General features: G+C 46.4%; 1 protein-coding gene and 1 pseudogene across 1 annotated transcript; one reads left to right on the top strand and one right to left on the bottom strand.

Moving 5' to 3' along the window:
* Window positions 1-35,951: 35,951 nt before the first annotated feature.
* LOC147724979 (E3 ubiquitin-protein ligase TRIM39-like) lies at window positions 35,952-141,519 on the bottom strand. The gene is made up of 6 exons (XM_086966458.1): window positions 141,064-141,519; window positions 106,254-106,349; window positions 57,365-57,595; window positions 55,110-55,132; window positions 50,956-51,005; window positions 35,952-36,626 (listed from the first exon to the last, which is right to left on the bottom strand). Exons 1-6 carry the CDS (start codon window positions 141,475-141,477, stop codon window positions 36,061-36,063), a joined length of 1,380 nt encoding a protein of 459 aa, XP_086822584.1. The 5' UTR covers window positions 141,478-141,519; the 3' UTR covers window positions 35,952-36,060.
* LOC147724980 (5.8S ribosomal RNA) lies at window positions 139,927-140,080 on the top strand (annotated as a pseudogene).
* Window positions 141,520-144,179: the final 2,660 nt, after the last annotated feature.

Below are 144,179 nucleotides of genomic sequence, written 5' to 3'. Positions count from 1 at the left end.
ACTCACCTAGAAGTAGTTTTGCATGATCTCATCACGCCTCTGTCGGCCAGCTGCAGCAGCAGCTACACCAGCTTCCATGTGTATGGGTCCAGGTCCCTCCACGTCAGAGGATTCAGAGTCACTCAACTCCATAGGTGTCCCTTTCCTGGTTGCAATGTTGTGGAGCATGGCACAAGCTACAACAATTTTGCAGCATGTCTCAGGGCTGTATTGGAGGGCTCCTCCACTCTTGTGTATGCATCTGAATCTGCTCTTCAAAATCCAAATGTTCTCTCGATGGTGCCTCTTGTTGAAATGTGTGCCCGGTTGTAGCGCCGCTCCCCAGAAGTGGCAGGATTTAGGTAGGGTGTCAGGATGAAATCCCGGACTGCATAGGCACTGTCCCCTGTGGGTGGAAATGTGTAAAGGTCAGTCACTGTGATGCACATGCTGGCCATGTGAAATGTGGGCTGACAGTGTGTGCTGTTACCTAGTAGGTATCCATCTCCAAATTCCCAACTTGAGAGTCTACGGTATAGCCCACTGTGTCGGAATATAATGGCGTCCTGTGTGCTTCCAGGGTACTTTGCCACTATATCGGTGATTATGTTTTTGGCATCACACACCATCTGTATGTTCAGTGAGTGGTAGCATTTCCTGTTCCGGAATACATACTCTATGTTTGATGGGGGAGAAATGGCAACATGTATTCCATCTGTACATCCTATGATGTGGGGGAATTGGGCTATGTTGTAAAATTCCTGCTTGGTCTGTGCTAGTTCCTGTGGGGTGCTGGGAAAGTGTATGTGATGTTGCATCCTATGTGTCATGGCGTCGAGGAACGCATGGAAAAAGCGCGACAGGGCACTTTGTGACACCCCTCCTGCAGAGGCTATGACCCCCTGGAAACTACCTGAGGCCAGCAGGTGTAGTGAACAGAGGACCTGGATGTGTGTGGGTATGGCTTGTGTCCTGCGGGTGGGGTGTTCTAGGTGGGGCCTGAGTTCCTCAATCAAATCAAATATGCTGTCTTCCTCCAGTCTGTAATGGGTGTAGATATCCTCCTCAGTGCGTTGAAAGATGGTGGTGCGCAACCGGAATATCCTCTCCTGCCGTCTCCTCCTCTGCGCCAGAGCTCTCACTCTTCGCCTCCTCACTATCATGTACAGCCCGGACATTGTGGTAGGGAGTGTGTTGCATTCTGGGTTTCAATTTATAGTTTGCACCTGGTTACCACCTGCTCCCACTTGATGGTAATTGCGATTCCTTATTTTGCGATTTTGAGTATTTCGCTATTTGCGATTGGTTGATACATTCCATTGCGATTTCAAAATAGCGATTTCCACTTTAGCGATTTTCGCAAACAGATTTCATCGCTAATTTGGAAATCGCTATTGTAATCGCTATTTTGCTTTTTCGCAACGCTTGGGAATCGCTAATTTGCGATTCCTTATTTTGCATGCGTTTTTGGCTTCATACATTGCGATTAGCGATTTTTCAGTCGCAAACGCTACTTTTTACTGATTCGCAGCATTTGCGACTGATTTTTGGCTTCATACATATGGCCCATGGTTATTTAGACAGGCATGCTAGTAACATCTCAGTCCAACACCGTCAGAGTAGCGCCAAGAAACCAATCTGGTGTACGTGCATTCTACAAATAAAGTTTAACATAACATAACAAATAAGAACTTTTCTAAAGATATTTTATCCCAAAACCCCAACCTTGTGAATATCTGTGGACCACTGTTTCACTTTAGAGCTTTTGATTTATATATTTTTTCTCTTTCCGAATACCTTCACTATAACCACCATGCACTTTCTTCATGGGTGACAGTATTCATCTCTCATTGATGAGAATCTAAGTATTTAATGTACGTATGTATTACAGATTATATATAAAATGCTTTTTGTTCAGAATCTTGCCCCACTCATATTTTATGTTATTGTCTATGAAGCAATGAAGCGCTCAATGCCTTCAGCACTAACAGATCTCAGGAGTCCATTGTCCTGGCATGAAATGTCCCACAGAGAGCAGCGTCCCCCTTCTATCGGCCGCACGCTCAGCACAGAGGGGCAGTATTGTTTACATATGTTCAGCCCATACCCTTATCCCTCTCTCAACGGCTCCAAGACCTCTAACACTTAGGGCCATATATACTAAAGCATTTTTCCATAGACACAGAATGGGTAAAACCCTTTATTACATCAGGCCCTTATTCTTGCACTTGATGGAGCAAGGTGAAGAATAAGATTTTGTTCAAACTTGTGAAGTTAATCTCCCATAACAGTAAATAAATTAATAAGCTTGTGGTGAAATTACTAATCAACTTAGTTTAAGAATACATTCATCAATACACGCGGGATAAACTAATGTGCTTTATGTTGCAAACGCAAAGAAAAAATAATAAACTAACCTTGTCTATTGTCTTTGTCAGTATTAAATGCGGCTGTTTAACTAATGGCAAATGCTTATTTTGTGTGCTTATGTTATGTCTTTTCTGTGACGAAAGCTCATGGAGTGGGTGCAGTTCCTAAAGGAAAAGTAATTATAATGCTGCCTGATTGTGCTTTTTGCTAGGTAACATAATTAGAGGAGAAGTGTGGCTCAATGGTCAGAGCGGCAGACCCTGATGCAGAATTCTGGCCCGGGACCAGGGTTCAATTCCGGCCTCGGCGGGTCTTGGGCTCAATTTCCTCGGACCTGTTAATTCTCGCCTTGGTGCCTATTCTAATCATGGGTCCCACTCTGCAACTCTGGGCAATAGCTTGCTTAATCTCCACAACGGCCCCAACAATGCTAGGATGCCTGGCTTCACCTTGGGGGTGCCCAGGAGTGGGCACTTCACAGGGAAAGGCCAGGAAGGGTTCCTCAGCGGTATTCGTACAAGCGCTGAGATGCCTCCGGGTAGTTGTGCGCTATACAAGTACCTCTACATTTACAATTAACAGGATTAATTAGTAAAGGGGGTGGGTAACAGAATGGGTCTCAATTCTTTATTTAATTGATGTCTTGTGTTTGTTTAATAATAGTTTCCAAAGTGAGGCCTAAAGGTGGTTCAGAAAATATGGCTGACAGAGCTGCAGACGCAAAAGCTTGTCCAGATTGAAGTCTTTGCACATGCGTAGCTGTGAAGATTTTTTACTGCACTGTCATCGTTAATTGAAAAAGCAGTTCTTTGGTTGAGTAGAACGTGCTCATGGAGAAAAGGCTCAAGGACAGGAACTTAAAGTGTCTGCCAAGGCTAGGAAGTAAATGTTCAAAACTCGAGGAAAAGTTACTTTCTTGAGGAAGCTGAAAGATGTGGAAGTGAAAGACAATAGGGCTAATGTGAAGCCTGGACTTGGTCAAGAATCGGAAATGACCTAATGCATTTTATCATGGACTGACACAGGACAGCCAATGAAAAGCTCGGACTTGCTTAAAAGAATGTAAAATGTAGAAAGTTTAGCTAGAAAGAAAGGTATAAAACCTGACACTATGAGCAGGGAACAGCTCTCTCTTACTTTCCTATTCCTGAATGACGTGACATGCTGTTGGACTTTTGGCGCACGTAAGGACAGCAGACTTTAAATGATTTTTCCTTTCTAGGTGAAGTGAGAAATAGACAGGGAAATAGATTTAGGGAATGGAAACTGTTATTCTGCTAATATTTCATGTTTCTGAGCTTGCTTTGAAAATGTCAGTTTAATAATTAATTTCCTTGTTAAAAGGCTGCTTTCCTTAATTGCTTATGAAATAAAGATTCTAAAACCTAAATGCTATTTTCTTTATGAAAAATAAAGTTAATAAAATTAGATTTGAAGAGACAAGCTGGTCTTGTTTATTCATGGTCTAGTTTCCATCAGTTGATCCAATTGCCTTAGTGGCCTGATTAATAAATGATAAATGTTAAAAACCATGGTGAAAATAGATAAACTGCAGTTGTATATAATAATGAAAATAATATATGAGTAGTTTAGTTAATCAGACCACCTGATTCAGTTGCTCAAAAATTGTCTCATTGGTATTATGGGCCTTTATATGTGTTTCATGATTAATGGTGAGTATTGAGGTGATAGGTAGCGTTTTTGAGACAGTTTTTCAAACAGAGCGCTGGATCACACTCATGACAGATTGGCACCCCCTGGCAGATAGCTTTGCTGTAATGTTTGTGTTGGACTTGGCCCTTCTGGCAGGTTCATCCCTAAACTTTTTGCTTTTAATGGTGACCTGGTGATGGTGATTATTGGGTCCTGCGCACTTTCACTGTGTCCCAGTGGAAAGTACGTGTGCACTTTAAGTGCATGTGGTGAGATAGGCCTGCCCTCCCATAGGAATGCATGGGGAATGTATGTGTCCCTGGTAGTTCCTGATGCGTGGGGTGTACAGGCTCGAGTCTGGTATGTGCGGACTCGTGTGATTGAATGCTGCGAAATGATGTATGCGGCATGAATGTGTCTAATGTGGAAGTGCCACTTCTAGACGTGTGCCTGCGTGTGCAGTAAGTATGCTGGCGTGTGATTGACTGAAGCTGGCTGGGGAGCCTGGCTCCAGGAGTCTGTGTGGGTCTGTCCCGGTGGTGAATGGAATGATTAGCATGCAGATGTGAGGAAGGGGCTGCACGTGTGTCCTGAATAGGGCTGGGCTTTGTCCACACAATGCTGGCTCCTCCCCCTGTGGTGCGACTGATGACCCTAGCCTGCCTGGTGAATGGAAAGGGTGGCTGAGGTAAACACAGTGCTCCAAAACCAGCTGCGACTGGTTCTCCCCCCACCCTGCACCTGAAGACAAAGGGAAAAGGTGTATAAAAGAGGGGCTGTGACCCCATGAAAATGTTCTTGTTCTGGTTGCTGACTTGAATCTACCAGGGGCGTGCTGCTGCTTGGGCCCAGGGGAAGGCTTGCCTCCCTGGGCCCTGCCCAGGCCCTGGATACTTGATGGACCTTTCTTATGGATCTGGCTGCTTGGGTCCTGATAGGAGGCGGCTGCTGCTGGTGGGGCCCAGGAGGGACCGCCATGGGGGCTGTCTCCTGCCCTGTGCGCTGGCCCCTGCATGCCCCTCCTGATGCCCAGGACCTTCTGCTGTGCCTTTGTCCTTGCCCCAGGGCTGTGGCTGCCCCTAGCGCCCCGTGAGCGCTTTATTTTGCATGCCTGGGCAGAGCGCTGTCGTTTTCCCTCGGAGGGAAGCGCTCCTGCCCTTTTTGTGCCCCAGAGTGCTTCGTTGCACTTTATTCTTAATTGCGGGTGCCACCCCGTTCATTTGGTTATTTGGTGAGTGCCCACCTCGCTGTTGTGGTTTTAATTAATCTCGAGGGTGCCCACCCCTCTTAAATGCCCCCGAGATTCACTGCCGCGGCCCGAGCCGTGTGAAAATGGCCGCCGGAAGGAGATGTCCACCCCGCCGCCTGGTTGTGGGCGGGCCGGGAGGACGTGGTTTCCGCTTCCCCTGCCTGGGGGAAGCTTTTGGTCTGCCTTCCGCTCTCCCGTTTGCTGAGGGAGACCGGAGTTGCTGCCCGCCCGGGCCCCCGAGAAGTGAAGGCAGTGATGCGTGGGGAGGCCGGGAGCTGACCCCGCCTCCCCGGGTGGCCGACAAAGAAGTGCTGCCGGCTCCGCAGCACAAGAGAAAGTAGCCGGCAGAGAAGATGGTCGGATGCTGCATGGGGCTCCCGTGAGCTGTTGGGAGCCCCAGTGGTCCAGCGGAGAGAAGGAGTCCTTGAGAGGAGGAGAGGACCCCCCCCCCCGCTGGAACTGCCGCCGAGCGCTACCGCCGCCCGGACACTGAGAGCCTGCCGCAGAGAGAAGACGTCCCTCTGAGGGCAGACCGGTGAGTGGGGGCTGTGGGTGCTAAAGAGAGGGGGGGCGTCGGGCACATTGCCGGTGCCCGTCCCCTCCCTTCCGCGGAGTTAGTTGTTTCGGAGCCCGAGAAGGTTCCAGGCGCCCCACTTGTTTCCCCGGCCCCAAGAGGCTCTTGGTTGCCGCAGTTTGCTGACTTTCGAGTCCCCAGAGAGAGGGACTCCAACAGCGGGGCATATTTGGAGCCAGAGAGGCTCTTAGCGGCATCCCTATTTCGAGCCTGTGAGGCTCCGGGCATTCCTTGAAGTGCGAGCCCAGTGAGGCTCGTGGGGGCATATTTGTTGAGCCCTGCGAGGCTCCCAGCCCACCGTTGATGTAGAGCCCCAGAGAGGCTCTAGAGTGCCATTATATTTGTTTTACGAGCCCTGAGAGGCTCTTGGGGGACACGAGTATAGTTGGTTAGAGCCCCGTGGCTCCCACATTGTGTTTTGCAATCATCATTCTTCCTGAGCCCACGAGGCTCCAGCGTTGGCATCATTGTTGCACACAGCTGCCCAGCACTTCGTGGGCAGCTGCCACGTTTAGGACCCTGACACTGGGACACAGGGCGTCCTAGCCCCCACAAGGCCAATTGGCCTATGGACTGCAACAGGTGGTGGCTTAGGTGATTTTTGCGCAATTGTTCCTTGCTGCACCTCTGAATGTGTTTTAAATGCGTCATGTGCCTTGTTCCTTACACCTCTGAATGTTGTAGGCATCATGTGTTTCTCCTGCACCTCTGAATGTATGTTATGCATCATGTGTTTTCCTTCCTTACACCGCTGAATGTATGTTTATGCATCATGTGTTATGTGCTTATACCCCTACAGGTTTTGTGATACTTAGGTGGTTGTTTTTCTCCTAGTGCAGGTGGTGCTAGTGAGGTCCTAGTTCCCTGCGTGACCTGTTCCTAAGGTGGTTAGGATTGCGTAGGTGGTACTTAACCGTTACCAGTAGTTACTGGTTGTGTACTTTATGTTCTAATTTGTGCTACAGTGATTTTAAATTCTAAGTTCTTAAAGTGCTGATTCCTGACAGTGGTCCAGGTGGCCCTGTCTTGTACATATCCCCTGTAAATTTCTGCCCGTGCCTGTTGGCACATTGTAAAGTGTGTGTGTTTTTTCTAATGTGTTTTGGTGTAATACAAAGGCTATTTTTAAATATAACCTTGTAAGGAGTTTCTTTTGTGGTGGACCTTTGTCTGTTGTTGCTGGGGTGCGTGTGCAAATACTTAACTCACATCGCCTCCAAGTTTAGCCTTGCTGCTCGCGCCACGTTACCTAGAGGGTGAGCAGGGGTTATCTTGGCGTGTAACTCCCTTGCCCTGACTTAGGAGTGGTGGTCTCTGACTGACTTTGGCGCAAGCCCTGGCCAGCCAGGGATCCCATTTCTAACATTGGTAGCAGCGGTGGGATAAGGATTTGTGTTTGCGTTGTACCACAGTGGCAACTGGCCGCACTACAAAACTCTGCATTTTAGATAAATCACATTTTTGGGATGATTGCTTTAAGTTTGCTGAAAATGTCATTTCTGTGGAAATGTGTTTCTTGTGCACTGTAAGTTAGGTGTCCCTAGCTCGGGAGGGTAGATCATCCCCCTAAGTGCAGTGTGTTGTCTCGATTCACCAGAAGGGTGGGATCCAGTGGTGGCAGCAAAAATGTGTCCCCCGTCCCTGTCCTGGAGTAATGGTACCTGTGTCACATGTGGTCAGGTTAAGAAATCAGGGGTGGTAGAGCCTGCCTTACCAGTCTGGGGGTGGGTCGTGTGTGGATGAATGGTGTGAGTTCTCTGGATGGGGAGCTTGTTGAATACTTGTGTACTCTTGTTGTTTTGCTCAGATATCTAAATCCCGTGTGTTGAACTTTTCCCAAAACGTCTGCAGAAGTGGATCCTGCTTTTTGATTGCTGTGGTCTGTTTAGAGACAGAATTTTGGAGTTGGTAAGGTTCGGGGAGGAGAGAGGCATAGGGGATGGAGTGATTCCAAAAGGAGTGGCTGAGGTGTCTTCCAGCGCAGTGTGGTGGAAGAGGTTCAGTGTAGCCCAGCTAGGTCTCGGTGTAGGGGCTCACGTCCTGTCTCAAGAGGAGAAGGAGTGGGTGGGACTGCATGTCTCCAGGTGCCCGAAACCCAGTGTCAGGGCCTGGAATGTTTCTGAAGGGAACGTCAGGTCGGGAGCCTAGGCTGTACCAATAGGTCATTTGAGGAAGATCTCCCAGAGTATTTGAAGAATGTAGAACATCAGTGAACAGTGTTTCAGTAGTTCTGGTGTGTGGCAGTACCGCTCCAGTTCGGAGGGTGCAGAAGTCCAGATGGAGGGGTGCGAGGGGGGATAGGTTCCCCAGTGGAAGAACCAGTGGGTCAGGGTCCAGCCAGAAGGGTTGTGTCGCCCGGGAGTGACCATGGTGATGCCACTTCTGTCCTGAGTGTCAGGCAGACTTGTACACGACACTAGTTGTGTCACCCTCAAGGAAGTCCTGGTGCGCCAGGCATCTGACCAAAGGGGTACGTCCCTCGTTGGGCAGCCAGTAGCCGGCGTTTCCGGATCTGGACGCAAGGGGAACTGTACGTAGTATCCTGAAGTTACAAGAAGGAACTTCTGCCTGAAGAGAAGGAACGGGGTAAGCTGTATGGGTGATTGACCTGCAGTGGTTGCCTTGCTGCTGAAGGAGGAGAGAAAGTCTTAGATTTTTGTTTTCAACTTGTAGAAGTCCTGGTGCGCCAGGCATCTAACCAAAGGGTAGCGTCCCTAGGTTAGGGAGCCAGGTTCAGGTGGTTGCTGTCCTGGACGGCAGGGCGACTGTAGCCAGTGTCCTGGCTGGTTTGTCTTCTAGGGGTACCCCTGTGAACCCAGGTGGGGCTTAAGTGAAGAGACCCTGTGTTTCCCAGAAGGGGTGGTACAGGCATAGCATGGATCTTTAGGGTTCCTGGCTGAGTGTTGTTGTACTACCCTGAGAGCTGGTGGGGCCTACCTTAAGTGGAGGGACCCTGTTCTACAGTGGGAGGGTGTAGAACTCTGGAAGGGGGTCAGAGGGTATCTGACCCCAGTACATTCGGTGAATATGGATCCCAGGTGGGAGAGTTGTGTTCTGGAGGGTGCTTCAGAAGTAGAGGTAGGGTGGGGCAATCTTGCCTGTGACCTCTGGTCAGCCTGAGGGTGCGGACCCTAGGTTGAAGGATCAGTGGTAGTTTGGAACTACACTGAGAAAGGGAGTGGAGAATGGCTAGTGTAGGCCAGGGGTTACAACCCCCCACTCTGTGAATGGGCATTGACCAGTGGTATCTGGGTGTCCTAGGGCCTGGTCCTAGCCGTGGACAGCTAAGGACTACCAGTGGGGTAGCCTAGTTGGGCCTGTTGTGTGCTTGTCTTATGGATCAACGTGGCATAGAACCGGAGGGTGTCCCTGCAGTGCGGGCTCGCGTCCGTGTTCTATCGCCCTAAGCAGAGAAGTCCATCACGGTGGTATTTGGTCTCCCTTGCGTTTTGGCTGGAAGGGGGTTGTGTTGGACTTGGCCCTTCTGGCAGGTTCACCCGTAAACTTTTTGCTTTTAATGGTGACCTGGTGATGGTGATTTTTGGGTCCTGCGCACTTTCACTGTGTCCCAGTGGAAAGTGCGTGCGCACTTTAAGTGCATGTGGTGAAATAGGCCTGCCCTCCCATAGGAATGCATGGGGAATGTATGTGTCCCTGGTAGTTCCTGATGCGTGGGGTGTACAGGCTCGAGTCTGGTATGTGCGGACTCATGTGATTGAATGCTGCGAAATGATGTATGCGGCATGAATGTGTCTAAAGTGGAAGTGCCAATTCTAGACGTGTGCCTGCGTGTGCAGTAAGTATGCTGGCACGTGATTGGCTGAAGCTGGCTGGGGAGCCTGCCTCCAGGAGTCTGTGTGGGTCCGTCCCGGTGGTGAATGGAACGATTAGCATGCAGATGTGAGGGAGGGGCTGCGCGTGTGTCCTGAATAGGGCTGGGCTTTTCCCACACAATGCTGGCTCCTCCCCCTGTGGTGCGACTGATGACCCTAGCCTGCCTGGTGAATGGAAAGGGTGGCTGAGGTAAACACAGTGCTCCAAAACCAGCTGCGACTGGTTCTCCCCCCACCCTGCACCTGAAGACAAAGGGAAAAGGTGTATAAAAGAGGGGCTGTGACCCCATGAAAATGTTCTTGTTCTGGTTGCTGACTTGAATCTACCAGGGGGGGGGGGGGCTGCTGCTTGGGCCCAGGGGAAGGCTTGCCTCCCTGGGCCCTGCCCAGTCCCTGGTTACTTGATGGACCTTTCTTATGGATCTGGCTGCTTGGGTCCTGATAGGAGGGGGCTGCTGCTGGTGGGGCCCAGGAGGGACCGCCATGGGGGCTGTCTCCTGCCCTGTGCGCTGGCCCCTGCATGCCCCTCCTGATGCCCAGGACCTTCTGCTGTGCCTTTGTACTTGCCCCAGGGCTGTGGCTGCCCCTAGCGCCCCGTGAGCACTTTATTTTGCATGCCTGGGCAGAGCGCTGTAGTTTTCCTTCTGAGGGAAGCGCCCCTGCCCTTTTTGTGCCCCAGAGTGCTTCGTTGCACTTTATTCTTAATTGCGGGTGCCACCCCGTTCATTTGGTTATTTGGCGAGAGCACACCTCGCTGTTGTGGTTTTAATTAATCTCGAGGGTGCCCACCCCTCTTAAATGCCCCCGAGATTTACCGCCGCGGCCCGAGCCGTGTGAAAATGGCCGCCGGAAGGAGATGTCCACCCCGCCGCCTGGTTGTGGGCGGGGCCGGGAGGACGTGGTTTCCGCTTCCCCCTGCCTGGGGGAAGCTTTTGGTCTGCCTTACGGTCTCCCGTTTGCTGAGGGAGACCGGAGTTGCTGCCCGCCCGGGCTGCCGAGAAGTTAAGGCGGTGATGCGTGGGGAGGCCGGGAGCCGACCCCGCCTCCCCGGGTGGCCGACAAAGAAGTGCTGCCGGCTCCGCAGCACAAGAGAAAGAAGCCGGCAGAGAAGATGGTCGGATGCTGCCCGGGGCTCCCGTGAGCTGTTGGGAGCCCCGGTGGTCCAGCGGAGAGCAGGAGTCGTCGAGAGGAGGAGAGGACCCCCCCCGCTGGAACCGCCGCCGAGCACAACCGCCACCCGGACACCGAGAGCCCGCCGCAGAGAGAAGACGTCCCTCTGAGGGCAGACCGATGAGTGGGGGCCGTGGGTGCTAAATAGGGGGGGGTGTCGGGGCACATTGCCGGTGCCCGCCCCCTCCCTTCCGCTGAGTTAGTTGTTTCGGAGCCCGAGAAGGCTCCAGGCGCCCCACTTGTTTCCCGGGCCCTGAAAGGCTCTTGGTTGCCGCAGTTTGCTGACTTTCGAGTCCCCAGAGAGAGGGACTCCAACGGCGGGGCATGTTTGGAGCCAGAGAGGCTCTTAGCAGCATCCCTATTTCGAGCCTATGAGGCTCCGGGCATTCCTTGAAGTGCGAGCCCTGTGAGGCTCGTGGGGGCATATTTGTTGAGCCCTGCAAGGCTCCCAGCCCACCGTTGATGTATAGCCCCAGAGTGGCTCTAGAGTGCCATTATATTTGTTTTACGAGCCCTGAGAGGCTCTTGGGGGACACGAGTGTAGTTGGTTAGAGCCCCGTGGCTCCCACACTGTGTTTTGCCATCATCATTCTTCCTGAGCCCATGAGGCTCCAGCGTTGGCATCATTGTTGCACACAGCTGCCCAGCACTTTGTGGGCAGCTGCCACGTTTAGGACCCTGACACTGGGACACAGGGCGTCCTAGCCCCCACAAGGCCAGTTGGCCTATGGACTGCCACAGGTGGTGGCTTAGGTGATTTTTGCGCAATTGTTCCTTGTTGCTCCTCTGAATGTGTTTTAAATGCGTCATGTGCCTTGTTCCTTACACCTCTGAAAGTTGTAGGCATCATGTGTTTCTCCTGCACCTCTGAATGTATGTAATGTTTCATGTGTTTTCCTTCCTTACGCCTCTGAATGTATGTTTATGCATCATGTGTTATGTGCTTGTACCCCAACAGGTATTGTGATACTTAGGTGGTTGTTTTTCTCCTAGTGCAGGTGGTGCTAGTGAGGTCCCAGTTCCCTGCGTGACCTGTTCCTAAGGTGGTTAGGATTGCGTAGGTGGTACTTAACCGTTACCAGTTGTTACTGGTTGTGTTCTTTATGTTCTAATTTGTGCTACAGTGATTTTAAATTCTAAGTTCTAAAAGTGCTGATTCCTGACAGTGGTCCAGGTGGCCCTGTCTTGTACATATCCCCTGTAAATTTCTGCCCGTGCCTGTTGGCACATTGTAAAGTGTGTGTTTTTATCTAATGTGTTTTGGTGTAATACAAAAGCTATTTTTACATATAACCTTGTGTGGAGTTTCCTTTGTGGTGGGCCTTGGGTGTTGTTGCTGGGGTGCGTGCGCAAATACTTAACTCACATTGCCTCCAAGTTTAGCCTTGCTGCTCGCGCCACGTTACCTAGAGGGTGAGCAGGGGTTATCTTTGCGGGTAACTCCCTTGCCCTGACTTAGGAGTGGTGGTCTCTGACTAACTTTGGCGCAAGCCCTGGCCAGCCAGGGATCCTATTTCTAACATGACGCTTTTTCGAAACAATGTCTCATATAAGATGTCTGGACTTGGAGACTCGTCTCTACACCCTCAGTGTCTAATGGTTCGATGGCTAAAGAGCACCTTCACCTGGAGAGGAGCTGCGTGCATTCTACCAGGCGGGCCTTTAATGTCTAGTGATACATGTGAGACTGCACTGGACCTTTGGACTGAGATTTCTCTGACACTAGCCCAGCCCTGGGATCAAAGTCTGCAATTACAGCAATGTGAGGTGATTGGTCCCAACTCTTGTGATCAGAATTCACATAGCATGCGAGAGGCTCTCCCAGTGTCTGCTCAGTGCAGAGAGAGGCACATCACACCTTATCCCTCTCCTCCCAGAGCCATGGCTGCTTCACAACCTGAGAGAAACCTCCAAGAAGAAGCCTCATGCTCCATCTGTCTGGAGTTTTTTAATGATCCGGTGTCCACAGAGTGTGGACACAACTTCTGCCGTCCTGTATCACAAAGTGCTGGAGAGAGTCTGCGCGCAATGCCTCCTGTCCTCAGTGCAGAGAGAAACACCCGCTGCGGAAGCTTGTGGCTAACAGGCAACTGGCAAATGTAGTAGAAAATGTCAAACAACTTCAACTGACCCAAAAGAAGGCACAAGAGGGGGGTCTCTGCACAAAGCACCAATAACCCCTGAAGCTCTACTGTGAGGATGACCAGACGGCCCTCTGCCTGGTGTGCAGCATGTCCCGTGAGCCCAAGTCTCACACAGTTATTCCCATAGATGAGGCTGCCCAAGATCACAAGGTATGTATTTCACGGCAATGTGCCTCGCCTGTGTCTGATTGCACTTGTATGTGTGTGTTAATGTGCCCCTGCCTGGTGTGCAGCATGTCCTGTGGGCAAAAGTCTCACACAGTGATTCATGTAGAAGAGGTTGCCCAAGATCACAAGGTATGAAGTATGAATACACTTTGCCTGCCTGTGTCGGCATTCACCTCTGTGCTTTAATGTGTTAATGTACCCCAGCCTGGTGCTCAGTATATCCCACGATCACAAGTCTCACATGAATATATGGCATTGCAACTCATGCTTTTACCACACCTGGCTTTTCCATGCAGCCTTAACCACGCAGATGCCTTCAGCACACATGGCTTTACCACACATGGTAACTATGTGTAAGGTAATTAAAACCCATATATATATATATATATATTTATAGTTAGGATTTTTTTCAATGCAAAATCTCAAAATTCTATTTGGAATAACTTTGGCGCCGGTTGACGAATCTGCCTGCACATTTCCTCAAATTTGCCTCGCGGAGTTCCGGTCCTTCCTTGAAAGTTTCGGGGGGATTCGTCAAGCGGGTGCCGAGATAAAAGGGGGGTCCCAAAACGTGTTTTCCCCATGTTAATTTCCATAGGGCGGTCAAACTCACTTTTAGCCTGAACGGCTGAATGGATTTCCACCAAACTTGGCAAAATTGTAGGGACTGGTAGCCCGATGTGCCTTTGCTATGTCTCAAGATATGTGCTCCAGTGGATTTTGAGTAATTTAGGTTAAAACAAATATATATATCTATGGCAGCGCCCCGGTACGCGCACCGGGGAGCGTACCGGGCGCGCCACGCGAGGTGCGCACGGAAAGCTGATTGGCTCTCAGGTGTCCGTAAACATTCGAAACAGTCCAGAGCGGCCGCCATCTTGTGTCTCGGTAGGATTGAGACATAAGAGGTGGCCAAAACAAAGGGGGAAATGACCATAAGGGGGCAGGGTAGACCCCCCCTGACCCTCTAGGTTTGATGTGGGGGCTATAAAAGGGCCCCGCCCGGGGCAAAAAACAAAAGATTATTTTTTTCCATTTTGCGCGGGGGGAGCGCCCGGTACGCGCACCGGGACCGTACCATGGGGAAAAAAGAATGACAGACTTTTTAAAAAAATTAAGCCTTTTTTTATAAATTGGAGGTAGTTCTAAAAAGAACTGTTTTCTTTTATTCTTTTTGTTGTTTTATATTTTTTTATTGTTTTTTTGAACATTTTTTACTTTTTTTTTGTATTTTTTATAGGGAAAAAAAAACCAGGGATTTTGAAACGGCTCAACTGGAGCAAAAAAAAAACTGGAAAAAATTAAGGCTTCTTTGTGTATTTGTGGTTATCACCAGCAAGCATGATGAGTGTAATGCTCTGCTCACCATAAGTGATTAATTTCCCACAATGTACACAAACAATTTTGTATCCCCCAAACTTTGGTTAGATATTTGAAATCAACTGACTTGCTTCTGGACCCGATGGAGTGGGTTCATTGGTTGTTGAGGTTGTGCCAGATGATTGGGGTAGGTTTTTGCAGAGTTCTCTCATCTCTGCTGCTGAAAAGTTAATAGGGTGCAAACGCTGCATATGCCGAATCATTGTATGATTCCCAAAGGAATATTTTTTTATAGGGTTCCCCCTGGATAGCACAGCACCACAGATCAAACAGGTCACCTTTGCAGCATTTACTTTTTTTAAACCAGTTGGGATTTTAAAAAACTCCCATATGAAGTGCTCCTTAGGTTTGTATGGTGGAGTGTTTTCTTGCAGGAACTGCCTTGTCCCTTCCTCCTCTTCATACTCCTCCTCCTCTTCTTCTTGACCACCAATGAGATGATCTGGTGGTCCTTGTGGTGGTGGTGGTGGTGGGGCAGATGATCCAGCTGCTGCTGCTACTGTGCCATTTCTGAGTAGAAATAGGTAGTAATAGCTCTGGAAACAGGTCTTCCTCACTCAAAGTACAAAGTGAGAATGAGGAAAAAAGGTGGGGGCTTTCATCATTTGGAAAAAAAACTGTTCTGAACCAATGAAAAGTGTTATTTTCAGGTCACAAGACCAGGGGTTTCATTATTATGAAACCAAAACTGTTATGAACCAATGAAAAGTGTTATTTTCAGGTCACATGACCCGACACGCTTACGCTACGCGCCCCGGGGCGCGCCCCGGGGCGCTTACGTAGCGCGTTCGTATGCGCGTGGGTGCTTCCGGGTGCGCTTACGCCGTGCGTCTCACGCGGACGCGGCTACGCGATACGTCACGATGATGTTTTCGTTCGCGGCAATAGCGCTAACGGGACGCTCACGGTACGCGCCCCGGGGCGCTTCAAAAGACTACGCTTTCCAGGGCGCTCACCGGGGCGCGCAACGGGAGCGCCCCAGGGCAAAAAAAAAAAAATATATATACATAAAAAAAATTGTTTAACATAAATATATAATATAGGATTCATTTTCATAGCTATAGACATTTGCTATTAAAAAAACTTAGAAAGTCACTGAAAAAAACGTAGGTTTGGGGCCTTATATATAGTTAGGAATTAGCATTTAAAAAACCTATGAAATTCACTGGAAAAACCATAGGTTTCACACCAGTTATAGTTAGGAATTAGCATTTAAAAAATCTATTAAATTCACTGAAAAAAACATAGGTTTCACACCAGTTATAGTTATCTGGAAATTTTACTGACATAAAACCATTGAAATTCCCACGTTATAGTTAGTTGGACTCACTATAACTTGCGCACCTGAAATGCACTGCTGATGACGTCACATATTACATCACTCATTACATGGTCAGTGACATCACTCATGACATCACTGATGACACCATCCTTGTGACAGACTGACAGACCTCCTTTGGGTGTAATGTAACCCTTGAAACACATATTCAAAAATAGAAACTAACATTTTCCAAAAAATTGAGATACCCATACCAGTTACAACAACCAATTCAGTAATTCCACCATCTATATACACATCCTCTCATTCAGCAACAGTTCTATATAGTCACTCATACATATACTCACTCATCATATGTAGTGATACACATATACATCCTGTTACACACCGACAGTCATCCAAAAGTTACTCACACACATACTCACACATGCAAATAAACTATTGAACATCCATTTATTTGCATATACAGCTATACACACACTAGTACATTACTTCTAAGGAAACCTACATATACTTACTCTCTTAAACAATCACTTATAGAAACACATACTTATTTAAACAGGAACTCTTTCAATCTCTCACTCTCACATATACTCACTTATATACATCAATACTCACATATACTAGATTAAAACATATGTAGTTAATGATAAAGACACTAGTGATACTAACACACACATATACACACTCATCCACCCATACAGTCCTGCACATACGCTGTCTTAAAAACACATACAAACAGTGAGTCAGTCACCAACCCATGCAGCCACTTATACACAAAGTGAAACACTCATACATATATTTAAAATATTTAAAAATTACTCGCCAATATATGTATTCACTAAGATACACTTTATAAGCCAGTTAACCAATCAATATTTTATTAAAAATAAACATCCATTTACACACTTATTTAAACCTTTATTCGTCCATCGACCTTTACAAATACATATATAAAACATATTGATATTTCAGAAAGACACACATTCACTGGATGGTGTCATCAGTGATGTCATGAGTGATGTCACTGACCATGTCATGAGTGATGTAATATGTGACGTCATCAGCAGTGCATTGCAGGCGCGCAAGTTATAGTGAGTCCAACTAACTATAACGTGGGAATTTCAATGGTTTTATGTCAGTAAAATTTCCAGGTAACTATAACTGGTGTGAAACCTATGGTTTTTTCAGTGAATACAGATATAGATAGATAGATAGATAGATAGATAGATAGATAGATAGATAGATAGATAGATAGATAGATAGATAGATAGATAGATAGATAGATGGATGGATGGATGGATGGATGGATGGATGGATACACACACACATATGTAGAACACGCAGTGTGTGGTTATGGTTAGGACTAAGTTACCATAAGAAATTGATTTTTTGTTTTTGTTATAACTTTGGTGCTGTTTGACAAATCGGATCAAAACATAAAACAATTAACAGTTTATCCACCTCAGGACCTTGCTAGAAAGTTTCAGGGTGATCATCAAGCAGGGACCAAGAAAAAAGGGGAGTTTCAAAAAGCAATTTCTCGATGCGATTTCCATAAGGAATTTTGAACACAGCTACAGCCCAAGTGCCTGAAAAGAATTACACTACATTTTACAGAAAGCTAGTTCTTCACCCAGAAATTGTGCTTTTTGTGATTTGGAGCAATGCTCTTCAGCAGTGTCTGAGGAAACTAAGATACAAAATTGATAGATATCTGGAGTGTTGGACTTACACAAAATAATTAAAGCCTTCTGAATGGTTGAGGGGTCTAATTTATTATTAACTGTTCATGGCCAGGAGGGGCCCAGAATGCACTTCATGGACTAATTTGCATATCTTTTCTGCTTTGTGGTGCCCCAATCTTTGCTGGGACACCGCCAACATGTTACAGAAGTGTTGTGGGAGGTGTTGAGGGTGGAGGAGAGGGCTGCAGGGAGATCAGCAGACCCCCAGAAAGCAATTTTTAAAATCAACGTTGTCTCTCCTGAGGTGCGTACAACATGACCTTATGAAAAGTTGCTCATTTTCGGAGCTTAAGCTTTGTTCTTTGGCTAATAATTCAGGGTTTCTTTGAGGCTGGAGTTGTGGCTGCATAAGGCGGCCTGTGGAAGGTAAAAGAAAATCTCTAATAATTGTGTTATAATGTTGGCAAAGCCAGTAGGCTTGCTTTAGAATACTGATATGGTAATTACTTGTTAAAGTCAATTGTCTTGTATTTTGGTCACCCCCTTGAAAAAAACAATAGGTTTGTCTTTATATAAAGATGTGGTGACTCCTTGACAAAGCCAGTAGGCTTGGAGGTGCATTTTGATGTGGTCACCTTTTAACAAAAGCAATAATCCTGCTGTTTATAAATTGATGTGGTGACCAATTGATACTCAAAGTACGGCCCAAGGGCCACATGGGGCCCTCTTGACCTTTAAATGCAGCTCCCTTGATGAACAGCAGCACCAGCTGCTGTTTAGTTGCTGAGCACTAATATTCAGAAAACCTGTTAAATAAAGGAGCAAGCATATATAAATCTGAAAATAAATGCTTTCCCGTTTGTTTAACATGTGTTTGAACCTCCTTAAACAATCTCTGACCCACCCATACCCCCTACTGCCACCCGACTGGCATCAGTGTGGCCCTCGGTCACACCACAAACCGTACTTTGTGGCCTCATGGCAAATTTTTGTGAGTACTCATGTGGTGACCCCTTGAGGAAGCTAGTAGAGCTGCAATATTTAAAATGACACCCCTTTGTATTGTGATGACTGCTCTAATTTGCCAGCTGTGCACAGGGAGTGGTTGGCCATCTCCGGTGGTGTTAGGTGCAGGGCTTGCTTGCCACAGTCGCGTGACACTATAGTTAGATATAGTAGTAAGAACATTTGCATTAAAAACTGTAGAAATTCACTGAAAAACAAAGGTTTAAGTGATGTTATAGTCAGTTAGGGTAACAAGATCTTACTTTATGTTTTAACAAACCTCGGAAATTCACTGAAAAATCAATTATGTCATTTGAGATGTCATCAGTGTGAGACGTTGGCCTGGCATATGCTGTCCACTATTCTAGTGGGCACCTTGCACCAGTTCAAAGGACCCCTTATTGATGGTAGGTTAAAGACAACCTTTATGGAAAGCTATCCTAGTGGTAGCTGTGGAGAGCAGCCTTCAGGCTAAGTCTAGAAGGAATGTAAAGCTGCTTGTTTTACCAGTCTATAATCTCGTGAATGGCCAAATGAATGGAGAACCACACCAGGTATATATATATGAAAATATGTATTTATTCTCAACACATCCCTCTAGTCTCTTTGAGGCTAGAGGCAAAAGTACATTCAGTAAACTTAAAAGCACACAGTAAATTAGCACAATATACGTTGAGCCCTAGGGGCGTACCAAACCATATATTAAGAAAGTGGTATAAGACCCACGACTTGCATAGACACAAGGCCTAGAGCCTTTAGAACTGCTGGGGCTACCAGGAACCAGCCAAGGTAGTGACACAGGGGACCCACAGGGGACGCGTGCAGTGTGTGAACACAGCCGAAAATCACCATTAACTTCTATGGGGAAAGTTGCGGTGGGAATTTTAAAGAAAAAGGACCCTCAGAAGAGGACTTGGAGCAAACCCCTTTAGAACTAGTAGGTTCTAGAGTCAACATCCATAGGAGCACCGGAGTAGTCAAGTTACCTCACCCAGGGAAGCCAGGTGCTAAGGTGTCTTTTGGTGTCGGGTTTTATTGTTTTCAATGGCGATCTGCTGCAAAGTGCGATGGAGCCGCGAGAGGACTGTCAGACGAGGCAGCATTTTGGTGATTAGTGCAATGTGCACAGGGTCCCTCTCGTCCACAGGCTCATGAGGCCATTGGCTTCCAAGACTACAAACTACTAAATAAGGAAATTCCTTCTTTTTATGAATATTGTGACAATTGCGTCCCTCCTTCTTTTCGGTCTACACATAAAACAAATTTTTGACATTGTCACACCACGCATGTGAGTAGGGTAGGGATCTGTGTACCCGTCCTGAAGAAGAAGCAGCGCACTTCGAAACATGTTGACACACACAGGTGGTTTTGTACATTAATACAACACACCTCCACCCCACACATTTTTAATAATACCAGCACCAAGGCTTATTAAAATTTTTTAACACCTATGGAGCCAGGTATTTTTTAAGTATTCACTCACCACTCACTCCTGACCTTACCTCTCAGGCACACCACACATAGTGATTATATCAGTGATCCCACGTACTCGTTTGTAGTAGCACGCCAAACACGCCGCATTCCGTAGAGGGGTGCGAAGACCCCTATGATAAAGCATGACACCAAGGGCCCTTTTGGTGTGTGAGGGGTATTTAAGAAACACGATGTGCTCCTTACCACTGTAAGAACACACTTGCCCTGTGATCAATCTCCCTTTAATTGCAATCTCCTTCGGGTGGATCTTTCTGTTTACTGGCAAAGTGCTGCTGCCGTTGCAGAGGAAAGTGTCCGAGTGGATCCAAGCCTGGATCAAAGATGAGAAGAACCTGAAAGCAGAGGGGACAGCAGGGCCCCAGCCAGACTAAAGTCAAAAACAGTGAAAAAATGGGGGTAACCATAGTAAGCAATTCCTACTCTCCTAGTCACTCTATCATTATAGCAACATATCTTGAGGAAAGAGACAGTTTTCTACATACAAGGCACATGTGCCCTCCCTTCCAGAGGAAACGTGAACACCGAATCAGCAAAACTCCTGGAAGTAGGCAGGGCATGCAGAAATGAGGCCAATACTTCCCCTCCAGCAGGGGGAGCTGTGACATCACAGAGGTCTATAATTAAGTAGATACACTGTGAATCATGCCTTTCAGCAGGGGAGGGGAGCTGTTACATCACACAGGACATTAAAGAACAAAGATAAAATGTTACAGTCTGACCTCCAGTGGGGAGGAGGGGCTGCGACATCAGAAAGACCCTTTAGTTAAAGGAAAGAGGAGATGTGACATCCTAAATGACGGAAAGTTAACGTGTGGACTTCTGGCGTGGGGGCAAATGGGAGGAGTTTTGAGATCACAAATATATTTAAGGAAAAGTGTGTTACCACCTCCCTTCCAGCAGGCAGAGCTGTGACATCACAAAGGACATTAGGGAAAAAGATGAAGTGTCACAGGCTGCCATCGAGCTGGCGAGGTGGAGATGTGACATCACAAAGGTCTATAATTAAACAGATATACTGCGGCAGCCTGGCCTCCAGCAGGGGGAAGGGAGCTGTGACATCACAAAGGGTGTAAGATGAAGGGTGTAGCATACCTCTTACTCAAGATTTTTGATCAATCAATTATGAATTTACTCTTTTACCAGATTTGGGAAGAAGAAAGCCTGAGTGAACTCAAAGTATTTCAAACCTGTGACCCCGAAGTCAAATACAGATCTCTGCAGTTGGTGCATTTGTCCCTGAGCAGCAGACTCTGCTTTAATAGAAGCTGCGGCCGTCCTTAAACTTGGGGGACTTCTTGGCATAGAAGCTATTCCCTGGCTATATGGGACTATATCAGAAAGGAGAAGGATACGCTTCTTGGGTGACCTTGCACACATCTGCATCCCTTAATGGAATTGCTGTTCCCTCTGAAGCCAGCTGTTCTCTTAATTTCTGCATTCAACAGTTGTGTGTCCGCGGGGCAGGCTGATCAGCACATCTGGAGGTTCACTCGATGTACCAGCACTTGGCCTTCTGCGTGATCTCTGAGCCCTCTCTGGAACGAAGACGCCTCTCTGCCAAATAATGCTCGTAGGAATCTTATATACCTTTTGCTTGCATGTCCTTTATGGACCTTTCTAAATTTAACGATAGGCGCCACTTTGGCTCTTCGTCTACTTGCTTTCTAACCTTGTTTATGGTTTAAAAAAAAACAATAACTTGTAAAATGAGAAATGAAGCCAAATGAACTATAAACATAAAGTAATATATTTGAGCAGCTGGATTATCACATTTGCAATGAGATCATTATTGAAACAGCTGTAACAGAGACTCATCCATAATTGAAAGAATCTGCATCTAAAACTATGCATATATAAAAGATAGTGGGGAATACCTACATAAGAAAAATATGAAGATTATATCAATGCAGCTTGTTGTGGTCACAGGCGTTCTATACACCATGACTTTAGTGCAATATATTTAAGATAGTTTGATACTGCACTTCCTCGGCCGTGTACGGAGCTGGGATTGGCTGCCGAAAACACAATTCTTATTGGCCGTCTAGCCTTTGGCCCAGTATTCCCTACTTAATGTGTCTGGGAATGTGGCTGCGCAGCGGACATGTTCAGGGGGTGTGCTGTAGGCGTGACGAAGGCAAGCCCACCTGCACCTGTCTGCGACAAGACCGCGTCAGGCGCTAGGACCCCAGGTCAGTTCTCACCCCAGGAGTCCTCCAGGGAGCTGCTGGGAAACATCATTTACCACGAAGGCATTACCACTACTAACGTTTACCACGTGACACTTACCACGCAGGGTGCCTTCCACGCAGGGTGCCTTCCACGACGTCTTTACCACGGGCTGGGGGGGAGACGTGGTATTCCTTCAAGTCGTTCTGCGTGGGCTTGGGGGGCAGAGGGGGGGGGCTCGGAGGGGGGCTGGGGGGGGTCTCCCCCCCAAAAAATAACAAGCAGGTTACTTAAAAAAAAAAAAGAACATAAATTTAAAAGAAAAAGGAAAGAGCCTCCCCCAAAGACGTGCCGTGTACGTCAAAAAAGCAGTCCTTTTTTTATTTTGGTATACGTGTTTTGACGCTTGTTTCAATGGAGGATGGAAGTAAGGGCTCGTAGAGAAAGACGTGCAGGTAAGACGTTTCTAGGCGTAGTAAAATCCTACGTTGTAAATACCAGCGTGGTAAAGCCACTTGCGATGTAAAATTCGCGTGGTAAAGCCATGCGTGGTAATTGAAATCGTGGTATAATCATATATTCGGAGCTGCTGTATCAGCTCACTAAGGGGAAGCCTTTTTAATGCAATATGTTCAACCCCTGTTACGACCAAGATCATTTACATTGTTCTCATTGTTTGCGGGTCTGCCAGGCTGAACAAAACCTTTTATTATATAGGACTGTGGGTTTTTCGAACTTCAAGCTCAGGCTCTCTGGGATTCTAGAGTGAAATGCACACTGATGAATACACTCTCGTATTAAGCATAAGATAGATTGTTTTTAATCACTTAGAAATACATTCACCTGATATGGCATTTTTAACTGAGATATGGTCGGACGAAAGTTCAAACAAAGACCTGGTTGATGCTCTTCCAGTGGGATTTTCTATTCTTAGGTTGGACGTGTTGTCAAAAGGGGGGAGGGGCCTGTTGGTGATTTATCGGGTCCATATGAAAGTCACATGTGAACCGGCCTCGGTCCTTAATTGTGAAGCAATGCGATTCAGGTGTAAGACACTAACCAGTCCTTTTTAATGGATTACTGATCTACAGGCCTCCTGGTCCGAAAGCTAGTTATTAGACAGTCTGGGAGCCATTCTAGAATCATGTATGTAGTATGTTAACTTTAATTTTTTAGTTGATTTTAATTTCCATCCGGATGATGTTAATAACAAAGAGTCTGAGCAACTTCTGGATATCTTAAGTGGTTTTGGCCTATCTCCGAGGGTGTCCTCTGCTACACATATACCAGGCCATACCCTTCCAATATTCCAGAGCTAAAGGTGGATGATATCTTACCCATTAGTTGATCTGACCATAAAGCCCTCAATTTTATTATAAAAACCTCTCTTGCCCACTAATGGACCAAAAAAAGCAAAGTCAACTAAAAAAAAGTTCAAGCATGGAATAAAATTTGTAAAACGGATCTAGTAGATGTTTCAGACAGCTCCTACCCCTAATGTATGTAAGACACAAATCCGACAGCAGAGTGGTATTTCGAAGCGGTTAAGGGCAGTGGTTACTAAACTTGTGCCAGTTGAAACTATTAGAAACTACAGAAAAAAATTCCTCTGCTCCATGGTTCTCATTCCATCTTAAGGAACTAAAACTAAATGTTAAAAACAGGAGAGAACACAAAGGAAACATTATCGGTAGGAGGAAAAAGTTAAGTACAATAAAGTCATTCAAGAATATAAAAAACTGATCATCTTGGAGAAAAATAAATATTTCTCAGATAAAATCCTTCAACCTATGAATTCTTAAAGAGAACTTTTTTAAACTGTTCAGATTCTCTCCGGCTCATCTCCTAACGGTACCTTGGTCCCCTGTCAGCAGTTTTGTGATCAACTTGTAGACTTCTTAAAAAATAAGGTGCAGGAAATCTATGACAAACTAAATAATAAAGACAGGTCCTCAGTTCCAGCCGTGGGATTAATTAGTTCTGTGCTCGGTAAAAATACTTTTGGTAAGTTCCTCCCGTTTACAGAGGAAAGAGTAGCTGAACTAACAGGTTTCACAAAATCAGGGGCTTCCTCTGATCCCTGCTTTCTGAAAACAGTTCCTGAGGTTATTGGGGTGATTACTCCCCCCTGTTCTCTTGAATTATATTTGAGAATCTAGTCAGTTTCCGTTAGAGAGGGAAAAGGCTTCCATATTGCCTCTATCGAAGAGACCCTCTCTAGATCCAACAGAGGTGGAGAACTATTGCCCTATTTCCCGGTTATCTTTTTAAGCTAAGATTCACCAAAAACATATGAATATTGCCTCGTCTAGGTCCAGAGGAAAAGGAAATCCTGGATTCAGCACAATTTTGCTTTATAGGAACAGGACCTGAAGCCCCAATGCGAAACGCACCTTGCTGAGTCATACATAATCCAAGGGGCCCTTCTTGGGGACTTCGTTTCGACGGCGCCCCGTTAGTCCTTAGGGCGGTTGTAAGCCTGAGCAACCGGGGGCTTGCCGATAACGCCCCGCCTGACTGGGCAAGGTGTGAGTTGACTCTCCCTTGTCCGGAGGGTGGGGCAGGTGGACGATAGGTCCGCCGGTGGGAGGATTTCCTCCCAAGTTCCACACCGGGCTATGGCCACTGGTGTCCGCTTCTTTGGCTCAACTTCAGGTGCCCTGCAACAAGGGGTTGCGGGGTATAGGGGGTCGCCTGTCAGTTAACCCATTCTGTTATTTGTACCACAAATAAACCTGCAACTTCTTCATCCCAACTTGCTTGTCTGTGTATCATTTGGGTGAGGGAGGTTGTGGGACTAGGTGTACCGATGCAACTACTATGATCCTGTTGGATCTATCGGCAGCCTTCGACACTGTTAACCATGCGATTCTCCCGGATCGCCTGGTTGAGATTGGAATAGGAGGCTCAGCACTAGATTTGTTCTGCTCTTTTCCTTCCCACAGAGAACAGTTGGTTGCTCTGGGGCAATTGGTTTCTAAGACCTTGACTTTGCCAAATGGGGTCCCTCAGAGCTTGTCAAATTCAAATTTTCAAATTTATTTATTATGTTTTGGCTCTCAAAGAGGGCCACATAAGCATATACAATACAAAGCAACACAAACACAGAAATTACAAGAGTTTAAAAAGAACAAGATTCGATCCGCAATAGCTATACCACAAACAATCAATCTAACAAGGCCGGCCAGACACAGTTTCTCCAGTAATATTAATAAATAGCTAAAAATCCTTTAAAAAAGTTAAAAATATATGAACAGAACATTTCGTTTGGAGGGCAATAAAGTGCATGAAGAAAATCTTTTAAAGTGACAATGCTAAGGCGAAGACAGATTACTTTTAGCCATCGATTGCGCAAATTACGTAACATAGGACAAATCAATAATACATGCATACAGTCCTGGTTGTTCAGTTTACATAAATTGCACAAAGCAGAAGTGCCATACCATTTGGATAGCAGTAGATTAAGTGGGATTAAATCATAGCGTAATAAAAACCAAAACCTACGTATCCCATGTGGTAGATTCCATAGGGCATAGGGTTGTGGCTGTTTCAACCTATAGGAGGAGATGAGAGGCTCCGCGTTCCTTTTATCACCAACTGATTTTTTGTCGGAGAGGAAACAAAACTCCCACGAGGCCTCCTTAAGGACATGTTTTAACTGCGTGGGGGAGTAGGAGAAAAGAGCACTTTCATCAAGTTTAAGTATCTTCACAGCCCTTCTAAAATTGCTTACGAGTTTAGAGAACTCCTTAAAATTGCCCAATAGTTCGTTTTTGAGGAGAACTCGCAGGGTGCCATCTCCCGCTCTAGCCAAACTGGCCACCCATCTTATTAGGGCGCATAGACCCTGAACCCAGGAGCTCCTGAGTCCAAAGTCCAGCCTACAGGCGGCCAGTGGGCAAGCATTGTTAAGAGTCGAGAGGGATCTTAAGAGTTTCCCCTCAATCTTATGGCAAAAGTCCCAGTTTTTCACCTCTATTAATTCAATACCATACAAGATAGTTGCGGGGATTTTTGCTCTAAAAACTTCTAGAAGACTAGAAAAATGTCTTTTCCCCGTTGCCTGGTATAGGGACTTTAACCCATTGCCATGGGCAAGAGCTTTGCGGGAGCAGTGCTCTATATGGAGTTTCTCACTCATATTGGCCGAAAATATTTTTCCCAAAAAGGTATAGGAAGTTACGACCTCCAATCTATGCCCTCCAATAGCCCAACCGTAATTTGTCGAGCGGCACTTCTTCTTACCGGCTATACACATCACTTTACTTTTAGTAATATTAATCTTCATGTAGTGCTCCCCAGCAAAGGCCTGGAGAGCCTGTAGCCGGTTTGCAAGACCAGTAGGAGTCAAGTCAAGCATCAGAACATCGTCAGCATACATCAGGCAGGATATTGGAGTCCCTCCTATCATCGGTGCAATCCCCTCACTGGCTGACACGGCAGCAGGGAGGTCAGCCGTATATAAGGAGAACAAAAGGGGTGCCAGTAAGCAGCCTTGTTTAAGGCCATTCCGAGATGGTATTTTGGCCGAAAGCCCCCTTTCGCCCCCCATTAAGACCCTGCCCCAGGTCTCAGTGTGCAGAGCCCGCACCAGTTCCAACAGGGGAGTAGGGACACCCAGCGTCGCCAGTTTTCTCCACAGCGTTCCACGATCTACTTTATCGAATGCTGTGGAGAAATCAATGAAGGCGGCGTATACCACTCCTCCTCTCACCTGGACATATTTATCTGTGATCACCTGAAGGGCAGTCATGTTGTCTAGCGTGCCATGCTCCCTTCGGAAACCAGTCTGTTCAAACGGCAGAATATTGCCATCCTCGACCCAATCAGAAAGAGAACTAAGGAGACATTTCGCAAAGACCTTTCCGATGGAGTCGAGGAGTGCAATCAGGCGGTAATTACTAGGGCTATCCCTTGTACCCTTTTTAAAGATAGGGACCAAAATACTTCCTCTCCAGGAAGCAGGAACAAATTTGGAGAGGTGGCACGCCTTAAACAAGGGGTACAAAATTTTACTCCAACTTAAGGGATCTTGTTTAAGGACCGTCATCGGAAGCTCATCCGGTCCCATGGCCCCAGAGGGTCGCGTATTTTTTATAGCCGTCTCGATTTCTTTCTCTGAGGAATGGAAAACCAGGTCTTCAGGGGCAGCATACATGAAATTATCAGTGCCTGTGGTCCCGTTCCCTGCATAGAGCTCTCGGATATGAGAGGACCATACCTCTTCTGGGATAGGAATGGGAATAGGGGAATGGCGTGTACCACATCCTTTCCCAATTATTGCCCAAAAGTCTTTAATGTTACCATATGCAGCAGATTCCCTCAGTTTAATCCATACTTCATCCTCCCTATCCTTTTTAATTTTTTGCTTGAGTCTGCTTCTCTTTCTTTTTAACCTGGCGATTTCTTTCCCACGTTCCGGGACCCTTTCAACATACTGTTCGCGAATTAGTTTATTTAATTCCCTATTCAGAGTACGCAATGCATTAGGGACTACCTCTCCTTTCCTAGGGGGAACAGTTTTTTTTGCGTACAATAAAATCTTTCGCATAAATTCTTCAAAATAAACTAATTTGCTGCCATTCCACTCGTTTAATACCATAAGGGTATCGGCCAATAGGTCCTGCACCCCATTAATGGCGGCACAGTTCCAGAAGCACCTTCCAGAAGAGGCATGGAAGGTAGCCTCATTGCCATTAAGCGACCAAGACGCCGTATTCAAAGAATTTAAAGACACTGTTAAAAACAATATACTATGATCGCTGAGTGGCGTAGGTATAATCTTTAGGTCCAGAATATGGGGAAACAGGCCGTAGTCGGCAATAGCATAGTCCAAAATTGACGACCCAAAGGGGGATTTGTGAGTATAATTAGCGGGGACGTCAGATGGAGATCTTCCATTTAAGATAATACCATCCCCAATCGCTAGCTCTTTTAACAGAATCTTCCCTCTTTTATTTGTCATCAGGTTCTCCGGAAAAAGTGTCTGGGGGATAAAATGTACCTCTTCCTTAACTTTATTCCTGAAGAGTTTTAGACTAGCATTTGAAATTTTGCAATTCAGATCACCTACAAGCAAAATTACAGGGAAAGGTGGGGAGTTTTTTATCTGTTCCATATATTGGAGAACCTGCTGCAGATTATCATTAAAACACTCCTCAGGGGGTATATACACATTAAAAATTACCATGGGATATTTTTTACCATCATGGAACAGATTTTCTAGAGTTATTGTGTGGAAAAGTCTACTGGGATCAATGTAATGGGAGAATCTCCATTGTAATTTATTTGACAATAAACAGGCAATCCCCCCCCTGGCATGCCCTTTCTTTGAGGGCGCAGCTGGAACTTCCAGGACATAAAAATCTTTTGAAGGAGTTAACATATCAATGCACCATGTTTCCTGAATGCACAATATATCAGCACCCAGGGTAGATAAAAAAGCAAGTTTCTCTGGGCTGCTGTGGAATCCGGCCGCATTCCAGGAAATTATATTTAATGCGGTGTTAAAGATGGTGAAACAATTTGGGGTTCTCCTTCGTTTTTGTTGATAATGCACTATGGAGCCAATTCCACCGGTTATTATCATCTATGAGTGAGGAATTCTCAATTAGTGGAAGTGGCTTCACATGCGAAACTGAGCGTTTTCCCCTGGAAACCCAAATTTTCAGGTCTCTCAGGGGAGAGGTTACCCCGTTTTGCTCACCACCCCCAAACCCCTGATTACATAAAAGATTTGGCTTGCCTGGGTTGGAGATAGGGAGAATGTCAATACCTAAGCGCTGAAAGTTTTCGGCTTGTTCTAGTATCAAGTTAGTTATAATAGGCGAATAAAATTTCACCCGTATACTCAATACCCTACTTCCACCCAACAGAGACACCAATTCTATGTCTCTAGATTGAATATGATAGAGACTTTCAACCTCACTAAAACGTTTGAGAAGCCAAGCTCTATTTAACAAAAGGTCAGTATCAAATAAGGGTACAAAATCTAATACACGCACGTCCACCGGGGCCTTAGTAATATTTACAGAACGGGCCGGAGGACAATAATTTTCCGATTCAAGTGTTACAGCAAAGGGGGGGGCCAAAGGATTAAGAGCCCCAGATGGATAAGAGATTGGCACTCCTAGTGTGCTCCGTGAAGGAGAGCATGGGAGAGAGCCCCCTATTTGCGGTGTAGCTTCCTGCGTAAACAGACTACATTGTTCATTTTCCCCCTCTACAGAGGTTAAAGCAGTTAAGATCACGTCAATGTCCACCTTTAAGGAAGTAGAAGAGGGTTCCACATTCATTTCATCATTCTCCCTTGCCGCTGTGATATTTTGGAAAATAATCCTCCGCTGCTTCTTCTTTCTGTATTTTCGAATTGGTTTCCTCTTGTTGGCTTTGTTAATTTTTTGTTTACCATTTTTTCCCCTTTCTTCTTTTACCTCTAGTTTATCGTCCAGGGGTTCTTTTCCGCACTCAGGCACGAAGATAGGAAATAACTCCTGGACCGTTTTAGGGCCAGACAAAGCTTTATCCTCCTCCTCTATCTCCAGGACTATATTTTTGATACAGTTGGGAGCTGCAGTAAGGGGCATATCCTTGTGAGGATCCAGAATAGGAAATTCATTCTTCCTATCCAGTTCCCCTCTAGTATCTCTGGTTTTCCCCTCAGACAAGTAATGCTCAGACTTGGGGGGAGAGGCCTTCCTCATATCCGGCGATTTCTGCAGCAATGTCTTTAAAATTTGAGTGACTGATTCAAGAATACAGTCCGAGCTGCCTACAAATTTCCCTAGAAGCAGTAAGATTGAGGCTAGGAGTTGTTCCAGCGCGATCATAGACTCAGAGATCGGCTTTTCTCGTGCTTCCACAGTGCAACAATTATCCAGGAGATTAAGATCAGGGCTCCTGGAAGTATTTAACAAGTCAGATATTTCATGGCCATTTAACGAAGGGGTGCTACTATACAGCAGTAACTTGTCACTGAGCCCTACGTTGTTTAACATTTGTGTGGCCCCCTTGACAAGACTAACCTGAGCTTTTGTATTTGCTCCAGTAGCATATGCAGATGACACACTGATTGTGGTGTCTGTCTCGGAGGATGGAGATGAAACGGCTAATCGCTTCAATGGCTGTACAGTAGCCACTGAACAATGGATGAGCAATAACAGTCTTAAAACGAATCTTCAAAAAACAATCTTCAAAAAAGCTGCTGCTGGAATTACAGTTGTATTTCATCTTCCAATTGTCGTTCAGTTTTCATGCATCCGAACACAAAGTGTTTTGTTACCAAGACACGAGCTCAGAGACATATGTCCTAGCTGTTAATATTTAAGCTCCATCCAATACGATATTAAAACGCCTTCTATGTGCACAACCTCGAAGCTGCAGAATGAAGTTGTCGGCACTATATAGTTCCTGGGGTGGAAGGGATGTCACGCTTTCATGATCAATTAATGTGAGATGAGGGTGGTATCGCACTGCCACAGACAAGATTCTTACCCCCCGCCCCCTAGGTTCACAATACAAGCCCCTCGGATTCACAGTGCCAAACCTTATTTTTATGATTACATATTTATTACAAATTATTACATAATTTCTTGATTTCAATATATATTCTGCTGCTCATGTTCACTGCGGTTCTTTGTTCTGTGTGTGAGGGAAGAGGCTGATGGACCATCTTGGACTGTGAGTCTCTGCACTTCGAGTGTCTGAAGGAACGCTGACTGAGAGAACTGATGCTGCTTGCACTGTTGTGTGAACCAGATTATGGCTTTATGTTTATTTACTGTTTGTGGAGGGCAATGTCTTATTGATGGTTGTTTGTGATACTGCACCTAGAAGCCCATCAGCTGAATAAAGGCGCTAGGTTCTACACTCCATTGCCTCATGGATCAGTCCTATAATGATTCAATCACTACATTCAACAGTTCATATGACTCTTCCTCGTCCGTTCTCATTCCTGGTGCACTGACTCCCGTGTCCAGCGCTCTCGTGCCTTCAGTCTTGCGGCGCTACTTTATTTCACATCTCTTTTTCCCTGGAACAGACGCGCAGCTTGTAAGTGCCCTTTCAAAGCGTTTGCTTGCTCTGGGTTCTGAATATCACCAAATAAGAGTGTATATTAGGTTTACTATTACTGGTCTTTGTTGTTACATGTCAGTTGCGCGTGTCATTCTTCCACAACATCGCATGGTTCTGGAGAAGGCACATGCTGTGTTTTTTAATATGTAAAATAACTTTTTAGTGTGGGTGTGTGAGCACACATGCAAAACACTGCTATATTCTGAACAACGTTATCTTAAATTCAAAGCACGTTTACAGTGACTCTGAGATACGAAGAGTCGAAGGGCTTCATCTGAGGGCTGCGCAAAATGTGATCGGAGGATTTCTAATGGTAAGTGCTGCAGATATTTGTTGCTGTGCTCCTGTGAACACTTGTTATAGTGTTCAAGGCTCCTATGTTTAACAGAGCTTGGAAAATGTACAGTACAAGTCTCGGCACGTACTTGAGATGGATTACACCGGTGTGCAGGATCCTGGCTGCCTGAAGGGTTATGCCTCCGTGCCTGCATCCTTGTACAGCCGTAGTTGACCCGGAGAGAGAGCACGAGGTATAAGTGAACTCTAGACCCGTCCCGATATTATTATTGGAGGGGGTAATGCAAGATCACTCGGCAAACTATAACTCTCTCACATCGAGCACGGTGGGTTTTATAGGGTCAATGTTAACTGTAACCTGCAATGCCTATATTTTCAATCAAAAGTGCATGTGTTACGAGTGGCTGTGCATCCATTCAGCACTGCCTGTGTTTGCAATCAGCAGTACCTGTGTTTACAATCAGCAGTGCCTGTGTTTACAATCAGCAGTGCCTGTGTTTACAATCAGCACTGCCTGTGTTTGCAATCAGCACTGCCTGTGTTTACAATCAGCAGTGCCTGTGTTTACAATCAGCACTGCCTGTGTTTACAATCAGCAGTGCCTGTGTTTACAATCAGCAGTGCCTGTGTTTACAATCAGCACTGCCTGTGTTTGCAATCAGCAGTGCCTGTGTTTACAATCAGCAGTGCCTGTTTTTTACATCAGACGTGCATGTGTAGGAGTAAGGGGTGTCTGTGCTTGTGACAGCAGTGCCTGTGCTTGGAATCAGAAGCGTTTCTGTTTTGAATCAAAAGTCTCTACACTTGAAGGCAGGTCTCAACAGTGCCTGTGTTTTGAATCAGATATGCCTGTGTTTTATTTTGGAAGTGTCTGCGCCTGGAGTCAGGATTATCAGTGCCTGGCATCAGAACTGCCTGTGCTTGGAGTCAGTATTAGCGGAATTAGAGTCAGGAGTGCCTGTGCTTGGAATCTGGAGTGCCTGTATCAGGGGGCCGGAAGTGGCATTTATCTGTTCATTGCAGATACCCTGACTCCGAGTGCAGGCACTGCTGACTCCAGGCACCGCGCGATCAATAAATGAGTCAGAAGTGTCTGTGTTTAGAGTCAGAAGTAGAAGTACTGGAGTCAGGAGTGCCTGTGATCGGAGTCAGGATTATCTGTAATTGATGAGTGACAGTGCATTGGCAGTATGTAGTCAGCAGTGCCTGTGCCATAGTCACGACCCCTGGCTTGGAGTCATCATCATCTGTGTTGATTGTGATTGGAGTCAGGGTTGTCGTTAATTAAGGCAGCAGTGCCTGTAATGAACTGAGCGATGCCTATGTTTGGAATCAGGATTATCTGTAATTCAGTCAGCAGTGCCTGTGGTGGAGTGAGTATTAAGTGTAACTGATTCATCGGTGCCTCTATTCTGGGATTTTTTTTATAATTGAGTGAGCAGTGAATGTGACTGAATCACCAGTTCCAATGTTTGAGTCATCAGTGCTTTGCTTGAGGTCAGCGTGCCTGGAAGCAAGAGTTGCTGGTACAGGAGGCCGTTGTTCAAGTGTTTTTAATCAGCAGTGCCTGTCACTTAGACTTTGCAGAGTCTGTGGCTGGAATCAGAGGTGCTTGGAGTGAGGGATGGCTGCTTGAAGTCAGCAGTGCCTCCGCTTGGATTGAGGACGGCCTCTGATTGGGGTTTGCGTTATCTGTGATGGAGTGACCAGTGCCTGTTGGTGGAGTATGAAGGGACATGCTTAGTGCTCAGTACAGCATGTGCTTGGAGTCAGCGTTAGATGCAATGGAGTCCACAGTGCATGTACATTCAATCAGTATATGTGTTTTTCATAAGCAGTGCCTGTGACTGAAACCAGCAGTGCCTGTCATGAGTCAGCGGTTTCTGTACTTTGACTAAAACATGCTTGGATATTGCAGTGTCTGTGTTTAGAGTCAGGAGTGCCTGCAGTAGGAGTCTGTAGTACCTGTGCCTGGAGCAAAGGTTGGCTGTAACTGAGTGAGCAGTGCCTGTTCATGGATTAATCAGGGACTGTGTTTTCATCAATAGTGAGCGTGCCCCTGGGCTTGGAGTCAACATTATCTATAATGAGTCTGGAATGGTTATGTTTGGAGTCACCAGTGCATGTGTTTTGAAACAGCAGTGCCTGTGTTTGATGTCAGGAATGCCTGTAGCGCTCATTCTGGGAGACTGGAGTGCCTGTGACTGGAGTTACTAGTACCTGAGTTTGGAAAGAGATTATCTGTGATTGAGTGAGCAGTGACTGTTTGTGGATTAAGTATTGACAGTATTTCACATCAGTAGTGCCCGTGTTTAGCAGCGCCTGTATTTGCAGTCAGCATTATTTGTAATCAGTCTTGAGAGTGCATTGCCTATGATTTGAAAGAAATGTGGCTGGGTTTGGAGTCAAGTGCCATTGAATCCATTCAGTAGTGCCTGTATTTTGAGTTAGCAGTGCCTGTATTTGGAGTCAGGGTTATCTGTAACTGAGGCAGCAGTGCCTGTGCCTGGGAGTCAGTACTAGATGCACTGGAGACAGTGGTGTTCTGTGTTTGGTGTAGAGATTATCTATAACTGAGTGAGCAGTGCCTGTGCTTAGAGTCAGGAGGGACTATGACGTAGGGGTTAATTGACATTGAGTGGCCAGTGCCTGTGTCTGGAGTCAAGAGTACTTGTTATTTGATTCGGTAGTGCCTGTGGTTGAGGCCAGTAGTGCCTGTATCAGCAGAGCCTGTGGTTGAGGCAGTAGTGCCTGTATCAGCACTGCCTGTGGTTGAGGCAGTAGTGCCTGTATCAGCAGTACCTGTGGTTGAGGCCAGTAGTGCCTGTATCAGCACTGCCTGTGGTTGATGCCAGTAGCGCCTGTATCAGCAGTGCCTGTGCCTGAAGCCAGTAGTGCCTGTATCAGCAGAGCCTGTGGTTGAGGCAATAGTGCCTATATCAGCAGAGCCTGTGGTTGAGGCCAGTAGTGCCTGTATCAGCACTGCCTGAGGTTGAGGCAGTAGTGCCTGTATCAGCATCGCCTGTGGTTGAGGCCAGTAGTGCCTGTATCAGCAGTGCCTGTAGTTGAGGCCAGTAGTGCCTGTATCAGCAGAGCCTGTGGTTGAGGCCAGTAGTGCCTGTATCAGCAGAGCCTGTGGTTGAGTCAGTAGTGCCTGTATCAGCAGTGCCCGTGGTTGAGGCCAGTAGTGCCTGTATCAGCAGTGCCTATTTTGAATGAACAGTGCCTGAGACTGGAGACAATAGTTTCTGTTTTGAATCATGTTTCTTGCATCAGCAGTGCCTGATTGGACTCAGTGTCAACAGTATTGTAGTCAGCAGTGCCTGTGATTGAAGTCAGCAGTGCCTGTGCTTGGAGTTTGGGTTACCTGTAATTAAGTGAACAGTGTCTGTTTGTGGAGTAATCTTTAACAGTGTTTATATCAGTGGAGCATGTGCTTGGAGTCAGTAGTGCCTAGTCAATGAATAGGCAGTGCCTGTAACAACAGTCAGCAGTGCCAGTATCTGGCATGAGTGCCTGTGTTTGGAGCCGGTGTTATGTGTGAGCAGTGCCTGTTTGTGAAGTAAGCAGTGACAGTGTTTTACATCAATGGCCACATGTTTGGAGTCAGCAGTGCCTTTTCTTGAAGTCCATGTTAGCTGTAATGGAGTTAGCAGTGCCAGTGACTCGAATCAGCAATGTCCACTTTGAATCAGCAGTAATTGTGTTTTGAACCCGCAGTGCCTGTGCTTGGAGTTAGCGGGACCTGTGCTTGGGTTCAGAAGTGCGTAGAGGTAGCAGTGCATATAGTTAGAGTCGTGAGTGCCCGTGAGAGGAGTCTGTTATACTTGTGTGCAGAGTTAGGGTTTGAGGGTGCAGTGCCAGTTTTTGCAGTATGTAGTTACAGAAATGCCCATGGCTGGTTAGCAGTGCCTTGATTTGAAGTTAGGGTTATCTGTAACTGAGCCAGCAGTGCCTGTGCCTCGAGATGTGTGTGGAGTTATCATTATTGTTAATGAGACTGAGGAGTGCCTGTGGCTGGAGTCGAGAGTGCCTGTATTAGGAGTCTGTGTTATTTGAAATGGAGCCGCCTGTGTCGGTAACCAGCAGTGCCCGTGGTCGCAGGGCCTGTATTTGGAGTCTGGTGTGCTTGTGGAGTCAGTGCTGAATTTTAGTTAAATGACAAATCAGAAGCAGAAGGGGTTAATCTGAGCTGGGAGATGGAATGTCACTTCTCCCCCCATGTGAGCTGGTGCCCCTCCCCCACACAGGAGTCACTGCCCCTCCCCCAGGGTGACCAGGCACCCCTCCCCCACACAAGGCACAGATCCTACCCCACATGAGACTCATAAACACAACCCCGCCAGTAAGAACCACTAGAAGGGTCACACCTCCCCCACAGGAGCCACAGCCCCTCCCCCACATGAGACTCATAGACACAGCCCCTCTCCACAGGACCCCAGCAAGGGGCGCCCCTTCCCCAGGAACCTCTATGGGTGGGGGAGGGGAGCATGAATGCAAAGTTCTGGTGGGGAGGTGTGGGGGGGGCTGCAGCTCCTACACCAGCCTTAACTCTGCTCCTCCCTTGTAGAGACAGAAGAAGGGGAAGAGCCTGTCAGTAAAGGGGGCCCGGGGGAAAGTGTAGAGAAGCTCCATGGAGTCCGCATTGTACAGGGACACCCGCCCCCCCTCGTAGTCCAGATACACCCCCAGCTTAAGGGGCTCCTTACGAGGGGACAGAGGGGTCCCAGGTGAGGTGAGAGCCCAGTACTGATCCTTCAACTCCCTACTCTCAGCCCAGTATATCTTGGGTGAAACTGGCCTCCGTCCCTTCCTCTTCACAGCCCAGACTCCATCCTCATGTGACCATGTGATCCACCCCTTCCTCGCCACAGACTCTGCTGCGACCCCCACAGTCCATCCCCCCTCCCGCAGCAGCTGCACCTCCCAGTAATGTCTGCCGGAGGTGAACCCCTCTCTCCCCAGCACACAGGGTTCATAGGAGGTGAATCTCTTGGGGGTGTCCGGCAGGGGCTGTGCTGGGCCTCTCCATCTCACACGTCTCCCCTCCTCAGACAGGATGAGCTTCAGATGCGCTGTGTCTGGATCCAGAGTCACCGTCACTGCAGAGAAGAGAATCAGAATTAGAGATTCAAGCTGCAGCACAGAGGACCAATCACAAAGAACCACACTGTACTTTACACTGCACTAGACAGAACCTACGGGGAAGGAGCGCACTGAACAATTCTGCACTAGCAGCACCTACCTGGAAGGATACACTGGAAAGCACTAGACACCACCTAATCTGAAAGAAACATACGTTTGTGTAATGTACCCTGCACTAAAAAGTACTTATCAGTAAGATGCGCTCTGTACAGTACAGTGTGCTAGACATTACCTATTAGGAAGGTGTGCCCTGTACTGAACACTGCACTAGACAGAGGAGCAGAGATGTGCTTTATACACAGTTCTGTTGTAAAAGGAGCAGCGCACCCACGAGGCGCTAGATATGGAACATGTGGTGGATGGGGCCCAAGCCAAAACAGGAACCCGTCAGTACACTGCCATACAGAATACAATGCAGCGAGTGCCGTGTGCTTGAGAACCCACAGTACTAAACAGAAAACTGAGCTAGTTAGCCGGCTGTACTAAACACTGCGCAACAGCACCCACTGTCCTAGGTGGGACTGCCCTACACAGCTCACTGTAGTACAGAGGACTCTGGATCCAGTACACTATCTTAAATTGGAGAGTGCACTAGACAGCATAATATATTGCAGAGAGCCCACAGCACTACAGCACCCACTGTCCTAGATGGGAGACTGCACTAGACAGCAAAATATACTACAGAGCACACTGCAGAGTGTACAGGGCTCTAAAGCACTCACTGTCCTAGATAGGAGACTGCACCAGACACACAATATACTACAGAGCACACTGCAGAGAGTACACAGCTCTAAAGCACCCGCTATCCTAGATTGGAGACTACACAGACGCAGCACTCTGAGGTCAGTGTCCTGACAGCCAGCACCACCGGGGGAAGCACGAGAGGCTCCAGCGCTACCCGGCCACGCCCCCCTTTCACCGGAGACTTTAAATCGACCTCGCGCCTCCCGCTCCACGGGAGACGCAGCGCCCTGAGGTCAGCGTCCTGACAGCCAGCACCACCGGGGGAAGCGCGAGAGGCTCCAGCGCTACCCGGCCATGCCCCCCTTTCACCGGGGACTTTAAATCGATCTTGCGCCTCCCGCTCCGCAGGAGACGCAGCGCCCAGAAGGTCAGCGTCCTGACTGCCAGCACCACCGGGGAAGCGTGAGAGGCTCCAGCGCTACCCCGCCACGCCCCCCTTTCACCGGGGACTTTAAATCGACCTCGCGCCTCCCGCTCCACGGGAGACGCAGCGCCCTGAGGTCAGCGTCCTGACAGCCAGCACCACCGGGGGAAGCGCGAGAGGCTCCAGTGCTACCCGGCCACTCCCCCCTTTCACCGGGGACTTTAAATCGACCTCGCGCCACCCGCTCCGCGGGAGACGCAGCGCCCTGAGGTCAGCTTCCTGACAGCCAGCACCACCGGGGGAAACGTGAGAGGCTCCAGCGCTACCCGGCCACGCCCCCCTTTCACCGGGGATTTTAAATCGACCTTGCGTCTCCCGCTCCACGGGAGACGCAGCGCCCTGAGGTCAGCGTCCTCACAGCCAGCACCACCAGGGGAAGGGCGAGAGGCTCCAGCGCTACCCGGCCACGCCCCCCTTTCACCGGGGATTTTAAATCGACCTTGCGTCTCCCGCTCCACGGGAGACGCAGCGCCCTGAGGTCAGCGTCCTCACAGCCAGCACCACCGGGGGAAGGGCGAGAGGCTCCAGCTCTACCTGGCCACGCCCCCCTTTCACCGGGGACTTTAAATCGACCTCGCGCCTCCCGCTCCGCGAGAGACGCAGCGCCCTGAGGTGAACGTCCTGACAGCCAGCACCACCGGGGGAAGCGCGAGAGGCTCCAGCGCTACCCAGCCACGCCCCCCTTTCACCGGATATTGCCAGCATCTGTTTCTGGCCCTCAGGACGCGCGCGGGCAGCGCCGGGCGAAGCCCGGGCAAAGGGCGGGCTGTCTGCGGCCGTCCGAGGCCAGAGGAGGCCGGGCAGGGCCATCCCCTTTACATCCTGCAGGCAAACCCTCAAGGTACTGTTTTTATATGTTCTCTGGCTGAGGGGCAGGGTTAGAGCATAACCTACACATCGGAGCGCTGCGGCTCCCTACTCTCTCTACTTGTGGGGGGAACTATTTGTTCTATCTTCATTTCATATTATTATATTGTATCTGTGTTGCTCCACCTTCTGCCTAGAATGGGGAAAAGGAAAACCTTGGAAGGAGGGGGAATTCTGGCTACTAAGAAGGGAAAGAAAGCCAAAAAAGTACCCAACGCTGCAATGAACTGCGTGCTTACAAGAATTGAGGAATTAGCAGAAGACTGTGAAGCAGCCCTGAGCAATGATGGCTTCGCAGCTGTCAATGGTCCACAGTGGGAAACATCTGAAACCCTTTAACTGGCTCAAGGGAAAGCCATCCCTCCATGTTTGCGAAGCGAAAATCTCGCAAGCGTGAAGCGGCCCTGTGCAAGTCTAGCAGTATCACGACGGAAGAAGGCCCTGACTCAACCCCTGCCACTGATGTGACTCTAGCCGAGGAATCCCCAGGTGGGTTGGAAGAGGAATATGCTTTGGTACCTCAGGTACCGTGTACAAATATGTTTCAACCTCTGAATGTGGAACTGGATGAGGCTGCTACATTAGCACTAGGGTACCCCGTTGTGTCTATAAATAATCCAGTGGAGATTCAGGCTAGCTGCAACTCGTGCAGGTTCTCCATGCCTGTTTTACTGGCAAGAATCACCAAGCTAGAAAAATTAGTAGAATCCTTGGGTATTAAGGTGGAGGGCTTACTGAGAAGAGGGACCGCTACTCCCCCTACCAATATTGAATCCGTCCAGCGAGGGACAATAAATACAGCTCTCCCTAGGCGGTCAAGCAGCACAGCAAGAAATACCAGCCCGTGTCCATCTAGGGGCACTTTCCCTAACCCCCCTCCCACATTAGATGACTCCTCACGGGGCCTTGGAGCAATAAAGCCTACAAACCCTTTGGGCAAATTATATTCCGCCTCTGTGGGGTCCAGGGCACCTGCAAAGAGACCTCAGGAACAGGTCCCAACACTGCCTAGGAATTTCCCCCCGGCAACCCCCAACAGAGTCTCAGGTGGGTCACCTGCAGTTCTTGACCTCCAAGGTGGCTCATTCCACCGCCATAACGGTAGGGCCACCATATACATGACCAAGGTTCCCAAACTAAACACAGCGGGAGGTTACGAGAGCAGCGAGTCTGTACATAATAAGGCAATACATTGGTTGAGGCACACAAGGGGCTGTAGATCCATCATTAGGGAAGATATGGCCAAGGTGAGGAGAATCTCAATGACGAACTCGAATACAGACTGTATCGAGATCCAGTTCTTCGATCCATCGATGGCAGAAAATCTAGAAGCCCACGAGTTCAGAACATGCCCCCCCGACAGCTCATCCATCCAGATTCGTCGATTTCCATCTTGGTCAATGGTCCAGGAGGGGGTTGGTTCGGGATTATCCCTTGTTGACTGACTAGAGGGGGGGGAAGCAAGTAGATGGCCCTTCCGCTCCCCCTGTTGCCCTTTGGGAGGTGAAGATGCGTATAGTCTCGCACCAGATCAAGATGGGGCAATAGGCACCGAAACTAGGGTGCCGGTAACCATCCCCCCTGACGCACCCAGGCTTGGAGAGCTGAGACCGGCAGCCCATGGTATTGCCACCACAAAGACAATCAGGCTACTCTCTTGGAACATTGCTGGGCTCCAAAGGAACCTAGCCCTTCCTGAATGGAATGCCCTTATCAACAAATACGACATCTGCTTGTTCCAGGAGACGTGGAGCCTGGTTCCTTTGCATATGCCAGGGTACACCACATATCATATCCCTGCTACCAGTTCAGGCAGAGGCCGACCCTCGGGAGGGCTTTTGATATGGGTCGACATTGGGCTTAACTGGTCGATGCTTAATTGCAACACCCCCTCCCACAATATCCTTCATCTTTCTATTGGAAGGGCGAAGGATACTGTCCACCTCGAGATATTTAATATATATGTCAGAGGGTCTTCAGGTGTCGAAGGCATATCGACCCTATCGGTCCTCGCCCAGGAGCTGACATCTATATCAAAAAAGGCAGGGATCATTGTCGCAGGTGACTTCAACTGCACCTTTGAGCCCTTGAGCAACAAAGACATTCTGGGCACCAGGGATGAGGACTCCAAATGAGCTATACCACCATTAAGCTTATCCCCTATAAAGAAAAGGTCCCAAAGAGCCATTCAAATCAATGCCTTGGCTTTAGAACACAACTTGAGAGCAGCCAATGGTAGGACCCGCTCAGACCCTCATGGGTCATGCACCTTTAATAGGATCAGTTCTCCCTCAGGTATTGATTACATCTTGTTAGATGTGTCCCTTTGGGCTGACCTTATCGGCATGGAGGTCATCCCTAGCTTGGACAGTGATCACAATCTCCTGTCCATGCAACTCTCAAGAGACATAGATACCTCATCTATCGATATGGGCATCATACGACTGCAGTCTACTAGGGAAGTCTTACCTTCCAACTGCAATCGGCGCTTAAAGTGGCATATGGTCGCTAAACAGGACCAGGCCCTTGAAAGTATCAAGGATCTAGTGGATCTGAAGATCCAAGAACTCGATATTCTGCTGAGTCTTATCTCAAAGGCCACGCAGGACTCCAAATTTACCGAAATTTATCAGGAAATCACTGATAGGATAGGGGAGTTTTTTCGTACAAGGGACAGTGGGGACCGCAAACCGCATTCTTTGCAACCAACGAACCTGTGGCACACTGCCCTTTGCCGGGAAAAGAGACAGGCGCTGTCTTTGGCCCTTCGAGCCAAGGATCAGCTAAAAATATCCCTGGCAAGGAAGTCCTATTACAGGACCATAGACAAAGAACAGCGGGAGTGGGAAGAAGCACATTGGTAGGAGCTCAAATCTGCCGTCCAGCTGAAAGACCCCACACCATTTTGGGAGCTCATTAATGTGAGCACAAGAAAGGGTGAGGCCCCAATTCCAAATCATATCACAGGCAGCCAATGGTTCGAGCACTTTCAGTGTCTTTACTCTGGAAGGGAGGGGATCCCGACAATAGAGCAAGGGAGAAGGTTGACCCCCGATGGGCTCTCCGATGAGGGGGCTACCTTTGAACTTCAGGAGATCCAATCAGCCATTGCAAGCATTGTGCCTGGCAAGGCGGCAGGTCGAGATGGCCTGCCAGGCGACCTATTACGCCATGATGGCGAGCTCTGGTCTCGCTTTGTTCTCCGGATCCTGAATTGCATCGTGGGCAGCCACCCCGTTCCAGATTCATGGAGGGGTGCAGAGGTGGTAGCTATCTACAAGAAGGGGGATAGGGAGGACCCTGCCAACTACAGGCCGATTAGTTTAATCGATGTAATGCAGAAAGTGGTTGGCAGGGTCCTCCTCACGCGATTGAGATCTTGGATAGACAATGATGAGATCTTGTCCCATTTTCAGGCAGGATTCAGACAGGGAGTGGGCACAATGGATCAGGTCTTTAGATTTTTCCTGATATACTGGAAATCGGTAAGGATTGAGAAAGGCAGTCTTTACCTGGCGTTTATCGATCTTAAAACGGCCTTCGACCTGGTCCCTCGTGCCGAGCTCGGGTGGGTCCTGTCGGAGCTGGGTATCCCCCCCTGATCCTAGATCTGATCGTGCGTGAGTGAGATGGGGCCGACAGGGCCACTTGACAGAGAGAGTCATGGTAGAGAGAGGGGTACGCCAGGGGTGCGTCCTGGCCCCAGCCCTGTTTTCTCTGTTTGTTAACAGGGTTGTGGAGTACCTGAGAGAGGATCCTGCTGACGCGCCAACTCTGGCAGGGGAAAAATCACCTACGCTGCTTTTTGCAGACGACACCCTCCTGATCTCTAAAAGCCCGATGGGCCTGCAAAAATTGCTGGATCGGTTCAGCCAATTTTGCAAGGCCAGAGGCTTATTTATTAATACATCCAAGACTAAGCTAATGGCTCTGGCACCATCAAAGCGCTTTAGAAACATCATCAAGCTGGATGACTCCCCTTTAGAATTAGTGGAAGCTTTTGACTATTTGGGTGTACGGGTCAACAGCTCGATGAAATGGAACTCCCATCTGTCAAAGATGCTATTAAATCACAAACGTGTGTCTGGGGCCATAGCAAGGCACCAGCACCTTTCTTATAGCCGACCTGTTGCTGCTGCCATCAAGGTATACGAGGGGAAAGCCCTGCCATCTTCTATGTTTGAGGTGGAACTGTGGGGGTTCGAGAAAATCGAGGAGCTAGTGAAATCAGAAAACAAATTCTATAGGGACCTGGTCTCCCTCCCTCCATCTACTCCTCTGGTCCCCCTTCGCCACGATCTTGGGAGGCACTCGATTAGAGACATAGCTAGGCTGCGCCCTCTTCTATTCTGGGTACGTCTCAGAAGGACCCCTGAACTGTGCAATTACGCTTCCAGCCTGAGCGAACTGTTGCCCATAGGTGCAGGCCAAAAGATACCCTGGGTTTTTAATCTGAGACATTTGGTGGGGTCCATTGGTTTAGCCGATGCCTGGGAGACTTAGTCTCCGCCTCCCAAGCAAGTAGTTAAGAAGGCCTATTGGGAGTGGGTGTCAAACGAAACAATACGAAACCTGAAGCATGGCTCCCTGACGGAGAAGTTTCTAGACTCTAAGCCATCTCCTAAAATAGAACCCTTCTTAGACCTCATTGAATCCCCAAGAGATAGGGCATTGTATTTGAAATTCAGGTTTGGCACACTACCTCAGAATGCTTTTACGGTGGGGTGGAAAACCGCGGGTGAGAAGGAAGAAGGCTGCCCTGGTTGTACCTCCCCTACAGAATCTACCTCCCACTTCCTCTTTGCCTGCCCAGCATACGGCCAGGCGAGACGGAAATGGTTGAAACCTGTGTGCTCCAATTTAGAGACCAAGGACCACAGGGAGGCACTGCACATTTTTACATTAGACCCCACTGTTCCCAGTGTATTGTGTGGGACAGCTAAATACTTGGGATGTGCCTGGCTAGTCAGATCTAAGCTTCAGCAGGTGCACTAGTTGTAGACCTGGAGCATCCGAAATGCCCTATGCTCTTTGAGGTCTCTCATTGATGTGATAATGTTTTTAAAGTTTGAATGTTTTTTTTTATAACTGTTTTAAAACTAAAACGACTGTATTTCTAAATCCTCTATTTTTCTACTGTATGACAATGTGATATCGCTCTTTTTTTACGATCTATGTACACTTTTATGATATATATTATCGAATAAAGTCATACAACAACGATTACACAGTATAGTGCAGCTCACTGTACTACAGAGCGCACTGCTGAGAGGACACAGCTCTAAAGCACCCACTGTCCTAGATGGGAGACTGCACTAGACACACAGTATACCACAGAGCACACTGCAGAGAGTACACAGGTCTAAAGCACCCGCTGTCCTAGATGGGAGATTGCACTAGACAGCTCGCTGCACTACAGAACACTCACAGATAGTACACTGTGCTAGAGTACCCCCCACTGTCCTGGACAAGAGTACTGTGCTTGAGAGCCCACTGTACTACACTCTGTGATAGATACTCACAGTACTAAACTGCACACTGCTCTAGGCCACTCTTTGCACAAGATGATACTCAGTAATACACAGTACAGGGTAGTATACAGCTCAGTGCACCCTGCACTAGACAGCACACTCCATTAGATGGTGCACAGCTCTAGACAACACTTCACAAAAGACCACTGTACTTGATGTTAAGCTGCACAATATTACTCAATCTATCGGCGGCCTTCGATACGGTCTCCCACACCATCCTGATTGACCGTCTACTCAGCTCAGGGATAGGAGGAGTAGTGCTGGACTGGTTTAAAAACGTCCTCAGCTTAAGACGACAAATCACGGTGTTGGGCGAATTTAGCTCCGATGAAAAATCCATCAGCACAGGGGTACCTCAGGGCTCTACCTTGAGCCCTGTATTTTTCAATCTTTATATGGTACCCTTGATCGAGCTCATTTCCTCGTATCAGATCAGCACCATATCCTACGCTGACGATACGCAGCTTATCCTGGTACTTGACAGGGAGCTGCCAGGAGCCGAAGAAAACCTTAAAACATGCCTGACTGCCACATTTGAATGGAAGAAGGCCAAACATCTCAAGTGCAATTCTGGGAAAACAGAAATCTTACCATTTGGTCCGCAAAATCTGTTCTCCCCTAAACAGTGGTGGCCTGAAGATGCTGAAGCTCCCCCAAATACCATCTCTTCTGCCCGCAACCTGGGTGTTAAGTTTGATGATGCATTATCATTCAAGCAACAAGCCATTGGGGTGGCCAGTACATGCTTCTATATCATTAGAATGCTTAGAAAATTCTTCGACCTCCTCCCACTGTCTACTAGGAAAATGGTATCGGTGGCATTCATTAAATCAAGAGTGGACTACTGCAACAGCCTGTATGCGGGAGCCAATAAGTCCGTGCTCCAAAGGCTGCAGATGGTCCAGCATGCCACCGCCCGCCTGGTCCTGGGCTGGCCCAGGAAATCATCTGCTTCAGCCGCACTACATGCCCTCTACTGGCTTCCCATTCACAAGCGTATCCTATTTAAAATCTTGATCATTACTTTCAGAGCCTATCACGCACAAGGACCTAGGTATCTCTCAAAAAATTTCAAACGCCACCTCCCCATCCGGAATCTGAGATCCTCTCACCTGAATCTGCTAGTTGTCCCAAAATTCAGACTAGCCACCTGTTAGACGGGACCTGGAGGGTCGGCCGAGGACAAGGGGAGAGGCCTCCGGGGAGAGCCGTCTCCTAGCGATCGTACAGACAAGTAACTTCCCCCCCACAGATGGACATCACACAAAGATAAGGTTTAACGCTCTTTATAAGCAGTTCTGAAGTAAAGTAGTACGGTACAAGGAGACCAGGACACGAGGGTCCTCTCAATTCTAGTCTCTGGAAGGGAAAGGGGGTAGCGGGACAGTCTTGTTACCAATCTGGTAGTTGAGATGGAATGATGGGTAGCTCACAATCCTCGAGCTCGGCATTCTAGAAGGTCGGGCCGCGGCAGCGCCAGCAGGTCCCGAGGAGGTCGTAGGTAGCAACGGGCCGCGGCAGCGCCAGCAGGTCCCGACGAAGATGGTGGTTGCAAGGGGCCGCGGCAGCGCCAGCAGGTCCCGACGAGAACGTAGGTTGCAAAGGGCCGCGGCAGCGCCAGCAGGTCCCAACGAGGATGAAGGTTGCAGAAGGCCGCGGCAGCGCCAGCAGGCAGGACGACAGTTCACAAGGCAGGGCTGCGGCAGCGCCAGCAGTCCGTCAAGGATGAGTTCTTCACGGTGTCTCTCGACTCCAGGATGCAACTGCCTTCCTGTTCTGGAGCTGCCTCAGTTATAGGTCTGGCGCCCTTTGATGTCCGGACCCTCGCACTTGGAGGTCGGGAGGTCCGGGATGAGGGAGTCCAGACACCCAGCAGGGGGGTGGAGCCAGCGCCCGGGAAGGCTGGGGGCGATCGGCACCTGGCGGGGGAGAGCCATTGACACTCCTCTCTCCCATTGACCTGCCAAGTGGTCCGTTCACCTCCTGGGTGGATGGTGGTGCCGGGATGTCGGGGCCTGGCCAGGCCCAGGGTTAGGGTCGAGCTGAGGCCACGCGGCCTCGTGGTGCAGTGTCCAAGATGGCGGCTGGGCCCGGGCAATGGTGCTGACGGTGGCCCGGGCCAGTGATACAGAGATGTTCGGGGGCAGGCGTCCCGTAGGGGACAGGTTGCGGGTTGCTTCTGTGGGTAGCACCTGGAGAGCCGGTGTCCTGGCTCCGTCATGCGGGGAGGGAGCGAGCCCTTCCTGGGGCCTGTCCAACACCGCCAAACGTGGAAAATCCATTGTGGTGCTAGGCTCCAGAGCATGGAACAACCTGCCTCCTGCGCTCCGACAAATTTAATCAGAATCTCTTTTTAGGAAAGCCTTGAAGACCTGGGTCTTCACGCTTACCGATGCTGCCTGTAGAGCTTTAGTGTAAAGGATTTGTTCTTGGGAATTGCTCCAGCTAACCACCTTTTCCACTCTGGGGTGGTATCAAGCGTCAAGATGCTCCTTGGAGTGATAGAATGCGCTATAGAAGAGCTATTTTACATTACATTACATTACAATATATCATAAAGAAAAAGAAAGCACATTGCACAAAACAACACACCTCACATCAGGGAGATTAGTGTGTATGTGTGAGTTTATAATATATATATATAAAGCTTGCACCTGTGCATCTGTGTTCTGAGTGAGAGAATCTTGCTCTTCTGTATGTGTATATCTGGCCTGTGTGTGAAACCTATTCGGAGTGTGTAGTATCCTCATGTTATGTCTATGCATTTGTATCCAGCTGCTCAGCCCTGTGTGTGTGTATTCTTATTGGAATCCTAGTCTGTGTGGAATGTTGGATGCATCAGAGTGTCAGTTAAGGATGGGCTGAGCGGCCAGTGGGCTGCTCCTGATGGGGCTGTTATCCTGTTATCTTAACCTTGACTTATGCTAATAAACATCAACTACAAGTACCTGAATTGGTCTATGGTGTCTACTTATCTACACCTGTACCTGTGGGACTTACCCACTACATTTTGGCGACGATGGATCAACTTACCTACAACTTTAAAGCATGAAGTGCATCTACAGACTAACAAGTAAGCCAATTAACTGTCAAGCAACGATCTACCTTCTTGAAAGACAAAGCAGCAACTTAAAACGTAACTACATGAAAATAAATGAAGATTAAGCAGAATAAGAAGCAAACACCTCAAGGTAAAAGACTCTTTTCTTGTAACCAGACCAACTGCTACCTGCCTGCCCCATCAGTGTCCATCACAACGACAGCCCAAATGCAGGTGAGCTGTGTCTGTGTGTTTCTGCAAGGATATTTAATTTACATGCTGCATGTGTAACAAAACAAAAAAATTTGCAAGCCTCAAACAAAGCCAAGTCTAAAAATAATTTTTTCAACCTTCAAGCAAAGCAAGTTTTAAAAAAAAACGTGAACTTTCAATTTTTAAAGATAAGTATGACTTTCTGCTTCTCTGCCCTTCAGAGCGAGGCTAAATGGTGCTTTTAGTAAGACATTTTTAAGCACTATAAACCTCCGAGCTAACTGTTAAGATCTTCCATGGCCATGCAATGAAATTAAAAGCGGCAAGTATTTCTAGTGTCTGAAGCTAATTTCTGTGGTTTGGCTGTGCCTATGCGATTTTGTTGAATTTTACAGACCTTTAAAACGTCGTGTAATGTAATCTACCTGCTGAAGTCATAAGGCCAACTGCTTCTTGAAGCCCGTTTTCCGTTGGTGAGGAGCTCATTTCCCTTCATCTGCCTGTATGTTATGGTGACGCAATCGAACCTTGCAGGAGGGTTCAGTGATCAGGATGCGTCGCGCGGAGGCAAGGATTGTGGCAGGTGACGTTTTTCCCTTCTTACAGGAGTATTCTGCTGCAGCATGACGCTGGCAAGCAGCAGCGCTCCGTGAGCCACCCGGAGCAATGTAAGGAGCGTGCCACCATCTTCACCATGGCAACCCAGTCAGTTCTTTAGTAACGCGATGCAAGTTGGTTTAAGCCGTTTGTGTGACCCGTGTTGCGATTGAGTTCAGGTGAGGACGTCAGCAGGGAAGAACGGACCGACAGCAGCGAAGAGCGACTGTTGCTTTCGTTGTTGTTGTGGCAGCAGTTTTAAAAAAAATAAAGAAAACCCTCATAATGGCCGTCTGCAAGGTAGGGTTATGCTGTTACAGTACCTGCAGCTCCTGTTTCTCCACTCATCTTTACCTTGGTTGTGTGGGTCCTCTACTCTTATGTGTTCTTCAATAACATTCGAGGGCTTGTTTTTTGTTCATGGTGAGAGATACACTTTTGCCCTTAAAGGAATACCATTTAATTTCAATGAAACTTGCCGGTCTGCATCTTTACGGTGACAGGCACACCCTGTGATGTCTTTTTATTCCAAAACAACTTGCCTGTCTGCAGCTTTACTCGGTGACAGGCACACCCTTGACTTTAAGGAAGTGGTGTAATAATTAATTGAAACCTGCCTGTCTGCCTCCTTCCGGTGACAGGCACACCGTTGTTTATGCTTTTGTTTTAAAATTTTAAGAAATGTTTACTGTATAACGTTTTATTTAACCTACATAAGTATTTCGTACACTGCTGATCTTAGGTTTTATTTACAGTGTAATGTTTTCGTATTCTGCTTATGTTTTTCTAAAGAAATGTTAACTTTAAAGTTGTGATTAACTTAGGGGTGGGTGCATAGTCCCATTTTCCTTTTTGGAACATGATGTTGTTTTCTGTGTTTGGTGAGGGTTTTAAGTCCCATAACCCAATTTTTTTCCACGGTATTTATCCCTGCGTTGGGATGGGGTGGGTTCTAGTCCCATTTTCCCTTTGCAATGCATTATGGTTTGGGTTTGAGTCCCATTCACTGCATTTTGGTGTGGGTTTGAGTCCCATGACCTTTTTATGCAGTTTGTTTATCCCGGTTTTGTTGTGGGATGGGTCTGGGTTTTCAAGTCCCATGTTCCCTTATTTACGCATTATTTTCATGTTTGGGTTTCAGTCCCATTACATCTTATCATTATTTTTAGGTTATCCCTGCCTTGTCTTGGGATGGGTGTGGGTTGTGAGTCCCACTTTCCCTAACTATTGCTTTTCATTTTGGTGTGGGTTATAGCCCCATTACCTCATGAAGTGGTTATCCCTACCTTGGGATGTTATCTTTTTAGTGAGATAGTTTAGTTTTTTGTGACTTACGGGTTTTAGTCGCTAACAGTTTTCCACGTTGGTCTTAGTCCAACAGTGTTTCCCCTCTAGAGGTGTGGCGTTTTTCTTCCATTGCTTGTAGTATTTTCCTTGATTTTGTTTCTCTCATAATAAGCTGTTTGGGGTCTTGTCGTCCCCTTAAGTTTTCAATATGTCATGAGTTTTTGTTAGCCATTTGAGTATTCCTTTCTTTTTTTCTATTTTTAATTATTGAAGGAGGAGGATGGTGTCTATTTATTTATTCCTTTTCGCTTCCTTCCTTCTTTAATAATTTAGATTTCTGTTTTCCCTCTCGTGATGCCTTTTCATATTCATCCCTGGGTTACAGTTTTCTTAGAAGTTGTATATTTTTCTTGTGCATAGTTTCTCTTTGTTTTCTCTTCTGTTCTTTTGTTTTAAATTATTAAAGGGAGAGGATAATGTAGTATCCTCATGTTATGTCTATGCATTTGTATCCAGCTGCTCAGCCCTGTGTGTGTGCATTCTTATTGGAATCCTAGTCTGTGTGGAATGTTGGATGCATCAGAGTGTCAGTTAAGGATGGGCTGAGCGGCCAGTGGGCTGCTCCTGATGGGGCTGTTATCCTGTTATCTTAACCTTGACTTATGCTAATAAACATCAACTACAAGTACCTGAATTGGTCTATGGTGTCTACTTATCTACACCTGTACCTGTGGGACTTACCCACTACAGAGTGTAGGAAGCTTGTATGTCTGTGTATGCCACCTATTCACCTACCCCTGCATGTCCTAGACAAGTTCTGAAGAAGGGAAGCTTGCACTTCTGTGTGTGTTAACTATTATGAGTAACGGAAGGTTGTACGTCTGTATCTCATGGACATGTGCACAGTGAGAGAAGCTTGCACCACTTTTGCAAATGGAGGGCCTGTTCTGAGAGAAGAAAGCTTGCACTTCCATGTATGTATACCTGGTCTTAGTGTGGAAAATGTGCACTTTCTGAATGTGTTAGACCACTTCTGAACGACAGGCACTTGCACTTCTGCATCCCCTAAACCTGTTCAGAGTCAGGGAAGCTTGCACCTAGGCCAAAAAACACTACAAAACACACCGTATCAGTATACATTAAACAGCACACTCGGCAAACACAGTACTAGACTGTCCTAGATAGCACACTGCACCAGACTGCATACCGTGCACATAGTGTAAAACACCCACTGTACTAGAAAGAGCATCAGACCTCACACTGCACTAAACACTGCACTGCACTAGAAATTACACTGCAAACTTCAGTACACGGAGAAGAGCAGAACTGCTTTTGATTAAAAGTTCACACTATGCAGCCTCTCCCTGTGAGAGGCCTGTACTGCAGCTTATACATGCTCACGGGTCAGACACACTTTAGCTTCACTATGTCCATGATCGAGCTCCCCCCTGAAGGGACCCCTTTGGATTGTTTGTCATTTTCATGGCTGCTGTTCTGGGCCACGGCCAGAGGTTCAGGATTTAGAAGGGGTCTTATCACAGATCTGGGGGGTGAATGGGACCTGTCAGCTCAAGTCCACTTACCTTTATATTTCTTGATATTTTCTGGACCCTGAAACTTCACCTCCTCACACCTGAAGGGACACAAATCATTTTATTGTCACAGACACTCAGAGGCAAAGGGAACTGAAAAGGAACAGCACAAACCCCCTAGTATTAGAAATAAAATACTGACATCACAGGTATCGCCCCATAACACCCTAGCCTACCTCCCACAGCTAGACTCAGTAACATTAGACTCTCTAATGCGCCAAATAAAATCCGGCTCACCCTGTGATCCTGTCCCACCGAACACACTGATCTCGGTTGGGCAGGTAATCCTCCCCACACTACTGAAACTGCTGAACTCCTCGATAATAACCAGCACAGTCCCACTAACTTGGAAACATGCCAGGGTACGTGCACTCCTGAAAAAACCTAATCTCGACCCTTGCAACTTCAATAACTATCGACCCTTCTCACTACTCCCCTGGGCAAGCAAAATCCTCGAAAAACACATTAATTTAATACCTCCCTAACCAGGTTTTTCGAGAGCAACCATCTGCTGGATATTACCCAGACTGGCTTCCGTCCCAAGCATGGTACGGAGACGGCCCTGGTGGCGGTCACAGAGGAAGCAGGGCGGATCCTAGATCAGGGAGGAGCAGTGGCAGTGATCCTCCTTGATCTGAGCGCCGCGTTTGATACGGTGAACCATCAAATCCTCCTTCACCGCCTACTAAGTCTGGGAATATCAGGAGAAGCCCTAGCCTGGCTTAAGTCCTTTTTAAAAGACCGTACCTTCAGTGTCTTTAAGGGAGCCCCAGTCTCCTCAAGCAAGCCTCTGGGGTGTGGGGTGCCACAGGGCTCCTCACTTAGCCCCCCCGCTTTTTAACGCATACATGAGACCACTGGCAGAGATTGTTCGTCCGCATGGCATTACGATCGTCACCTAAGCGGATGACACCCAGCTAGTGGTCTCCCTTACGCACAAGGACAGCCAGCAATCACAGACCAACTTGATTCCCTGTCTGGGGCAGGTAAAGAGCTGGATGACAAGCTCATGCCTAAAGCTTAACGGGGATAAGACCAAGCTGATGCTCCTCGGCCCTCTGGCCCCCTCCACCTAGAGCTTCTGTGGCCCCCCAGCCTAGGCCCCCCCTGCACCCAAAGACAACATAAAGAGCCTTGGAGTATGGCTAGATAAATCGCTGACATTTAACACCCAAGTCACCAAATTGTCAGCAACATGCTTTAGTCTGATCAGACAGATGAAAAGAATCCTGCCACTCCTCCCTTTTGAGGCAAAACAGGTAGTCATCCAGGGCCTAATCCAGTCTCGTATAGACTACAGTAACGCCCTGTATTTGGGGGCCCCAGAATACTGCCTAAACAAACTTCAGCGGATCCAGAACTGCGCTGCACGCACCCTTCTTGGAATTCCCCCCATAGGGCCTGGTCTGAAAACTCTGCACTGGCTCCCTGTTAGGGAGAGGATTAAATTCAAGGCCATGTGCATCACCCACCAAGTCTTCTGGAAATCCGGGCCGGCGATCAATCACTCCTTGATCACCCCCTACCATCCCAAAAAAGAACTCCGTTCATCGAAAGCCTTCCTAACCATTGTCCCACAGATACCAAGAGCCAGATCAGGATACCGCTGCTTTTCCTATAACGCACCCAAGTTATGGAACTCTCTCCCCCTCCATCTAAGGTCCAACCCTAACCTACTTACCTTTCGCAAACAACTGAAAACCTTCCTTTTTAACTAAAAAACTCTAATAACTCACTCCCACCAGTGATCCACCCCAGCAGAAGTTTCCTTTACTCACCAGCGCCTGGACACCTCAGGGCAGCTGTTCGTGCTCTATAAAACTCCTTTCAATTCAATTCAATTCAATCACAGGAGCGCCTGCAGGACAGCACTTGATGTGTCTTACTACACTCACACACACACACAACACCCGCACCTCTAGGGGGCCTCCGAGAGTGTCACACGCTCTGCCTTCCACTATGACCGCTCCTCTGCTCAGAACCTCGCAGGGATTCGCACCTGATAACACAAGCTTCGGGATCTCGGAGGAAACAGTGAAAAACCCAGCCACTAACACACGACCACTCTCTCTCCATCTCGGTTTCTGTCTATTTATCTGTTTACCTGTGTCACTCTCTCTCCCTCTGTCACACCCCTTTGTGTTTCTCTCTCTCGCTGTCTCTATGAGTGTCTCTTCCTAACTCCCTCTCTTTCAGAAAGCTCCAGGGATCTCAAAGGTAACTGTAAACATTCCTTGTTACTGCAAACACAAACACTCACACTCACTCTATATGACACACTCTTTACTTTGATTCACTCTCTCTTTCCTCGACTTTGTCTCTCTCTGCCTCGAACAGCACAAAGATCATTGTGAACAATTGCTGTTACTACACTCACTCCCTCTATCTCTGTCTCTACATCTGTATCACTCTTTCTGCCCCTCTTTGCTTCAATGTTTAACTGGATAACACTTGTCACCACACACTGACGCGCGCACGCACACACATAAACACACTCTTTCTTTCTCACTCCCACTTTGTCTCTTCTTCCTCCTCTCTTTCTTCTTCCACCTTCTCTCTATTGCTCAATATTTTAGCCTCTATCTCTCTTTCCCCGTCTTTGTTGACTCAAGTGAGGGTTCTGGACACTTTCAAAGGTTCGAGGATTGATGTGACGCTGACCCGAGGATGAAGAGAAGTCCGTGAGGGCCAAAAAAAGGTTCTTTCCACCAAACGCAGATTTGAGGAACAGGGTTTGGGTCTATGTGGACATGAGGCGCGCTCAGAAGACAGGAGTGATATTACTAAAGAATGAGTACAAATAAAAGTATTCAGGTTAATTAATATCCAGATTAATGGCATTAAACCTTACAAGTGGAACAGAAGAGAAAGCATAAAGTGTACTTTTTTTTATAGAATGACCAGTGGATCTGTTTATACCTGTATTTTGGACAATACATGACATTGTGACTTAGACACAGGTACAAGCACCTTTATGTGCTTAGTGTTCTAGGGCATGCAGGATATCTTAATTCAACTGCGACTTTCAGCAGCCAAGGGCAGTATCAAAAACTGCTGCCCTTCAGCCACTTCTCGTTTTTATAAAGGTTTTCTTTTGAATCCCTCACCGGGGCTGAAACCGGTGGATTGATGTGCAGTGCTTTACACATGTCAGGTGAACATATCACCATAAGAGTAGAGGTTTGCGTTAAAATACAATAACTGCTCTAAAACATTTCCCCTGGGAAAGCCCTAGTGTTAATCACAAGTGGGTGAGACGGGTTTCTGCTCAGCCTTCTGAACATAAGGAATGTGTGCGGAATGCACCATTATGGGTAAACCTCTGAATGTGAAATATTAAGCGGGAATAACAAATGTATTATAATATTGTAACCCAGAAACCACATCACTTTGCCTCAGTTTGATTAACTGTAGTTCGCGTCTCTCTACTATACCTGTCATTATGTCAGAATTAATCGCTTTCAATTAGCTGGTAATTGCCTAGAAAAAGTTTGCAAATTGTGTCCACTCATTTCTATTGGTAATTTAACTCTGGGTCCTGGGGCCACTTGCAGTCAGACAGGCACCAGCAAGACGTTATGTATGTTCCTTAAACTAGGGCATAAAACTAGCGATGCAGCCAATTACGGCCCTACACAGGCTCCTTACTAAATGATGAGGCAGGCAATGTGGGGTTTAGACATTTTCAATGATGTTTCAAAGCACTAGAGGGACATTTGAGGATTGGCAGTGGCGTCGAAAAGTACTGACGGAGGTATTGAGTTCTCTGTGATTGTGGAAAACATGAGGTAGTTTTTGTGGACAAAGGGGCTTTTCCAGACACAAGAGAGTTTCCCTGGAGTGAGGGGGTATTTTCAGAAGACTAGGAGTTTGTAGAGTCTCAAAGTATTTTTTTAAAAACTCATTTAATGTTTCTTAGAATGAAAAGGAGTTTTTAAAGACTGTAGATGTTTTGGGAACACGCCAGGGGCCCTCAACTCTGTAAGGTAGGAGAGTAGTTATGAGGTGATCAACATATAATAATTGTCTGAGGTGGTATTGCTCTGGCAGCAGAGTAGATTTCTGTGAGCTCAGTACTGACATTTCCACACCAGAGACAGACCTGCTCCGTACACACTGAGAGGAGGACAATAAACCAGCCTTACCTGTCCAGGGTGCTTCTGACATCCTGCAAAACAAAAAAAGGGCATCAGTTTCCACAACCAATTTTAGATTCTTGCAGATGTTAAGGTATTAGTTGTGCAATTCAGGTTAATGCAAGGATCTCATCTAAGGAGACAAAAGGGGGCCGACCTTACAGCTCAACACAGTCTGTGATAGTCTGAATAGGGTCACATGACACAGCACAGCTTGTGATATCCCAAATGGGCCCTCAAGACAGCAGAATGTTTAAATTCTGTGTGAGGGCAGATGTAGTACAGACTGATATATTCTGAATGTGTCATGTATTATAGTCTCTCTGAGTGTTTGATTGGTTCAGATGCTCCGTCCATTACCACCCCCTTTTGTACCGCTTATAGTCTCTCTTCCCTGAGATCAGGCAGCACACTTGCTAAACCTCTTGCATCACTAGAAATAATTGGTGATATACCAGAGAAACAACTAGTATCCATACTCAAAGTATACCTCACCAAAATACTTCTAACGCGCTTATAAGCAATTAAATGTACACCTGTAATTAAACAAGTATTTCGGATAAAGTACAGGGTAAGACCTTTAAGTCTCTTGTTTCTGTTAGAAAACATCTATCCATTCAAGCAAAACTTGTACTGGGTATAACCCGTACTCACAACAAGAGGCTCTTAATACTCTGTTGAGAATTGGTGACACTTGAACTGGAACAGTCTCAGTCATTAAACTATGTTCAATGTAAAAAATTGGACTTTGCTCTGAATTGTTTTAGTTTGAATAGCAAATTATGAAATGAATGAACTGACATAATTCAGGTTAGGAAATCTTTAGGGGAGGGCTTGGAATAATCTCGCAAAGTACTCTGGTGGGCATGTCTTTGACTTTTCTAACAGTCTTGATCCCAACAATTCAATTGAAACTAGTTGCAGAAAGTTTAATGAAGAGATTACAGTGGCCTTGGATAAAATAATCCCATTATTAAGATGAAACCCTGTAACCATCTATCTACCCCATGGTATAATGAGTCACTACAAGCAACAACACTAGAGTGCAGACAATTAGAAAGGAAATGGCGTCGGTCTTACACGGAAGAAGAGAAACAACATTAAAAAAGTATAAAAAGGAGATCCGCACAGCAGAAGCTGGCTTTTACATGGATTCTATTTTAGCTGCCGCTAATAGAACAACGAAGGCCTTTGAGATCTTCCGGGGCTTATCTAATCTGCAGTGCTTAAACCATAATATTATTCCCATGCAGCAGCCGTGTGATGATCTTGCAGTCTTCTTTGAAAAGAGAGTCCGCAAGATCTTAGAGGACATTGCTAATTCTTCTGAGGTGGAAGCTGCACCTTCCAGTGATAGTACCACCATGACTCTTGCTTCTTTGTCGAGTGTAGATGCTTTAGAAATGTTGAGGCTCGGGAGCTGTTGGAACACCCATTGGATGATTGAATTCTTTAAGCCAATTACATAGGAAATATTGTTCACAATCGCTTTTTCCACAGCGTCTGAAATTCCCATTAGACCCTCTTCTGTCTAAACAGCGGAAAAAATGGAGGGATGAGTTGGTGCCGCCACTAACATTACTCTGTAATCAGTCACTAAAAAACTAGTACCACTCAGCTGGAAGAAGGCTGTGGTTCTGCCTCTGCCAAACAAAGAAGCCATCACCAAACCCAGCGGTATTGAGTAATTATAGGCCAATTTCTCTCCTTCCTTTCCCAGTGAAAATTCTGGAGCGTCATGTTAGTAAGATCTTATCTTCCTTTTTTGAGTCTTGCTTCTTGCTTGAGGAGGAACAGTTTGGCTTTAGACCAGACCTCAGTGCAGAGACTGCATTGTATGAGATCCGTACGAGAGCAGATAGTGCTCAGTTTGGCTTAAGACTGGGCCATGGTACAGAGACTGCACTGTATGAGATCCGTACAAGAGCAGATAGAGGTCAGTTTGGCTTTAGATTCCGGAATCCCGCTCCGCTGTAGACAGGCGTTGCAGCACAGCTGGATCGCACTTGGTGATCAAGCTGAACCCCGATGATGAAGCATGCCACCTACCAGGTAGGTGGGTGAGGGGTTTCTTAACAACAACAATTTGTTGTTAATACCAACTGACCAGGAGCTAGGGTAATATCCCTGACCTGTACCTGCTTGAGGTCATGTCCTCGTTTTTCTAAGAGATCGTACGTGTGCTCAACATACATACATCGCCACACACACAATATGAATGTAGCTCTTCTGTATTGTCTTGTATTTACCAAGTGGTGTCTCACCTTCAGGAGGTCCAACGCTGATTCCTCACATTTCTTCTCTAGATCTGTTATCAGGGCATTAAGAGAAGTGATTTGATTGGACAGTTTGGAGATATTTGCATTTTCTACATCGGTAATCCTCTCCTCCATCTCCTCCAGTCTCTGGTTCAGCGTCTGCTCTTTATCTCTCAGGAGCTGGTGCAGCTCTTCAATCTCAGACGCAATTTTCTGCTTCTCGGCTCTCACCTTGTTCTGTCGGGATCAAAGAAATGATGGTTAGACGCTGTGAAGATTCCAATGAGCATCACCATATGTAGTGTACAGGGTGGGGGGGGGGGCGGGGGTGGAGGGGCACAAGAAATTCTGACAGAAACCAACAACACTAGTGCTGGTGGCATATTTAGGGGCGCAGGTGGTGGGAAGCTAAAGCTAAGCAAGAAAAAGGTGTTTCTTGCAGCTGAGCACTCTTGCTGCCTTCCCTTCTACTGTCTTAGTTCTTCGCTCCCATCAACACAGCCCCTCAATGGGCTGTGCTCTGTCCACCCACCTCCAAACTGAGCTCTGCACTGTCCACCAACATAGACCCCACAACCCTCCACTGAGCTGTACACTGCCCACCCTCAAAATCTTTAGAGACCTCAAAGGAGCTGTGCACTGCACACTGCCCTTCACTAAGCTGTGCACTGCGTCCATAGCTCCCCCTCGCTGTGCACTGCGTCCATAGCTCCCCCTCGCTGTGCACTGCGTCCATAGCTCCCCCTCGCTGTGCACTGCGTCCATTGCTCCCCCTCGCTGTGCACTGCGTCCATAGCTCCCCCTCGCTGTGCACTCACATTAAACACCAGAGCTGTGCACTGCGTCCATAGCTCCCCCTCGCTGTGCACTCACATTAAACCCCAGAGCTGTGCACTGCGTCCATAGCTCCCCCTCGCTGTGCACTGCGTCCATAGCTCCCCCTCGCTGTGCACTGCGTCCATAGCTCCCCCTCGCTGTGCACTGCGTCCATAGCTCCCCCTCGCTGTGCACTGTGTCCATTGCTCCCCCTCGCTGTGCACTGCGTCCATAGCTCCCCCTCGCTGTGCACTCACATTAAACCCCAGAGCTGTGAGCTGCACACAGCCAGCCCCCTTACTGAGCTGTACCCGAACTGAGCTGTGCACTATCCATTCACAGAGAACTAACCACCCACATAGCCCCGGACTAAGCTGCACATTGTCACCCTCACAGCCCCCACTGAGCTGGGCACTGTCAAACCACCTCACCCACTGAGATGGGCACTGCCCACCTACATTCCCAAAGAGCAGTACACGACCCACCCATACAGACCCTCTCTAGGCTGCGCATTGCCCACACAGCACCCGCTGCATAGAGTTGCTCATTGCCCAGACACAACTCCCCACTTAGCTCTGTACTATTCACCCACAACACCTCCCCCACTGAGCTGTGCGGGGCTCAAGCACTCAGTTCCTCAGTCAATCTGCCCACGGAGGGGTGCGCTGCGCACCCACACAGACCAGTTCTGAGCTACGTACAGTCCGTCCCCAAAGCACCCCACTGAGCTGTCCACTGCCCACCCAAACCTCCCTCACACCGAGTACACTGGAACTGACTGATCATATCTGTGATAGTGCAAAGGAACCACAGAAAATGAATGACAGTTTTACCTTTGACGGATGGAGCATTTAGTCTTTGTTGAAAAGCATATTTTAGGGAGGAAGGAAGGTATTGTAAATAGTTCTGCTGGTCCTCCTGTGAGAGAGCGCAATTTGAATAAAACATATATCCGAGTCATATTCACAAGCATATCGTATAAACGTAGAAATGAAATGTATACTGTAATGTGAAGTTAACACTTATAGTATAAAGTTAACCGATGTAACATGAATTATACGAAATGTATTTGTATTTACTCTTGAAAATGCATTAGATTTAGAAGGCCCGTATACGTAGTGGGCTAATGTAGAAACGTAGAAGCGTTATGAACTGTAGAACGTGCAAAGTAGAATTCATATACGTGTGTAACTTTAAATGCAGAAACGGCGAGAAATGTGACATGGAGAAATGTGTAAAGAGCATATATAAACGATGTAAAGGGAGAAATAACTTTACGTTCTAAGTATGAAATTTATATTCTATGTAAATGTATTCACATATAAGCAAAGGATTTGTTAAATGCGAACATATATAAATGTGTGTTAAAGGTTATATTGTGTAGAAGAAGCTTGTAGGAATGTTAGAAGAGTTTAGGTCATTTGTGATTATAACCTGACAGACCAAGGGTTCGCAGGAGTATAATCCGCTGTTGGTAATTTAGTGGGCTCACAGGAGTCGTGAATAGCCTTCACTTGAACGTGCGAGCCAAAGAGTCTAGTTCTTGTTAGATTTAAGGTGACAAATGTCGGACAAAGTTTATTGCCTAAACATGAGAGGAGACGATTGGAATTTGAGTCTTGTTTTGAAATGACCATTCACAGGACCAAGAAGGGTTACAATCATAGTTGTAAAAGAAAAGTTCTGATAAGGTGATAGATTTTGTTTCGAAAGTGTCAAAGGTAAAGTTGAATGAAGTCACCAGCAAGAAGACGAAGATGGCGTCTAAGGAGAAAGGTCAACTTAACGGACGACGAAGAGACGAAGCAATGGGAAAAAGCTAGAAGATGACCTCACGGGGAAAGTCCGTGGTGGGCGTCGAAGGGGCGTTCCACCCACACTGTGATTGTGTATTTTAGGGACAGCACCCCGGGGAGAAGATAGCGTTTAGCAGGAACAGCAAGGCGAAGAGCTCAGAGCGAAGGCAAGTTAGAAAGAGCAGATGACTTGAGCAGATGCGCTGAGAGAGATCAGAGCGCAAGGGAGCAGTAGGCCGAGGACCCTTAGAGATCGGATGGGTAGGCAGAGAGGGTACTGCTTCTTAAACTTAAGTTACCTTTAGAGGCTAAGAGAGTTTGAACTTCTTAGGGAGTCAAACTGCTGACACCTTTTTAGGGTACTAGGAACTTGCGAAGCAGGGATGTCACCTAGTATAGAGTAGGGACAGATTTAACTTGATTATTTTTTCTCCTTCTGTAGATGACGCAGAAGAACCACTTCATATCGATGCTTTCTAATTTGCTGATTTTGGAACTGACTTTAATTATATTCGTTTGTGGACTGAAGTTCTTTAGGGAATATATGTTCCTATTAGTTCCTGTATATTTGATGAATTTGATCCTGAGAGGATTGTATTTGCAACTTTTCTTAATTTTATATTAAACCTTTTAAACTTTATTAGTTGTAAGTGGTTCTTTAGAGTTGCGTCAGTTCATGGGGTTAATCTAACCTATGCGGGGTTTGTCTTTTACTCAATGACAGAAAAAAATCGATCCAAACAGATGAATGAGATAGGTATCTAGGTAATCAGAAAAGGTATCAAAATCTCATTCCCCGCAGTATTTTTAGGCAGGATGACGGCCTTTTATTACTTTATATCCTTAACACCCAAGATAGAGAGCCCACCTCTGCCCCCCTTCCCATGCAAGATATTCAAGAAAGGAGATGATTCAAATAAGAAATCTGATTAAGGATCGCTTGAATCTGATGATAATGACGCGTGTAAGGAAGATAATAGAGGTGATTAGACTAAAGATTGATTTGTAATCTCAGGATGAGGCCGGACTTGAAGACCCGATCTTCTACCTTTCTCAACAACTAAAAGACTCTGATCGGAGCTGCACAGGCTCATAAAAAGTATTGCAGCGAAACTCATCCACATAATGGAGACAACCTTAAATCCGAAAACAAGACTAATTGATATTCAGACCCATCACAGAAACGCAGAGAGCCTCCGTAATTTACATTGTGCGAACAGAACCCACTGCTTTGCTCAGTGCGTCTTCTTTGTTACTTAAATCCCTAAGTCCAAGAACACACTTGCTGACGCGCTGTCACTAAGATATCCAATCACCTTTGCTCAGGAAATCATCCAACCCCATCCAATAACTGGTGCTCTACAAACATTGCTGAAAGTGCGTCTCGCTCATTCTCAGTTAGATCCTAAGGTTCTTAAAGACGTAACCAAATCAATGACTCTCGAAGGAGATGGGTATTTTCACCAACAGCCTCTCAGCCTTCCTCCCAAGGAACTTCAGAAGAGGTTTTGTGAGTGTGTTATGACACTGTACAGCCTGCCACAGAGGACCCACAGCCACTCTCTTGTTAGTACTGAGATCCTCCTGGTGGCCATCCGTAAATAAGGATGTCGAGCAGTATTTTCTGGCTTGCCGAAAGGAAAATGAATGCATTCCAAACCATTTATATCTAAGCCTGTCCCTCCTGGACCACAGCATAAGGTGCCACCTGCTTTTATCCTTATGTCACTTCCTGCAGGTGGAGATCGATTTATTATGGTCATTGTTGAGTCCTCATTTTTCTCCTCATAAAACTATACTAACCGCCCCCACCGCGGCTAAACATGTTCTAACAGATTTGGATTGATTACATGGGCTTTAGGACAAAGAGTATGCTTTGTCAAAATCTGTCTGAAAAATGGAAAATGGTGAAACTGCTCAGAACTAGTCTCAGAACTAAGCTGTAGGAATACACAATTTCCTGACTAGAAGCCGTGGGCCAGCATGCAAGACGCAATTACTGGGAGATTCTTTAGAACACCCTAGTTAGAGTATGGGGAAGATTCAACCATTCTGCCAGGATGGGTGACTTGACCCTGCTTCGAAGGAGTGGCTTGGCTGACAGCTCAGGAGAGGCATTGGAGGTGTCCTTGCATTGGAAAGAGACAGCTCAGAAGAAGCAGGGATGCAAAGGATGCCAGACAACTTTAACCCGTTTAATGTGGCAGACATTCCGCTGCGGTGCGGGCGTTCTACACAGTGGGAAGGCTGCCTCGGCCGTTGGTCGTGATCAGCACCGGAAGGTAGTGCTGGCATCGGCCAACAGCCGAATCGAGCACGGAATTGGTTAAACCCACACTGTAATACAAGACAAGGCAATTACTGCTGTACTACAGAGAGTGTCCGAAAATGTCTCTCCAGTGAAGGTGGCTGTGCAGACACCTGAGGCCTAGAGTGTCTTGGAACTCAACACGCTGTCAGCTCTGCTACGCTGTCTAACACCAAGAAGCATATGAAGAACTAAAGAAGTTTTGGATCCCATCGGTGGTTGGGCATGAAGAAGTGACATGTGCTGGAAGAAGATTGGCACCATCAAGGCAACTGCACCTGCCCGGAGCGCTAATCACTGGGACACAGACTGAGGGGAGCTGCTTGCTTGAGTACCAGGTTTGAGATTGGACCAAAAAAGAATGCAAGTTTATGGTCTGGATCTCCTTGACCACGAGCAGCACAATCCCCATCACAACCTCCTCTTGAGTGGTGTTGGTATTGCCACAGCTTACAGAAGATTGTGACCATCACCACCCTTATCATGAATTGTAACCTCCCCATCTACTGAACTTCCTGAATAGAGACGTTGGACATCGCTGCCTGCACAAAAGAACTTCACATACTTTTCCACGAAGGACAGAGATGTACTTCAACATTTCAGGACAGGAAAGGTGCATGACTAGTTGGAGACTGAACTAGAATATTCAAAGGGAGCGCCACTAATTGAGTGGCCCTAATAGTACCACTGAGAATCCCCACGGCAGAGCCAGGGGTCAATGTAATTTTATGGCTTGTCAAACTCTTCTTGGGAGTGCCATGGGGAGGCAGAGGCTAGAGGGTCTCAACTATAGGTCTCTGCAAAGTGGGTCAAGTACAACCCCTTCACACTTGACACTCAGGGTAGCAAGGGTGAGCAGTCACAGGCCTCTCAGGAGGGTAGTGTGGGGGTTCTCAAGCTCAGCACTAAACAATCAAATAAAGAACACATCAATCTTAATCAATCAATCTTAAAATACAGCTCAGAGGTTCACTTTCTAAGTAGGAAAGTACTTCAATCACACAGTTGTACTAAATTTTACTCATTTCAATGAGGACACAACATAGTGTTCCTGTGTGTGATCCCTCGAAGGCTCTGCCATCGCCCCTCTCCCTCTATACAGCTCCCCAGTGATCCCCTGGATTGGGTTTCCCTTCCTTTCTGGTGAGTCATGAGTAGTGTGAACAAAGCTCAGGTGCAGTGTATATGTGCCCACAGTTTAAATGCTCTCAGTCGTTCCTTTTCTTACCCTTCCTCAAGACAGGAGATACTGTTTCAGTCCTTCTGGTATATCTTGTAGAGGTGGTGGCCCTACTGAGCACCCAGCAGAAGATGCAGAGAACCCACAAGTCCTGCCACTTGAGGGCCTCGAGACAGAAGGGTGAATTGTCTCCTTCTCTCTCCGCGTCTACGGGCTGACCCTGCAGTCGCATTCCGACATTGATCGGAAGGAGTACATGAGCCCGTTTTTTATGGTAATTACATTTGTGACTAATTACCAATCGAGGATTGGTATTTTGGATCCCGGCTGTCTATGGCGGCCGTTTGGATTTGGGAACATGACATGACTTCTCTCCCCAGTGGATGGTACTCCCAGAGGATAATCCTTAACTAATCTGGATTCGTTAAAGGACTGTCTGTCCCTTCACCTCTCACATTGGGCGCCAAGCTGAGCCCCTTTTGAGTGCACATTTTTCTCCCATACTTTGTCTTTAGCAACATTTTTACTGGTGTGCCCTTTTCACACTGACAGGAAATTATAATTGTTCTTGTCTCAGGTGTTCCGCATTGTTAGGACCTGATGAGAACCCTATTTTGCTCTTGGGGTCGAAACGCCGTTAACACGTATTTCAAACGAACCACTTGTTCAGTCCATAGTATTGTGTTAGAAGGCTGTCAATATCTTGTTTATAAAGTACCTGTGATCGTTTTCTACAAACTGAATCCTATTGTATGTCACAAAACTGGCACTTTTTTAGATTCTAGTTCACTTGGGACCCTGAGCACATTGTTTGATAGACTTTACTACACAAAGTGCAAAATTAAGTAAAAAACCCTAAAACGCATTATGTGTATAATTTTGATACTCCCATGAGTATATGCCATTGAGCTATATAATTATCAAATGTTTTACAGATAGCCCACAGGAACGGTCGTGTAGTTCCAAGGAATCCCTTGAACCTGCGCGTTTTAAACTAAACTGAGGGCTTGGTGTCCAAACCAACTCCAGACACCCCCACAGGATAAGTCAGCCGCTAGAAAAGCTAGCTCTACAGTGCCACTACCATTCCACTGTAACCTACAATGGTGACGGTAGTTTCTGGCAACCACTGAACATGACAACCCGGACAAATCAGGGATCGTGGAAAACAGTACAGTAAATTTTGCTCAATCACTAGTGCTTCCTTATTCTCAAAAAATACACAGACTGACGATTGGGACATTTTCAATAAGTATTTATTGGTCAAGCATCAGTCTCGTGTAAAACATATTTGCTGCGACAATCAGAAGACAGAAGCACACGAAAGTGATTGCAAGCACCAATATGGTAAACAGTAGATACAGTTCTACAATAGCGCTAAAAGGATGAACATGGTCAGCTCATATGAGACAGTAGCATTTGCGTACTCCTATAATGTGCACCCTACCTACTTTGCCTAAATGTACCTAGCCTTGATATATAGGTGTAGCATGTATATGTGAATATATGTGTGCTAGGGTGTAGCCAAGAATCCCCTAGGGAAGTACCTCAACTGATGGTAGAGAACAATGAACCCCATCTCTGCTCCAAGGATGACACGCCGTGAGGTATGTCAGACCGCTGTGTGTCGAAGATTCAGCATGCAGGACCCCATGTCAGCTTGGAAGGAATTCTCCTCTGATTCGTAGGGGGGAATAAGGGTTTTAAATACTGCAGTGATCACTGCAGAGTTTTTTTTAGGAGTGATGTTTTTTGAAAATAATTGTGAATGTTTTTCAAAACAAATGCGATCATGTAGAGCGGGCCAGAATGATGAAAAAGGGGAAATAACCATCACAACGCAACTTTCACAACTCACTACCATTACAACGAAACTTTTACAATGCAAGATCCATTACAACGCATGCTATTACAACGCATGCCATTACAACGCAGATGCTATTACAACGCATGCCATTACAACATAAGTATGGGTAAGTATTTAATTTAAATAATAGTAATTTAATTTAAATTGAATTTTCTTAAATTAATGTAATTTTTGTAATTATTCTTAATTTTAATTACATGTAATTTTAAATCAATTTATTATAATTAAACCCCCTGAAGTTAGAATAGTATTTTTAACCCCTACTCTATCCAACACTTACCCTACTTTTACACCCCCCTTGAGTTAGAATAGTAATTTTAACCCCTAGACTATCCAACACTTACCCTACTATTACACACACCTAGAGTTAGAATAGTAAATTAAAATATATAAAAAGATTTTTGTTATTAAATTAAAATGAATATTAATTACCTATACTTACGTTGTAATGGCATGCGTTGTAATAGCATCTGCGTTGTAATGGCATGCGTTGTAATAGCATGTGTTGTAATGGATCTTGCTCTGTAAAAGTTGCGTTGTGATGGTATGCGTTGTGAATGTATGCGTTGTAACGTCATACATTCATGAAAAAGTGGGACCTTGGTACAGAATAACTATGCCGTGCCTGTGGGCTTGTATATGTGCGTAAAGTACAGTTATTATGATAATATCAAGAAGCAGTATGTAAAATAGAAGAGCCTGGTCTCGAAGAGACAGGGAACAATCTACTGGGTAAAAGTTCAACAGTCAGAACCGTTACTGTCATGTGGCTAGAACAATGTATTTAAAAAAGGGGATACATGGCAGGACTAGCCTACAGAACATGACAGAACCGTTGTTCCCTGTTGCATAATCGACACCCTGGTTCCTTCTGAGTAGGATGACCCTTGTCTCTCTGTACACACCTACCGAGTACCCAGCAGGAGATGCAGAGAGCCTACAAGCCTTCAGATGAGCGTCAAAGCCAGACGTAGGCCATGTCTGGCAGAGCACTCACCCAGCCCGTTGGATGAGTTGCAGTACTGTGTTATACAGGAGCAGGAGTGGGTCTGCTGAGTAGTAAAGTTGGGACTCCTAACTTTAGGGCTCCTAAACTGAGAAAAATCCTAACTTTAAGACTTTCGGTATTCACAGAAGGCATTTAGTTCAGTAACACTATTCAGCAGCGCATTCATTGCAAACCAAACGCCTCATGGGATTTCAAAAGGCCCCACTGTCTCCACTCCCCTCACTTCAGAGTCTCGTTATTTCCGCTTCAGCCACAGAAATGCAGGCGACACACAGCCACTGTCTGAGGACACAGTCATCACCCTCCACTTTGTTCTAGGCCTGACCAGGGGTATCCAAAATGGATCCCACTGCCCTTCAATAATTTGACTCACTCACATAGCACAAAAGTGCTACTCTCACAAACATGTGTGACATGCATTTGGGATGTCAGCACAAAAGACTGAGCAGGTTATGTCATTTTGTAGACCATGCTAATCACCCGTGGGGAATCCCGGAGGGGGTGCAGGAGTAAAGGTGAGAAGTCCCCAGAACGTAATTCGAATAGCCGGGTCTTCAGTTTCTTGCAAAACTGAAGAAGTGAAGAGGAGGCTCTGATGTGCTGAGGAAATTTGTTCCAAGATTTTTTTTGGGATGTAGGTGAGCGCACGCCCCCCTCCTGATGTGCCTTTGTGAATGTAGGGGGTGTGTACGAGTGAGAACGAGGCTGTGCACAGATGTCTAGCTGGCTGGCGTAAGTGTATTTGGCTGTTCAGATATGCTGATCCGGTGTTGTGCAAGGCTTGGTTCGCGATCATGAGGAGTTTGAAATGACTGCGTTTTTGGGTGGTGAGCAAGTGAGATGTGGATGCAGCGTAGGAGGTTGAGGACAAGTTTTGTGGAAGCGTTCCGGGTGGTCTAGAGTTTGTGTGTGAGCTGCTTAGAGATTCTCAAGCAGAGTGCGTTGCCATAGTAGAGTCTGCTCTTGATAAGGGCCTGCCTGACGGCTCAACTGGTGCTCTGTGGCAGCCATTTGAAGATCCTACAGAGCATGCGTAGGAAGTGGAACAGGCAGTGCTCCCTGCATTGAATTGTTTTGTCATGTTGATTTTGTTATCCAGGGTGAGCCCATGGTTTCTGGCGTGATTTGGGTCAATCAATCAATCAATCAGTCATTTGTAAAGCGCACTACTTACCCGTGAAGGTCTCAAGGCGCTGAGGAGGGGGGGGGGGGGTGGCTGCTGCTGCTCAAAGAGCCAAGTCTTGAGGAGGTGAGCAGGTCTTGGGTTTGACGAAGGATGGTGTTGATGTTGGTCCTAGCTCTGTTAGTCACCTGGTGGCGTCCCATGGTGAGTACTTCTGTCTAGTGAAAATTAAGCTTCATGCAGTTGGTCCTCATCCAGTCTGCTACCATGGTCATGCAGTTGGTGAAGTGGGTTCTGTTAGTGATCGTGCTGTCTGCCAGGAGCATGAGCTCCATGTCATAATATATGATGTCTAGGGATCGGAGGGTGTCAATTAGTGGTGTTATGTAGACATTAAAAAGGTTAGGGCAAAGGGACTATCCTTGGGGGTCTCAGGGGATCTGGTTACTGGATTCCGATGTGAAGGGTGGCAGTCTGATGTATTGGATTCTTCCTGTGAGGAAGGAGCAGATCCATTTGAGTGTCGGTCCTTGGATGCTGATCTTTTGCAGTCTTTTGAGCAGTGAGATACAAAGTCGAATGTCATCGAGAAGTCGAGCAGGATGAGGACCGCTGTCTCTCCTTGGTCTAGGATAGTTCGGATGTCGCTGAAGGCTGCAATAAGGGTGATATTGGTGCTGTGGTTATTTCTGCATCCTGATTGAGTGTTGTCCAGCAGGTGCTGTAATTTGAGATGAGTTGCTTGTTGATGGCCTTCTCCATCACCTTGGCTGGGTAGAGGTGCGGGGAAATCGGACAGACGTTGCTGGGTAGGTTTGGGTCATCCGCGAGTTTCTTGAAAAAAACTTTCACAGCAGCATGCTTCCAGTCTTCAGGGAATGTGGATGATGTGATGGGAGTGTTGATATGGCTGTATGTGGTGCTGATAGGTACTGCTCCCAGGTTCTAGATGCAGTATGGGCAGGATCTGTGAGGATGGACTTTATGACTGTGCCTGTGTTTTCTCTGGTGAGAAAATTGAATTTGGCTTGTCGTGGGCAGGCTGGTGATGATTGGTTGGCGTGCGAAGTAGATGTTGATGCTTGCAATTTTGTTGTGGAAGACATTTTATAGGTCATTCTTGGGAGGGGGTGACGCAGTTGACACACTGAGCTGTGCCCTGCTCACCCACACTGAGCTGTACAATGTCACCTACACACATGCCCCATTGACCTGTGCAATGCCCTCCCACACAGTGTAAGAAAACAAAACTAAAGCCAATGTGGTATATTTAATGTATAAACAAAAAATGACCATACAAAATGAATCACAAAATCACAATATAGCTACCAAAATAACCATATGTTACAACAAAACCACAGCATTATGAAAATTAACAAAGAATCAGAAACATAAAGCAATTAAACAAGGTGCACGGTGTCCCTTAGTGAGGAGGCACATAAATGTGAGGAACATGATTTTACAGGGAACACTATCAATGTATGTGTTCTCCTGCACATATTACAGTACCAGCATTACAAATTGAACAGAATAGGCACTATTATGTGTGCCAGGGGTGTTGAAAACGTTTCAACCCGTGCTGAAATACGGAGTTCTCTTCAGGACAAAAAGATAGGGCACACCTGTAGAGGGACATTTTCTTGATATGTGAGATGTCAAAATGTTCAGTAGGTGTATTAGTAAAATTAATTTAACTACCCTGGGCGATAAAACAGGGGTTACTTACTCAGCAGGAAAAATGCTGAGTAATGGAGAGAATAAAACAAATCCTCCGTTTCCTGAACCCAGCGGCCAGTGGTGCGACCAGAGATGGAGAACCGAATGATTTTGGTAAGAGTCAGCCACAGAATTCTGAAAGACAGTAGCATACCGTCACTAACAGAAGTGATCACTTCATCATTTATTTTGGTAATTAGATTTTGATTTTGAGCACTTATTTTATATGGTTATTTTTTGTTTATATTTAAAATAATCTACATGGGCTTTACTGTTGTTTCATTACAATAGTTGTCTGTCAAGAAGCTTTTTGGCCAAACGAGTATGTGTGTGTAAGTGAAACACGGTTGAACCATTGTCATATGTTGCATAGTACAATCCCTGATTCTGCAGGTGTAAAGGAAGCTCTTGTTGTATGTACTGCACCCACTAGGCTTGGAACAACCATAGGGCTAAAAGGGCTTCAACCCGCTCGAGCTGCTGTGGGCTCGGCTGGGCAGTGTCTGGAGTCTTATCTCCAGCACGCCTGAGTTTTTCACAGGTCTTTAAAGACCATTTGCATGTTTGCATACCTATGTAAACTGGTTAACAATGCTTAGTTTTTTTTCTGGTTCCAATACCCATGGGCCCCCACTCAGCCTATTTCTTACATTTGTATTTAACTTCTACTGGCATTGCGTTAGAATGCAGTTCATGAAAAGGAATATAAAGTAGGATTGCAAAAAGAAAAAGGCCAGCCTTTTGTTGTTTAAAGAGCCTCGAAAGGCCTCCTCTTGACAATGAGAGGGTTATAAACAAAATAGTATGGATTCATTTGTAATGTGACTGTTCTGTCTTTGTTCCCTTTAATTATCAGTCATGAATATTCAGGCAGCCCGAGAACACAATAAACAATTCTTTCTATTTCTATTTGCTGTTCCAAGTATGCACAGATAAGTGCTGAAAATACACCTTTAGGTGAATGCTTATTTTGTCACAGTCTGGGACATCAATATAATGAGCTGGCAACCCTAATCACAAGACTGGAAGTTTATTGCAGGATGAGCACAATATTTATTTCCTCCACCCTCGATCCTTGAACAGGGCCTGACTGGGAAAGCAAACCGGCCTTGGCAATTGAATCAGAGCGGCTGCTTTGGGGGGAACCCTGCAGCCACTCTTGGTACAGGGGGCCGATATTGCAGCACTGCTGCAAAACCACCACTCTGTACCAAAACCAGCCGCCACGGGTCCAAAACCAGCCCCCAACCTTCCAGCCCACTGAGAAAGCACCAAGTGCCTGGTACAGCCAGTCCGACCCTGTGGTTCTGTAATTCTCAAACATGACTCCATTTTAGTCTTGCCCTCACGTAGGCCTGTGAAGTAGGCCCAACGAACAAGTGGTCTGCCCTTCTGAGTTCGTGCATATATTAACTTGGGTTTTTCTGACTCTGAATGAACTGCAGAGAGAGTAACCCTTTTCACCTGAAACTGACCTTTTGCAAAACCAGTTTCACTAGCTGATCGTTGTCTGAGTTTTTCAATCACTGTTTGGGACCTCGTTAACCTTTAGTTTCCTTGCACATATCTTATCCTAAACAATATCTAAATTGTTTCTTTCCTTACGACTTTCTTTTCTAAACATGGGGCTTTGCCATGCGTCGTGACTGCCATCTGGTGTTGCCTTTTACGTAGGCCTCAGAAGTTAGTCTGCGAGCAAAGCAGTCTGACCTTTTGTGAGTCATGTATACATTAACAAAGGTTTTCTTCGTGCGCTGGAGTTAATTTCAGAAGCTGGCCTTTCACCTGGAATTGACCCTGCCAAGCCAATTTCCCTGCAAGATCGTTATCTACTTTTCCCAATCACCATTCAAAACATTTGTCAAATTTGAAGTTTCTTTACGTTTCTGTTATCTTGCACATTATCTGAAACTACTTTTCTTTACTGTTTCTTCATTTCATGGGTTACGCTTTCAATTAAGGGTTTGTTCGGGCCTTCCAGATTATTATTTAGATATGCCTAAATATTAACTTGTGGTTTGGGACACTGTAAAATGAGCTTTACTGTATGATGCTGTGTGATGTCATGTATTTTCTATTGGTTGAATTTTGGTGCAGGGGCGTGCATTTTAAATGTACCTTTTTGTGTATAAATAGGGATGTCTTGCCTTAGTAAAATTGAGCAGTTTCTTGAGTTGTACACCGTGTTGTATTGCAGGGATTTCTGCTACTAGCTGCAGCTAATAAATTTGATCTCTGACGCCACCTAGAAGTATTCCGTGTCTGTGTATACCAAGGCAAGGGAACCCAGAGGACTTTGGGCGTGTCCCTGACGCCGCTGGGTACTTGAAAACCTGGTTCTTCAGTTGGCGCGGCCAACGTGGGACGACTTCAGTGGTACCGGTCCAAGCCCAAAGATTGCGAGGAGCCACGTGAGGAAATTTTGGAGTAGGGCCCTCACTTTATCGACCCCTGTATGTTGATGTGGACCAAAGGTCTTTTCTGCGAGGCTTCCCGCTTTCCAGTGGCTACGAAGGACTGCTGCCCTGACTGTCACCTTGTCTTGGACCCTCCGATTGATGTTTGTAAAGCGAGACGATAGACGGTCTTCTGGTGGCGTGACAGATATTTGGTTAAGTATAAGTGGGTCGCTCCCACGACTTTGTCTGGTTCCTTGGTTTTGATTTGGTTGCTGCAGTACCCAAAGCCGAAGGGCTTGTATATTTATGAGTGTATCATTTTTTGATTCCCTTTGAAGTTTGAAACCAGACTAGTGAGCAAGATGCCTGGTCTTGGTAAATTTGGTAATTGGTTTGTTTGTGGTAGTAACAGGGATTCCCGATTGGAGGATTCATGTCCGATACCTCCGGTTGGAACTCCGACTTATGACCTTTTTTCAAAACACGGAGTGGGCCCTATTACTTATAATGAAGTATGGGTCCACTACACTAAAAAGGATGGTGTTTTACGATGGCCCCCACATGGTAGTTTTGAAACAGAGATTTTAGACAATCTAGAAGTTAGGCTATTTAGGAAGAAAGCCCAGCCGGCAATGTTTGACTCTTTCCGCCTTTGGCGTAAGGAAGCCAAACAGACAGAAATTAAGCAAGCAAAGAGAGATAGGAAAGATAAAAATATGTCAGTACTACAAGCTGTTAGACAGTTTAAGGAAGATGGAGAAGAGGGTGCGAGTGAAGTCTTAGATAGACAGCGTTGCATTGCCATAGATAAATGTTATCCGGCCTTGCCGTCTTCTCCTCCGAAAGTGATGGAAGACCCTGAAAAAGATTCTTTGATCTATCATTTACTGAGATTGCCACCTCCCTATGTGCAGGGTGCTACTGTGCCTCTATTATCCCCGGTTGTTCCACCCTTTGTTGTTCAACCTCCTGCTGTTGTTCAGCCACCCGTGCTCCACAGATGGTTTTGCCTCCTCCTGTGCAACCCATTCTAGGGTCGCCAGCCTTGCTACCAGCTTTGCCTCAAACTCCTTTGCCTTCTGCTTCTGCATCTTCGACTTCTACTGTTCTTGTCCCTACACCTTCTTTGCCTCAGAATACTTATTCTCCTGTTCTTATGTCTACGTCTTCCCCTTCTGCTCGAAAACGAATGACTGAGACTGTTGTTAATTTATTGACTCTCATACTGGATTTTTCTAAATACTACTAGTAATCACTGGTCACAAACTAATTTATACCGTTCACAGACTTTTATTATTTGTTAAATAAAAACAATGTACAATACATAATAAATTTCTATTATTCATAAAAAAGATTAACTGAAAGTGTACTGGATAAAAAGCAAAGTTAAAAATAATTCAACAGTGTGTGCAAATAAGACAGAGGAGAAACGTATTCATTAAAACAGTTATACAGATCCTTACTCATTTCATCACACAATATTCTTAAGGCAGAAGATACTACAAACGAATATCAACAACAGAGAAACAAAAACCCCTAAAAATCAGACAACACCTATATTCTGATACTGATTTTAAGATTCAACTAAGCCTTTTGAATATTATTGGAACAGATCTCATTGATGGATACATGATTTTAACCCCAATGAATTCAAATTTGTCCTGAGGAAGGTGTGCCAGCACCCAAGGGCAGCTACACCGAAACGCGTCGACGCTTCTTTCTCCATAAGAATTCAAGCCTTGTAAATCTCATGAATTAGGTTGACCACCAATGAGATTCTCTCTTCTTGTTGACATTAATTTATTGTCGCCATTGTTTGGGTCACTAAATATGACCCCTGTTTCGGAACGTAAGCAGAGTCGTAGTCAGCTTCCTAGTTCTGAAGAACGGACAGTGTTGGATTTGTTGGCTCGTAGGTGGATTTTAAATGCTCCGAGGTACGATTTGCCAGCAGTTATGGATGTTTTCTTTCAGTGGGAACCGCCTAAGCAAAGGTATGTTTTTGATGTAATGTGTACTTTTCTGCATCAGGAATGGGAAGATAATGAGTTGGGTCCAATTCCGCAGGATGTGCTCGATGTTCAGTCAGATTTTGCTAAAGGGATGATAGTTGAATCTGATGTTACAGATGCCGTAGAGACGATACTTGCTTTCAGATCTAGGCTTTCGCCTCAGACATTGTATGAACCTGATTCCTCTGTTAGGAGGAAAGTGAAACAGTACCCTATGAGAGAAGTTCCTCTGGTATGGAAAGAAGCAGTTCAGGCTAATGTAAATCAGGGTATTCAGGCCGCTGCGGCTCATTTTCAGCGAGTATGGGTACATGTCCCTTAGAAGAGAGCAGAGGTCTTGGCTCTTAAACAGACCTTACCTGGCCCTCGTAAGAATCCTGCTGGTTATTACAAGGAGTTGTCCCAGACAGATGAAGTGTGTATTATGAATTTAGCTGACATCGATATGTTGATGGGTAATGTAGTCCCTCAACCCTTGTGGGCGAAGATTCGTCATGAGAATCATGCTGCTGAATTAGGAGATACATGGGCTAATATTGTTGCTGCGGATGGTGTACAGGTGGGAGGTGCGAAACCTGAGCAGTTAATTACAGATTTGCCAGGCAGAATAATTAATCTAATGAAGACTCTAATGCCTGCGCTACGGGTAAATTGGGATAAGTTAGCAGCATGTAAGCAGAAGAAAGACGAAAGTGTGTCTGATTTCTTCACTAGGTATGAAGAGAACGTTTATAGATCACAGTGGTCAGGATATGAGTACTGAGGGTGGTCAGAGATTGTTCGTAGATAAGTTTGTCTTTAATTTGCTTCCTGAGCTTTCGGATAAACTGAAGGATTGAGAGAGCGCATGGGCAGTTTCTACTACGGCCCAGATACTGGCTACAGCACAGTATTACGAGAATAGGGATAAGGAGGAGACAGATAAAGTGGAGAAGAAGACTAAAGATTTAAGTTATTTTGCAACAGGCATATCCGCCTCGACAGAATCAGTATCAATTTCAACAGCCTGCTCAGTCTCAGCAACCTCCACAATTTCAGAGATTGTTACAGAAGCCTGAGCCCTATGCTCCGCGATTCATTTCTGGCCCTAATCAGTGTGCTTATTTCAGAGAGGAAGGTCATTACAAGAATAGTTGTCCGGCTTTGTTACAGCGTAGGAATGGTGTATCTGGTCAGAGAGGCCGTGGTAGTTTTCAGCAAGCTCCTAGGGGTAAGGGACGTGGTGTGTTACCCCAGAATGAGGGTTCTTCTTCCCTACAGAATTCTGCGAATTATTTTGAAAGACAGAATGTTCCGAGTGGTCAGTCTGCCCAGTATAATGTTGAGGATTTCTATGTTGAAGGTGAGAGTTCTGGTTATAATGATAACTAGGACAGCCAAGGACAAAGTGAGGGAGTAGTGTGAGTTCCAGTTGACCAGAGTGGACCTTATGTTGAAGTGATTACATCTGGTGTGGTGGAACCTTTTCTTTTGGATACTGGTGCGATGAAGAGTTCTATTATGCACTCTAAACTTTCTGGCGCACCTTTGTCTGGCTTGACCAATGTTTCAGTAGGATTTTCAGGCGCCCCAGTTCGTAATCCGGTTTCTAGTCCTTTGTCCCTTTCGATTGGCCCTTGTGAATTGGAAGCTCCACTTATTTAAACGACTGGTTGTGGTGAGAATCTGTTGGGTTTGGACCTGCTGAAAAGATTGTATGCCACATTACATTGTTCTCCTTCAGGAGTACAACTTACCCTCGGTAAGAAAGTGATTTCCCCAATGTATTTGTCTAAGGATTGTTTGCCACTGGAATTGCGTTTGCTTCCTGATACACTTTGGGCTACAGGTCCAAATGATGTTGGTCTTTTGCAGATTCCACCTTATGTTGTCACCCTTAAGTCAAATGCTAGGCCACCTCATATTCCCCAATACAAGATCTCGAGTGATGGTGAGAGAGCTCTTTTAGCGATTGTTTATGATCTGGTTAAAAAGGGTGTAGTTGAGGAAACGAGAGGTAATGTTTGTAACAGTCCTGTTTTGCCTGTCCTTAAACGTACTGATGCTTCTCAGCCACATGTGTACCGGTTTGTGATCGACCTTCGAGAGGTAAACAAGATGGTCGTGCCACAGTTTCCGGTGGTACCTGATATCACTGCTTTGTTGACTTTGATTCCTGCTTCGGCAGCTTGGTTTTCTGTCATCGATTTGAAGAATGCTTTCTTCAGTATTCCTATTGCGGAGGAGAGCAGGGATATTTTTGGCTTCTCATTACGAGGCCGAACCTTCCGGTTTAAGAGAGCTCCCCAAGGTTATTGTGAAAGCCCCTCCATCTATAGTCAGGCGTTGAAAACTCAGCTTGACGGTTTTGTGTTACCTGTTGGTGCTACTCTTATTCAGTATGTTGATGATTTGTTGATTACTGCTGATGATGAAAAGATTTGTAAAGAGGCTACTCTTTCTTTGTTACGGTATTTGTCTGACCTTCATCATAAAGTGTCACCTTCAAAGTTGCAATATTGTCGCCAAGAAGTGACCTACTTAGGTCCTCTCTTGTCGAAGGAGGGAAGGAGATTGACCCCAGAACGAATTCAAGCGATTGCACAAATGAATGTGCCATCCATGCAGAGAGAAGTGCGTACCTTTTAGGTATCACATCGTATTGTAGTCAGTGGATCCCCAATTTTTCACTGTTGGCAAAACCTTTGTTAGCATTGACTCTGAAAGATACTCCGCATCCTCTTTCTTGGTCTGACGAATGTCAGAAAAGTTTTTTTGAACTACGCGATGCATTGTGTTCGGCTCCTGTATTGGGTACTCCAGACTATAGTAAGCCTTTCACGTTGTACGTACACGAGAGAGAAGGTTGTGCGTTGTCAGTGTTGACACTACCATTTGGGGACAAGCAGCGTCCATGCGCGTATTTTTCAGCAACGTTAGACCCAGTTGCTAAGGCTTTGCCGAGTTGTCTGAGAGCTACAGCTGCAGCGGCTGTTTCTATCTGACAGTCTGCTGGTTTGGTTTTGGACAATACGTTGATTGTGATGGTCCCACATGCAGTGGATACCTTATTAAATAGGACTAAGACACAGCACCTTACTAGTGCACGTCTGTCAAGTTACGAGTTGACATTGTTGGCTAGTCATGTTCACATCAAAAGATGTAATGTGTTGAATCCAGCTACATTATTGCCGATCTCTACAGAGACGGACGTGCAAGAACAGCATGACTGTTTTCTTCGTACAGAGGAAGAAACGAAGGCTAGAGTTGACCTCAGGGATACTCCCCTTAAGAATGTTGATGGTACCCTATGGGTAGATGGTTCGTGTTTTAAGCTTCCGAATGGTGAAACGACTGCAGCGTATGCTATTACAACAATACATACAGTTGTTGAGACAGCATGCATACCACAGAATTCTGCGCAAGCAGCAGAATTGATTGCACTGACTAGAGCGTGTGTGTTGTCAGAAGGAAAGCGAGTGAATGTTTACACTGATAGCCAGTATGCATTTGGAGTTGCCCATAGTTTTGGGCGTTTATGGAGAGAGCGTGGGTTCCTTACTTCGCACGGAACCAAAATACAGCATGGACAGTTGGTGAATGAACTTTTGGAATCTCTCACTCTCCCAAAGCAGATTGCAATTGTGAAGTGTAGTGCGCATAAGAAAGTTGTGGATGATGTTGGTCGAGGGAATGCGTTTGCAGATGAAGTTGCGAAGGAAACGGCGAAAGACATGATGAGCCGCATGTATGTTGCAGGCCCAGCTAATTGGGTTATGGCTGGTGAAATGTGTGAAGACACAATAGAAAGTGTGAAAATGATTCAGGCTGAAGCGCCTGAGAAAGAAGTTAGTGTTTGGCGAGAAACCTCAGGTATGTTGGATTCGACAGGTTGTTGGGTTGAGTTGTCAGAACACTAGCAATGGCTGTTGCCAGATGCGTATGTGCTCCCAGTGGTTAAGATGGCTCATGGAATGGCTCACATAAGTTTGAAGGGAATATGCAAGTTGTTGGCTCCAGTTTGGCAGAATGCTGGAATTCCGAAATGTGCAGAGAACGTGGTGAAACATTGTATGATTTGTCTGAAGTATAATCCTGGTAAGGGAACTCCAACTCCAGCTGGTCATTTTGCTCCTCCGACGTATCCGTTTGAGATGATACAGCTAGATTATATACATATGGAGAGATGCAATAATTTGAAGTATGTCCTTGTGGTTGTTTGTGCCTTTTCCAGGTGGATAGAGGCCTACCCCTTAAAGGATAATACTGCCTTGTCTACAGCCAAGGTTTTGCTGAGAGAGTACTTCCCTAGGTATGGTTTGCCGAGAATTGTATGGTCGGACAATGGGAGTGAATGTGTGGGTCAAATCATGAAGAAAGTGTGTGCTGGATTGGGAATAAATCAGACGTTCCATGCAGCGAATCACCCCCAGTCTGCTGGACTTGTTGAATGTTACAATGGTACCTTGAAGCTGAAATTAGGCAATGTACAAGCGAGCACTGGTCTTATATGGCCAGATGCCTTGCCGTTGGCTCTTTTGTCAACAAGGATGACTGTGCATTCTCGAGTGGGAGTTAGTCCGTATGAAATTGTGTTTTGTCGTCCTGCAAATGTTTGGGGTGTGCTTCGTCCTAAAGAATACAGCAGTATTGAGTACCCTATGTTGGTGGATTACTTACATGACTTGACTGCTAAATTACGTGTTCTCCACCAACAGGTCTATGACAGTTTGCCGACAGCTACTACAGATCCAGGGCACACGATCCAACCTGGTGATTTTATCTTGATGAAGAATTTTCAGCGATCCAAGAATTTGGAACCGAGATGGACTGGTCCCTACTTAGTTCTTCTGGTCACTAGAACTGCTGTTAGAGTAGCTGGCAAGAAAAACTGGGTGCATGCCACCCATTGCAAAAAAGTTCCTTTGCCTTTACCGTATGATCAGTGGGCGAGGGATGGTATAGCTGATACAGATTGTGAGCGAGTCCCCACATTTGTGCCTTTTAGTGATGCTCATTTGACTTGGACATGGTCAGAACCCGAGGATGATGATGTTCTGCAAGCTGCTGTGCCTCCTCATCTAAAGATTGACACACCAATCCGGAACTTTTATTCGAGGACCAAACTGTACCTAATGAAGAACGTTACGATCTAAGACCGTGAAAGACTGTACATATGGACAAATAAAACGTGAAACTGGAATATTTTTTTAGATAGTGAATTTACACTTTGGCAGATCAAGAAACTTTTTTTTGCTTTTTCCTTTTTCGAGTCACAATCCGGACTCAGCTGCAGGGTCACGGTGGGAAGTTCTTAAGGGGTGAGCCGCGTATTGACACAAGGTCTGTGGTTCAGGGTCGTTAGTGCGATCTTGGTGCACACTTAAGTGAAGAAGGAAAATTTCCGTGAGCAGCACGTTAGAGGATGGAGTTTCTTGAGTCTGAAAAATGTGTTAGGAAAGTGGATTCTAAAAATCGAATATGTATATTGGTTCGCAGCAAATGTTTTTTAATAATGTGTTTTCTTATGCTTGTGAATATTATGTTAGCTTGTGTGGGTTGGATTTTCTATGTCACACAATTGCCACTTACATCTACCTCCCAACCTACTCTTTCTTTTTCTACTGTTTCTCCACATGAGTTTCATACTTTACCTGAACATGAACAGACACGAAGATCAGAATTTGTGAACAATTCGTTTATACAGATGTTGCATCAGCATTAGCTAGTCATAAATACCATGAATTGTTGGGTGTGTGGTCTTATGCCACATACTACAGATAAGGGAATGCCATATTTGGTTTTGCCTTTTTCGCCTAACGGGTCAGTTTGGGCACTCCAATCAATGTTTATCTATGCGAATGAAGCCTCTCCTGTACGTTCCGTCAAAGACAATGCAAATAATAATGCCTTGATACGGGGAATAGTTGATATGATTAGAGATATCGATGCGTATAACGCTATCCCTAGAGATGAGGTACGAGCATATGTCGGTTGGAATAAGACGACATATAGTGTTAGCTTGACGGAGAAAGAAAGGCAGCGAAGGTCTCCTCCTATTTGGATTGTACCCCACTGAGGTCATCTTTGTTTGCAAGGTAATGGTCAGAATCCGAGAGCTCAGCTTGGTAAGAGTGTGTGTGTTCACACATACGTTTATACGTCCCAGAAATCTCCTCCGTTCGTGCCAGCTAAAGGCACGTATTTTGTTTGTCACGATAGAGCATACACATGGTTGCCATCTGATTTTTCTGGCACATGTTATGTGGCATTTTTGCTTCCCCCTACATACACTGCTGTTTCCGATTACCATAAGACAAGATATGGTAGAGGTGTAATCGATGCGAAAGATACTGTCGTACAAGAAGCTGGAGACTTCTTTAAGGGTTTCCTACCCTTTTGGGGTCCTATGGCTAATAGTAGGAATATTCGTCAGCTTACGAGAGTGATTGAGGCCACTATAAATGAGACTGCAGGTGCCCTTAGCAATATTACAGCTGAGCTTCAAGCGGATCGCCTTATGACATTACAGAACCGCTTTGTTCTAGATAATATACTTGCAGATAGAGGTGGGGTATGCAAATTGATTAGATCTAGTTGCTGCGTTTTCATACCAGATAATGCCCCAACAGTGTACCAAGCCATCTCTAGACTACATAAGATCTCTGAGTCTATTCATGTGGACGAAGGAGACTGGTCGTTGATAGGATGGTTATGGGAATTGTTGTCCAAATGGGGATGGAAGATTCTGATGTTCCTTGGTATGGCGTTAGCTATCCTTTTCTCATGTTGTTTATGCATCCAGTGTGGTCCCGCCGTTTGTAGTCTTTGGGCTACGATCTGTGTGAGAAGACCAGTCCCGAGAGAAGTGAAGGATAATAAGATGATGTTACAGCAACACCTTGATGACCTGATGAGAATAGATATAGACCTAGATTCAGATTGACATGAGTTTAGGTTATTGCCTACGTAATCATGGGCATCCACAGAAATGTTTCCAGGGGGGGCAACATTTTAACTTCATCACCATCCTCCGACATGATTGAGCACAAGTATTAAATACATTTAAAAAAATCTAATAAGACAAAGAGCTTAAATAAACAAAGAAATCCATAGGGGGAAGAGAAAAACCTTGTGAGGCGCCACATCAGACAACCTGGCAAGTAATAAAACAGAGGGAAAAACTAAAAATGACCGGAAAAAACAAAAACATTCTAAATCAGGTTGATGCGGTTCTAGAGCATGGGTACTCACAAACTTTCTCTCAGGGGCCAAATTTACAGTGTGGTTTGTGGCCGAGGGCCGCACTGGTGGGGGCGGGGTCAGTGAGGGAGGTGGGGTGGGGCTAGAGCAACAAAAAAACTATGACAATGAGGTTGAACACAGGTCCCTGCAGCGGACGCCTTCGCCCTCTTGCCCCCCCTGCGGACGCCCATGTACGTAATGGCAAAAGGAGGGTCTGTGGTTCTGTAATTCTCAAACCTGACTCCATTTTAGTCTTGCCCTCACGTAGGCCCGTGAAGTAGGCCCAATGAACAAGTGGTCTGCCCTTCTGAGTTCGTGCATATATTAACTTGGGTTTTTCTGACTCTGAATGAACTGCAGAGAGAGTAACCCTTTTCACCTGACACTGACCTTTTGCAAAACCAGTTTCACTAGCTGATCGTTGTCTGAGTTTTTCAATCACTGTTCAGGACCTCGTTAACCTTTAGTTTCCTTGCACATATCTTATCCTAAACAATATCTAAATTGTTTCTTTCCTTACGACTTTCTTTTCTAAACATGGGTTTTTGCCATGCATCGTGACTGCCATCTGGTGTTGCCTTTTACGTAGGCCTCAGAAGTTAGTCTGCGAGCAAAGCAGTCTGACCTTTTTTGGGTCATATATACATTAACTAAGGTTTTGTTCCTGCACTGGAGTTAATTTCAGAAGCTGGCCTTTCACCTAGAATTGATCCTGCCAAGCCAATTTCCCTGCAAGATCGTTATCTACTTTTCCCAATCACCATTCCAGACATTTGTTAACTTTTAACTTTCTTTACGTTTCTGTTATCTTGCACATTATCTGAAACTACTTTTCTTTACTGTTTCTTCATTTCATGGGTTATGCTTTCAATTAAGGGTTTGGTCGGGCCTTCCAGATTATTATTTAGATATGCCTAAATATTAACTTGTGGGTTGGGACACTGTAAAATGAGCTTTACTGTATGATGCTGTGTGATGTCATGTATTTTCTATTGGTTGGATTTTGGTGCAGGGGCGTGCATTTTAAATGTACCTTTTTGTGTATAAATAGGGATGTCTCACCTTAGTAAAATTGAGCGGTTTCTTGAGTTGTACACCGTGTTATATTGCTGGGATTTCTGCTACTAGCTGCAGCTAATAAATTTGATCTCTGATGCCACCTAGAAGTATTCCGTGTCTCTGTATACCAAGGCAAGGGAACCCAGAGGACTTTGGGCGTGTCCCTGATGCCGCTGGGTACTTGAAAACCCAGTTCTTCAACCCTGACCCTGAATAATGCCATAATAGCAATAGTTTAACTTATGTCAGCCTTCAATAACATGATGAGTTACTTCAAGTGTCTGGGAATGCACCCTGCATTCAGACAACTCACTCCTCATTCTCGCCCTTCACTTTCACACTCACCCTGTACTCACAGCGATCACCATGCACTCACACCATTCACCCTGCACTCACAACGATCACAGTGCATTCACACTGATCACCTTGCACTCACACTATTCACCCTGCACTCACAGTGACCACACCGCACTTATGTCACTGGCCATGAACTTATACCATTCTCCATCCACTTATCCTGCTGTCACATGAGCACACCGCTTACTATGCATTCACAGCAATCACTCTGCACCCACAATTCACATGCACTGTTCACCCTGTACCTCAACCTGCAGTCAAATGAGCACACTACTCACCCTGCACTCATGTGACACTTTATTCACCTGTACGCCTCACTGCTCACTCTGCAATCTCACCCAAAAAAGCATTTATCCCACTCTGTACTACATCCGCACCTAAATTCATATGGTCACCTCACTCACCCTGCAGTCACTTCTCTCACCCTACTCTCACACTGTTGCATCGATCACCGTGCACTCACATGGGCACTCCTGTCACCCACACAGTGCAGAAGGTTAAGGTACCTGCTACAAATAACATGACCATGCAGATCACAGAACAGAGTGTGAGTAAACTACGAGTAGCCATATTAAAGAATGAAATGTTTGTCAGAAAGGGCCTATGGTGAGATGAGGTGCTTTGTTGGTAAGTGGTAGTGAGGGAATTTACGGAGAAGGTGGAAATGGGGGAGGGGCATCGAAAAAGACTGTTTTACAGTGCACAACAGGTACTAGAGCCAGCCCTGGTTTGGAGTCTTAGCCCTCCCCCAAAGTTGGGGTATAGTTGCACCCGTGGCACCCACAAAGAGCAGCACTAAGCCGTACACTGTTCATACACACAGACCCCACTGACAGTGCCTTGCCCACCCACACAGCCCTCTATTGAGCTGTGCACTGCCCAACCACAGTCATCAATTTGATGTACATTGCTCTCATGAACAGCCCCCACTATGTGCCCTGCTCACTCACAGCCCTCACTGAGATGTGCACTGCTCAAACCCACAAAGACCTCAATAAACCGTGCATTGAACACGCCCACACAAACCTCAGAGCTGTGCGCTTCCCACCAATACACCTCGCTGAGCTATGCACCGCTCATACCCACACAGAAACCACTGAGATGTTTACTGCCCACCCACATCATTCTTACATGCATTACAGACAAGATTCAGACAGAAAACTCCTGTGTTTTAAAGCCAAAATGGCTTTATATTTTTCTGTCTCCTGCCTAAAATTGTCTGCTTCAATGAAGAAAATAAATTCCTCAGATTGTTTTAAACTATCTCCCTCTTCCCTTCTTTCAGATGCTGACATATATTCATATACACGTTATAACCATCTGTTAAATAATTACTTTTCATAGCCAAGGTCCGTATTTGAGCTTCATTCACTTTTTCTCCTCAGACTTGCGGGTAAGAGGCTCTGGGTGACAGAGGTGTTTACACCTTGTTTTCTTGGGTCTTGGGCTCAATGTCAGCAGACTCGATAATTCTCGCCTTGGTGTCTACTCTAATCATGGGTCCCACTCTGCAACTCTGGGCAATAGCTTGCTTAATCTCCACAACGGCCCCAACAGCGCTGGGATGCCTGGCTTCACCTTGGGGGTGCCCTGTAGGGGGCATCTCACAGGGAAAGCCAGGATGGGTTCCACAGCGGTATACAGCGTCAGGATGCCCCGAGATGGGGCGGCAGTGCGCTTTACAAGTAAACACACATTTACATTTAAATATTTACCTCACCTCACCTCACTCTCTGCTGGACGCACTCACGCTGACAGAAAGGGCGGGGCAAGTCGCGGGTCCGCCAAACCCTGACCAATCACTGCACGGCTTTAAACAAAAGCTCTGAAGTGATTGGCCTTGTTGTTGAACCTCCCTGGTCTGGTCTCAGAACAAGCTTAGATTGGGTGACAGTCTCCCATTAGCTGCTGCTGTGGGGCAGCGCAGGCTCGGATTGGCTTAAAACATGAGCAGCAACGCCTCTGGACCGTGTGTATGTGTTATATGGCCAGTGCACACCCAACTGAAAGGAAGTGGAGCACTGTATAGGGTCAAAGAAAAGGATACAGTCAACAAGGGATTAGATGCATATCTGTGTTAGGAAAGTGGAAATTGACTTTCACTACGCTGTATTATTCTTTATGGAGGAGTGTCTTCACCTCTACTCTAATTTAGAGTGAGGTTGGGGATATTGCTGTTGGATATGAGGACGTTGTTCCAAATCCTGGTGCACAGATGGGAAAGGTTTGTTGCCATGTTTTTAAAGTCTTGCCCATCAAACAGCACAATTGAATGGTTGTAAAATACCTATTGAGGGTTTTCCGAGCACTTAGGTGGGCTTACAGCCCACCCATCGCTTATCATTTGTTAGCCTTACTGTCACACTCACACTTGCTTCCTCCGTTCTCATTTGATGGCTTGCTTGTCCATCTTGGATTTTCCCTCCCCTGGAGCATAGCCTCTTTACCATTGTTTAGCTTTGCCAACTGAATCCCTCTACTACACACTTTTACGGAACTACTTTTTCACTTTTGCTTAAGTATTCCATAGGAGTGCATGTGTTTTCCATCTCTCTCTCTCCTGTTATTCTCACCCTCAAATATCCACCACCTGAGCTATACCTTGCTATCTCCATTGTGTGCTGCAAGCTCTCTATTGTGTACACCTCTGCTCGCCCAACACCCCTTCCCCTTGCTCTGTGTTGTTTTGCTCTTGTGCACTTTGCCATTACCCCCCACCACCCATGTGTCCTTTTTTAAACTGTTTTACTTTTGGAATGATGAGATAACGACTTGATGCTGGCTTCTAATCCTAAAAAATGCGCTTTTACACTATTTTTATTTAGTGTTTTTTTATTTACCAATCCCTCTAGGGACCATAAATGAACAAGACAAAAAGCACAGTAGGTGTGCGTATGACTTTTTTTTATTCTTTTAGCCATGCTCCACAGCATCCTGACGATGCTGTACAGCATTGCCCAAAAGCAAAAGTAAAACTAATAGGTTCCAGAGGCGATGTTTGCAATTCTTCTTGTCCAGTCCAATTGTCTTCTTGCTGTGGATGTGCCAGGGACAACAGGGATGGTGGGGGGTTCTCAGCCTAATTGTTGTAGGCACTGGTTATGATGGTGGTTTGGATGATGCAGTTAGTTTTGAGAACACTGAAGGCCAGGAACGGGTGCCAATACGGTTCATTTTGGTTAGTAATATTTCTTCAGGCTCTCGATGAGGCTTCTGCAGCTTGTAGGATGCTCTTAAGGGAGCGCACTCTGGAGTCAGGGCAGGCCGTGGTGCTGGACCTAGCCACGATTCAGATGTGAGACCGTGAAGGCTTGAAAAGCGGCTCTGAAGTCCCTTTGTGGAAGAACAGTTTCACTTTCATCAGTAAAGAGCGCTGGTACCCTGTTTCTTGTTCTTGGCAACAAGCAGGAATTCTGCCTTGGTGGGCTGAGCTGAAGGTAAGTGTTGGACATCCAGGTCTGGGTGAGTTGCAGGCAGAGGCACTGGAAGTCAGTAAACAGGGAGACTTTCAAGCAGACTTTGGGTCATCAGTGCACTGGTGAATTTTGACACTGTTATCAGTGATTAGAGTCTTGTTGGGCTCCATGTGTTGAGTTCAAGAATCCAAATGAATTAATTCATCAGACAGATCACATTTAGAAGGCCATCCTTTTGAGATGAAAGAAAATAGCTCCCTCAGAACAGCATCTTTCTCATAAGACATTTCCCACTCTTTTTTGTCAATACTGGATAACCCTTGATCATGTACCAAGGCTAATGATCAGAACTGTCAGATAATTTGATTGGCATGCGTGAAAGAAAATCAGCCACTACATTTCCTTCCCTGGTACATAAACCACCTTGTAAATGTAATCCTGTAATCTCAAGGACATTCTTGCAATCCTTGGGGAAGGATTAAATAAACCCTCCGTAGTCAACAACTTCACCAAGGGTTTATGGTCAGTTCTAAGGATACATGGTTTACCCCAAACATAAGCTCTAAAATGTTTGAGAGACCAAATGCAAGGTAAGGACTCCTTCTCAATCACTGAAAATCGTTCCTCAGTTGGTGATAAGGAGTGTGAAGCATAAGCTATAATGGATTCATTTCTTTTTAGATCGATTTGAGAAAGTACACCACCTAACCCTTTGTTGCTGGCATCGACAGTTGTAAAATTGTCAAGGTCAGGATCGAATGCACTCAAAGCAGGTGCTCTGGCAATTTCACACATAATATTTTCAAAGTCTTCATTGCACTCTACCGACCACAGAAACCTTGATTAGTTCTTTAACAACTGTCGAATGTTAAAAATCTTGCTTGAAAAGTTTCTTACAAATTTCGAGTAAAATTCAACTAATCCATCCAACAAATGATCTAACTTCATCTTTATTTTGTGGGTGTGGTGCATTTAATACTGAATCAACAAGAGAAGGCTTGGTGGAAATTCCCTCACCACTTATAACATGCCCAAGATAAGTGATAGATCTCACGGCAAATTTGCATTTAGTGTGTTCAATCGTTAACCCTTTTTGTTCCAAGATGTTTAACACCTCTTTTAGAATTGAATCATGTGTTTGTTTGTCTTTTCCGAAACTAAGGATATCATCCTGACAGCATCTTACATTATCAAATTTCTTTAAGAGCTGGTGCATCAACCTTTGAAAGATTACAGCTGCAGATGCAAGGCCAAACGGTAAACGTTTGTATTGGAAACAACCCGACGCTGTAATGAAAGCCGTTAATGGTCTGCTTTTGTCAGTTAAAGGAATCTGATGATACACGGCTGACAAATCTATAGTTGAAAGCCAATTGGCATCCTTGATTAAACTCAAGATTTCTGAAATTATTGGTGGGGGAAACTTATCAACTATAATATTATTGTTCAGGTGTCTCAAATCAATGCATAATCTCAATTTGCCATTGCTGCGGCGTGCTACAACAATTGGAGAAATCCACTGAGAAGATTCGATTGGCTCGATAATATCAGCCTTGACAAGTTTCTCAAGCTCAAAATCCACCTCTTTTCTCAACACAATCGGAATATTCCTTACCTTATGAATTTTTGGACAAGCATCAGGTTTTAACACAATATGGTGTTTGAAATCATTCAATTTACCAATTTCCTTGCTAAAAACTTTAGGATATAAATTCAACTGCTCTTTGCAAAAATCTGTGTTATCGTCGATCAGCATCACAGAATCCTCACTATTGGGATTGAGGATTATTCCGAGATTACCCTGATCCATCCATCCCAATACTGAGGGGCCTTTTTTAGAAACATATCATTTTCCAAATGCTTCTCTTCCTTTAAATCTGAATAGAAGAGACCTATAACCAACCATGTCAATATTTTTCTCCTGAAAAACCTTCTGGTTGGATATCAGGGGGCAATAACTCATTACCAAGCTTTTTTACAAACGTATTATTCCAAACTTCTTCGTTGACAATAGTATACGGAGACCCTGAATCCGCAAACATTTGAATATTGACTCCACCTAAAGACATTAAACACAAAGGTTTCTTCTTATTGTACTTATTGTCAACAATATTAAGTAACAATAACTTCTCCCTGTTACGGGCATTAGTGATATCATCATCTAAGACAGTGTTAAAAGAAATTCTTTTAACAGAATTATCATCTCCATCTGAGCTAGTTTCAATCTCATCATCCACACACTTCACTCTTACAGACTTCTTCCTGTGGCACACTTTACTAAAATGTCCAACCACATTACAATTTGTACATTTTTGTTTTAAAGCAGGACAAAGTTTGTTATTTGCTAGATCAGAACTACTCCCTCAACGATAACATTTAAGATTCTCATTCTTCTTTGATGAGTCATATTTTGAAGATCTAACGTTGGTTCTTTTGTTTTTCTCCACAGATTTGTCTTTTATTTTGCTCACAGTGTAACTTCCTTTTTTAATGCTTTGGCACTACGACTGGAAAGTTCAGCTTTTCTTAGTAGTGCTAAAATGTCTTTCAGATCAGAATCATCATTAGTCCATAAACGGTCTTGAATAGATGAATCTTTGGCATGCATGACAACTTAATCTCTTATTAACTGATCTTCTAAGTGATCAAACTTGCAATCTTCAGCAATAAGTCTTAAAGCTGAAACATATTCATCATAAGTTTCATTTGTCTCCTGCTTTCTATGAAAAAATGTATAACGTGTAATCCCAATACATGCTTTGGGAGCAAAATGGTTATCAAAGTCTTTTAAAGCAGCTAGAAATTCATCAGTATCTCCACTTATAGTGCACTTTTGCATTTTCTCATAAGTCTTTAAACCAGCAGGGCCAAGAGAATACAAGAATAACGTTTTCTTTCTTTCAGCAGGCATTTTTTTGTCTAAATCTATAGCTTTAATAAAGTTTAAGAAATAACTCTTCCATTCCAACCATTTTAGGAAAGGTTCAGGACCAGAAGTCCAAAATGGTTGTGGAGGCTGAATGCACAAGTTACTTACCTTCGGTAACGATATATCTGTAAGAAACAGTAGTTAGTATTAGATTCCTCACCTTAGAATATCCCCAGGCGTCAGACTGGATCTGGAAATTTTCTGCGTAGCAGTACCCTTGCGCGTTGGTAGGCGTCGTCCGCGGCTCTGCGTCCATCGTTGGCGTGGTGGGCGCCGTGATGACGTCGGAGTACTTAGACGCCGCCTCCATGCTACAATATGATCACTAGAATTATTCCAATGGAGGTTGAAAATATGAGGAACTAGGGAGTTGGAGTTGGATGCCATGATCTCCATAATCTCATCGATACAAGTCAAATTATCACCAGGTGGGTGGTAAAATATGTGTAACTTACTAGTGATGCGCTTAGAGTCTGAGATATTGATGCAAAGATAATCGCACAACGTCAGTTCAATGGAGTCTGCTTGTTTGACTGATAGTGAGTTACGATAAATGCAGGCTACCCCTCCACCAATTTTCCCAATCCTATCAAGTCGAATTAGATCATGGGAGGGAGGAACCAGTAGGTCGAGAATGGGAGATGAGGAGTTTTTTAGCCAAGTTTCTGTGAGGACCAGAATGTCTAAGTTGTCATCTAAAATGAGATTGAAGATATCAGTAGCATGTTTGCTGGTAGATCTACAATTTAAAAGCCCACACTTCAGCTTGTTGAACGAGGGGATTAAGGCAGTCAGTCCTAAATTGATGTGTGTGAGGTTATCTCTGTTAACCGCTCTGTTATTAAGTGTAGGTTCTCTGAGGGGGTTGGTTACAATGGATTGAATTGTGCTGCAATGAGACTTACTATTGTCAGAATCCAGGGCATAGGATAAAAGAAGGTCATCAATGTCCGTGTCGGAGAGATAATCGCTTGGTCTCTTTGACCCAGAGATGGAGGATAGACTATCATGAATGGTGTTGATCGGGAGGGAGACATAGGGTGTAGTTATACTAGGTTGGGCATAGGTTTGGTTGTGTTGAGTAGAGTTGTCAATGGGAGCATTAGTGGAGCAATAGTTTCTCGTTTGGAGACTGATCAGATTCACTGAGTCATTGGTGGCTCTATGTAGGGTAAGAAGATCTTTCATGATGGTTGAAAGATTAAGCATATCATCCTTAAGATGAGATATGTTGGATGCTAACACATTAATTTGGTCGATCAGGACAGAGATGGGGAGAAAGTAATAGGTGTTGGTGTATGAGCTGTTTGGGGAGGCGAAATGTCCGTGGTATCAATGTGCATGTCTTTTGCAGGAGTGGTATAATAGCTCCCCACTTGAGGTTGAGGAAGGGTCATTGAGTTCAATGATGGTATCGGCGGGATGAGTGTAGCCACTGTCGGGGTTCCTTCAGATATTGTGGTAGGTGGTGGGTGAGTGGAGTCTGAGTGGAGTCTAGACCATCCTTTAGGTGCGGTTGTATGGGCGAAAAGAATGCAGCAGATGTAAGAGTTCCTTCAGATGTTGCAGCGGATAATAGGTGAGTGGGGACTGGGCTATCCCCTGTGTGAGAGGGAGGGGGGAGGGGGACAATAGTGGTCATATCCAATTTTGAGCTATCCATCAAGGGTGGTCTGGATAATATTGAATTGGAGTGGTCGATGTCAAGGACTATGTGTGAATCTTCTGGTATGAGGGGATCAGGAGTAATTTCTTTAATATATAAATGTGCGCAGGATGACTAGAATGTGAAAAAAGCTTCAATTATTGGCAATCTGTTTATATTATCAGCTTGTGGCAAAGCAAATACGAATAGCTTGAGGCAAACTGAGCATGAAGGAATTTATAAAGGACTTCAAACGTGAATTATTCAATGGAAAATGCAGAAGAGGGGTTTAAAGGCAAAGCGATAATATTTGTAGCATAGTTTATTTTAAACAATATACAAGAAAGCGGAAAGGTCAGATTAATACATTTAGTGTGAATGTGCACGCTGACATATTTGTACAATTGACGTTTGTTTGAGAAATTCAACTGTCAGCCAGAATTGCTTATGTAAATAATCTGTGAGGAGCGAGGAGATAATGTCAGATCTGCAGGCTGTTCAAAAGTAAACACTGCGCGAGCAGTGAAGCGGAAGAAAGAGCTCGAGCTGGAGCAGTCTTTCAAGTGTTCAAAGGAAAACAAAGCGCGAGCAGTGAAGCGGGGAAAAGAGCTCGAGCTTGAGCAATCGTCCGAGTGTAAGAAAAAAAAAACGAAGCGTGAGCGGAAGGAAGAGCTCATTCTTATAATTCGCCTAGTATAAAAAATAATAATAAACACAGCGTGAGTGGTGAAGAGGCAGATAAGCTCGAACCTGTGTGTGGCAGTGGTTTTTAAAAAAAAATCTCTGACGAGCGTAGGTCAGTTTAACACCTTGGCTGCTAAGGGTTTTCCCCTCCTGTGCTGGAAAATGCTCTAGTCCATGATTCATGACGAGCTCAGCTCGCCATAAGCACAGCTCAACCGTGCCTCATGATGAGCTGAGCTCGTCATGAGCATCGAAAGGGTTAAGCAACAACAGGCATCAGTTTACACTGTGCTTTGGGTGATGAAACACCGTACTTACTGAGTAACAGACTACAATACAATGGAGTAATAAAGCTTAATGAATACTTACATTATGGGGTGCAGCAGCAAGTGTATGTTCACCCTTTACTTTCTTCAAGGAAGTAAACACAGAAGAAGACAGAACAATCTGTAAACTGATATCTCATTGGTCAGCTGTGTTCATTTCTAGGAGGTATTCTCAGGCTTTGCTGCCATCGTCTGGCGACAATTTGTAATGCATGAGAAACATGGAGTTGAGCACTGCCATTGTAATTCCGCCAGCTTTTCTAATGTCTCCAGGCGAGCCTCCTATTGAATGGGAAGACTGGATGGATTGCTTTGAGAATTATTTAGTAGCTTTAGATGGCACAGAATTTCCAGCTGCTAGGAAGAGAGCTTTACTCTTGGGTTGTCTGGGGAAAGAAGGACAACATGTTTTTAAATATCTTCCTGATGGAGAAGATATGGATGATGTCTATAAGAAAGCAGTGATGACATTTGAAAAGAAGTTTGCCAAGCATGTTAATATGGTCATGAGAAGGCATACATTTTATACACAGCCTCAACGACAAAATGAAAGTAATGATGACTTTGTAGCCAGATTGAGGGAACTCTCAGCTAAATGTCTATTTGGTGCAATGCAAGAGGAGATGATTCGTGACCAGCTAAAAGATGCCATAGCCATTGCAAAAGCGGTAGAGGAATCTGAGAAATGCATGAGGGAAATGAAAATAATTTCCAACAGCAACAAAGATAAAGAAGTCGCAGTTTTGGAAGATAATTCGGAGAGTGTTTGTGCCATCAAAAACAAGAGTCAAAACAATTATAATAATAATAACAAGTTTCAGAGGAACTTTAATAAAGCATCTGGGAAGATTGCAGCGAAACATTGTCTCAGATGTGGGAGCACATATCATATGGGGGATTCGAAACAGTACTATGCAGTTGGGAAGGATTGTTTAAAGTGTGGAAAAAAGGACATTTGACACGCATGTGCAAACAACAAAATGAAAAAGTTGCATGTGTGAATGATTCTACATCCACTTACAGGGTTGTTGTTGTTAATGGTGATATTGATGTGGCGGAGGTGGAGGGTCTGGAGAAGAGAAGAACACGACCAAAGGCTGATTTTGAGATAAATGGAAAGATGATTTCATTGATGGTTGATACCGGATCACTGTATACCATCATACCACAAGATATTTATGATAAAACATGGCACAGTAATTCATTATCTAGATCTGATGTGATACTGAAATCATATCAAGGGAATGATATTAAGGTGGTAGGGTACATGGAAGCAAAGATAGTGTTTGGAGGGAGAGAAACTCATGGGAAAAAGTATGTGGCTGAAGAAGGACCGCCAATTTTGGGTTGGCGACACCAATATGACTTGGGGATTAAAGTGGATCCCTCCCACAGCGGAAATACCTGTCATGACTGTGAATGCATGTAACGCTGATAGTCTGAACGATTTGTTGGATAAATTCAGTGGGGTATTTGAGCCTAGACTGGGAAGATTTAAAAATTGTCAACATGTTATCAAATTAAAAGAAAATTCGATTTCAATCAAGCATACAGCTAGAAGGGTCCCCATTGCAGCTAGTGCAAAGGTAAAGGAAATCATCAGCAGCTTTTGGATGACAAAGTGATTGCGCCAGTGGAGGCTGTTGAATGGTTATCTCCGGTCGTTATCACAAACAAACAGGATGGCCCACTCAGATTCTGTGTGGATTTGAGAAGTTTGAATTAAAATGTAATATCTGACAAGTTCCCTTTGCCAAACATTAATGAATTGATCTTAATGCTTGATGGTGCAAAGGTTTTCAGCAAACTAGATATGTGGAGTGCATATCACCAGGTTGAACTCAGTGCTGAATCCAAATTCCTGACTTCATTTATCCTGTTTGGATTGTGCTCTGCTGCGAGTGTTTTTCAGCGTTTGATGAATTCAATTTTATCAGGTGTTGACAAGGCTGTCGTGTTTCAAGACGACACACTGGTCTTTGGAAAAGATGATTATGAACATAATCAGGCCCTTGCAAAGGTGTTAGATAGAATTGCGAAGGCTGACCTGACTTTAAAGCGAGAAAAGTGCAAATTCAAAACACAACAAGTAGAGTATTTGGGATATTTAGTCACTGAGGAAGGAAAACCTGGTTAGTGCCATTGTGAACGCATGTGTGCCACATGATAGAGACTCTTTTGAAATCCTTCATGGGTTTAGTAGAATATTATTCAAAGTTTGTGCTGAATTTTTCACATAAGACAGAATCCTTGAGGGAGCTTTTGAGAAGGGGTAAAACGATCTGCTTTTGACTTAAGCAAAAAGGAAATAGTTCATGCAGGTGTGTTGACTCCTTTTCAGAATGGACTTGATAATATTCTTACTGTGGATGCCAGTGCTGTGGGCATTGGGGCTGTTTTGGCACAAGTGCGTGGGGAGCGGAAAGGTCTGTGGCGTTCGCTTCACGTTCCTTGTCTGAGTCTGAACGTAACTACTCCATTATAGAAAGGGAGGCTTTGGCGGCGGCTTGGGCTACTAGTCATTTTAGAGTATTCTTGTGGGGCAGTCATTTTCTGTTGCGTACGGATCACAAACCGTTGTTGAAAGTTTTGGGTCCAGGGGGGATAAATAATTGTTCAGGTAGATTGGCAAGACTGGCTATGAAGTTGCAAGAATTTGACTGTAAAGTAGAGTATGTTCCAGGGTGGCGCAACAGGGTTGCTGACTGCTTGTCAGGACTTCCGGATAAGGAAGCAGTGGTTTGGGATTTTTCAACGGAAGAAGTTGTGGCAAGTGTTGATGATGTGTTAGAGGGTTTGGATGGTGCTATTCAAAGGAAGACTTGGATTAAGAAGATGGAAGAGAATGCAACATTGATCGGTGTTCGTAGGATGATGAAGGGTGATATCAGAAGAGAAAGTTCTGTTCCACTTGGCGTGCGACCTTTTTTGAAGATTGTGGATCAATTATCTGTTACCGATGATGGTGTGATTATGCGTCATGATAAGTTTGTACCGCCGCAGGGTTTTCATGTTAGACTGATTAGTTTGGCACATGAGGGTCATATGGGGCAAACAATACCATAAGGAGATTGAGAGAGATTTATTGGTGGCCATCTATGGATCAGCAGGTGAAGGATTGGGTAGAAAAATGTGTGGCGTGCAAGGAGTCTGCGAAAAGGTTGAGGGTTGGTATTGGATCTTCTAATGAGCCCCAGCATGTCTCTTTGGCTGACAAAGTTTGGGAAAAGGTTTGTCTAGACTTTATTGGGCCATTTTCATTCCTAAAAGAAAATGAGAAGTATGCTGTTGTTTTGGTGGATGCTAAATCAAAATGGGTGGAGGTTGCTTTTATGAGTAGTATTACAACCAAAGCTACAATTGCTGTTCGTTATACAACCCACAAGGAAACAGACTTGTGGAGCGCATTAACCGTATGGTTAAAGGTGCCATGCAGTTAGCTTACGGTGCTGGTCTACCTGTACTTGAGTCAGTGAGTGAAATGCTGTGGGCATATCGCACAACAGTGAACAATGACTTGGGTAAAAGTCCATAAGGAATGATGCGGGGAAGGGAGGCAGGCACTAAGTTACTTCCCTCCTGGATGTGTAAAAAACCAATAACGGGTGATTCACAGTGTGAGAAGTTGAGTGTGGAAGACAAACGGTTCCTTAAGGTTGGAGATTGGGTAAAAGTGAAACATGGAGGACCTAGCAATTTTGTAAACAAGCTTAGAGGACCGTTTAAAGAGAAAGCTGTGGGTGGCAATTGGGTTAGATTAACTAATGGTCAAGTTTGGAATTTAAGGCGTGTGGCGTTATATCAAAGGGGAGATTGCAAACTTGTGGAGAATTTGGAGGGTAGGTATGATTGTGAGCAATGTTCACCATGGATATTGATGAAGGATGCAGAGTTTTCTACTGAACAGGAGGTTGATTCTTCTTCCATTGAAGAGGTAATTGGATCTGATGAACAGGGTACGCCTGCAAGGGAGGGAGATGGGTCTGATGTTTCACGCGTTTTGAGGGGCGCTAGTGAAAGAAGGTTGCCTGCGTATCTGAAAGATTATTTTTCTTGACTTTCTTTGTTTTATTAGCTATAGTTTTATTTTGGACTCTATTATCATTATTTTCTTTTTGGTTGTTTTACTGTAAAGCGGGAGACGTGTTATATTTCCATGTTATGCTGTATAGAATTGTACACATGTTTTACTGTCTAGAATGGTACATCTCTATGATGCTCTAGAGATTCTGATGTGATGTCCCCTCTGTGGCATCATTAGCAGTTGGTCCAGCCGTGTCTGGCAAGAAGCTGTTCAGGTTCTTTCTCTGAAGAATAAATCTACTTGAAGATATTCTCTGGTGTATTTTGCTTTCATATCATAACAGGGGAGTTATGTTGATGTGGACTCCGGTGCGAAAGTCGACTCGTCACTCGGGTCAACAAGTAAATGCACGAGTCTACGAGATATTATAAAGGCGCAAGGTTCGTACTTACAAAATCTCTTGCCGGCAAAGTCGTTAGCCAAGTCAGCCAGAAGTGGACACGTGGACAGTTATTCTCCATTTTCGGACAAAAGAGCGACTCCTCGCCACCACGGACCACTCCCTCCTTCCTTGGCCAGGACAGTTACAAACACCTGCAGCTTCCATGGCAGTCATGTTTATGCGCACTCATAATTGTACTGCGCATGACAAACGTATGCTCACACACTGTTAACAGAGTGCTTGCTAACTCACCAGCAGCCCCACCCACCCTGAAGATGCGCACTCACGGCTCGCGCAGGCGCTGAGACATCTTGTGCGCACCATAAGAGCCTGCCTCAGGGGCCATTTACTTAATTAAGAGGCCGGGCGTGCGCCGCCATTGTGCGCACCATTTTATTAGTGAGGGGGCCCCTGGAGCACGGCCCCGGCCACCCGCAACGTGGCCCGGGGGCTGCAGGGGCCTCCTGTGTTACTCCTTTGGTCATGCGCGTACAATTTAATTAAAAGGCCGTTCGCGCACCATGGCCGTTCTCACCATTAAATTCCGCTGCTGAGTGAGGGGGTTACTGGAGCGAGGGAGCTCCCTGAACTGAAGCAGGGGCCTGAGGCACTCCCGCAATGCAGGGGCTGCGGGGGCCTGTGTTACGCCCCTGGTTGAATTTATTTAACAAACTGTGTGTTATCGAGTAATTAAATTTCGGAATATAGAGTGATGAATGGTTTTAAGAATCTTCCCATACTTTCTCTAATAGTGAGATACCAATATTGTGCTATGCTCTGAGGTCTTTTTCCTATTTAATGTGCCTCATATATGTTCCCTGCCAGGAGGGTGTCTGCCATGTAAGTTAACCCTCCTATTTTGATGTGATCTTCATATTTTTCATATTTAGATACCCCGCATCGCATCCCATATACTCATGTATTCAAGTGCATTTTTGAAAAATTATAAATGCATAGGACTTAGTATTGTTCAATATGTGTTTCACTACAGGCGAATATCGTTTGATGTTTATTTTAGAATGAGCTTGGTTTGCAGGCATGTATTATTTGATGTTTGGTAGCATATGATTGTTTTTCTAAATATTACATTTTTCTAAATATCTGTTTCGAATGACATGTAATTCAGTCTTTTCATAAAAGTAGATGCCTGGTAATTAAACTCACACATTGATTGCTGATTTTAATAACTTTCAATAACCCAAAAGGAATACTTAAGATGCACCCAGAGAAAGGTTAGCGTGAAAGGAGTTAGTGCTTCCAGGGAGCAGGGAACTGGCCCTGAGCACTCATGCAGATGAATCCTGAAAATACCTTTTCCTTTTCCAAGGCCCAAGGCAGGTACCCCAGGCTGCCTGATGGGCCTCATCGATTTTTTTAGGGACTCCATAACGGTTATTTTTATGGTCCCAATTATACACATTCTTTGCCCTAGAATTGGATTTTGAGTTTAATAAAAGTCATAAAAGTATATTCTTAGTGTGTATTCTTGAGTGTGTCTATTCATGGTGACCGTAAGTTTGGAACCCACTGATAACAAGTACTCATGTGAGTCTCAAAGGACTGATCGTCCTTAGCATCATCCTTATGTAATTCGTGGCTGGTTTGTGGATACAATCCACCGGGTTCTCCGTCTCATGTTTGTATGTTGACTACGTCTGCGCTGCCAGATGTTCCAGGGATCCCAAAGCTCAAGCCGTATTCTGAATAGGTTCAGAAACGTATAAATTTAGTCCACCATATAGTGTTCACCATTTAAGGACCATTCATAGGCTCGCTGGGGCTCTATAGGACATTTAGTAATCCCTGTTCCTTCAGAAGGGTCCGCTCGATGTGAAAAGCTGGGTTGTCCTTGTTACCAAATCATTCACTGATAAGCAGGAGCTGGGAGGCCCACTAATACCAATGTACTTCTGCCACGTCCTTCCCCCTTCCAAACATTGATTGGGTGCAGTTACCAAAGGCAATTCTCTGGGTTTGTTTGCTGAAATCAAGCAGATTGCTTTGGATTAAAGCTTGTCAAGATAGTGTTTGGGGATTTCATAAGGGAAGGTCTGAAATACAGACAGGTTTAGAAAACAGGATCATCTTAACAGTGAAACCCTCCCACGTATATTGAGGGGTGGTCTGCTGCAATTATGATTCTTACTTATGATACGGTGTCTCAGGGGTATGAGGTGTAATTCGCAGCTGTGAGTGGGCTCAAAGGTGGGACCAGACTGGGTATTATCCCAGCTCACGTGCAGTCCAGATGCCGGCCCACATTAGTTCTTTATTTGCACAAGTCTCTGATCTGTCGGCCTGGGATGTCGCATGAAAAGGAGTAGGTCGTCTGCACATACAGAAATGTGATCTTCATAATCTCCCTCCTGCTGGAATCCTGGTCTTGTTCCTCTTTCTAACTCTGGCCACTGGATGACTTTAATTATAGAAGAAAGTATGGCCCCAAGTTCAATCGAGTTAGAACCTGCTGCATGAAGACCGTGTCCAGAGAATCAAAGACCTTCACAAAATCAATGAGCAATAGTGAACAGAGGATGGTCACGTTCGGCACTCACATGAGTGCAGTCTGAACACTTGGATGCCCTGTTTGAAATTAAGTCATTTTTGTTTCTGTATCAAGGAGCCAATTACCCCCAACCACCTGTAGGCCAATGCCTTGGCGATGCCCTTGACTTGAACTATAATTAATCAATCAATCAATCAGTGACACTTATAAAGCGCGCTACATACCCGTAGGGTCTCAAGGCGCTGGGGGGGGGGGGGGGTGCCGCTACTGCTCGAACAGCCAGGTTTCAGCTTCTTCCTGAAGGAGAGGTGGTCTTGGGTCAGGCGCAGGTCGGTCGGGAGGGAGTTCCAGGTCTTGGCGGCCAGGTAGGAGAAGGACCTTCCTCCTGTAGTCGCTCTTCGGATGCGGGGGACGGCGGCGAGGGCGTGGTTGGCTGATCGGAGGTGGCGTTTGGGAGCGTAGAAGTTGACTCGGCTGTTGAGGTAGCTCGGGCCTTGGTCGTGTAGGGCCTTGTGTGCGTGGGTGAGGAGGCGGAAGGTGATTCTTTTGTTGATGGGGAGCCAGTGAAGGTCTCTCAGATGTCCGGAGATGTGGCTGGTTCGTGGGATGTCGAGGATGAGTCTGGCTGAGGCGTTCTGGATCCGCTGGAGTCTCTTCTGGAGCTTGGCGGTGGTACCGGCGTAGAGGGCGTTGCCGTAGTCCAGTCGGCTGGTGACGAGGGCCTGGGTGACGGTCTTCCTGGTCTCGGTGGGGATCCACCAGAAGATCTTCCGTAGCATGCGTAGGATGTTGAAGCACGCCGAGGAGACGTTGTTGACTTGCCTGGTCATGGAGAGGGAGGAGTCCAGGATGAAGCCCAGGTTTCGTGCATGGTCTGTCGGTTTGGGTGCGGTGCCCAGGGCGGGAGGCCACCAGGAGTCGTCCCAGGCGGAGGGTGAGAAGCCCAGGATGAGGACCTCCGTCTTGTCCGAGTTCAGTTTCAGGCGGCTGGTTGTCATCCACTCGGCTACCTCTTTCATCCCTTCGTGCAGGTTGGCTCTGGCGGCGGCGGGGTCGTTGGTCAGGGAGAGGATCAGCTGGGTGTCGTCGGCGTAGGAGATTATACTGAGGTTGTGTTTGCGTACGATGGCCGCGAGGGGGCTCATGTAGACGTTGAAGAGGGTGGGGCTCAGAGATGATCCTTGGGGGACGCCGCAGATGACTTCGGAGGCCTCTGACTTGTACGGTGGTAGGCGGACTCTCTGTGTTCTTCCGTCGAAGAAGGAGATGATCCATTCCAGCGCCTTGTCCTGGATGCCGATGTTGCTGAGGCGCCGTACTAGGGTGCGGTGGCAGACCGTGTCGAATGCCGCGGAGAGGTCTAGGAGGATGAGGGCCGCTGTTTCTCCATTGTCCATCAGGGCTCGGATGTCATCGGTGGCGGCGATGAGGGCGGTCTCGGTGCTGTGGTTGGCTCGGAAGCCGGACTGTGAGGGGTCGAGGGATCCGTTCGTCTCGAGGAAGGCGGCCATCTGCTTGTTGACGGTCTTCTCGATGACTTTGGCTGGAAACGGGAGGAGCGAGATGGGGCGGTAGTTCTTGAATTCGGTGGGGTCCGCTGTGGGTTTCTTGAGTAGAGCGCTGAGTTCGGCGTGCTTCCAGCTCTCAGGGAAGGTGGCGGTGTCGAAGGATGTGTTGATGATGTCTCGCAGGTGGGGTGCGATGACAGCGTCGGCCTTGTTGAAGACGTGGTGAGGGCAGGGGTCGGTCGGTGATCCGGAGTGGATGGAGTTCATTGTGCGGATGGTGTCTTCGGTGCTGATCGGGGTCCAGGCGTGGAGGGTGGTGGTGGGGGGTGGTTGTTCGGTCATGGTGTGCGTTGGTTGGTTGTTGAAGCTGTTGTGTATGTCCGCGATCTTGTTGTGGAAGTATGAAGCGAGGGAGTTGCAGAGGTCTTGCGATGGGGTGATGTCGTTGTTTCCTGCGCTGGGGTTGGAAAGCTCTTTCACGATGTTGAAGAGTTCCTTGCAGTTGTGTGCGTTGTTGTCCAACCGGTCCTTGAATGCTGTTTTCTTGGCGGCGCGGATCAGCTGGTGGTGTTTCCGGGTGGCAAGTTTGAAGGAGGTCCTGTTGTCCGGTGTCGGTTCCCTTCTCCAGACTTTCTCGAGGGCGCGGCAGTTCTTCTTGGAGCTCTTGAGTTCGTCGGTGAACCATGGGGCCTTCTTGCTGCCGGGTCTGCTAGGCGGGGTCCTCAGTGGGGCGAGTTCGTCCGCGCAGTTGCTGATCCACTTTGTGAGGTTGTCGGCGGCCTGGCTGGGGTTCGCTGAGCTGGCAGGAGGGTGCTGGCTCAGGGAGGTGGCGAGCTGGTCTGCTGTGATCTTGTTCCAGCTTCTGCGGGCGGCCTGTTGCTGGTGGTGGTGGGTCGTCGTTCTCTTGAAGGTGAAGTGGACGCAGCTGTGGTCCGTCCATTGAAGCTCAGTGGCGTGGCTGAAGTCGATGTCTGTGCTGGAAGAGAAGACTGCGTCGAGTGTGTGTCCGGCGAGGTGGGTGGGGGTGGACACCAGTTGCTTGAGTCCCAGGTTGGAGAGGTTGTCGAGCAGGGTGCTGGTGTTGTGGTCGTTGTTGTTCTCCAGATGGAAGTTGAGGTCTCCCAGGAGGATGTAGTCAGCGGAGGGGAGTGCATGTGGGCTGACGAAGTCGGCGATGTCTTCGCTGAATTGCGTGCGTGGTCCAGGGGGTCGGTAGATGAGGGTGCCTCTGAGGGTGGTGTTCGGGTTGGTGTGGATCTGGAAATGCAGGTGTTCGGCGCTGGTCAGGGTGTTGTCGGTGCTGGTCGTGAGACGGATGGTGCTCCTGTGGACGATGGCGATGCCTCCTCCCATCTGGTTGGCGTTTCGGTCCCTCCGGACGATCTTGTAGCCCTCTGGGATAGCGATGGCGATGTCGGGAGCTGAAGAGGCGTTCATCCAGGTCTCCGTGAGGAAGGCAACGTCAGGGGCTGTGGTGTCGAGGAGGTTCCAGAGTTCGATGGCGTGTCTGTGGACGGAGCGGGTGTTGAGCAGGATGCACTTGAGGTGGGTGCTGCTGGTGTTTGACTTGGCGGGTGGTGGTGCGAGGCAGGTCCGGATGCAGGTGAACTTGCAGGCGTGGCAGCTGAAGGGTCCGTGGGTGCGTCGTGGTGTGGCTTGGTGGCACTCTGGGCGTCGGCCGGTGTTGAGTGCGCTGAGGGTGGCGGCGGAGTACGTCCTGCGGGTCGGTCGGGGTCTTCGGGGTCCAGGGGTCCTGGCGCTGGTCGCGATCCGGTCGCGGACGGGCGCAGACGGGCTTACCTTTGGCGCGCCTTTGGCGCACAATCGGCACGCCCGCTGCTTAATGAGATTGGCTCGTACCATTGACAGAAGTCAGGTGGTTTGCCCAGTTTTAGTAGGACTATTATTGGCTGCTTTAAGGTCTCCGGCAAAGACCTCATTGATCTGGCATCTTCCAACACACTGAATAGCCGAGGTGAAGTAAGTGATGAAAACTGACAAAAGAACTCCATAAGGAGTCCTTCTGGGCCTGGGGTCTTACCAGTTTGCGTCCCGGCCAAGGCACTGACGAGCTCATCTTCAGTGGGTGGAGATTCAAGTTCATTCCACAGGTCATTGGATGGACCTTGATGTGGGAGGCCACCTATCAGGGGAGACCGACGATTTATCTTGGGAACAAAGGTCACTGGATGGACCTTTGCCACTAATTACTGTTTTGAAGGCTTCGCATGATGTACAACAGCCTGTCTCGTAGAGTAATCACTGGCGTTGGATCTTCGCTGGTCCAACAGTTCTTCTAGATCCACCAAGAACAGGAAATAATCACTGTTGATCTCAGATGGTCTAAGCATTACTTGAGACCCATCAAGAACTGGAAGTAATCGCTGGCGGTGGGTCTCAAATGGTCTTCCAGTTCCACAAGACTGATCAACGAGAGAAAAAAATCACAGACCTGGGGTCTCAGTTCTTAACCCACCAATAACAGGTAGTGAATTTCAGCTGATTCAAAGGTTCCGCAAGGCCCATCAATAAATGTCATTATTCCAGGTCAGAACTGATTTGAGGTGCACATCTCTTACCCAAGGAGATAAACTTGACATCCTGAAACTGACCCGTCACCTTCACAACACTTCAGGACATGAATCCAACCCCATAAAGGTCATCAAGCACAAATCTCAACAACAAAAGTCCAACAACACAATACTGACTACAGTAACACATTTGCTCCTCCATGCTCAGTATACCTCCTTGCCAATGGCATGGAAAAAAGACTACCTAAAAAGATGATATTCCGTGGCTGGTGGCAAGCAGATGCAAAGCGCACATCATCAATAATGTAGACTCAATTCTGTAATCAAGATCTATTCTAGTTGACATTTTGGAATCCAGATTGTGACAGCAGAACAACAGTGCAAAGACACACCGACAAAAGCATGCACACATTCATACACAGCTGCAGAACACAAACCCAGTGTCGCACAAACACAGATGCACATGTGCACACATAATCACAAATACTTCGACATACGCAAACCTGTACATACGCAAACCTATAGACAGACAGGTACAAACAAACAAAAGTTCATGCACACACTCAAATGATTGTTACCATGCACACATCAAAAGACACATGCACATGCCTGCATGGACACACTTACTGCCACATGCCTAAGATCCATGAATACATACCGTGACATAGCCCATGTGTGTAAAGGTTGGGAGGGCTTTTGCTTCTTTCATGAAGACTCATGAACAGATCTGGGCCCCTTGGCCCCACTGACACTGACTCCCCACTCAGTATATTTACCTGGTGGAGGCACGACCCAGGCTGCAGGGGGGGCCACTGGCCTCGCTGAATCTCTAAACTAGTCAGGCGCATAGCTGTTTTTGGAAAAAAAACGGGGCCCCTGAAATCAGGATAAAGAACCCAGACAGGGAAAATACTTCATTGGAAAGCGGTGACACCGGGCACGGTCTGTTTTACATTAGGCTGGGAGGTACACAGACAAAATATCGAGTTTTAAATATCGATATACCAAAATATCGAAGTTTAAATATCGATATACAAAAATATCGAAGGTAAGTAATATCGACAGTCTAAATATCGATATTGGTATGATATCAGTAATATCGAAGTTGTAAATATCGATGTTCACAATATCGAAATTAATAACTTTGATGTTACTAATATCAATTTTTAAATACATTTAGTGTATATTATATTGTATTTATTGTGTTTTATTATTTATTTTTAATGTAATTTAATTAAATATTGTCTTTTACTACTGTAGCAGGTTGTGGGTTTATAGGGGAATAGGGTGGGAAGTAATTTAATTATGTTAAATTAATTATTAATTAGTAGGAATTATTAATTAATTAATTGAGAATTAATTTTTAATTATTTGTAATTAATTGATTAATTGATAAATATGTTCTGTAGCGGGTTATGGGTTTATAGGGGAATAGGGTGGAAAGTAATTTAATAATAATTAATTAATTGATATATGTTTGTACATATTTTAATTAATTAATTGGTAATTAATTTCTATTAATTAGTTAATTAATTATAATTTTTACATATTTATAATTATTAATTAGTTGGAAATTAGTTATTATTAATTATTTTATTACATTAATTATAGTAATTTTTTAATATATAATTTATTGTTATTCTTAATTAATTAATTGGACAAAATAATATTAATTATTAAATTAAATTAATTACAGCAAATGTGCTAATATATTTACTTTATTGTTATTGTTAATTAATAATTAATTGGTAATTAAATAATATTAATTAATTTTGGGTACAGGGGTATTTTTAGGGTTCAGGGTCAGTTTTCAGTTCATGGGTAGAGGGGTATTTTTAGGGTTCAGGGTCAGTTTTCAGTTCATGGGTAAAGGGGTATTTTTAGGGTTCAGGGTCAGTTTTCAGTTTTTGGGTAAAGGGGTATTTTTAGGGTTCAGGGTCAGTTTTCAGTTCATGGGTAAAGGGGTATTTTTAGGGTTCAGGGTCAGTTTTCAGTTTTTGGGTAAAGGGGTATTTTTAGGGTTTAGGGTCAGTTTTCAGTTTTTGGGTAAAGGGGTATTTTTAGGGTTCAGGGTCAGTTTTCAGTTTTTGGGTAAAGGGGTATTTTTAGGGTTTAGGGTCAGTTTTGGGTTTTTGGGGTACAGGGATATTTTTAGGGTTCAGGGTCAGTTTTGGGTTTTTGGGTAAAGGGGTATTTTTAGGGTTCAGGGTCAGTTTTGAGTTTTTGGGGTACAGTCGTACAGGGTAAAAATAAAATAAATTTAAATTAAATCAATTAAATGAAATAAAAAAATATAAAATTACATTAAATTATTAAGTTTTTAATTTATTTTAAATGTATATGTATTAGTTTTAATTTTTTAATTATGTTTTAATATTTTTATTTAATATTTGTAACATTATATGTATTTTATAATTATTTTTACATTATTATTAATACATTTAAAAAAACGATATTTTTAATTTCGATATTTTTGTACTACGATATTATTTTTTCGATATTTTTGTACTTACCTTGTTAGGGATAGGATTCCTATATTTTTGACTTCGATATTTTTGTTCCGATATTTTTGTATTTCGATATTTTTGATTTCGATATTTTGTCAGACATTCAGGCTGGGATGTCTATTCTAGACTAAATTAGTTATACATACAGTGAAAACACAAATACTAATCCAGGATAAGTATAAACAGTTTATTATTTTTTTATTGATATTCTTAACTCTTTTTTATATAGAATTTTTTGTTTTAATAATGTATAGACAAAGATAAATATATTTACAGTCTAAATGCTAATCTATGAACCACATGTTTATATTTCAAACAGCACAATTGTCATTTCAATTCATTTACACACACATCATTTTTTTCTTTTTTCAACTTTAGTCAAAAGAAGTATATATTAAAACTCATAAATCAGAAATAACTTTATGCACAGAAACTGGCGGCTTGTTGACAAACAACGCCTTTCGGCTAGACCTTCGTCAGGACTCTGTCACAGTGGTTACTAGTGGGTGTCTAGATGACACTGTCCTCAAGCAATTTGATATATATGTCTCTATCCTGGATATATGGTGGCTTCTCTTTAAATCTTCTTTTTATGCCACTATATGGTTATTTTTGCGATACGGCTACAGGTGCATCTCATCAAGATGATGTCCTAATATGTTTATCTTTGTCTATATATTATTTTTTTTAAATTCTATATAAAAAAAGATAAGAATATCAATAAGAAAATAAACTGTTTATTAACCCTGGGCAAAGCACTAAGCAACGCTTGCGTAGTTTGCGAAGTTTGCGCTACTTCGCACTACACGAATTGCACGTAGCACAGTGCAAACATGTGTAGCGTAGTACAGTGGTCTTTTTGTGCTTGCTCGCTGTCCTCAACGTCATGTTGGCGACTGCGAGCAAGCAAAATGACATCCCGGCAAGTCGTTTTCCTCTTTCGCGATCAGCAACATCAAGTTGCCGATAACGAGCGTGGAAGATAAACCTCCCGGCATGATTCTCAACTCGCGGAGGCCAGGTTTCTCATTGCGAGTGGGCGCGTATGCTCTCGACCGCTCGCGATGAGAAGCTACCAGTCTGCGTTGAGAAAGCTGCTGCTCAAGTAAAAATCGAATCGAGTGGCAGTAAAAGACAGCTTGCACTTGGCAAGATGCCGTTTTCAATGATTGCACAGTGCGGACAAGCATCCGGCACTGTGCAATCATCGCGAACAGCGCACTGCGTATTTCGTGTAGCGATATGCATAGCTCGCTTAGTGAGAAGTGCGCTTCCGGTAACTAAGCGTAGCGCTACTTCGCAAACTACGCCTAGGCTTACTGTTTATACTTATCCTGGATTAGTATTTGTGTGTTCAATGTATGTATAACTAATTTAGTCTCGAGTTGACATGCCAGCCTAATGTATAGCCGACCGTGCCCGATGTCACCGCTTTCCAAAGAAGCATGCACAGAGCTGTAAATACACAATGACAGATCTATAATTGCACAGGACTCATGGAGGCCACTCACCCTCAGGGTGTGATATGGCTCCTCTTCCTTGAGTTTAGACTTCAGCATGTATCCCATCTCTTTCCTCAGAGGACTCAGCCAGACCTGGAGCTTCACCTGCAGAGAGGAAAACACAAATCACAACTGCATATCTCTAAAGTTAAATAATTCGTACAGTAATGTTCACTATAGAATCATTCACTCATCTGCAGATTGAAAGTACCGCCACACATCCTGATTATAAGCTTTAGGCACAGTTATCAGAATTGGAAGTAGAAACCACACTATTCTGAAACATATGTATCAAGAAACACATCTACAGATTGTAAGTTTGAGGTCTCGTTTTCAGATCATGTGTATCAGACACACATGTACAGATTGTAAGTTACTTCCACACATGTCCAAATTGTATCAGGTCACTTGTTTCTAGATCATGTGTATCAGCCGCACATGTACAGATTATAAATTTCAGCCGCACATGTACAGATTGTAAGTATCATGTCACATGTTTCTAGATCATATGTACCTGCCGCACATGTACAGATTGTAAGTACCAGGCCACGTTTCTAGATCATATGTACCAGCTGCACATATTCAGGCAGAGATTTCCAGGGCACTCACATACATATTAAAATACCAGGACAGTCTTATTTGAAAGGTAAGTATCGAGAAGCAGGTGTCCAGATTGCTCCTGAATGTCATTTCCCCCATACGTGTCTCTCCTCTACTTGCATCCTCAGAGCCTGTCTTATGTGTCCCAGTTTCCTCTCAATGACACCGTGACCTTGGCCTACAGAGCAGTCACTTTTATTACTATTTCTGATACAGGGACAAAGGCAGCGAGAGAGCAGGCATCAGCAGCCATTGGAGTGTCTGTGAGAGGGAACAGGCACAGGGCTCACAGAGAGCAGGCACCAGCCTCATGCAGGGTCTGTGCTACGGAACACGCAAACATAATCAGAGAGAGCTGAGACTAGTTCCTAACAGGCACCAAGAGAGCAGTCAACACCTCTTACAGGGTCAGCCTCTAGGAACAAACATCAGCCTCATACAGGGTCTGCCTCAGAGAACAAACATCAGCCTCATACAGGGTCTGCCTCAGGGTCAGGGAACAAACACCAGCCTCATACAGGGTCTGCCTCAGGGAACAAACACCAGCCTCATACAGGTTCCGCCTCCGGGCGGGAACAAACACCAACCTCATACAGGGACTGTGACAGGGGACAAACACCAGTCTCATACAGAGTCTGCCAAGAGGTACAAACACCAGCCTCATACAGGGTCTGTGACAGGGAACCAACACCAGCCTCATACAGGGTCTGCCAAGGGGAACAAACACCAGCCTCACACAGGGACTGTGACAGGGAACAAACACCAGCCTCATACAGGGTCCGCCTCAAGGAACAAACACCAGCCTCATACAGGGTCTGCGACAGGGAGCAAACACCAACCTCATACAGGGTCCACCTCAGGGAACAAGATTGTCTTTCTTGACTGTGACAGTGACTGTGACAGGGGACAAACACCAGCCTCATACATGGACAGTGGCTGGGCACACACACCAGTCTCATACAGGGTCTGTGACAGGGAATAAACACCAGCCTCAAACAGGGTCCACCTCAGGGAACAAGATTGTCTGTCTTGACTGTGACAGTGACTGTGACAGGGGACAAAGACCAGTCTCATACAGGGTCTGCCAAGGGGAACAAACACCAGCCTCATACAGGGTCTGTGATAGGCAACAAACACCAGTCTCATACAGGGTGTGACAGGGAACAAAACACCAGCCTCACACAGGGACTGTAACAGGGAAAAATCACCAACCTCATACAGGGTCTGTGACAGGGGAGAAACACCAGCCTCATACAGGGTCTGCGACAGGGAACACGGTTGTCTGTCTTGACTGTGACAGTGACTGTGACTGTGACATGGGACAAAGACCAGTCTCATACAGGGTCTGCGACAGGGAACAAACACCAGCCTAATACAGGCTCTGCGACAGGTAACAAATACACATTTGAAGCAGCACTGAAAACTAACGCCTTTCCAAGGGAGGCATTAGAGTGGTGCAACGAGGAGAAATACTGTTCCTCGGTTTTCTTATCTTTCTATGTTTGCTGCGTTCTGCAGCACACATAGAAGGAGCAAAACCCCTTTATTGTATTTGTACAGGAGGGTATCCCTTCCTGTGCAAACACAATCATCCCTGCAATGCATCAAAAGTTCTCCACTCTAAACCATATAGATAAGGTATCCTCAAATCCCAAAAAGTCTTTCAAATGTCAGAAAGCAGGAAGTCAAATATATTCAGGTCCTTAGTATTGATCCAATCGACAAAATCGTTGTATTCCAGTTAATCTTTATTGTTCCAATGTTCACATCCAAACCGCAGCCAACACGTGTTTCGTCGTGATATCTAAGGCACAATGACTTCATCAGGGCTGTCCTAATAGGTCTCAACAAAAATCCTCTGCTCCTCCATAGGAAGTCTCCACGATCTATCACCGTATACGTAGTATCCAACGTCGTGTATTCGTGGTCATCCAATATCTTCTAATCCAGTATTCTCTAAGTGTCAATCACTCCCCATGGTTTCAAAAGTACAGTAAATTTAAATCTCCTTCGATCCTTGGCATCGGTCACCAATCTCCCCGATTGCAGGTCCCCTATTCTTTGCCGAGAGCGTCTGTACACATGTCCTCATATCATCGGTAGCCGGCTTTCCGGCAATGCAGGCACCTTTGCACCATTGTGCAAGCGTGCCTGTGTTGGTGCATGGCTGCTGTTTTAACACCGGAGCAAGGGAGAGCACAGAGGTGCACCATATCCCTGCGTCTTTGAAATGACGCAGCTCAGTGCAGCAAAATTGTCTGTGCTGCCGCGCTGCACCATTTCATTGCAAATAAGCCCCTTACTTTCCAGAACAAAACTTGTTTTGTGCAAGAAAGTACTCTGAAAGTAATGTAAAGCAACGCGAAACACTACTTTGCATTAATTAGCACCAAGGGTAGTTTTGTGGGTGGTACATGGGAGTGCCCATGCTACCACCCATGCCTTTTGATGTTAAACCCAAACTACAAACAATAGTAGACAGGGTTTAGCGCCAAAAGTTAATGCAAGGAGGCATTAGGAGGAGAAATGTTTTTATTTCTCATTTCTTCTCCCACTTTGCCTGCGTGCTGCACTGTGCAGTGCACATGCAAAGCAGGAAAAGTTTTAAAGTGTGTCTGCATATAGTATTTTGTACAGGAAGGATACTCTTTCAGTACAAATCCTATGCTAGGCTCAGACACGCACCCTAGCACTAAGGCGCTAAGATGTGCGCCCGCAGCAGGGCAGCTAAGAGCAGCGCTGGCGCTAGGGAGAAGGAAGGAGAGAGACATATCTTGGTGCTTTCCTGCTCTCTCCCTGTCACGCAAAGCAGCGCTGCGTTCCGTGACTGTTTTGTAAATCTGGCCCTAGGTCACCCCTAAGCATAGCCCTCTTTGACCCGGTGCACTCACTGACATACCGTGTACTCTTGGGCCTCATTCCCTATAGAGCCCATAGAACTGCTTAAGATCCCGGTGCACTCACTGACATACCGTGTATGCTTGAGCCTCGCTCTCTGTAGAGACCATAGAACTGCTTAAGATCCCGGTGCACTCACAGACATACCGTGTACTCATGAGCCTCGCTCTCTGTAGAGACCATAGAACTGTTTAAGATCCCGGTGCACTCACTGACATACCGTGTACGCTTGGGCCTCATTCTCTATAGAGCCCATAGAACTGCTTAAGATCCCGGTGCGCTCACTGACATACCGTGTACTCTTGGGCCTCATTCCCTATAGAGCCCATAGAACTGCTTAAGATCCCGGTGCACTCACTGACATACCATGTACGCTTGAGCCTCGCTCTCTGTAGAGACCATAGAACTGCTTAAGATCCCGGTGCACTCACAGACATACCGTGTACTCATGAGCCTCGCTCTCTGTAGAGACCATAGAACTGCTTAAGATCCCGGTGCACTCACAGACATACCGTGTACTCATGAGCCTCGCTCTCTGTAGAGACCATAGAACTGCTTAAGATCCCGGTGCACTCACAGACATACCGTGTACTCATGAGCCTCGCTCTCTGTAGAGACCATAGAACTGCTTAAGATCCCGGTGCACTCACTGACATACCGTGTACTCATGAGCCTCGCTCTCTGTAGAGACCATAGAACTGCTTAAGATCCCGGTGCACTCACAGACATACCGTGTACGCTTGGCCTTCTTTCTCTGTAAAGCCCTAAGCAGAGGAGTCCTCTATATCCCGCGGCACTCACAGACATACCGTGTACTCATGGGCCTCATTCCATATGAAGCACAGAGAATTGCTTAAGATCCCGGTGCACTCACATACATACCGTGTACTCTTGGTCGTCCTTCTCTATAAAGCCCTAAGCAGAGCACACCTCGCGATCCTGGTGCACTCACATACATACCGTGTACTCTTGGTCGCCCTTCTCTATAAAGCCCTAAGCAGAGCACACCTCGCGATCCTGGTGCACTCACATACATACCGTGTACTCTTGGTCGCCCTTCTCTATAAAGCCCTAAGCAGAGCACACCTCGCGATCCCGGTGCACTCACAGACATACCGTGTACTCTTGGTGGTCCTTCTCTATAAAGCCCTAAGCAGAGCACACCTCGCGATCCTGGTGCACTCACAGACATACCGTGTACTCTTGGTCGTCCTTCTCTATAAAGCCCTAAGCAGAGCACACCTCGCGATCCCGGTGCACTCACAGACATACCGTGTACTCTTGGTAGTCCTTCTCTATAAAGCCCTAAGCAGAGCACACCTCGCGATCCCGGTGCACTCACAGACATACCGTGTACTCTTGTTCGTCCTTCTCTATAAAGCCCTAAGCAGAGCACACCTCGCGATCCTGGTGCACTCACAGATATACCGTGTACTCTTGGTCGTCCTTCTCTATAAAGCCCTAAGCAGAGCACACCTCGCGATCCCGGTGCACTCACAGATATACCGTGTACTCTTGGTCGTCCTTCTCTATAAAGCCCTAAGCAGAGCACACCTTGCGATCCCGGTGCACTCACATACATACCGTGTACTCTTGGTCGTCCTTCTCTATAAAGCCCTAAGCAGAGCACACCTCGCGATCCTGGTGCACTCACAGACATACCGTGTACTCTTGGTCGTCCTTCTCTATAAAGCCCTAAGCAGAGCACACCTCGCGATCCTGGTGCACTCACAGACATACCGTGTACTCTTGGTCGTCCTTCTCTAGTGCACACACAGATATACCGTGTACTCTTGGTCGTCCTTCTCTATAAAGCCCTAAGCAGAGCACACCTCGCGATCCTGGTGCACTCACAGATATACCGTGTACTCTTGGTCGTCCTTCTCTATAAAGCCCTAAGCAGAGCACACCTCGCGATCCTGGTGCACTCACAGACATACCGTGTACTCTTGGTCGTCCTTCTCTATAAAGCCCTAAGCAGAGCACACCTCGCGATCCTGGTGCACTCACAGACATACCGTGTACTCTTGGTCGTCCTTCTCTATAAAGCCCTAAGCAGAGCACACCTCGCGATCCTGGTGCACTCACAGACATACCGTGTACTCTTGGTCGTCCTTCTCTATAAAGCCCTAAGCAGAGCACACCTCGCGATCCTGGTGCACTCACATACATACCGTGTACTCTTGGTCGTCCTTCTCTATAAAGCCCTAAGCAGAGCACACCTCGCGATCCTGGTGCACTCACAGACATACCGTGTACTCTTGGTCGTCCTTCTCTATAAAGCCCTAAGCAGAGCACAACTCGCGATCCTGGTGCACTCACAGACATACCGTGTACTCTTGGTCGTCCTTCTCTATAAAGCCCTAAGCAGAGCACACCTCGCGATCCCGGTGCACTCACAGATATACCGTGTACTCTTGGTCGTCCTTCTCTATAAAGCCCTAAGCAGAGCACACCTCGCGATCCCGGTGCACTCACATACATACCGTGTACTCTTGGTCGTCCTTCTCTATAAAGCCCTAAGCAGAGCACACCTCGCGATCCCGGTGCACTCACAGACATAACGTGTACTCTTGGTCGTCCTTCTCTATAAAGCCCTAAGCAGAGCACACCTCGCGATCCTGGTGCACTCACATACATACCGTGTACTCTTGGTCGTCCTTCTCTATAAAGCCCTAAGCAGAGCACACCTCGCGATCCTGGTGCACTCACATACATACCGTGTACTCTTGGTCGCCCTTCTCTATAAAGCCCTAAGCAGAGCACACCTCGCGATCCTGGTGCACTCACATACATACCGTGTACTCTTGGTCGCCCTTCTCTATAAAGCCCTAAGCAGAGCACACCTCGCGATCCCGGTGCACTCACAGACATACCGTGTACTCTTGGTAGTCCTTCTCTATAAAGCCCTAAGCAGAGCACACCTCGCGATCCCGGTGCACTCACAGACATACCGTGTACTCTTGTTCGTCCTTCTCTATAAAGCCCTAAGCAGAGCACACCTCGCGATCCTGGTGCACTCACAGATATACCGTGTACTCTTGGTCGTCCTTCTCTATAAAGCCCTAAGCAGAGCACACCTCGCGATCCCGGTGCACTCACAGATATACCGTGTACTCTTGGTCGTCCTTCTCTATAAAGCCCTAAGCAGAGCACACCTTGCGATCCCGGTGCACTCACATACATACCGTGTACTCTTGGTCGTCCTTCTCTATAAAGCCCTAAGCAGAGCACACCTCGCGATCCTGGTGCACTCACAGACATACCGTGTACTCTTGGTCGTCCTTCTCTATAAAGCCCTAAGCAGAGCACACCTCGCGATCCTGGTGCACTCACAGACATACCGTGTACTCTTGGTCGTCCTTCTCTAGTGCACACACAGATATACCGTGTACTCTTGGTCGTCCTTCTCTATAAAGCCCTAAGCAGAGCACACCTCGCGATCCTGGTGCACTCACAGATATACCGTGTACTCTTGGTCGTCCTTCTCTATAAAGCCCTAAGCAGAGCACACCTCGCGATCCTGGTGCACTCACAGACATACCGTGTACTCTTGGTCGTCCTTCTCTATAAAGCCCTAAGCAGAGCACACCTCGCGATCCTGGTGCACTCACAGACATACCGTGTACTCTTGGTCGTCCTTCTCTATAAAGCCCTAAGCAGAGCACACCTCGCGATCCTGGTGCACTCACAGACATACCGTGTACTCTTGGTCGTCCTTCTCTATAAAGCCCTAAGCAGAGCACACCTCGCGATCCTGGTGCACTCACATACATACCGTGTACTCTTGGTCGTCCTTCTCTATAAAGCCCTAAGCAGAGCACACCTCGCGATCCTGGTGCACTCACAGACATACCGTGTACTCTTGGTCGTCCTTCTCTATAAAGCCCTAAGCAGAGCACAACTCGCGATCCTGGTGCACTCACAGACATACCGTGTACTCTTGGTCGTCCTTCTCTATAAAGCCCTAAGCAGAGCACACCTCGCGATCCCGGTGCACTCACAGATATACCGTGTACTCTTGGTCGTCCTTCTCTATAAAGCCCTAAGCAGAGCACACCTCGCGATCCCGGTGCACTCACATACATACCGTGTACTCTTGGTCGTCCTTCTCTATAAAGCCCTAAGCAGAGCACACCTCGCGATCCCGGTGCACTCACAGACATAACGTGTACTCTTGGTCGTCCTTCTCTATAAAGCCCTAAGCAGAGCACACCTCGCGATCCTGGTGCACTCACAGACATAACGTGTACTCTTGGTCGTCCTTCTCTATAAAGCCCTAAGCAGAGCACACCTCGCGATCCCGGTGCACTCACAGACATAACGTGTACTCTTGGTCGTCCTTCTCTATAAAGCCCTAAGCAGAGCACACCTCGCGATCCCGGTGCACTCACAGACATACCGTGTACTCTTGGTCGTCCTTCTCTATAAAGCCCTAAGCAGAGCACACCTCGCGATCCCGGTGCACTCACATACATACCGTGTACTCTTGGTCGTCCTTCTCTATAAAGCCCTAAGCAGAGCACACCTCGCGATCCTGGTGCACTCACAGACATACCGTGTACTCTTGGTCGTCCTTCGCTATAAAGCCCTAAGCAGAGCACACCTCGCGATCCTGGTGCACTCACAGACATACCGTGTACTCTTGGTCGTCCTTCTCTATAAAGCCCTAAGCAGAGCACACCTCGCGATCCTGGTGCACTCACAGACATACCGTGTACTCTTGGTCGTCCTTCTCTATAAAGCCCTAAGCAGAGCACACCTCGCGATCCCGGTGCACTCACAGACATACCGTGTACTCTTGGTCGTCCTTCTCTATAAAGCCCTAAGCAGAGCACACCTCGCGATCCTGGTGCACTCACAGATATACCGTGTACTCTTGGTCGTCCTTCTCTATAAAGCCCTAAGCAGAGCACACCTCGCGATCCCGGTGCACTCACAGACATACCGTGTACTCTTGGTCGTCCTTCTCTATAAAGCCCTAAGCAGAGCACACCTCGCGATCCTGGTGCACTCACAGACATACCGTGTACTCTTGGTCGTCCTTCTCTATAAAGCCCTAAGCAGAGCACACCTTGCGATCCTGGTGCACTCACAGACATACCGTGTACTCTTGGTGGTCCTTCTCTATAAAGCCCTAAGCAGAGCACACCTCGCGATCCTGGTGCACTCACAGACATACCGTGTACTCTTGGTCGTCCTTCTCTATAAAGCCCTAAGCAGAGCACACCTCGCGATCCTGGTGCACTCACATACATACCGTGTACTTTTGGTCGTCCTTCTCTATAAAGCCCTAAGCAGAGCACACCTTGCGATCCCGGTGCACTCTCATACATACCATATACTCTTGGCCTTGCTTCTCTATTAAGCTCTAAGCAGAGCACTTTTCGAGATTCCGGTGCGCTCACAGACATACCGTGTACTCTCGGGCCTCATTCTCTGTAGACACCATAAAACTGCTTAAGATCCCAGTGCACTCACCGATATACTGTGTACTCTTGGGCCTCCTCGTGCATAGAGCCCAGAACAATGTTAAGAGATCTCTGAACACTCACAGGTGTTTCCAAATAAATAAGAGGGGCCTGTACTGAGGGGGAGATGAGAGGTGAGTAGAGGAGAAGAAGAAGAGTGATGAGTAGGAATGTACTGAGAGAAGAGGGAGATGAGAAGTGAGTAGATGGCGAGGAGTAGGGTGTCGAGTAGGCATGGACTGAGAGGGGAGGAAGAGAGGTGAGTGAATGGAGAGGAGTAGGGTGATGAGTGTGCAGATACTAAGAGGTGGTGATGAGAGGTGAGTAGAGGGAGAGGAGTAGAATGATGAGTAGGCAGGTACTGAGGGAGATGGGAAGTAAGTAGATGGAGAGGAGTAGAGTGAGGAGTAGGCAAGTGCTGAGAGGGGCTGATGAGAGGTGAGTATTTGTAGAGTAGTAGGGTGATGAATAGGCATGGACTGAGTGGGGACGGTGTGAGGTGAGAAGTGGAAGAGGAGTAAGGTGATGAGTAGGCATGTACTGAGAGAGGTTGGCGAGGTGAGTAGAGGGAGAGGAGTAGGGTGATGAGTAGGTATATACTGAAAGTGGCGATGAGAGATGAGTAGACGGAGAGTAGTAGGGTCATGGGTAGCCTTTCACTGAGAGAGTCGATGAGAGCTGAGCAGTAGCAGCTCCTGGAGGGGGTGCTGAAGGGCAGTGAGGTGGGGCGGAGGAGGGCAGGGTGGGGGCGTAGTATACTCCGGCATACGGATGAACAGAGATACGTACATAAATAAATAAATAATACAAATTACATTGTGCACACTGTGAATTTTATTCCTGCATCCACTATTTAGGATTAAAAATGTAAAGGATGGTGGTGACAGGAAAGTATTAGGCGTTCCTACACCACTCCTTAATTCCAGACTATCGACATGTTTCAGCTGCTTTGTTAGTGCCTACAATTTCAGGTCATCACAGCCTTAATCAGGACCATTCAGATACCAGTATTTTAAATCCCCTCAGTGCCCCCAGGGTCGGGTCTCCGAAACTACTTGTTGGCAGAGCAAGGGGCCCACTCAGTAACTCACTCCAGAAAATCAGTGGGTAGAGAAACAGGTGAAAAAAGGGCTGGGTCAGTCATACCTGGGTAAGAGTTGTCAAATCCAACTAGACTTACTCCATCCAACCATCCAACACTCTTTTTTATTAAGGGTATCTGATTCCTACCTCTGTGGAGGCGGTGCCAACTCTGTATGCAGAACAAGCAGCCTATAAATATGGTGCCTTCCTTTCTTGTGTCCTTAGTCAGACCTCTCACATATGCTCATTCATATAAACAGGTCAGAAGAACCTTACTCTGTTCAGGCCTTTGTCCCTCACGCATTCCTTTTCCTCCTCCATCCGAGGACAAGAACAGACTCAACTCAATGAGTTTCCAAATAACGCATGCTAGTAAGAGGAGGAGATCCCCTGTAGTCATATTCTGGGGGAAATTAAGACATAAAGAAGACACAGTTTAACATGGGATATCATTGTACACTTCATTTATTTAAATCATACGTTTTTTGTTGGGTAATCTCCGTACCAACTCTGAATAATTAATCTTTAATGCCTCTTTTTCCAAATGCATACCAGAAAATGTTCTTCATTCACAAATAGGTCATGCAAAATAGATCATCCCAATGCATTTCGGGCTGGAGTCGCCCTTCATCAGGGGATAACAAATCTATAAGAAGATATCAATGCGGTAAAAATGAGTAACATCCAACAGTTATATATATATGCAAATATGCAATAGATTGATGGCAAAAAGGTCAGCAAAACTAGAAAAAGAATCAACCAGGCTCACATCCTGACAAATGTTAAAAGCGGAGAAAACCTTTGTTAGGATCACATCATGCGAAAGTCCACAATTAAGTGACAAATCATGGGAGAGCTCAATCATAAAGACAAAGACGATAAAGATAGCACCCCATGTATTATAGAACTTTAAATTCCAGTGAATGAATCATGCAGAAATGTCACCGTAAGGAGCGCACAAAGAAAATAAGAACAGCGCCCTGTGTATACCAGAACCTGCCCGTGGATAAAGTGGATCAAAAGTCTTGAAAGTGTTGCAAGTAAGAACACCATGTGTTGTTAAATAGAAACAGACTTCTAGAGAAAAATTAAGAAAGTGAAAGAAGGCAAAACTCAGACTTGAAAAGGTGCTGTCAGTGTCCAACATCGTTGTCAACTAAACAGACACATAAGTTAACCATTCCTTGTTGAAACTGCAACAATTGTAATACCATTATAAAAGGATATTGGATTTCCCACCATGGAAGGGTAACAAAATACAACTTAAAGTTATCGCTAGCTGTGACTCTACAAATGTAGTTTACCTACTGAGGTGCCAATGTGGCTTGGCATTTGTTGGAAAAGCAGAAAGAAAAGTTAAAACCAGATTTAATGAACAGAAGAGCAACATAAGGACAAAAAGTGTGAAATCTGTCATTTCATCACATTTTTGGGAATTTAGTCACAATATTTACCAACTGAAATTTATGATTCTTGAAACAGTGGACATCAAAGAGGGCAGAGACAATTGTAAAGTTTCTTCTACCAAGAGAATACTTCTGGATAAAGAAACTGGATACCCTCATGCCTAATGGTCTTAATGATAGGATGAAATTCAGTTGTTTTTTATGAGCTGATTGTTTATGAATTCTTGATGTTTCAGCAGATTTGAAAATATGAGGCAAATTACATCTATATTCATTATGTTGTCAAGTTCAGTGTTAATTCACAGATTACCTCTTCATCTGATTTTGTTTAACTTTGAGCTTACTCACAATGTTTCAGGTGCCAGCAAATGTCCTGATTAACATTTGTCGTTTTTTTTCTGCACCACTTTAAGATGATTACTGTTCACACTTCTTTCTCTAGTCCTGTTTCTAGTTTGATGATTCTATTGTGATAAATAGTCCCTCGTCACTCACACACTTGTGTCAACATGGCAGAACATTTGAATGCGCTACAGCATCGAAGATCGAGAAGTAAGATTTTTAAACATTTTCACAAGGTGTCTGAGTTGTAAACACTGACATTCTACATATTTTAATAATTCTGGGTACTGATAGCACCTTTCTAAGTCAGAGTTACGCCTTCTTTCCCTTTCTTATTTTTTCTCTAGTAGTCTGTTTCTATTTAACAACACATGGTGTTCTTACTTGCAACGCTTTCAAGTCTTTCGACCCACTTTATCTATGGGACGGGGCTCTGTTCTTATTTTCTTTGTGCACTCTTTACCGTGAAATTTACGCATGAATCATTCACTGGAATTTGAGGTTCTTGAATACATGTGGTGCTATCTTTATTTGTCTTTGTCTTTACGATTGAGCTCCCGCATGATTTGTCATTTAATTTTGGTGTTTCGCATGATGTGCATCTTACTAAGGCGCTCTTTGGGGCATATTAGCAAGGAATTGCGATATTTATCACAAAACGCGGTTAGCATGTTTTTTTTATCGCTGCCTATCGATGGATATGGTAGTGGAGAAAACATGCTGTTAGCAACGTTTTTCTCCATTGTGCTAAAATATCCAGCGATAGCGGCGAAATGCGTGAATATCGCTGGAAATCCAGCGATATTCATGCATTAACGGCAATGGGGGCTTAACATGACAAGCCACCTCCCATTGAATACACAGGTAAGCCATCCTATTAGCAGGTGTAAGAGTCTAGCAAAAATCACGCTTAGGGCAACTTTTTTTATCACTAAACTTGCGTTGCTAATAGGTGATAGCTCTGTTAGCAACTGCTTTCAGTCGCTAACAGTTTGGGTACGCCCACTTTGCATGTCATTAGCGATTAATATCTCTGCCATGCAAAGAGATTGCCCAAACCGGTCGCTATCGCCTAAAAGCTGTCGCTAACTGCTGTTAGCGACAGCTTGCTAATAGGGTGATAAAAATATTGCCTCTTTAGCTGGAAAAAGTCCCGCTAAAGCGTCGATATTGCCCTTGCTAATATGCCCCCTTGTTTTTGACATTTGTCACAATGTGAACCTCGATACCTCCTTGGGTGATTCTTTTTCTTGTTTCACTGACCTTTTTTTGCCATCAATCTATTGAATATTTGCTTTCTGTTGGATATTACTCGTTTTCATCGCACTCATATCTTTTTGTAGATTTGTTATCCCCTGATGAAGGGCGAATTCAGCCCGAAATGCATTGGGATGATGTATTTTGGACGATCTATTTGTGAATAAAGAATATTTCCTGATATGCATTCGGAATAATAGTCAATAAAGATTAATGATTCAAAATTGGGAGGGATGGATATTACCCAACAAAAAACTTATGATTTAAATACATTTCATGATTGAAAATCAATGTACGTGTTGAACTGGTGATTAGTGTCAAATACTCCCACCAGTCAGAAACATTGGCAGTGCACCAAGTGGCGCTTCCCAGTGATGGGAACGCAATTTGTTTTACTTGTTATTAAGGTTCTGTGATCAGAAGCGATTCCGTGCTACACGCTGCAACCATAGCACCTTTCTGTATAAATGACAAACACAAGTGCGTGAACCACTTTATTGATACATTCTTTAATCCCTAATCCCAAATCTGAGATGTACACGCCTCTTGCTCTTCCAAAGCCCTTCTCACAGTGTGTGACCTTTAATCCCAGGCCTAAAACAGACGCACCTTGTGCTCTTCCAAACCTCTTCCCACAGTGTGTGACCTTTAATCCAGGGCCTGCCACAGACAAGCCTTGTGCTCTTACGGAACCCATTCTCACAGTGTGGGACCTTAAATCGGGGCCGGCCACACATGCACCATGTGCTCTTCCATACCCCTGCTTACAGTGTGACTTTTAATCCCGGGCCTACGACAGACGCACCTTGTGCTCTTCCAAACCCCTTCTCACAGTGTGTTACCTTTAATCCCAGGCCAACGACAGACGCACCTTGTGCTCTTCCAAACCCCTTCTCACAGTGTGTTACCTTTAATCCCCAGCCTTGTGCTCTTCCAAACCCCTTCTCACAGTGTGTGACCTTTAATCCCCGGCCTACGACAGACGCCCCTTGTGCTCTTCCAAACCCCTTCTCACAGTGTATTACCTTTAATCCAGGGCCTGCGACAGACGCAACTTGTGCTCTTCGAAACCCCTTCTCACAGTGTGTGACTTTTAATCCCGGGCCTACGACAGACGCACCTTGTGCTCTTCCAAACCCCTTCTCACACTGTGTTACCTTTAATCCCGGGCCTACGACAGATGCACCTTGTGCTCTTCCAAACCGCTTCTCACAGTGTGTTACCTTTAATCCCGGACCGGCGACAGATGCACCTTGTGCTCTTACAGAACCCCTTCTCACAGGGGGTGACCTTTAATCCCGGGCCTACGACAGACGCACCTTGTGCTCTTCCAAACCCATTCTCACAGTGTGTTACCTGTATTCCCGGGCCTACGACAGACCCACCGTGTGCTCTTCCAAACCCCTTCTCACAGTGTGTGACCTTTAATTCCGGGCGTACGACAGACGCACCTTGTGCTCTTCCAAACCCATTCTCACAGTGTGTTACCTTTAATCCCGGGCTTTCAAAAGACGCTCCTTGTGCTCTTCCAAACCCATTCTCACAGTGTGTTACCTTTAAACCCGGGCCTACGACAGATGCACCTTGTGCTCTTCCAAACCCCTTCTCACAGTGTGTTACCTTTAATCCCATGCCTACGACAGACGCACCTTGTGCTCTTCCAAACCTCTTCTCACAGTGTGTTACCTTTAATCCCGGGCCAACAACAGATGCACCTTGTGGTCTTTCAAACCCCTTCTGAAAGTGTGTGACCTTTAATCCCCGGCCTACGACAGACACACCTTGTGCTCTTCCAAACCCCTTCTCACAGTGTGTTACCTTTAATCCCGAGTCTAGGACAGACACACCTTGTGCTCTTCCAAACCCCTTCTCACAGTGTTTTACCTTTAATCCCAGGCCAACGACAGACGCACCTTGTGCTCTTCCAAACCCCTTTTCACAGTGTGTTACCTTTAATCCCGAGCCTACGACAGATGCACCTTGTGCTCTTCCAAACCCCTTCTCACAGAGTGTGACCTTTAATCCCCGGCCTACGACAGACGCACCTTGTGCTCTTCCAAACCCCTTCTCACAGTGTATTACCTTTAATCCAGGGCCTGCGACAGACGCACCTTGTGCTCTTCAAAACCCCTTCTCACAGTGTATAACCTTTAATCCAGGGCCTACAACAGACGCACCTTGTGCTCTTCCAAACCCCTTCTCACAGTGTATTACCTTTAATCCAGGGCCTACGACAGACGCACCTTGTGCTCTTTCAAACCCCTTCTCACAGTGTGTGACTTTTAATCCCGGGCCTACGACAGACGCACCTTGTGCTCTTCCAAACCCCTTCTCACACTGTGTTACCTTTAATCCCAGGCCTACGACAGATGCACTTTGTGCTCTTCCAAACCGCTTCTCACAGTGTGTTACCTTTAATCCCCGGCCTAAAACAGACGCACCTTGTTCTCTTTCAAACCCCTTCTCACAGTGTGTGACTTTTAATCCCGGGCCTACGACAGACGCACCTTGTGCTCTTCCAAACCCCTTCTCACACTGTGTTACCTTTAATCCCGGACCTGCGACAGATGCACCTTGTGCTCTTACAGAACCCCTTCTCACAGGGGGTGACCTTTAATCCCGGGCCTACGACAGATGCACTTTGTGCTCTTCCAAACCGCTTCTCACAGTGTGTTACCTTTAATCCCCGGCCTAAAACAGACGCACCTTGTGCTCTTTCAAACCCCTTCTCACAGTGTGTGACTTTTAATCCCGGGCCTACGACAGACGCACCTTGTGCTCTTCCAAACCCCTTCTCACACTGTGTTACCTTTAATCCCGGACCTGCGACAGATGCACCTTGTGCTCTTAAAGAACCCCTTCTCACAGGGGGTGACCTTTAATCCCGGGCCTACGACAGATGCACCTTGTGCTCTTCCAAACCCCTTCTGAAAGTGTGTGACTTTAATCCCCGGCCTACGACAGACACACCTTGTGCTCTTCCAAACCGCTTTTCACAGTGTGTTACCTTTAATCCCCGGCCTAAAACAGACGCACCTTGTGCTCTTTCAAACCCCTTCTCACAGTGTGTGACTTTTAATCCCGGGCCTACGACAGACGCACCTTGTGTTCTTCCAAACCCCTTCTCACACTGTGTTACCTTTAATCCCGGACCTGCGACAGATGCACCTTGTGCTCTTACAGAACCCTTTCTCACAGTGTTTTACCTTTAATCCCAGGCCAACGACAGACGCACCTTGTGCTCTTCCAAACCCCTTTTCACAGTGTGTTACCTTTAATCCCGAGCCTACGACAGATGCACCTTGTGCTCTTCCAAACCCCTTCTCACAGAGTGTGACCTTTAATCCCCGGCCTACGACAGACGCACCTTGTGCTCTTCCAAACCCCTTCTCACAGTGTATTACCTTTAATCCAGGGCCTGCGACAGACGCACCTTGTGCTCTTCAAAACCCCTTCTCACAGTGTATAACCTTTAATCCAGGGCCTACAACAGACGCACCTTGTGCTCTTCCAAACCCCTTCTCACAGTGTATTACCTTTAATCCAGGGCCTACGACAGACGCACCTTGTGCTCTTTCAAACCCCTTCTCACAGTGTGTGACTTTTAATCCCGGGCCTACGACAGACGCACCTTGTGCTCTTCCAAACCCCTTCTCACACTGTGTTACCTTTAATCCCAGGCCTACGACAGATGCACTTTGTGCTCTTCCAAACCGCTTCTCACAGTGTGTTACCTTTAATCCCCGGCCTAAAACAGACGCACCTTGTGCTCTTTCAAACCCCTTCTCACAGTGTGTGACTTTTAATCCCGGGCCTACGACAGACGCACCTTGTGCTCTTCCAAACCCCTTCTCACACTGTGTTACCTTTAATCCCGGACCTGCGACAGATGCACCTTGTGCTCTTACAGAACCCCTTCTCACAGGGGGTGACCTTTAATCCCGGGCCTACGACAGATGCACCTTGTGCTCTTCCAAACCCCTTCTGAAAGTGTGTGACTTTAATCCCCGGCCTACGACAGACACACCTTGTGCTCTTCCAAACCCCTCTCACACTGTGTTACCTTTAATCCCAGGCCTGAAACAGACGCACTTTGTACTTTTACAGAACCCCTTCTCACAGTGTGTTACCTTTAATCCCGGGCCAACGACAGACGCACCTTGTGCTCTTCCAAACCCCTTCTCACAGTGTGTTACCTTTAATCCCGGGCCTGCGACAGATGCACCTTCTGCTCTTACAGAACCCCTTCTCACAGTGTGTGACCTTTAATCCCAGGCCAAAAACAGACGCACCTTGTGCTCTTCCAAACCCCTTCTCACAGTGTGTAACCTTTAATCCTGGGCCTACGACAGACGTACCTTGTGCTTTTCCAAACCCCTTCTCACAGTGTGTTACCTTTAATCCCGGGCCTAAAACAGACGCACCTTGTGCTCTTCCAAACCCCTTCTCACAGTGTGCGACCTTTAATCCCAGGCCTACGACAGACGCACCTTGTGCTCTTCCAAACCCATTCTCACAGTGTGTTACCTTTAATCCCGGGCCAACGACAGACGCACCTTGTGCTCTTCCAAACCCCTTCTCACAGTGTGTTACCTTTAATCCCGGGCCTACGACAGACGCACCTGGTGCTCTTCCAAACCCCTACTCACAGTGTGTGACCTTTAATCCCGGGTCTATGACAGACGCACCTTGTGCTCTTCCATATCCCTTCCCACAGTGTGTTACCTTAATCCTGGGACTGCAACAGACACACCTTGTGCTCTTCCACACCCCTTCTGACAGTGTGTTACCTTTAATCCCGGGACTGCGTCAGACACACATTGTGGTTTTACAGAACCCCTTCTCACAGTGTGGGACCTTAAATCGGGGCCGGCCACACATGCACCATGTGCTCTTCCAAACCCCTTCTCACACTGTGTGACTTTTATTCCGAGGCCTAAAACAGACGCACCTTGTGCTCTTCCAAACCCCTTCTCAAAGTGTGTGACCTTTAACCCCGGGCATGCGACTGACGCACCTTGTGCTCTTCCAAACCCCTTCTCAGAGAGTGTGACCTTTAATCCCGGGCCTACGACAGACGCTCCTTGTGCTCTTCCAAACCCCTTCTCACATTGTGTGACCTTTATTCGCGGGCCTACGACAGACGCACCTCGTGCTCTTCCAAACCCCTTCTCACAGGGGGTGACCTTTAATCCCGGGCCTGCGACAGACGCACCTTGTGCTCTTCCAAACCCCTTCTCAGAGTGTGTGACCTTTAATCCCGGGCCTGCCACAGACTCAACTTGTGCTCTTCGAAACCCCTTCTCACAGTGTGTGACCTTTAATCCCGGGCCTACGACAGACGCACCTCGTGCTCTTCCAAACCCCCTCTCACAGTGTGTGACCTTTATTCCCGGGCCTACGACAGACGCACCTTGTGCTCTTCCAAACCCATTCTCGTAGTGTATTACCTTTAATCCCGGGCCTACGACAGACGCACCTTGTGCTCTTCCAAACCCCTTCTCACAGTGTGTGACCTTTAATCCCGGGCCTGCCACAGACGCACCTTCTGCTCTTCCAATCCCCCTTCTCACTTAAATCCGGGCCTGCCACACCTGCACCATGTGCTCTTCCATACCCCTTCTTACAGTGTGACTTTTATTCCCGCATCTGCCACAGACGCACCTTGTGCTTGTACAGAACCCCTTCTGTGGAACTCACTCAGCGACGTATGATTCCAAAGTTGTGGCAGGCATGCCTTGTGCTCTTCTGCATCTTGTGTGTGTGACCTGTGAACTCAAGCCTGTGGATGACACACCTTGTGCTCTTCTGCATCCTGTGTGTGCGACATGTGAACTCAATGCTATGACTGGCACACCTTGTGCTCTTCTGCATCCTGTGTATGCGACCTTTGAACCCCAGGCTGTGAGAGACACACCTTATGCTCTTTTGCATCCTGTGTGTGTGACCTGTGAACCCAAGGCTGTGACTGACACACCTTGTGCTCTTCTGCATCCTGTTTGTGCGACCTGTGAACTCAGGCCTGTGGATGACACTCCTTGTGCTCTTCTGCATCCTGTGTATGTGACCTTTGAACCCAAGGCTGTGACTGACACACCTTACGCTCTTTTGCATCATGCGTGTGTGACCTGTGAACTCAATGCTATGACTGGCATACCTTGTGCTCTTCTGCACCCTGTGTATGCGACCTGTGAACCTAAAGCTGTGACTGACACACCTAGTGCTCTTCTGTATCCTATGTCTGTGACCCATGAACTCAAGACTGTGAGTAGTAACCCTGTGCTCTTCTGCCCCCATTTTGTGTGACCTGTGAACCAAAGCCGTTGACTGACACACCTTGTGCTCTTCTGCCCCCATTTTGTTTGACCTGTGAACCAAAGGGTTTGACTGACACACTTTGAGTTATTCTGCACCCTGTTTGTGCGACTTTTGAATCCAAGGCCCATGAGTCTCATGGTGTGGGTCACGTAGTCTCAGGAATGTGACACACGCGCCTTCCTACTTTTGGGGTGCATCGCTACAACAATACGAGTGTTCACGCACCTCCTGCAGGCCCACCTTCTGCTATTCTGCTGTATCGGACCTGGCCTCGTCGCGTGGTTGCCCCCGTTCCTCAGCACCCCGTTAGCCTAGCCCTGCACCCAGAGTCCCCTGGTCGTCCTGTTCCCTGTACGCCCAAACCCCCTGCACGACCCCGCAGCTGACGACCAGCCCCGTATGCCCCGTCCTACTGCCCGGCTCCGAGCGCGCAGAACCTGCATCACCCCACAGGGCCCGGCAGCCATTTTCCTTTCCTGAGGTCCCTGACTCCCTGGGCCTAGCATGACCCGGCCCCAGCGAAACTTAGGCTCCAAGGCGCGCCCTTCCGGGCTGGGGGGTAAAGGGCTCCCCGAGTGAGATAAGACAGGGAGTTTTGATTGCACCTCCTGCCCCCCCGAGAGACTGGTTTCTCTCACACCTCTGGCCTTCCCCTGGGGGCCGGTTTCGATCACACCTCTGGCCGCCCCGAGTGCTGGCTCCAGACCCTGCTGGGCGTCTGGGAAATCCCGGACGCATCTTCAAAAGGATCAAAGAGCCAACCGCCGGACCTCTCCAACGACCAGCCCCCCAAGGCATGAGACCTCCGCCTGCGAGGGTCCGGACATCAAAGGGGCACTGGACTATATCAAGGCCTGCCCAACAACTAGTGGGCAGTTGTAGCCTGGACAAGAAAGCCACTTCTGATCTGATTGCGGCTGACCCTTGAGGAAAACTGAACCTTCGAACTCTTCGAGCCCTGCTGATGCTGTCGCGGCTTCTTCTCGTAACACGGAACTGGAACATCGGAGCCCTGCTGACGCTGTCGCGGCTCGTCCTCGGAAAGACGGAACTAAGACCTCGGAGCCCTGCTGACCTCGTCGCGGCTCAGTCTTGAACTCTAAAGAGATCTTCGTGAAACCTCCTGAGCCCTGCTGACGCTGTTGCGACTCCTCACGAACACCTGTGGATCGAGCCCCGCTGACCTTGTCGCGGCTCGAGGAGTACTCTGGTCCGGCTGGACCATCGACGCTAACAACACGACGCGAGTCGACTCGAGGTGAGTGAAGCTGCTAGTACGACCATCATCTTCCGTATCCCCCGGCTCGAGGATTGAGAGCTGTGTGCAGGGTACGCTTCGTACTGGCCTAAAGACTGAGACTGTCCCGCTTCCCTCTTCCCGAATTCCTGAGACTTTACGATCCCTCGATCGCTTGTAAATACGAGTGCTGATTTCTTCTTACTGTTCATAAAGAACTTGTTTACTGAATACCTACGGTGTGGTGTCCATTCGTAAGTGTGGTGTGAGCTCAGTGTGTACGATCCTAGACCCGAAGTCCTTCCCGGTGAGGACCTCACGTTAAGACTCGGCAGTACTTGTGGGAGAGGTGGGTCCCGAGGTGGTCGGGTGAGCATAACCTGGCCCTCTGAGATCGCCCCTTCTAACATGCTGCCTTCAGTGTGAACTCACAAAGTGTCTTCAGCTCTGTACCCTGAACAGCCGCACACAATAACTTGTGATCTTTGTCAGTCCCCTCTATAAAACTCCTTGGGGTGCCAACACACAGGAGTATATACCATGTCATCCTTTTCAGCCTTCTTTATGGGACTCACCTTGTGACTTCACTGGTAAACCCTGCTCACCCACAACCTTACTTTTTACACTTCTGCAGGTTTTTCTGTGGAGCTCGAGGCGTGTTATCTGTGACCCCAAAGCTGTGACACTCACAAAATACCTGGTTCACTTGTGAAGCCCCTCTGATGGAGTTCATACCTTGGGCTCAGAATTCTCTATAGAACCCTCCGAATGCAATGGGAGATCCCTGGATTCCTCCACACTAAGCTTGTGCTCTTGGGCAGGCGCCCTCAAACCTGGTGAGTTAGGCCTGAATTCATACAGACACACCTAAGACACTTTCCAGCGTCTGATTATTCTCCCCACACAGATTCTAAACTGGGGGCTCTAGAACTCAGAACCCCCACACATTTACATTGTGTTATTCTATAGCTTCATCTAAGCGTGAATTATCTTTACTTCTGACACCTGCAAACCCACAGGCACACCTTGTGATCTTCTGCAGCTTCTTCTAAGTGTGGAGTATCTTTACTTCTGACACCTGTATACCCACAGGCACACCTTGTGATATTCTGCAGCCTCTTCTAAGTGTGGAGTATCTTTACTTCTGACACCTGCATACCCTCAGACACACCTTGTGATCTTCTGCAGCTTCTTCTAAGTGTGGAGTATCTTTACTTCTGACACCTGTATACCCACAGGCACACCTTGTGATATTCTGCAGCCTCTTCTAAGTGTGGAGTATCTTTACTTCTGACTCCTGCATACCCACAGACACACCTTGTGATCTTCTGCAGCTTCTTCTAAGTGTGGAGTATCTTTACTTCTGACTCCTGCATACCCACAGGCACACCTTGTGATCTTCTGCAGCTTCTTCTAAGGGCTCGTGGAGTATCTTTACTTCTGACACCTGCATACCCGCAGACACACCTTGTGATCTTCTGCAGCTTCTTCTAGGGGCTCGTGGAGTATCTTTACTTCTGACACCTGCATACCCGCAGACACACCTTGTGATCTTCTGCAGCATCTTCTAAGTGTGGAGTATCTTTACTTCTGACTCCTGCATACCCACAGACACACCTTGTGATCTTCTGCAGCTTCTTCTAAGTGTGGAGTATCTTTACTTCTGACTCCTGCATACCCACAGGCACACCTTGTGATCTTCTGCAGCTTCTTCTAAGGGCTCGTGGAGTATCTTTACTTCTGACACCTGCATACCCGCAGACACACCTTGTGATCTTCTGCAGCTTCTTCTAGGGGCTCATGGAGTATCTTTACTTCTGACACCTGCAAACCCGCAGACACACCTTGTGATCTTCTGCAGCTTCTTCTAGGGGCTCGTGGAGTATCTTTACTTCTGACACCTGCATACCCGCAGACACACCTTGTGATCTTCTGCAGCTTCTTCTAGGGGCTCATGGAGTATCTTTACTTCTGACACCTGCATACCCGCAGACACACCTTGTGATCTTCTGCAGCTTCTTCTAGGGGCTCATGGAGTATCTTTACTTCTGACACCTGCATACCCGCAGACACACCTTGTGATCTTCTGCAGCTTCTTCTAGGGGCTCGTGGAGTATCTTTACTTCTGACACCTGCATACCCGCAGACACACCTTGTGATCTTCTGCAGCTTCTTCTAGGGGCTCGTGGAGTATCATTACTTCTGACACCTGCAAACCCGCAGACACACCTTGTGATCTTCTGGAGCTTCTTCTATGGGCTCGTGGAGTATCTTTACTTCGGACACCTGCATACCCTCAGACACACCTTGTGATCTTCTGGAGCTTCTTCTATGGGCTCGTGGAGTATCTTTACTTCGGACACCTGCATACCCTCAGACACACCTTGTGATCTTCTGCAGCTTCTTCTAAGGGCTCGTGGAGTATCTTTACTTCTGACGCCTGCAAACCTGCAGACAGACCTTGTGTTCCCCTGCAGCTTCTTCTATGGGCTCGTGGAGTATCTTTACTTCGGACACCTGCATACCCTCAGACACACCTTGTGATCTTCTGGAGCTTCTTCTATGGGCTCGTGGAGTATCTTTACTTCTAACACCTGCATACCCGCAGACACACCTTGTGATCTTCTGCAGCTTCTTCTAAGGGCTCGTGGAGTATCTTTACTTCTGACGCCTGCATACCCGCAGACACACCTTGTGATCTTCTGCAGCTTCTTCTAAGTGTGGAGTTCCTTTACTTCTGACACCTGCATACCCACAGGCACACCTTGTGATCTTCTACAGCTTCTTCTAGGGGCTCGTGGAGTATCTTTACTTCTGACACCTGCATACCCGCAGACACACCTTGTGATCTTCTGCAGCTTCTTCTAAGTGTGGAGTATCTTTACTTTTGACACCTGCATACCCGCAGACACACCTTGTGATCTTCTGCAGCTTCTTCTAGGGGCTCATGGAGTATCTTTACTTCTGACACCTGCATACCCGCAGACACACCTTGTGATCTTCTGCAGCATCTTCTAAGTGTGGAGTATCTTTACTTCTGACTCCTGCATACCCACAGACACACCTTGTGATCTTCTGCAGCTTCTTCTAAGGGTGGAGTATCTTTACTTCTGACTCCTGCATACCCACAGACACACCTTGTGATCTTCTGCAGCTTCTTCTAAGTGTGGAGTATCTTTACTTCTGACTCCTGCATACCCACAGACACACCTTGTGATCTTCTGCAGCTTCTTCTAAGTGTGGAGTATCTTTACTTCTGACTCCTGCATACCCACAGACACACCTTGTGATCTTCTGCAGCTTCTTCTAAGTGTGGAGTATCTTTACTTCTGACTCCTGCAAACCCGCAGACACACCTTGTGATCTTCTGCAGCTTCTTCTAGGGGCTCATGGAGTATCTTTACTTCTGACACCTGCATACCCGCAGACACACCTTGTGATCTTCTGCAGCATCTTCTAAGTGTGGAGTATCTTTACTTCTGACACCTGTATACCCACAGGCACACCTTGTGATCTTCTGCAGCTTCTTCTAAGTGTGGAGTATCTTTACTTCTGACACCTGTATACCCACAGGCACACCTTGTGATATTCTGCAGCCTCTTCTAAGTGTGGAGTATCTTTACTTCTGACTCCTGCATACCCACAGACACACCTTGTGATCTTCTGCAGCTTCTTCTAAGTGTGGAGTATCTTTACTTCTGACTCCTGCATACCCGCAGACACACCTTGTGATCTTCTGCAGCTTCTTCTAGGGGCTCATGGAGTATCTTTACTTCTGACACCTGCATACCCGCAGACACACCTTGTGATCTTCTGCAGCTTCTTCTAGGGGCTCGTGGAGTATCTTTACTTCTGACACCTGCATACCCGCAGACACACCTTGTGATCTTCTGCAGCTTCTTCTAGGGGCTAGTGGAGTATCTTTACTTCGGACACCTGCAAACCCACAGACACACCTTGTGATCTTCTGCAGCTTCTTCTATGGGCTCGTGGAGTATCTTTACTTCGGACACCTGTATACCCACAGGCACACCTTGTGATCTTCTGCAGCTTCTTCTAGGGGCTCGTGGAGTATCTTTACTTCTGACTCCTGCATACCCACAGACACACCTTGTGATCTTCTGCAGCATCTTCTAAGTGTGGAGCATCTTTACTTCTGACACCTGCAAACCCACAGGCACACCTTGTGATCTTCTGCAGCTTCTTCTAAGTGTGGAGTATCTTTACTTCTGACACCTGTATACCCACAGGCACACCTTGTGATCTTCTGCAGCTTCTTCTAGGGGCTCGTGGAGTATCTTTACTTCTGACTCCTGCATACCCACAGACACACCTTGTGATCTTCTGCAGCATCTTCTAAGTGTGGAGCATCTTTACTTCTGACACCTGCAAACCCACAGGCACACCTTGTGATCTTCTGCAGCTTCTTCTAGGGGCTCGTGGAGTATCTTTACTTCTGACACCTGCATACCCGCAGACACACCTTGTGATCTTCTGCAGCATCTTCTAAGTGTGGAGCATCTTTACTTCTGACTCCTGCATACCCACAGACACACCTTGTGATCTTCTGCAGCTTCTTCTAAGTGTGGAGTATCTTTACTTCTGACTCCTGCATACCCACAGGCACACCTTGTGATCTTCTGCAGCTTCTTCTAAGGGCTCGTGGAGTATCTTTACTTCTGACACCTGCATACCCGCAGACACACCTTGTGATCTTCTGCAGCTTCTTCTAGGGGCTCATGGAGTATCTTTACTTCTGACACCTGCATACCCGCAGACACACCTTGTGATCTTCTGCAGCTTCTTCTAGGGGCTCGTGGAGTATCTTTACTTCTGACACCTGCAAACCCGCAGACAGACCTTGTGATCTTCTGCAGCTTCTTCTAAGTGTGGAGTTCCTTTACTTCTGACACCTGCATACCCACAGACACACCTTGTGATCTTCTGCAGCTTCTTCTAAGTGTGGAGTATCTTTACTTCTGACACCTGCATACCCTCAGACACACCTTGTGATCTTCTGCAGCTTCTTCTAAGTGTGGAGTATCTTTACTTCTGACACCTGCATACCCTCAGACACACCTTGTGATCTTCTGCAGCCTCTTCTAAGTGTGGAGTATCTTTACTTCTGACACCTGTATACCCACAGGCACACCTTGTGATCTTCTGCAGCTTCTTCTATGGGCTCGTGGAGTATCTTTACTTCTGACACCTGTATACCCACAGGCACACCTTGTGATCTTCTGCAGCCTCTTCTAAGTGTGGAGTATCTTTACTTCTGACACCTGTATACCCACAGGCACACCTTGTGATCTTCTGCAGCTTCTTCTAAGTGTGGAGTATCTTTACTTCTGAAACCTGCATACCCTCAGACACACCTTGTGATCTTCTGCAGCTTCTTCTAAGTGTGGAGTATCTTTACTTCTGACACCTGTATACCCACAGGCACACCTTGTGATCTTCTGCAGCTTCTTCTATGGGCTCGTGGAGTATCTTTACTTCTGACACCTGTATACCCACAGGCACACCTTGTGATCTTCTGCAGCCTCTTCTAAGTGTGGAGTATCTTTACTTCTGACACCTGCATACCCTCAGACACACCTTGTGATCTTCTGCAGCTTCTTCTAAGTGTGGAGTATCTTTACTTCTGACTCCTGCATACCCACAGACACACCTTGTGATCTTCTGCAGCTTCTTCTAGGGGCTCATGGAGTATCTTTACTTCTGACACCTGTATACCCACAGACACACCTTGTGATCTTCTGCAGCTTCTTCTAGGGGCTCGTGGAGTATCTTTACTTCTGACACCTGCAAACCCACAGACACACCTTGTGATCTTCTGCAGCTTCTTCTAGGGGCTCGTGGAGTATCTTTACTTCTGACACCTGCATACCCGCAGACACACCTTGTGATCTTCTGCAGCTTCTTCTAAGTGTGGAGTATCTTTACTTCTGACACCTGCATAACCCACAGACACACCTTGTGATCTTCTGCAGCTTCTTCTAAGTGTGGAGTATCTTTACTTCTGACACCTGTATACCCACAGGCACACCTTGTGATCTTCTGCAGCTTCTTGTAAGTGTGGAGTATCTTTACTTCTGACACCTGAATATCCACAGACACACCTTGTGATCTTCTGCAGCTTCTTCTAAGTGTGGAGTATCTTTACTTCTGACACCTGAATATCCACAGACACACCTTGTGATCTTCTGCAGCTTCTTCTAAGGGCTCGTGGAGTATCTTTACTTCTGACACCTGCATACCCGCAGACACACCTTGTGATCTTCTGCAGCTTCTTCTAGGGGCTCGTGGAGTATCTTTACTTCTGACACCTGCATACCCGCAGACACACCTTGTGATCTTCTGCAGCTTCTTCTAGGGGCTCGTGGAGTATCTTTACTTCTGACACCTGCATACCCGCAGACACACCTTGTGATCTTCTGCAGCTTCTTCTAGGGGCTCGTGGAGTATCTTTACTTCTGACACCTGCATACCCGCAGACACACCTTGTGATCTTCTGCAGCTTCTTCTAAGTGTGGAGTATCTTTACTTCTGACTCCTGCATACCCACAGACACACCTTGTGATCTTCTGCAGCTTCTTCTAGGGGCTCATGGAGTATCTTTACTTCTGACACCTGCAAACCCACAGACACACCTTGTGATCTTCTGCAGCTTCTTCTAAGGGCTCGTGGAGTATCTTTACTTCTGACACCTGCATACCCGCAGACACACCTTGTGATCTTCTGCAGCTTCTTCTAGGGGCTCGTGGAGTATCTTTACTTCTGACACCTGCATACCCGCAGACACACCTTGTGATCTTCTGCAGCTTCTTCTAGGGGCTCGTGGAGTATCTTTACTTCTGACACCTGCATACCCGCAGACACACCTTGTGATCTTCTGCAGCTTCTTCTAAGTGTGGAGTATCTTTACTTCTGACTCCTGCATACCCACAGACACACCTTGTGATCTTCTGCAGCTTCTTCTAGGGGCTCATGAAGTATCTTTACTTCTGACACCTGCAAACCCACAGACACACCTTGTGATCTTCTGCAGCTTCTTCTAGGGGCTCATGGAGTATCTTTACTTCTGACACCTGCAAACCCACAGGCACACCTTGTGATCTTCTGCAGCTTCTTCTAGGGGCTCGTGGAGTATCTTTACTTCTGACACCTGCATACCCTCAGACACACCTTGTGATCTTCTGCAGCTTCTTCTAAGTGTGGAGTATCTTTACTTCTGACTCCTGCATAACCCACAGACACACCTTGTGATCTTCTGCAGCTTCTTCTAGGGGCTCGTGGAGTATCTTTACTTCTGACACCTGCATACCCGCAGACATACCTTGTGATCTTCTGCAGCTTCTTCTAGGGGCTCGTGGAGTATCTTTACTTCTGACACCTGCATACCCGCAGACACACCTTGTGATCTTCTGCAGCTTCTTCTAGGGGCTCGTGGAGTATCTTTACTTCTGACACCTGCATACCCGCAGACACACCTTGTGATCTTCTGCAGCTTCTTCTAGGGGCTCGTGGAGTATCTTTACTTCTGACACCTGCATACCCTCAGACACACCTTGTGATCTTCTGCAGCTTCTTCTAAGTGTGGAGTATCTTTACTTCTGACTCCTGCATACCCACAGACACACCTTGTGATCTTCTGCAGCTTCTTCTAGGGGCTCATGGAGGATCTTTACTTCTGACACCTGCAAACCCACAGACACACCTTGTGATCTTCTGCAGCTTCTTCTAGGGGCTCGTGGAGTATCTTTACTTCTGACACCTGCATACCCGCAGACACACCTTGTGATCTTCTGCAGCTTCTTCTAGGGGCTCGTGGAGTATCTTTACTTCTGACACCTGCAAACCCGCAGACAGACCTTGTGATCTTCTGCAGCTCCTTCTAAGTGTGGAGTATCTTTACTTCTGACACCTGCATAACCCACAGACACACCTTGTGATCTTCTGCAGCTTCTTCTAAGTGTGGAGTATCTTTACTTCTGACACCTGTATACCCACAGGCACACCTTGTGATCTTCTGCAGCTTCTTGTAAGTGTGGAGTATCATTACTTCTGACACCTGTATACCCACAGACACACCTTGTGATCTTCTGCAGCTTCTTGTAAGTGTGGAGTATCATTACTTCTGACACCTGTATACCCACAAACACACCTTGTGATCTTCTGCAGCTTCTTGTAAGTGTGGAGTATCATTACTTCTGACACCTGTATACCCATAGACACACCTTGTGATCTTCTGCAGCTTCTTGTAAGTGTGGAGTATCATTACTTCTGACACCTGTATACCCACAGACACACCTTGTGATCTTCTGCAGCTTCTTGTAAGTGTGGAGTATCATTACTTCTGACACCTGTATACCCACAGACACACCTTGTGATCTTCTGCAGCTTCTTCTAAGTGTGGAGTATCTTTACTTCTGACACCTGAATATCCACAGACGCACCTTCTGATCTTCTGCAGCTTCTTCTAATGGGTTGTGGAGTATCTTTACTTCTGACACCTGCATACCCTCAGACGCACCTTGTCATCTTCTGCAACTTCTTCTAATGGGTTGTGTAGTATCTTCACCTCTGACATCTGCATACCCGCAGACACACCCTGTGTTCTTCTGCATCTTCCTGTGGATTATCTTTACTTTCAACTCCTGCATACCCACATACATGCCTTGTGGCCTTTTTCTGCCCTATCTATGGATCTCAGAGGTTGCCTTGTAATCCCCCAAACCTCACAAACATGTGCTCATCCACAGCCTTCTGTATGGGGTTATTAGAATGTGATCTCTGAACAACCACACACATATCTTATGCTATAGGCAGCTATCCATATGGGATCAATCAATCAATCAAAAGATTTGTATAGCGCGCTACTCACCTGTAAGGGATCACCTGGGTGCTTTATCCTCTCAGCATGGCAATTGATATATGTTGTGCTCCTCTGCAGTCTATTCTATGGGGTTCAGTATGTGATACATGTGACCCCAGTGCTATGACCTGCTACATTTCCACACATGGGCATCATTCTGATCTCTGAGTGATCTTTGAATTCTGGCAGATACACCTTGTGCTCCTCTGCAGCCTCCTCGTTCATCTAATGGAGTTTCTTCACTTATGATCCTTTAACAGACACAAATGGAGCTGAATCTGACTAGTTATCACTGCACTGCTGCATACATACCTTGTACTCTTGGGCAGCTTCCTCTATGGGAGTCACAGAGTGAGCCCTGCGCTCCTCGGATCTGCCCTATTCAACATGGATGAGCGTCTGATCCTCTTCACAGAACAGCCTCAGTTTCTCCTCGTGTTTCTCGCACAGATTCTCCTGTGTAGTCTCCACGGGGGGCAGGTGAAGCTGTTCCACCATGTTTCCGAGTTGCCTGTTGGGTCGGAGGCTTCTCTCTGTTGATATTTCTCTGCACTGAGGGCAGGGAAAGTTTCCATCTCTTCTCTCCCAGCTCTGAGTGATGCAGGAGAGGTAGATGATATGTTCACAGTCAAAGGGTCAGTAAAATATTCCAAACAGAAGGAACAAGTGGCCTCATCTTTGAGATTCAAGAGCTCAGATGCTGCAGCCATGATCCCAGAAACGCAGGAAGTTAAAGTTAGGTATAAAGTTAAGTTTAGTTTAGTTTATCTGTTTGCATACATGCCAATATTTTAGAAGAATAAATTTGGAGTTTTTCAAAAAAGAATCGGAAAAATTGTATTTTCGCCATTGACTTCTATTAAAACAGAGGCAAATCCAGGCAGGAGACAGCCACAATAAAGTCCAAAAATTGTGAGTCCCCCCCCCCCCCGCATCTGATCCATTCGCATGAATGTGTTTGTGTAAAGTGGGAGTGTCTGTGTGTCCCTTCCTAGGTGTGCTGGGACTTCCTGGTTCTCTATTTGTGTAAAGTTGGAGTGTCTATGTGCCTCCTCCTCCTGCGTGTGCTCCGACGTCTTGGTTCAATGTTTGTTTAAAGTGGCAGAGCCTGTGTGTCTCCTCTTCCTGTGTGTGCTGGAGCTTCCTGCTTTTCTGTTTGTAAAGTGGGAGTGCCTGTGTTTCTCCTCCTCCTGTGTTAACTGGTACTTCCTGGTTCCCTGTTTGTAAAGTAGAGCTGTCTCTGAGTTTTCCCCGGTGTGTGCTGGGACTTCCTGGTTCTATGTTTGTAAAGTGGGTGTGTTTCCTGTGTGTTCTGGGACTTCCTGGTTCTCTGTAAAATGGGGGTGTCCTTGTGTCTTCTTCTCTGTGCGCTGGGACTTCCTGGTTCTCTGTTTCTGTAAAGTGGGGGTGTCTGTTTGTCTCCACCTCCTGTGTGTGCTGGGACAAAGGGTTCATGTTTCACTCACTGACTATGCAGGAAGGTGTCTGTCTCAAGGCTGTCATTGTAGGTGTCTGTGCTGTACCAGTTTTATGTGCGATTAATACCTGTACCGCTGTCTGATCTGCACTAGGTACATGTGCAAGTGCTGTACCTGTACCGCTGTCTGATCTGCACTAGGTACATGTGTTAAATGTTAAAAACGCTTGTATAGCGCATGGCTAACCCAGCAACAGGGCGTCCCAGCGCTTGCAGACGGTTAGAGACAAAACAACTAGGCGTGGATAAAACATGTGGCAGTACTAGTAGGCCTTAAGTAGGCGGAAACAGCCATGTTTTAATTAGCTTTCTAAATGACAGGTAATTGTTAGTGGCACGCATCTCCAGGGGGATTGAGTTCCACAGTTTTGGAGCCAGATACCTGAAGGAACGGCCACCTGCTCTGCTCCTTCTGATTTTGATGGTACAGCCAAGGTGGAGGTCCGCTGAGCGGAGAGCGCGTGTGGGAACATAGGAGGAACACAAACCCTGCAGGATCGGAGGGCCAGAGCGATGGAGGATTTTATGAACTAGGCATAGGGCCTTGAACTGAATGCGCTGTGTCACCGGAAGCCAGTGTAAACGCCGCAGAATTTGAGACACATGGCAGTGTTTGGGTAGAGCAAACAGAATACGGGCAGCTGCATTTTGGGCCCTTTGGAGTCTGTTGATAGCTGTCCGATTAGAACCTAACATTAGGACGGTACAATAGTCTATATGTGATAAAACAAGGGCTTGGACTATTGTCTGACGTACCGGTGGGTCGAAAAAGCCCAAGATGGGCTTTAGCGACCGGAGGCGACCACAACACACGCCAGCCACTCTTTTTGCGTGTGACTCTAGGGTGAGGGAGTTGTCCATAGTCACACCCAGGTTCTTTACTTCCAACTTAGGGGTGGGGGAAGAACCTAAGATGGAGGGCCACCAGTGTTCATCCCACTTGTGTGTTTCCTTACCAATCAACATAATGTGCACGTGCTGTACTAGTTTTGTGTGTGAGGGAGGCCTTTACTGCTGCCTGTTCTTTACCAGTACTATGTGTAAGGGATGCCAGTACTTCTGCCTGTACTACCAATTCTATGTGCCAGAGTCTCCTGTCCTGCTGCCTGTGCTGTACCAGTTCTATGTGCGATGGACACCTGTACTGCTGTCTGTTCTGCACTAGGTTTATATGTGCATGCTATAGCAGTACTATATGTAAAGGCGCTTTCACTGCTGCCTGTGCTGTGCCAATTCTATGTGCAGCATCTTCTAAGTGTGGAGTATCTTTGTTTTCCTGTATTCCTGTTTTTCTGCCTGTACTGTACCAGTATGATGTGTAAGAGAACCCTTTACTCTTGGAAATGTAGGGAAGAGTGCACTGTCTCCTGTACTGTGTGTGAAAGAGTCTTTCTGACACCTACACTGCATGCCTTCTACGTGTGTCAGAAGCTTGCGTTGCTACTACTCTACTCATTTTACATGTAAAGTGTGTACTGTGACTGAATTTGATGTACTCTACGTGTGCAGTTGTGTGCGGGAACATGTTATTTGACTATGTGAGCTGTACTCATATGTATGAGGGTAGCTTGCATTGTGGTTACATGTGATGTCCTCGTGTATGAGGGACTCTTGCACTGTGGTAGCATGTGCTGTTATCATGCATGAGGGAAGCTTACACTGTGGCTGCATGACTTGCACTCGTGTATATGAGGAAAGCTTGTACTGTGGCTGCATGTGCAGAAATCATGTGTATGAGGGACGTTTGCACTGTGGCAGCATGTGCTGGAATCGTTTGAATGAGGCAAGCTTGCACTGTGATTGTGTGCATTTTACTCATGTGTATGGGGAAAGCTTTCATTGTGGCCACTTGGGCTGTACTCGTTCTCGGTTTAGAATAAGCTTGTAATATGTTGACTATTTGTACTTCACATCACCCGTCCCGGGCTCCTCCACCCAGAAGGACCTGACAGACGTACACATGAGGGACCAGGGAAAGGGGCAGCCATGGACCCACCTGGAGGGACACAATGGAAAGCCAGCCGTAGATGGAACCCATGCTCACCCAGCACGACTCCATGGGGGGGGGGGGCAAATGGCAGTGCCTCCCTGGGCTGGGACCACCCCTGAAGACCCTGCCACCCCAGGCCCACCTGTTTCTGATATTAGCCCAACCTGGTTTCAGACAACTGAGGAGCGGACCTTCTCAGGTAGTAGGGCAGTCTAAAAGAGAAGGGACTCCCGGCTCAAATCGATGGAGGCGTGTGGGATGGGGAGCCAACCAGCTCTTTCCCTTCCAGCGCCTCTGACCAGGACAGAGGACATGGGCTACCAACAAGCCCGCCGCCATGGCTCAGACCATTGCCGTAGCCAGATACTCACAACACTGCAAGGGTTGAGCCTGGTGTGGATTTCTGACGTTCAGTTAGAGCGACTCTCCATTACCAGGTTCCTGATTCCTCTTGTTCCTGTGCAGCCGGGCTCAGGCTTTGAAGACTTGGTCTACCTGGTCTGCCTATTGGGGCTACCTGCTTCTGTTAATCTGGGAGCCCTGCTTGCACATGGGGGGAAGGGGGCTCTTGGGCCAAGTGCCCGGAAATGCTTTTTGAATCGTGGAGGCTGACTCCCAGGGGGTAAGCCATGATGGAGTGCAGAAGGTAGACGAAAGGACGACAATACCTTCCTCCCACATGTCCTGCAAACACTGGTGTGTGAACGTTGCAAAAAGTTGCCTATGACTCTTGGCGGTCGATCACTCGGCTCATGCATTGATCAAGAACGCAGCTAGATGCGAACCTTAGTGTGAATTGCAGGACACAGTGATCATTGAAACTTCAAACGCACCTTGTGGGACCCCGTTCCTCCCGGGGCTATGCCTGTCTGAGCTCGCTTGATCGTCAATCGCCCTGGGGCTTCCCCAGCACACAGATGGAACCGCTGCAGGGTAACTCTGCTCCCTTCATTCCCCAACAGAGTTATACCCCCAATTGCCTGTTGCAGGATCCCTCCCCCTGGTCCTGTCATGAAGGCATGCAGTCCATGCACCTAGCATTCCCACCCACCTCAGCGGGGTGCAGGCTGGCGACCGGTCCACCCTGGACACGTCCCAGGGTGCCTGGCTGTGTGCCATGTGTGGCCGTCGGTGATGCATCATGGTTATCTGTGTGCACTGCCTCGGGTGCCCACTTCCACAGCTGGGTTCCAGGGAGAGCCATCCCCTTGCCAGTCCCGGGGGTGATTACCTGCCCCCTGTGGGCCTTGGTCTCTGATCTGGGATAAAGGGTGCACTGCCACAACCTTGTCTCCTGCAACCCAGGGGCCGGTGTCCCCGGCTGCCCCATGTTCGGCATCTGCCTAGGACTTCAGATCAAACATAGCAACCTTCTGAATTTAAGCATTTTACTAAGCAGAGGAAAAGAAACTAACCAAGATTCCCTCAGTAATGCAAATGAAGAGCCGAGCGCCAAATCGGTGGGTGTGAGACATGTGGCGTACAGAAGACCAACTCCCCAGCATTGCTCAGTGGGACCAAGTTCTTCTGATCGAGGCTCAACCCATGGACAGTGTTAGGCCCGTCGCAGCCCCTAGTGTGCTGGGATCTGGTCTTTTCGGAGTCAGGTTGGTTGGCAATGCAGGCCAAAGTGGGTAGAAATCTCCATCTAAGGTTAAATACAGATCCGAGACCGATAGTCAACAGGCACCCTGAACTTATTCACAGTTCATACCTTGTGATCTTGGGCAGCCTCTTATACGTGAATTACTTTGTGAGACCTTCACTCTTCAAAACATTCTGCACACCAGGCAGAGGCACATTAACACACACATATAAGTGCAATCAGACACAGGCGAGGCACATTGCCGTGAAGTACATACCTTGTGATCTTGGGCCGCCTCATCTATGGGAATAACTGTGTGGGACTTGTGCTCCTCGGACATGCTGCACACCACACATATGGCTGTCAGGTCTTCCTCACAGTAGAGCGTCAGGTGTTCTTGGTGCTTTGTGCAGAGACCCCCCTCTAGTGCCTTCTTTGGGGTCAGTTGAAGTTGTTTGATATTTTCTACTACATTTGCCAGTTGCCTGTTAGCCACAAGCTTCTGCAGTATGTGTTTCTCTTTGCACTGAGGACAGGAGGCGTTGCCCCCAGGCCCCCTCCAGTACTCCATGATACAGCGACGGCAGAAGTTGTGTCCACACTCTGTGATGACCGGATCACTAAAAAACTCCAGACAGATGGAGCATGAGGCTTCTTCTTGGAGGTTTCCCTCAGGTTGTGAAGCAGCCATGGCTCTGGGAGGAGAGTGATGATATGTAGTGTCTCTCTCTGCACTGAGCAGACACTGGGAGTGCCTCTCACCTGGTATGTGAACTCTGATCACAGGGTTGGGACTAATCACCTCACACTGTTGTAATTGCAGACTTTGATCCCCGGGGCTGGGCTTGTGTCAAATAAATCTCAGTCCAAAGGTTCAGTGCAGTCTCACATGTATCACCAGTCATCAAAGGGCCTCCTGGTACAATGCACGCAGCTCGTCTGTAGGCAAAGGTGCACCTTGGAGGACAGCAAACTCTATCCATCGAACCATTAGACGCTGATTGTTTAGAAAATGCACCAATGTCAACATTATAGCTGAGCCATATGTCCCAGAGGACGCCAATCTGTCGGGAGTGCAGGATTAAGTGTTAGAGGTCTGTGTGCCGGTGAGAGCGGGATAATAGTATGGCCTGAACATATGTAAACATTACTGCTCCTCTGTACTGACCGAGTGGCCGATAGAAGGGGACGCTGCTCTCCGTGGAGCATTTCATGATAGGACAATGGACTCCTGTGATATGTTAGTGCTGAAGGCTTTGTGTGCTTCATTGTTTCATAGACAATAACATAAACATATGTGAGGGACAAGATTCTAAAAAAAAAAGTATTTCATATATAATCTGTAACACATACGTATATCAAATACTTATATACTTATCAATGCGAGATACATACTGTCACCCATGAAGTAAGTGCATGGTGGGGATATTGATGGTATTCAGAGACAAAATATATAAATCAAAAGCTCTAAAGCGAAAGTTGTTCACAGATATTCACAACATTGGGGTTTTGGGATAAAATGCCTTTAGAAAAGTTGTCATTCGATCCAAAATGTGCCAAAGGTGTGGGAACCAATGTACCAAGTGGGTTATTTGTCCTTGTTATCCTCTTCTGTGAGTCTGCCCCACTGGACTTCTCTCAGGTGGCCTCATACCTGTGGAAAGGATGTTGACGCGTTTCAACACATATTCTTAAGGGGTGTCCTTGGGAAATGGGCAGGGTGGGAAATAGCGCTGGTGGCTCCAGGTGCGAAAATAATTTTTGGCGCCCCCACACCCATGACCAACTCCACAGATTCTCTCACTACCATTGGGTAAAAGTGCCCCTCATCTCCCCAATCATAAGTTATTGCTGAACCCCCTGAAGTCAGCGCCCCCGGCACAGGTCAGCACCCAGTGCGGCAGCACAAGTATCACTGCCTTAAGCCGGCCATGGAAATGGGTCTGCTACGAGGCATTTCTTCTGACATAAGTGTTACTCTTAGTGAAGAGATCCACAGAGTCTGTACTTATGTGTGATACCTGTTTTTTTGCTGTTAGTAGTAACAGGATAAGCCCAAATGACCCATGTTTTTCAATCCCATATAAGGAGGCGAGGCGCATTTGTGCGTTCTTTTCCGTAGCATGAATGATTTAAAGTATGTGCCTCCCGGGGAGCCCCTGAGAATATATTGTGTGAAAACTTGCCTCAGTTCTTTGAAATGTAATCATGCAGCTGGGAAGCTATTTTCTTGCTGTATGCTTTGAAAAGTTCATGGCATTTCGTTCGATAATAAAATTTCGTTTAAAAGTCACTTTAATGTTCTAAAAGCAAAAACAATCTGCCACATGCATCAACAGAAGGATTCGCTATTTAGGAATCGCAATTCCTTATGCATGTAGGATTCGCAAAATAAATTCGATTACCAAACATTACCTAATAACGATTCACAAATTGCGAATCGCTATTAGGTAATGTCACTCCATTCATTCCTATGGGCCCATAGTTCGCAAATTGCGATAATCAAATCGGTAATCGGAAATTGCAAATGCAATTCCAAGGGTGCCAGTGAGCCTAAGGCCCCCCTGATGCATTCTCCCAAAAAGGTAAGTATGCACATGTGCAGCACACACATGCCCTAAGGGCATATGTGCATTGCACACCACTTTGAAAAATGCACTTTTAAATCATGAGCAAATGACCATCAACTTCAAGTTGATGGTAATTAGCATTTCCAAAATGCACAATTTGCATCTAGGAAAGGCTTAATGCATCGCAATTAGGGAAATTGCAAATTGCGATTCCCTGAATGCAATCGCAATTTAAGTAATTGCAAAAATTGCAATTACCTAATTTGCGAATTCAAAGCCTTTGATGCATCAGAAAAGAACTTTTTCCGGTCGCAAATGGGCCATTTGCGACCGGATAAAAGCTTGATGCATGTGGCCCATTGTCTTCAATATACGCCCTGAGAGATGCTGACCCCATCAAATGGTTCCCCACCCACAGTATTAATTAAACTATTGTATCGTAATGTGCAACATACCTTAAAAAACGCTATTATGACATGGATAACGTGGACCTTGTCAAAGTGCTTCTTTTTATATACTTCAAGCCATCTTGCACAGCAGCCGCGCTGCACTGCTGTGCAACATGTCTAAAAACATATTTGCCAATGATTGTTTGTTAGGTGTGGCAGGGTGCTATCTCTTGATGAGATAAGCTCCCCTTGGTGACAGCTCTGTTAAGACTTGTAGTGTCTGCCTCAGCAGTCCGTGTGCTCTCAGCACATTATGTGAGCTCCTTGCCAGGCCATATAATGCATGTGAAATTAAATGAAATGAAAAATTATATTTGTATAGTGCGTAACTACCCGGAGGATTACTGTGGCGAGCTACAGAGTGGATTAACATG

This window comes from Lissotriton vulgaris, chromosome 4_1 (assembly GCF_964263255.1).
Source record: "Lissotriton vulgaris chromosome 4_1, aLisVul1.2, whole genome shotgun sequence".
Lineage (NCBI taxonomy): Eukaryota > Metazoa > Chordata > Amphibia > Caudata > Salamandridae > Lissotriton > Lissotriton vulgaris.
Note: the sequence above shows the minus strand (reverse complement) of the source record. Positions and strands in the feature narration are given on the sequence as shown.

Excerpts from the sequence above, each read along its gene's own strand:
- LOC147724979 (XM_086966458.1), bottom strand. The coding sequence starts at position 141,477 with ATGGCTGCTTCACAACCTGAGGGAAACCTCCAAGAAGAAGCCTCATGC. Across the intron at positions 106,350-141,063 it reads AGGCGGCCCAAGATCACAAG|GTGAAGCTCCAGGTCTGGCT; the intron begins GTATGTACTTCA and ends TCCTCTCTGCAG. Across the intron at positions 36,627-50,955 it reads AAATATCAAGAAATATAAAG|TGACGGTGACTCTGGATCCA; the intron begins GTAAGTGGACTT and ends TCTTCTCTGCAG.